This window comes from Mustela putorius, unplaced genomic scaffold (assembly GCF_011764305.1).
Source record: "Mustela putorius furo isolate JIRA1106 unplaced genomic scaffold, ASM1176430v1.1 tig00000842_pilon_pilon_pilon, whole genome shotgun sequence".
NCBI lineage: Eukaryota > Metazoa > Chordata > Mammalia > Carnivora > Mustelidae > Mustela > Mustela putorius.
The window spans coordinates 1,987,886-2,132,064 of NW_025421493.1; the positions used below are offsets into that span (position 1 = coordinate 1,987,886).

A 144,179-nucleotide genomic window follows, 5' to 3' on the forward strand; every position below is an offset into this window, starting at 1 on the left:
AAAGTGAAAGAAGCCAAGCACAAGAGCCCACGTATTTTATGATTCCATTTATATTAGCCGTCTAGAAAAACCAAATCTACAGAAACAGAACATAGATTAATAGTTGCCTAAGGTTAGGGGTGGGAACGGGGATTAACTACAAATGATCATGAGGGACCTCATTGTGGGGATGAAAACTTTCTAAAATAGATAGAAATTTTTGAATTGTATACTTGAAATGGGAGAATTTTCTGATAGTCAAAATATATCACAGTAACATTATTTTTAAAATTATAGCTAACATATATATAGCACTAGTATGTACCATGGATCGTGCTGTGCTTAGCATGTAGCACCTCATTTAACCTTTATAACAGCCATATAAAGTAGGCAATATTTATCCCTCTTTCATGAATCAAGAAACTGAGGCACAGAGAGATGAGGTAACTTCCTAAAGCACACACAGCCCATAATTCGTAGAGATGGGATCCAAGCCCAGGTGGTCTGGCTCCACACACAATCTATGATCTTAGCTACAGCTTTCATTTGTGGGAGAGAAAAAAAATATGCAGATACGCTTGTATATGGCAATATGTGCAAGGATTCACAAGGAACTTTGACCAGTAATTCCCTCTAGGAAGTAGGAATGAGGGTGGGCAGAAGAGGGAAACAAATGTATTACTTTATACTACTTTGAACTCTGAATTTTTTATGCCTTTTATAATTCATGCATTCATTTTGTAGACAAGACACATCATTTTAAAATCAAAATACTGGTTATCTTTGATGTGTCAGATTTTTACATTTTTAATTTTTCCTGAACTTTTTGCTATTTTCTGAGTTCTTTGGGCTATAGCTTCAGGCCAAGTTCTCAAATAATTACCATGACATATTTTCTGTTACATTTCATTCTGCCAGTGTCAGAGCTCCAGGATGGGGCTGGAGCCAAGAAGGGTAAGGCTGAGGGCTGAGGAAGACTTGATGACAGAAGGGCCTGTGTTGCTTGCTCCCCTGCCAGCACCAGACTGTGACTGGGCTGGATCCACAAGCCTATGCTGAGCTGTGGTGTTCAGCTCTATACAGCCAAGATGCCCTGGGGCACAGTCTGGGGTCTGGCTGCTTCAGAAATCGCTGCTATCCTGTAGGGGAGAGATCATCTACATACACGCACATGTGTGCACACAAACTTATTCAAAAGCACAAGTTTGGGTTTGTGTCTCCGGGATGAGTGTGATTCTGCTTCAAGCACATGCGTGTATCTGTGTGACAGAGGTGTGGGGTTTTTTGGTGGTTTTCCATGTGGTATTGAGAGATATTCACAAGGGAATATGGTATGAAAACAGCAGAGTGTTGAGGAGTATCTTTACTCACATAGGAAGTACTTGCTTGTAAACTTGAGGAAGCATTCACTCTGACAAGATGCTTAAAAGAAAACGGACAGGGTTGGGGTGCTTGGGTGACTCAAAGGGTTAAGCATCTGCCTTCAGCTCAGGTTATGATCCCAGAGGCCTGGAATCAAACCCACATCATCCAATCTCAGCGTGAAGTCTGCTTCTCCCAATCCTTCTGCCCCTACCTCCCACTCATGCGCTCTCTCTCTTTCTCTCTCCTAAATAAATAAGGTATGCTTTCCACATGTTCAGAAAATATACCTGTGGAGCTCTGCTTCTCGAGGTGGAGTTCTGAGCTGCTTTGCAGTAAGTAACCTGGTGCCTGGAAGTAAGACAACCCACAGGTTGCCTTTGGCACATCGAAGGTGGTGGTGAATTTTCCAGTCAAGTGTGCACACGCACACATTAGCTATAAGGGACTTTTGTAACTGGCCAGCCAAAATAACAAACTTTAAAAATATATACACCACATAATTGACTCTCTCTGCTTGACTTATTTCACTCAGCATAATCTCCTCCAGTCCCATCCATGTTGATACAGAAGTTGGGTACTCATTCTTTCTGATGGAGGCATAATACTCCATTGTATATATGGACCACATCTTCTTTATCCATTCAACACAGAGGACATTGGGAGAGGAGAGAAGTGAGTTGGGGGAAATCAGAGGGGAAGATGAACCATGAGAGACTGTGGACTCTGAGAAACAAACTGAGGGGTTTGGAGGGGAGGGGGGGTGGGGGATTGGGCGAGGCTGGTGGTAGGTATTGTGGAGGGCACGTATTGCATGGAACACTGGGTGTGGTGCATAAACAATGAATCTTGGAACACTGAAAAGAAAAAAAATAGAGGAAAATATATGTAGAAAAAAAATACACCAACCCACCTACACCATGATGTGTTTTCTTCTTCCTACATTCCGTATTTTCTGGGTTTTTTCCCTTTTTAACAATGAGAAAAAATGGGGGCGCCTGGGTGCCTCAGTCAGTTAAGCATCTGCCTTAGGCTCAGGGATCCAAGGTCCTGGGATCTAGTCCCGCATCAGGCTTCCTGCTCAGGGGGCAGTCTGCTTCTCCCCTCTCCCCCCAAATAAAAATAAAACCAAAAAAAAAATGAGGAAAATATTTAAGATTTTATTTATTTATTTGACAGAGAGAAATCACAAGTAGACGGAGAGGCAGGCGTGTGCGTGCTAGAGAGAGAGAGAGAAGGAAGCAGGCTCCCCGCTGAGCAGAGAGCCAATGCGGGACTCAATCCCAGGACCCTGAGATCATGACCTGAGCCGAAGGCAGCGGCTTAACCCACCGAGCCACCCAGGCGTCCCAGGAAAAACTTTAAACTTAAAAAAAAACCTACTTAATGACAACTTCATCAGGTCCGTCTAAGCCATCCTAGTGAGATGTACCTACTTAACACTGCTTAGATTATCCTTTAAATCAGCTTCACTAAGTCCAACAGCCAAAAATCTGATCTACTACATTTGGAAAGCCACTATTTTTCAACTGTTTTATCACTTTACCTTAAAAGTCAGAACTGTCAAATGTTTTAATAGAAAACATTCCTTCTGCAATAACTCCAAGCATGTATAAGACATGCACCCACCACAAATCACTATGAATCTTAACTAGTTTTTGCCCACTTTATAACTGATTAACTCCCTCTTACCATCAGATTCAAGGACTGTGGATGTGTGCCAGAGAAGAGCTAGGTTCTACTAATGGATGTGTAAAGAAACCCAAAACCAAGGAAAGACTTTCCCCATCTCAGCTCAAATTTTAATTATTCATTTCCTTATTACTCCAAAGGTACAGTATATCTCTCCCTGTTCAACTTCTTAATGTAAACTAGGCAATCAAAATAGTCCCAGCTCCAGAACGCTAAGCATATGCTATTTCATAATATGGAATATTCCTTTCACAGGGAATAGTTTTGTAAACAAAGACTTTTTAAAAAACGAAACAGAGTGAAGACCTCAGTTTTAGATTTCCTGTCTAAAATTGCACCTCAAGTAGAAATGTGGGGCTTAGTTTTCTCAGTGGAAAACAACCATCCCAGCAGATTTTCTACAAGTTAAACATGATGATTTTAGAGGAAAACAACATTTATTGCGTGAAAAATTTATATTTAATCAAAGGCACAAACCAAAACTAAGATTATTATAGTTGACCTTAATACTGACAACTGAGTCACACCAACCTGATAAATAGCTAATGAAGATGAGTTGCTTTCAATTCCTAAGGAAAATACAGTAATTCCAACACCATTAAGTAATAATTAGAACCTTTCAAATATAAATTTGAGAGTAAAACAGACACTAAGGAAAATATTTTAACATGATGCAAATTATACAATAATTTTAACTCGTCTGGGAAGGGGCCAGTTCGAAAGGGTCAATTTTCTATCACTCTACATCAGCAAATTCAGAGGGGTCGCTTTGTAACACTACAACAAAACAGAAGACTCACAATGCAATTTTGGAAAATAAAAGTCAAGAGGAACACAGTATTGCATCATTTCCAGTTTACTAGCTCTTCCAGTGTTTCACAGTGATACAGGGGTTTCAATGATCTAACATCAATGGGACAAAAGGTGGACTTAAACTGCACACATCTTGATTGAATCAGACTACTGATATAAGTTTTTGGTCTACAGTAAGAAGTAGTAGGTAGTCTTCCATCCAGGCAATTTCATAGCTCACAGGGGGGAATGTAAATGTCCTAAAAGTAAAGAAAAAAATGTTAATTGACTTGCAACCCAAATTCCAACAGCTGTATGCGCTCACACATGTGAGCATCTATTCATGTGTTCCCTGTCAGCGGCTTAATTAAAATGTGAAGGGCACCCTCAGGGATTAATTCAGCCAGCAACAGTTCTCGTGGTTTACCGTTCCAATACTGAAGTTATTGAAACACGTTTTCCCCAAACCTGGTTCCAGTTTAGGCTAGATGTATTTATCGCTCTATGAGTTCACCAGAAGAGTATGGTAAATGAAGACTCGGGAAAATGCCAATATCAGAAGCAGAGTGTCCTTGCCATGGAACCTCACTAGTAAGGTAAGAGGTCACTCTTGGGGTTCTCCACTTCCCTTCAGTGTAGGACCAAATTTGTTAGAAAGGGGACACCTCAGGATCTTTAGACTGACATGTCAATAAACCCTCAAAGGCTCGTCTGCCCCTTGTGGCCACGCCTTGCATGTAAATACCAGCCAGATTTGAATGCACCACTCGATAAGACCTCGGAAAATTCGGTCCATCCATCACATGCATGGGCTGAAGTAAACACCAATAGAGAGCTGAGGACTAAAAGGAACATACCTTAAATTTCAAGAGGAATAGGCCCGTGGTTTGTTGTTTACACTATCTCATACTGGTTATTTGTTATGGCACGAGAGAGGCAGTAGGCTAGAAAGATTCCTATCAGCTAGAAATAAAATACAGACAAAAATTAAACACACACACACACAAACAAAAGAACTTAAAGACCTCAGGATACATGTTTATTTTCCTTTCACTTCGAATTCACTAATTATTTCCTTCCTTAAGTTTCTCTCGGCAGTTATGTTTGATAATTTGCAGTTCCTGGATCACATTCAAAGAATATACGGCAAGTTTTACTACTACTATGACCTGAAGTTTCACAACTGTCACTGACAAAAATCACTCAAGAAAAATCCTAACTGTCGTAAGTCTGGGGGAAACTTATCAGAAAACCTGTCAGCTATCAGAACAAAAATGGCATGGCATCTCATCACGTCAAATCTCCATCGACGAAGGCAGAGATTTTCTTGAAAGTTCTAAGACAGTGCTGCAACTATGGATTTGTTCTGTAATTTCCGGCCTATCCGGTAAGCTAGCCACTAGACACATGTGGTTTTTGAGCACTTCAAATGGGGTTCGAGTAACTGAGGAACTGAATTTTTAATTTTATTTAATAATTAAAACCTTTCGAAGGTGCTAGTGGCTATTTTATTGGGCATTGCAGACTCAGATGTAGCTATGCCTACTGCTTGAGAGATATGTTAAGATTAGTCTTCCAAAACCAATTACATAGGTCAAAATGAAGTATATCAATTCTTTTAGTTTTGTCTCCATGATGTTGAATATAGGACAAATCCCCATCCCCAAAGAAAAATTACTTAGAGCCACAATACAAACTTTTCACGGGATGGTGAGAAGCAGCACAACTCAGGAAATAGAATTTGACTCGCAGCAGTGTAGCACGTCCCCAATATGACAGGCACTTATTGAATGTGGGGTTGCCTGATCTAAGTTCTTATAGGTCAGAACTTATAAGGAACTTACCAGGCAGCTGCAGCCCAGGAAAAGAAAAAAATCTGAACCATGTTTTAGAATCTTGACTGCACAGCAAAACAAGGTTCCCATCTAGCTCATGTTTTAATTAATGTACTAGGATGCTGGAGAAATGCCATACCCGAGGGCACTAAGTATATACTACTAGGAGTTAATTCGAAGCCTTGCTTTTTGTAGTTTCAAGGCATGCAAGGTTTAAAAAAAAAAAAAAGCAGATGAACAGGGAATAAAAATCTGGAGAAGTCTGTGAAAATAGCGTGGGAAAACATAAGATCCAAGACATCAAAAAATTGGAATGAAAATAGGAAGACACCCCCTCCCAAATAAAACAAAGCTAAACAGACCCAGACACAAAGGACTGACTACGTATGTTTCACATACAAAATAAAAGCAGCAGGGAGTCTGTGAAAATGTTACTTCTAGGAAATGCTCTGAAGCCTTCAGAGTGGAAATCCGGCTAACACCGAACATGAGTGATGAGACATTCCTAACAATAAGGACTTACCTGGAAGCAAGCAACTCCAAAAGAAATTCCAGCAACCACTCCCATTTCTGACTCTACAATGGTCATCACCTTTATAAAACAACCCTAATGGGAAAGGAAAAAAAGAATATTAAGTACAGCACAAGCAATAATGAACGCTTGGATCATCCATCTCTGCCAAAAGATGAGCTGTAGCTATCTCAGCCTTTGTCATTTCATTAAAATTTACTCTTAGGGTCCCTGGGTGGCTCAGTGGGTTAAGCCTCTGCCTTCACTCAGGTCATGATCTCAGGGTCCTGGGATCAAGCCCCACGTCGGGCGCTCTGCTTAGTGGGGAGCCTGCTTCCCCCTTCTCTCTATGCCTGTCTCTCTGCCTATCTGTGATCTCTGTCTGTCAAATAAATAAAATATTTTTAAAAAATTTACTCTTATAACATATCCTCTCTCCTTTCAAGCACAATGCTCTGACAGGAGTCTGAAGAACAGAAGTTCCACTTTTTGGGTTATGCATTTAAAAGTGTTATTTGCGGGGCGCCTGGGTGGCTCAGTGGGTTAAAGACTCTGCCTTCGGCTCAGGTCATGATCCCAGGGTCCTGGAATCGAGTCCCGTATCCCGCATCCGAGTCTGCTCAGCGGGGAGCCTGCTTCCTCCTCTCTCTCTCTGCCTGCCTCTTTGCCTACTTGGATCTTTGTCTGTCAAATGAATAAAATCTTTAAAAAAAAAAAAAACAAGTGTTCTTTGCTAGCTGTGTGAACTCAAGTCACAAATTGTCTGAGCTCCAGTTTCCTCATTTGTTCAATGAGAATAATACCTGCCCCACCTATTTCAGATCATATCTATTGTGAGGAAAAATTAAAAACTGAGTTAACTCTGTATTCAGTTAATATTTTCAAATAAAAAAAATTAAAGGCTCCTTACTTCATTGTTTACTTTATCTGCATCTCTCTGTGGAGAACAATTTTCAAGTTTGCAGCAACTCTTGGGAAATCCTTTTTCTGAGTAATAATTAGTATCCTTCCAATCTCTAAAGTCGGTGACACCACAACAATGCAACTGAAAAAAAAATCCAACAAAACCATTCATTCATAGTTCACATGACAGTATTGTAGTCAAACACTTAACCTATCATCTTAGATGGCAATTTGTGCTCAAAACATTATACTTAATAATGTCTATCCTAATATTTTAATGTGTGTGTTCTCAACTGGCATTATAATTCAAGAGATAAGCTCCTTTTTCTAAATACCAAGTGTAACCCTTTTAGACTGGCCACCTTTTCCTGCTATAGTGGTCCTAACAGTACTTGGTCTGTGATGTGAGAAGAGAAGAGGTGTACATGTGAGGAGAATGATAAGAAGAAAATGAAGATATGTCACTTAGTACCATCCCACACATCTTTTCCAGGGACTTATTTTCTCCTGATTTAATTGTAGTGAGAATGTCATACAAGTGGACAACATCTAGTAGTCAGGGGCCTATCCTCTTCTCTAAAGGGATAAGGAGGTGTTTCCCTTTTGAGAAGCCACCACCTATGACCACTTACCTTATTTTGAATCTTGTCTACTGCATCGCTTCTATAATCTCCCGTAGAGTTATACTGCTTTAAAATTTTCTCATAATTATTCTTAAAACTGTTCTTAATCTATAGCAAAGAAATGCAATGTCAGTAAATAAAGATTCTAGAAAATTCTTTTGGTTTCTATGCCAAATAAAAAAATCCCCCACATCTGACCAAGGGTCATATTTTTGACAGCAGCAACATGCATGGTAGAATGTCTATGGTCCAATCCTGTCCTCTATGAGCTATAATCTAGTTGAGGGGATTACTAAGCAAAATTTTACAATAAAAGATAACTGCTCATGTTCAAAGTGCTATGGGAGCTTTTATTCAAAAGTGGCAGCTCTCTACTGCTGTATCCCTCCCCCAATTTTTCTCTATTTTAAATTAAGTAAAAATCTGATGCCTACAGGATTTTTAAGCTACAAAACCTTACTTTGGGAGACTGCACTGCCACTTTGTAAAACACTCTCTTTGGGGAGCCTTCAATACTCCCTGAGTGATTTCCCAACCCCAGTTTTAACAGTGGAAGCCCAATTTCTACTTCAATATTAAAGTTTCGATCTGCATTAAGTATATCCAATTTTTTTTAAAGCATGGCATAAGGAAGAATACAGTTGTGTTTTGCACTTTAAATATTTTCCTATCAGGGGTGCCTGGGTGGCTCAGTGGGTTAAGCCACTGCCTTCGGCTTAAGTCATGATCTCGGGGTCCTGGGATCAAGTCCAGCATGAGGTTCTCTGCTCAGCGGGGAGCCTGATTCCCTCTCTCTCTCCCTGCCTCTCTGCCTACTTGTGATCTCTACCTGTTAAATAAATAAAAAAAATCTTAAAAAAAATATTTTCCTATCAGTAAGGTTATAAATTGTACTATCTCTACTTTAATAGGTACTTGTATGCAGAAAAAGAACTGGAAATCCATGTAATTATGGGTACCTGTAATTTTCGTCTAGTAACTGTCAGTCTAAAATTTTCTAAATTTTTTTAATATTACAAGTGAGCTAGAATTTTTACAAGAAAGCCATTTTTGTCAGCTACAGTTTGAACAGTAAGCTTTAAAAGTGTTTTGAACTATTAACTGTTTTTATCTCTGGGAGGATATATTTTAACATATTAAGGTTCTCAAATTCAGGCTTACCTCATGTCTGAAAACAAATCCTACGATGGCAGCGACCAGTTCAACCAAAAAAATGAGAGTCAGAAACATTGCATACTGTGGGATAAAAAGAAAGTCCAAGTCAGCATAAATAAGACACATCACAGCTGCAAGGGTAGTCAAAGAAAAAAAATAGTCTACCCAATCAGTTCAGCATGTTTTTATTAAAAAGGACAGGGAAAACACAACAAAAGTAGGAACTGGCAGCAGAGATGTTACTTAGGAAGAAAGAGATGAAACTGAAAGGGCCGTGGCCAGTTTCAAGAAACAAAGTCAACAACATATAAGACTTTTCTAAAATCAAGAATTAATTCTAAGGAAAAGAAGGACTCACCAATTTTAACATCCATGCAGAAGCTCGGCAGGTAGCAAAACAGCCGAAGGTGCCCAATAGAATAATGACAGAACCAGTACCAATGAGCACAAAGGGCACATTGGTGGCCTTCTCATTCAAAAGGGAAAAATAATTCTCCAGGCTCACCTTGCCCCAAATACCCACGGCAAGAAGGATGACACCAGTGATCTACGTAGGAAATCAGAAAACAGAAAGTTATACACTGTATACCGCAGCACCTTCAAACCACAAACCACCAGGTATTTAAGAAACAACAGGTATGAGAAATGATTTAGCAGTCTGTGGCCACAGAGCCGTGGCTGGGATGTGGGAGACAAGGGCTAGGAACGAGATCAGCAAATAAGGATAGGCCTTGATAAATCCACGCTAGATCACCAGGTCGCCCAGGTAGCCAGGGCAAAACCAGGAGACAGCTAGAGAAGGCATCTTAAAATTCTTAAACCTCATCTATTTGTTTTTGTTGGGTTGTTTTGTTTTGTTTTGTTTTGTTTTGTTTTTGGTACAAACCGGAGTCCATAGCCTATCTGTCCTAGGGAGAACAATTTATTCAACTGCTTTACTCTCGCCATAGGAAGAAAACCTTCCTGGAGGAGGGAAAAAAGTGTCTCTATGAATTCCAGAAACTTCTCCCTTCTTCCCACCTCAGTTCAGAGAGGAGCAAAGCGTACAAAGGTACAGTACACAAAAGCAAGCCCAAGCATAGGTTGGCGGGAGTACAGCCATTACCATACTTACCTGCGAAATACTCCCCTCTTATGAAGCAGTGAAAAGAAAGAGACTATTATGCGGGTGAGCCCACAGAGGGGCGGGGCAAGCCTCGCCTCTCTCAAGGGTCCAGGGTCACCCTCTGCGAGCTCTGGGGTGTCCACTCCCTTCCTAGTCCCCCCGCATCGAATTCGAACCCTGGGCACGTCCGCGTCCCAGCACAGCCTATTGGCTGCCATTCTCCGGGACCCTGACCCCGGCGCGGTCAAGATGCCCCAGCTGGAGCCCCAGCAACTCTTCGCCGGCGCCGGGTTCCCGGCAGGTACAGCCGCCCGAACCCTACCCGCGTCTCCCTCCCCTCCCCGGCCTCCCTCTTCATCCCCCAGACCTTCGCGCCCTCTGCTCAGGGTCACAACCCTCACCCAAGCCCAGGACCCCCTCTCGTCCCCGGGCTCCATCTCTCACCCAGAAGATGAAAGTGTAGATCAAGAGAACGCTCTTGAAGCAAGTGATGACTGGTTTGGTCTGCAGTCTCCGAGACGGGGACGCCATGACTAGCCCAAGACCCTGCCCCGCCGCACCGGGCACTCGGAGCGGAGCGAGAGAGACGCAGAGTCCCCGACTCTCCCCGGAAACTGCCGGAAACTTACGAGCGTCTACAACTGAGAAAAGCCGGAAACACTGTACAGTTTTCTAGAGGGTAAAGTCTTGGGAGGCTACCCGGAAAGTGACGACAATTTCCGAGCGCCCCCTGCTGCAGGTTACCGAAAACTGTATACAAAGTTTCTAGTGCCGGGAATTTCTTAGATCTTCAAGTGGAGTTTGCTTCATTTTTTCTCTGAATCTTTCCCGCCCCCCCCCTCTCCCCCGCCCTTATAACTTGATCATATTGTTCTATCACCAGCAGCGCCAGCAGCGCTTTGAGATTCGGCCTCGCCGGCCCCTGGTGCCCTGAAAGAAAGGAATGAAAAGAGGTTAAAAGTGACCCAGGAGTATTTTATTACATGGTCAAATACCAAGAAGCATATTTCCAAAGAGAAACAGATTGCAAAGCGACACGTACCGTCATAGGTTTTTAGACACAAACCGAGCAAAAGTGAAATCTACCTGAGTGGGGGAATTAGGCGATTTCTTTTCCCAGGAGGCTGAAACCTAAAGCCACACAGCTAAGAGCAAAGCCAAAACTAGAGATCACTGTGCTTTTCAATCCCCTCCCCTGTTGAACACAAGCTACATATGGTATTGGGTTGTGAAGTGTCTGTCCATTCCCCTAAAATTCTCCCAATTGCTTAGATCTTTCTAGCCTTAAAAGGCATTTGAAGTTCCATACATCTGTGAAATGGGATGTCTCTATTTCATAAAGGATGCATCTGCATGTGCTTTGCTCAGCCCACAAGAATAAGTGCAGATACTTGAGTTAGTAGTTACAAAAACGAGTTAATTCTATGCCTATTGTTACAGGGGAGAAAAGAAATGAGCCTAGACATTATAGATACTCACTGTTTCCTGCTTTCTGGCACCTTTTAAGCTTCAAGAGTGACCAAATGAACCATTCAAATGGCCCTCAATTTAAATAGGTCATTTACTTTTCATGGAAACCTCAGAATAGGGAGGTCTTTTTTATCTAGTCAGGTTCAAAACACATTTACAAAATGAATTAAATACAAATGAATTAAGTTCTATAGGCATCCTGGTCTACCATTTTACTCAAGGACATTAGTTTGATCCCTAGCATTCATCTTTCTAGAAATTCAGGACAGGTGTAATCAAGAAGAAAATATCACCACTGGGTGTCAAGACTTAATATTCTGTTTAGTGGAAAATATGCACTTTGTGAAACTTTCTCTGAACCTTCTTGCTCCCTCCATAAAAATATATCCTTATGAGAAAAAGCATTACTTCTAGGAAATCTGAACTGATACCTAACACCAACAGTACTATAGATTTGTATGTTCCTTTACCCACGTGGTGAGACAGAGCATTGTAATGTCAACCAAAAACAAGTCAACTCTTAAGAAAAGTTTATCACTGGACAGTCCTAGTGAATTATGGGTGGCATTTGAAGCATGGAAATGTGGGGTTTTTTTCCTATTAAATCATATATGTAGATAGCTCCACGTTTCTGTATTATGTATCATGAACCGGTTGGTCAATATGACAACACAGAGTATGTTTTAAGGTCTGGCTTCTCAACTAGAGTGTAAGCTCTTTGAGGGCAGAGACTGTGTGTCCACTGAGTGTGAGCTGTTTCTTGGAACAATGGTAGTAGAAGACAGTATCAGTTACCTAGGCAACCCATCGCATCATAATGGACACAAGCCTAACATCACAGTGGGTGTTTCCTGTACTGCTATTGTATTGTCTAGGAGAAGTGACACCCAAACTGTTTTTGCCTGAAACCTTGCTTTAAGCATAGACCACAGTACCAGACAAGAAATTTCCATTAACTTGGTTACACACAGCTTCCCTGTACCTCAAATATTGACCTGGGACCAGCTCCTCTAGCATCATGCCAGATGTCTGAGGTCCAAGAGAGCAACTACTGGAGAATGAATATTGCACCAACAGCATTTACACTAAAATTTTATCCCGAAACTTTAAAAGCCTAACATATAAACACAGGGAGAGAATGGGCAAATGATACAACTATACACCTATAAACACCGAAGGAAGGTTATCAGGGAATATAGCAGATGTCAATTTTGAAAGGAACACGCATGCTGTCACTACAGGAAATGAAGTTGAGAGGGGCTCCAAGTAAATGCAAAGCTTTCTTCCTAGGATAAATAACACTATCTGAGGGGTTCTCGTATTAAAATAAGTATCAAGGGAAGTCTTGCTAACTCTGTCATCGTAAATGGAAGCTTCCTCTGAAGCTTGGGTTTGTACCATGTTCTGGAAGGGATTTTCATTGTGAGCCTGAGAGTGAAGAAATATTTTTTCAGCTGAAGAAAAAACAAAATAGTCAAAGCAAAAGCCACATTTTACTTCCAAGAATGTGTTGATTTTCCGCCTCTCCCTTCCTCTGCCACTACAACCCTGCTCTGTTTGCGTAACACTCAGTGCCAAATTAAACCAAAGTCTGACATGGAATTAAATATTCCTAGGGCCACAGCACCTTGTACCACCACCTCCCACCTTGCCATTCCACTAGACCCAGAAGTTCAGTTTACTTCAAATTTAGGTCTGGGTCTGGGCCCAAACTCAGAACAAAGGGGCATCTAATCCCATCTAAGGCAATGTAAATAGTACTTCCTAAGTAATAAATCATAAGATGCATTTACTCTTTAAAGTATTGATACTATAATATGTAATTGTGTTATTGATATTACAATGTATTATATATTATATAGTAACTGTAATACTGACCATTGACTATGTAGCAACCATGGTTGCTAAGCGCTTGACAGGTGGTAACTCATGTCTACATCACAAAAGCCCCTATTGTGAGGTCAAGACTGCCACTGCCCTTATGTTACAGATGAGGAAACAAGTTCAGAGGCTAATGTGCCGAGGATAAGGCTTTGCCAACTTCTGTTTCTCTCACCAGAAACAGGGCCCACTCTGTGATGAGACATGGCTGCTGCTGTATAAACAACTGTCTTGGCTGGGAACAACCCAAGCAAAGACTGCTGTGTTCAGACATTTCGCCACTAACCAGGGCTTTTAAAAGCCCCTGAAGCACAAGAGCCTTGATCTCCCCAATTCAGCCTTGTACTTGGGGTTTTTGTTGAGTTTTACTTTTGCCTTCATTCCAGTAGCCCAATCACCTAAGAAGGAACCCTGCCCATCCCAGAGTGGCAAGACAGAGAAGTCAATACTTTTTCTGGTTCACTCTATTTTCCTCCCTCTTTCTGACCACAAAAACACATGTTTGATGCTGAAAAGAGGAAAAAGGAATATAGTTTCCTTAAGTATTGCTGCTGTTTGTTTTACATTCAATATTTAGTAGGGATTTGTATCCCTTATAAATTTCCTGTGACCTTCAAGATTAAGTTTAAATGTTCCTTGGCATTTAAACAATGCATCCCCCAGCAAATATATCAGCTTATTTCCTACAGCTTTCCCAGCGTGACTTTTCTGTTCTGCAATAAACCAGTATGATTATATACCAATAAACAGTATCTGTTCCCTGCTCCCTTTCCCGTCTCCAACCCCACTCTGAAAAGGCGCATCCCAACCCCAACTCAATGAGAGCGTTCCTCTGCCCCCTTTATCCGTACCCCCAACCCCCGCCCACACACTTCTAGTTCTAGTATCAAACCTCATAGTCTGACCACTCACACTAACTCAGACCCTTAGTTAACTACAAGAGTACCTGTTTTCTTCTCCACTTACCTGTCTTACTCCTGCTATCTACATGTTCAGAAACTACTGAAGAGCCAGTGTGGCAGGGTCCTGCACCCCCTTTTATACTCTCCCCAATGCCCTAGGACACAATGCTCAATTGATGAGCTCATTTGGTGCTCAGCCAATCCCTGCTGAGCCCCTTGGTCAGAGCTGGTCTGTGAGACTAACCATTTAGTAGTGACTTGAGGTTTGATTAAATTAATTAAACTGAATGTTTAAACCACCCCAGTATCACACTGTCATAAACAAAATAATTAAGTTGAGCGGCTTGGTAATGTCTTGGAACATTACTGTTCCCAGTCTTAGGAGTCAGTGAAAAAACATCAACTATTTCACTCAGAATACATCTTATCTCTTATTCACATAATGTCCTTCCCATTTTCGTTTTTTAGTACCTTTTCTAGAATAACTTCAATTACCTCTAAGTGCCCATCATAAAATTTAAAAGTATGTCCTGCTTACTTTCTTAAAATCTCATATTTTCACATTACAGCCATCAGATAAATATCATTTAAACAGATAATTTGAACATCACCATTTAAATAGATAATTCATATGTACAATTTTCTTTATTTTTGTTGTCTCTTATGTATTCTCATTGTTCCTTTTCTGAAATTCTCTTCTGTGTCTAGCTCTCATTCACTTTTTTCCCATCTACTCCTTTCAGATTCTCCGTGAATCCTCTCCTCCCTTTCCAGCCCTGATCTTTCCTTCTTCAAAAAAGTTCATAATACACAATTTGGAACACATAGAAATGAGAAACTCTTAATGAGGAACTCCTAAATGATATTAAAATTCACAATTTCATATCAATTTGCCTTAGTTGGTATTCTAAAAAGTTGTTTCTCATTTAGTTTTGTTAAGCTTTGCTGAGATCTTATCTGGGCAAGTCAGTTTCCATATCTAATATTTCTTAAAACAGTACCACATTGACTGCTAAGGAACTTCATACTAAATGTCTTCACGTTGAAAATGGTACTGAACTTTAAGAACTTTACATTTGTATGTATAGCTGTTGTTGGTCTCTTTGTGTGTCTTTGTCTTAACTTTCCAACTAAATCATACAGAGAGGTGGTTTATTGCACTTTATAACCCCACAGTGTCTGATAGAGTGTTATTTACAGATAGTAGGGGCTGAAGAAATGCTGTTTTTTTTTTAATTAGTTCTCTTTGTTTTGCATAAGCTCTTCCTATTGCCCATCTCAGTGCTTCACAGTGACGTTGTCCCTCCTATTTATCCCCTTACTTTAATCTCCCTATGATTTCCATATTCTCCTCTTTCCCTTTCTTCTTTAATTTCTCTCTGCCACCCCTCTGTCCTGCTCCTTCCAGCTCTGAGTGGGACACGAGGCCTTATGCTGCATCTCTGGCCTAGCATGTGCTAGGGCCCTGTGTTGAAGGGGCCTGTGTTGAATGAAGAAGACTAAAGGAGGATTGTTGCCCCCGAGGCTTTCAGAGTCTAGGAGGAGACAGACATGAGTCTGAGATGAACAAACTAGTAAAGTAGGGGACAGAGATTGTCATGGGTGAACAATGACACGAAGTGCAATAAAACTATACTTGAGACACGTACAAAGTGGTGTGATAGCAAAGGCAGGCAAAGCAGATCTGCCTGGAGTGGGCTGAGGGGGAATTTCTCAGCAGCAAAGATGGATACAGTTTCAACAGTTCAGGAAAGGAATACAGGATAGAGTAACTATATCTATGTAAAGCCACCCAAGTATGAAAGGAAGGAGAAGTTCAGTATGTCCAGAACGAGTCATGAGGTGAATGTTTAAAACTAGGCTGAGGACATAGATGGGGCTTGCTTGTGAATGGGTATAGTATGACCTGCTGAGAGCTTGGACTGTACTCTTTGCCAAGAGGGGGGCCAGTAAAGGTTGTTTTTGTTTTTGTTTTTTTTTAAGAAAACAACCCTAGTAGAATATGTTCCTCTGTGCTCTCTCATTCTCTCCCCATCTGTTTCTTTCTCTCCCTCTCTCTCTCACACACACTGAATAAATACTCATGAGTTTAGAGTGAACTCTATCTGATTTCAAAGGCCTCACAATCTGACCTTAGTTGATTTATTCAATTTTGTTCCCTATCACTCTCTTGATCCCTCTAACCAGTTAGCCCATCCCCCTCTGACCTAACAATGAGCTCTTGTTTATGTCATTTGCCTTGCCTAAGAACAGACCATGGCCTACCTCTTCCCACAGAGTATTCACAGGGTCCTCACAGTTTATACCATCGCTTTTAGAATTTTACATGGTCTTGTACTGTTTTCTAATTGTTTGAGTCCCTCTTATCTCCCCTCCTCAACATAAATCCTCTGGGAGCTGGAGAGTAAGCTTCATTAGATGAGGGATGACACAGTTTATATTCACCTCTGTCCCCCCTTCTTAGCTTATAGTAAATGCCCAGTGAAGGCTAATTCCCTAAACACACATAGTTGTAATCAAGAATATTTTTGTTGAGGGACACCTGGGTGGTTCAGTTGGTTCAGTCTTCGGCTCAGGGCATGATCCCAGGATGCTGGGATCGAGCCCTGCACTGGGTTTCCTGCTCAGGAGAGAGCCTGTTTCTCTCTCTCTCCCTCAGCTGCTCTCCCAGCTTGTGTGCTCTCTCTCCCTTTCTGTCAAATAAATAAATAAAATCTTTTTTAAAAGAACATTTTTAGTAAATGTCTTTCCTCCTCCATTCCATGGGTCAAGAATCTTTGTCTCTTTTGCTCACTGATGTTTCTCAAGTACCTAGAACAGTGTGTAGCACATAACAGATGTTCAGTAAATATTGCCGAGTTAATTATGTGTTATATCAGGGATTTTGTCTTTGTCCACCCTCCTTAACACAGTAGAAGCCTGATAAATTTACTGAGTAAATGAGGCCAAGATCATGTCTTCAGTGTTTTTTTTTTTTTTACCACTATCACACTGTTAGACACTCAATACATATTTCTGATTGGTGGACTGGACATGAAATGGGCTTGGTCCTGAACTTTATATTATCAGAAGCACGGGTCTTCCCTTTACATCTGAGAAGGTGTTACCAGTTTGCTTGCACACACAGGGAAGAAACCCTTTCTACAACAGCTAAACAAAATTCTTCCACAATCACTGATTTTTCAAAGACAATGTCCACTCTGAGAGGAGGGAGAATGTAGGAAGCTGGTCTGCACTACATTAGAGTACTCTCATTACCAGATACTGAAAAAGAAAGCTTGCTTAGTGAAGCATATCCCTCAATCAAAGGTCCCTGGTAAACAGCTCAGCAACAGCTACAACCTTGACATGCACAGATCATCGAGGTTTGCTTAAACAGCCTCCCACTAAGGTCTTTCTAAGCATGCTTTTCCTCTGCTCTTATTACAGGAAATCAGTCTTGAGCCTTCAGTCAAAAAGTGCATGGAAATTTTGGTAAACAACATAATCTTATCAAAAACTGAAGTCCATAGACGTTAGATCATCCATGAGAGGGTTTCCAAGTGTATTTGACCCTGTGTATATGGATGGCAAGGCAACTCCGAGTTGAGAAGTGCTGAGGAGTTACTGGGGAAATCTCTGGGGAATGTCAAAGTCAGCTACAATCTGCCCCGCTCCTTGGATTTTTCGAAATTCCTTTTCATTCAATCCTGATGTCATGCTGAGTCATAAGAAGAAGGTTTCTTCAGTACCACCCCATCTCTGGAGGCCCTTCAGCCAGCCTCTGTTAGTCATCACTATACTCACGGGCCCTGGGCCAGCACCATTCACACTTTCCCCCTGTTTTGTGGCAGAAGAACTGTGTGCCTCTAAGCTTTGTGTTCTTGCTCCCCTACCTCTCTACAACCCTTCTCGGAGGGAGGAATAGCTTATAGCTTTGGGGATAATATAGCTTTAAGGAAATTTTTGGCAGATGCGGATGTCCTCACATCTGGGCAGTGTTAACAGAATCCCGGAGGCCCGGACAGACCAAGAGCCACTCATTCTAGGAATGTTAAAATAGAAGTTTTTCCGACTGATGTGAGGAGCAGAGAGGAAGGAGAAAAAGAAGGAGAAAGAAAGAGAGCACAAAACATATAAAACAGGTAAGATCTGCTGCTTAATCCTTCATACTATATACTACCTCATTTCACAACTATGGGGGATAATGAGACCCAGGACATGAGCAACATGGCTGGTGGGGGGAGGGTTCTTTTATGAAATTGGATCATATGCTGCTTGCCATCTGAGCTATGACCTGGCTGCAGATACAAGTCCCCACTACCTTCCCGGCCCCCGCAGCAGTGGGGGTGGGGGTGGTGACTCCTAGAGTCTGGTTTTCAGTCTCAGTCTCAGATCCAGGGAGGAGGAAGACAGGGAAACCTTCACAGATGCAGAGCAGTGGGTCTCAAAAGGATAGCCCCTGCTCCAGAACCAAGGAATTGGATTGAGGATGCATCTGTGAGAGGGGCTGGTAATTAGTTTACCTAGTTGTTCCTTTTCCTGAATCGCTCCTTCATCTCACTTTTCTTATGCTTTTGTTCCCTCTCTCTGCGTTTATCTCTTGCCTTCAACCCTGGAAAATTTTCTTTTCTTTCTAGCTTCCTTCCCACACCTTTCCATTTTCCTTGCCTCCCTAGCTTGTTCTCAATTTTTTTTTTTTTCTATCCTGCTTCCTTGCCAGTCTCTGGACAAAATCTGAAGCCAAGCAGCAATGAATTGGAAAATGAATTTCTGGCTTTCTTGGACTTCCCTTGTCCCTTTAGGACTCTGGCCAGAATCTGCCATCTTTTTGTTTCTCCTTTTCTGGGACTGACTCCTCCCCTAAGCATGACATTTCATTGAGAGCGTGTGGGCGAATGAGTGCTTGCTGAGAAGTTCAGTGGCCAGTTTATACTAATAGGCAGAAAGCTTAATACTGTCTTATATGAAGTCTTTGCTTACTGGGAACCACAAAACTCATCCAATTAGAGTGAGGACAGGACAGGAAGTGAGAGGGCAACTGGAGCTTACTCACCCTCTCCTCACGTACCTCAGTAGGTTCTTCCCAACCTCACTGACTTCCTGCTGGCTCGGCAGAGTAAAACTAGAAGGTTAGGCTGGACTGGAAAGCCAAAAGCCACTAAGTCTCGAAACCCAAAGTCAAAAATAAAATAAAGCCAGGCCATAGTTAATACTTGAGAGATAGAGAAAGGAAACCTCTAGTCCTAATACAAAGTTGGGTATAATAATATCTAATATATATTTATTGCTTCCCTATGTGCCAGGCAATAATCTCTTCTGTAAGATAGATACTATTATTATTCTCATTTTATAGATGAGGAAATTGAGGCTCAGAGAAGTTAAGTTTTCAAGACCCCATAGCTAATATGGCCAGAATTGGATACATACACAGATCTGTGTCACTCCAGATTTCAAGCTCTTAGTCCATACAAACTAATGCTTTCCCAGATTAGTGGGTAGGAAATACTAGTTAAATGGATGAAACCAACTGGTAGCTTTTCGATCACAGGATTTCCCTCTTGGTTCTATATGACTTTATGTTGGTCCTTTCCTGATCTTGATTCCTCCATGTCCCTCTTTATAACTTGGACAATGGAACATTTGCATCTGATCTCACTAGGATTAATTGAGAATTGATTGTTTTATGTCATCCCCCTCTTGGGAGGAAAAAGGGTCAGAAATGACAAATAGAGTCTTGTTATTGTTCAAGATGGAAGATCCTTACAAGGGGGACAATGTAACAAGCATTCAATAATTTAAAATTTTCTCTTCTTCCTCACAGATCCTGCATTTCTGCTACTTCTCACTTTTGGAAGTTCACTGATGGCTGATTTCTGAAAGATATTTTCCTTTTCCTTGGTGTTTCTGGCCACATATACCCATTTCTTATCTCCCTAACCTCCCCTCATCCCAACTCCTTTCAAAGATGGCTGGTCAACTAACCCAAAGAGGAGCTCTATCTCTCCTGCTCTTTCTCACTCCAGCAGTGACATCAACATGGTACGCAGGTAAGTTTTAGGACCTGTTGCCCATTACTTCCAAGGAAGGCAGGACCTAGACTAAGTCTTAGAAAAGGGAGAGTTAGACTGCAATAAAAGACACTTAAATTAAATGAAGAATTATTGTTTGCAACAACAAAGAAGTTTAATCACTGCAACTGGCTAACAAGGGAGGATTTTGAGGCAAACAAGAGATACTTGAAAACAGGCTGCATTGGCACAAACATGAGAGGGTTGGACAACATGGCTTTTGAGGCCATTATCTCACCTGCTTCTGCACTCAGCTTCCTTTCTCCCTCCCTCCTTCCCTCCCCACCTCAGTCTCTCCCTCCCTCTCTCTCCCCCAGACCTCACTTATAGAACAAGATTTTTTTTAATTTTTTATTTTTTATAAACATATAATATATTTTTAGCCCCCAGGGTACAGGTCTGTGAATCGCCAGGTTTACATACTTCACAGCACTTACCATAGCACATATCCTCCCCAATGTCCATAACCCCACCCCCCTTCTCCCAACCCCCCTCCCCCCAGCAACCCTCAGTTTGTTTTGTGAGATTAAGAGTCACTTATGGTTTGTCTCCCTCCCAATCCCATCTTGTATCATTTATTCTTCTCCTACCCCCTTAACCCCCCATGTTGTATCTCCACTTCCTCCTATCAGGGAGATCATATGATAGTTGTCTTTCTCCGCTTGACTTATTTCACTAAGCATGATACACTCTAGTTCCATCCACGTAGGACAAGATTTTTATAGTCCCTTTCTGTCAAAGGTGTTAATGACAATACAGATCACAGTCTCTTAAACAGTAATTCCCCGGTCCCTACTGGCTTATTCCTTACTTCAGAAGGTATAGAGTTTTCTAGATTCCTGAATGTGTCATCCTTTGCCCCTAAAAACATAGGGAGCTGAAGAGAACAGACTCAGTGAGGAGAGGGAAAGGGGGAGGGGGAGAAGTGAAGGAAGGATAATGAGGTGGCAGACAGAGGTTTTTGTTGGGGCCCAAATGGCATTCCAAGTGCTAAGAATATTCTGTGGCCTACAGTGTCTGCCCTCATGGGGGCTGGGAGGAGTAGGGGAAGGAATCAGACCCAACCAACAGAGTTAGGAAAATATCCGGAGATGAGTAAATAACAAACTTCTTCAATCACATCCACAGTCCCTGCAGCTGAAATTTTCCACATGCCCTTAGCTCCTGGTGGAGGCTTTTGGCAGCAGCTCTGTTTGTCTGGAACAGCTGCATCAAACTTTCAAACAAATATGCGAACTTCTTCCCCTCTTTGGCTTAACTGGGCTTTGTAGGGGGTGAAGCACAAGGGCTGACATTGAGATGAAGAAATTCAAGTCAAGCCCTTGGCAGAGTACACACTGTTTGGGGTTAAAGGACCCCCCAAGTCTCCAGGAGATAATACGTGCAGCTGTCCTCGCCAATCTCCCCCTAGCTTCAGTTCAAGTATGTAAGACAGAAATCCAGCCAAAGACCAGAGGACTAGGGAGTGGAGATTAGATGGCTAGAAGCCCAATTTGGGACACCTGTAAGAAAACTCATGGAGTACAAGGACCTTTACCTTTTCCAGAGTGGAGGCCTGAGCTATTGGAGTCTTGGGGACAGAGCAGTTTAAAACAAACAAACAAACAAAAAACTTAGACTTATTTGAGACTTTCAAAGGGCTGTTTGCAAAGCGGGCACTCTCCTCTTCCACAACAATCGTGAGGCTCCTTCTGAGGAGCCCAGGTTGGTGAGGTCTCTGACAGCCCTACAAACCTACTCACTTGGCCTTCTTCTGTTCTTAGGAGGCTTCATGATGAGAGAAATTCAGAAACTTTTTGATAATCCTCCCCTACATTGCTAGCTCGGCTGTCGAAGCTTGCTGTACTCATTTGTTCATTCATTCATTCAACAGCTATCTATTGACCACTCTATGTTCATTCAATGTTGTTTATTTAAAACCTAGAGTTTTGTCCTCCAATAGGAATGACACAAGGAAAGCAGCCAAGTATGGATTCAGGGTTATTCAGAAAAAGGATCCAGGCATAATCAGCAGGGGTTGGGAAAGGTTAAGAATATTAATGAAGTGAATAGTGGGTTATAAAGTGTGGATTGGCATATCTGTGCAGTTCAGGAAGTAAGACTATATTCGTGGCTGTAAGCCAAGCATCAGTGTGAATCTTAAAATAGTTTCCAACTATTGGTTACGTTTCCCGCCATATCTTTGTGAAGGGCAGTACTTAGAGGTTCTGACAGTACTATGGAATTTGGAAAGACCCAGTAAAAGACCACACAGTAATCTCTGATTGATGGAAAGGAACTGAGGAATGCTGCCCAAACCTCTCTTCCCCAGTGCTGAAAAGGGTTAAGCAGATAGAACAATGTCGGGAGTGTGCCCCTCTATTTTCTTATCTCTCATCTCAGTATCTTAACACTGGCAAAATAAAATACCCCAAGACAAGGCAAAGAGAGGGAAATGGAAAGGCTTCAAGTGGTAAGGGGGCCTAAGCCCATTCCCATCACAATGCAAAGTTGGCCCTGGTCTAGCTACCTCTGCACCCTGCTGGAGACTGTAATTATCTGACTGAATCTTCCCCTCAGCTTGCCCACATCCCCTGTAATTCTGGAATGATCCAAATGGCTTTGTGGCCTTTGATCCCACACACAGAGCAAAAAGGATGGATTGCAAGAAAGATTTGGGGGCTTTTTTTTTTTTTCCTCTGCTGGATATTGTGCAACGCGTTCTCTTACTGCCATCTTTAGTGGAGTATCTGAGTTCGGTATCAGGGGATCAAACCACCCTGGCCTTGGCCAGAAGGCCCACTCTGCTCTTCCTAGCTGGGAGAACTTGGGCTGCTCCCTTAACTTCTCCAAGCCTGTTTCTTCATCTGTATATCAGAGAACAATAGGAGTGTCTACGTAACTGAAATGTTAGGGTGACATAATACGATAACATATGTAATGGACTGAACACAGAGTACAAGGATGTGCTGAGTAAGGAAGTGCCCAGTGATGTGAGCAGTGGTGTTGCTCCTGCTGTTGTTGCTGCTACTGCTCTCAAGCCATAGGCTTCTAACACTCTTGTTTGCTCTTCTGTAAACAGACGCTTCCTCCCTGCTGGGCATTCCTTCACAAGCAAACTGGGGAACAAGAGTGCTGGGCCTAATCCTTTAGGGAATCCCACACATCTGGTCTCCTGTTTACAGAAGCTGTAAGGCTCTGAGGCGAATACTAAACTGAAACAGCTGACAAGGATTCATTGCCTCACAAAGAACCCTCCCATGTGGGAAGAGAGAGAGCAAGGGAAAGGAGGCCTAAGGAGAAACAAAGGAAAGCCAAGAAAAAAAAAAAACGAACTGGGAAAACAGAAAAAAATAATAATAATAAAGGGAAAGAAAAAAAATGAACTCTTTCCTCTGGAATGAGGGCAAACCAATGAAGACATGATTTCATAAGGCAAACTTTCAGTTTGATTCATTCCCTTGTTCATCAGGTTGGAATGGTTTCCCAGCATCCTCTATCCCCCAGTCTGGGCTTGTGGAAATGGAGGAGCGTCATCATCTAGCCCTCTGCTCCACCCTTTCGCGCAGCACCCCCCCCCCCCCCCCCCCCCCCCCCCCGCCCCGCACCCGTGCCTCCTCCTCTAGAGGCAGACCAGCTTGTGGTCTGAGTGTTTACAGGGGCCAAAGGACTCCAGCACTAAAACCCAGCCCTATCCTGAAAGCATACCCTCTCCTGGAAATGAGGAATTGCTTTCTGACTCCGGCATGGCTGGCTGCTGTATTCCTGGGCATGCGAAAGGGCTCAGAGAGGCTGGAAAGAAAGCTTCCGGAAACTTCATTCTGGGAAGGACTAAGTTGTATTCCAATTAGTTTGTATTCATGACTGATTTCCTGCCGTCTGGTGGAACACACTGTTTAGTCTCCCAGACAGCCGCAGACCTGCCTCCACCAGGGACTGGGCCACTTAACAGAATGGGGCTGGATTGGGAATGTTCTCCTAGCTCAGCAGCTCCCTGCTAAAGCTTCTGCTGATTAGAGGAACAGGACATTTCTCCAAAGGACTCTGCTTTCTTTTTGCTCCAAACTAGGACAAACTGCTGGAGACAAGAAACTACACTCATTCCCTCTTGCCTTTTGAACCCTCCTTCTGTTTGTCATGCTACCCCTGGCAATGACAACCAAATGGCAAAAAGGTGGTGCTCTATGGGCTAGTGGGAGATTGAGGAATTGTTTCTCTCTGAGGAATATGAGCAGGCCTGTCACTAGTGGGAAGACTCTTACTCAGATTATTTTTCTCCTCCTACCTGGAAAAACAGGCCATCTTCAGAGCTTGGTCATCAATATCTCACCAAGACCCTGTGTGTTACATCAAAGAAATTGGTCTGTTATAGTTTCCACTGGTAAGACTGATGGATAGTCAAGAAGTTCATTTTTTTTCTTTTGAATGGAAGTTTCTTGTGCTACCTGTAAGTCACTCCCCACCCCCCGAACATGAGCTCTCCTTCTATGCACCTGGGATGTTGAGATTTATGTACAATAGTTCTGCTGCCTTACAAGGCAAAATTTTCCCCACTAAATATCCAGCTGCTGACTCCCTCATGGAGTGCCATGTCCTCAGGAAGGAACCAAGTTGGATAGGGGGAAAGGTTGGGAAGGACTTGAGCAAGATTTTAGTGTGTCATCTTGGTATTTTCTTCCTCCTTCTAGGTTCAGGCTACTACCCAGATGAAAGCTACAATGAAGTATATGCTGAAGAGGTCCCACGGGCCCCTGCCCTAGACTACCGAGGTAAACCTCCCTATTTCTCAGGCCTAGACCCTCCCTGAAGCATCCTCACCCAGCTTTGCTCACATGTACCAAACAAAACTGCTGCTCAGGGAATCAGGGGCTGTGATTTCCAATCATGAACTTGGTTACTGACTTGCTGTATGACCTTAACTTTTTAGCACTAAGGTTACCCATTTATTATTAATCATTAAGTATTGACTGAATACCTACTGTATGCCTAATCCTGTGCAGGGTAAGCCTGTGGATGATTCAACATCTAAGGTAAGGTTTTGTCCTCCTCAAGGAGCTTACCTTTTTCTGGGGGCTGGGTGGGAGTGGGGGATGGGTGAGAGGGCAATAAAATTAGCACATGTAGGGCAAGTAAGTGTGAAACTATGTGGCAGCAGTAAATGCAATAAGAGTTAAGAAAAAGAAGTCAGGGGAGGAATCATGAAAGATGATGTTTAGGTTAGGCCTTGAATGGTGTGTGAATTTTGAGAACTGGAGAAAGGAGGGGAAGGCGTTCAGTGAAGCAGTTGGCCACAGATAGAGAGGTAAGAACAAAACAGAGGAAGGAGCTAAGAAGAAACCAGTCTGACTGGAGGAGATGGGGTGTGGAGGAAGTAGGGGAAAAGTATAAAGAGTAAGACAAAATTAGGAAAGGCTCCATGATCTAAGGACCTCTCTTAGGTCATGCAGGAGAACTATCTGTGAAGAATGCTGAATAGGGAGGGACTCCTAAATTAGAAAGCAAGTTAGACCAGGTGATATCTAGTATCTCTTCCATTTCTAAGATTCTTTGTTTCTATGCTATGCAAGCCAGGCAGAAGAGTTTAGCTGTTGTACTTGGAGTTATAAGGAGCTGTCATATGTCTTTGCACAGGGGGTGGCATGGTAATGATAATTTCAGAATATCAACCTTGTTATTGTGTACAGAAGTAGGGGTTCAAGAAGGGGAGATCCTGGGTCAGGGAGACTCTTCATTACATGAATCAGTAATTGTAACATTGGTCAGAGATGATTGAGGGTAGTGGCTAAGAAATGGAGAGTAAGGATGAACCCCAGAGATGTTTCAAAGAAAGAGATAACAAGATTTGATTCAGATGTGGTGTACCAAGAGGCTAAGAAACAAACAGATACCTGAAAGCATCTATTCTGAATACCTGGGAGAACTGTAAGACCCCTCTCAGAAAGACAAAGTTAGAAAGGAAAATTAGTTTGGGGAAGGTACCCTATAAGCAGTGGGAAGTAGGAAGATGGAACTTAGATGGATGAGCTGTCTGCGAGACCAGAGGGCCAAAAGTCAGAGCCTCAGAGGACATTTACAGATGTGAGTAGGAGAAGAGAAGCCAACAAGGGAAAAAGAGATAGTTAGAAGTCAGCCCTGTAGAAAGAGATCCAGGTAGAAGTTATCATATTACAGAAGCCACATGAGAAGAGAGTTTTAAGGAAAGGGAAAAGAATGAGGTATCTACTGTGTCAAATATTGCAGAGAAAAACTGAGTGTATTTCAAACATTATACTTGGCAAGAAGAAGGTAAATGGTAGGAAAACTACTTGGAGCTAGTTTCTCAAGAAATGATCAGAGCTTTGGGTTTCTCTATGCTTCTTTCTAGCTACCTTCTGCCTATCTTCTTGCTGCCAAATGGTCCACACCCACTGCTTTGTTGCCTTTGCTTCCACTGACTCCTAAACTCTGTGAGGTCTGTTTCCCACTCACCCACAAATACCATGCAGAAACAACATTCCTTGAAGATCACAATTCTTTCCAATGTCTAGATCATATGGCCCTTTCTGAAACTTCAATCTCTCTAGTCTCTTGGCAGCAATGAGCAAAACCCTCTCTTCTTACCATCCCCCACCCCCACATACTTGGGCTCCATGCCATTTCACTCTTCTGGTCATAGCTCAAGCCAAGAAAGGAGATAGGCTCTCTAGAGGTGACAAGAGACAATGAGGCATGGATCTGAACTTTATACAACCCTGACATGTCTCCTGATTACACAGATAAGATCTTCAACAGCTACTGGAAACTTCCACCTAAAGTTATCTAAAACTAAATTCTTTCATCTTCCCTGAAAAAGGCTCAACCACTGACCTTCCTGCTTTGGATAATAATTCCATTGTTCTAAAAAAAAAAAAAAAAGACTCAATGGCATTTTTGTTTGTTTCAAGTTTTTATTTAAATTCCAGTTAGTTGGGGTGTCTGGGTAGCTCAGTCAGTTAAGCCTCTCTTTTTATTTTTTATTTTTTGTTTAAGATTTTATTTATTTATTTGACAGAGAGAGATCACAAGTAGACGGAGAGGCAGGCAGAGAGAGAGAGAGAGAGAGAGGGAAGCAGGCTCCCTGCCGAGCAGAGAGCCCGATGCGGGACTCGATCCCAGGACCCTGAGATCATGACCTGAGCCGAAGGCAGCAGCTTAACCCACTGAGCCACCCAGGCGCCCCTCTTTTTATTTTTTTAATTTATTTAAAGATTTTATTTATTTATTTGATGGAGAGATAGCACAAGTAGGCAGAGCAGCAGGCAGAGGAAGAGGGAGAAGCAGCCTCTCCACTGAGCAGGAAGCCCAATGCAGAACTCCATCCCAGGACCTGGGATCATAACCTGAGCCGAAGGCAGATGTTTGACTGACTGAGCCATCTAGGTGCCTCTAAGCATCCAACTCTTGATTTCAGCTCAGGTCATGATCTCAGGGTCATGAGTTTAAGCCCCACATTGGGCTCCACACTGGGCATGGAGCCTGCTTAAGATTCTCTCTCTCCCTGTCACTCTGCCCCTACCTGCCCCCGACTCGTGCTCTCTCTCTCTCTCAAAAAATAAAATAAAATAAATTCCAGTTATTTAACATATTGTGTAATATCAGATCCAAGAGTAGAATTCAGTGACTCCTCACTAATATACAACACTCAGTGCTCATCACAAGTGCCCTTCTTTTTTTTTCTTTTTAAAAATTTATTCACTATTTTAAAGAGAGCATGCATGCAAGTGGAAAGGACAGAGGGAGAGGGACAGAGAATCTCAAGCAGACTCCATAGTGAGCACGGAACCGGATGAAGGGCTAGATCCCTCAACCATGAGATGATGACCTGAGCTGAAACCAAGAGTCACACTTAACTGACTATACCATCCAGGTATCCCACAGCAAGTGCCCCTCATACCACCCATCACCCATTTAACTGAAACCCCCCCCCCCCGCCCACCTCCTCTCTGGCAACTCTCATTTTGTTCTCTATAGTTAAGAGTTTTTTTTTTTGTTGTGCCTCTTTCTTTCCCCCCCAAAATTATTTGTTTCATTTCTTAAATTCCACATATGAGTGCCATCGTGTGGTATTTGTCTTTCTCTGAATGAGTTATTTCCTGTAGCATAATACACTCTAGCCCCACCCACATTGTTGCAAACGGCAAGATTTCATTCTTTTTTGATGGCTGAATACTATTCCATTGTATATACACACCACAACTTCTTTATCCACTTGTCAGCTGATGGACATTTGGGCTCTTTCCATAATTTGGCTATTGTAAATAATGCAGCTATAAACATCAAGGTACATGTGTCCCTTTAAATTAGTATTTTTATATCCTTTGGGCAAATACCTAGTATGCACCTGCTGGATCACAGGATAGTTCTATTTTTAATTTTTTGAGGAACCTCCATACTGTTTTCCAGAGTGGCTCTGTCAGTTTGCATTCCCACAAACACTGTAAGAGGTTTCCCCTTTCTCCATCAATGGCATTTTTAATAGTCTCTTTTCCTCATCACTTCTCACCATTCACCAAGAACTATCATTTCTTTATTACTCCATGGGATTAAAACTTTTATTACCTCACACAGGGATAATGACAATTGCCTCCTAACTGGATTCTCAGATTCATGTTTTTCTCTTCCCCAAACCTAGTGGCCCGCTGTGACCACTTTTTTTCCCCCCTTAATCCACTTAGCTTGTGGTACCCACTGGTACTATTTCTAACAGAATTTGGCCTCAGTCTAGCTGCCCAGACTGGGAATTCATTACCCTTTTTCCCCACATGAAACCTATGCTTCAACCAGATTAGTAGAACTCTACTCTGGTCCCTGATGGCTTTAGCCCACACTGAGCTTTCCCTCATCCATTCCCTCATTTCCTTGCACTCATTTATTCAATAAATATCTTCTGAGTACCTACTATGTACTTCCTCTGAAATAAATATTTATTGTGCGGACCACTCATTTGGCATTCATTACGTGCTGCCCCTTGGGTTTGCTTTTTTGTTACCCTCAACAAAATAATTACCTGTTAACAAAAGAAGCAGAGCTATGTAAAAAATAGTGCTTGAGAAATGTTTGCTAACTGGTTGGCATCCTGGGAACAGAACCCAGATTGTAGTTGAAGGGGAAAAGCAACAAACAGGGGTCTGGCAGCCCTAAGATTAATATTAACCTGCATCATTGGTTATTTTTAAATGTCATAAAGCTCCTTAGAAAAATGTAAGTGACATGGTGGCCTTTGGCCTTGGGGTCAAGTGTCTCATGGCTTTTTCTGGAACTTAATCTCAGGACATAAAACTGAGTGAGGTTATCACTGTTAAGCAGCTTGGGCATGGCTGGGAAAATACAACCCAAGATCCCAGCCTCACTTGTAAGGTCTTTGCATTTTCACACTGGCTCTGCAATTGTAGTGAGTGGGACTTTCTGTTAAAAAAAAAAAAAAATCTGGCAGCAACGTCTTGTTGCTTGAAGCAAAATGAGCAGGCAGCTCACACCCAGACACTGATTTAGGAAATATTCCCAGGGCTAGATATATTTTACACAGGCAATTTCATATGGTTCTTAGAACAGCCCTAGGAAACCGGTTTAGTATCCCTATTTTACAGAACAGGAAACTTAGCTCAGAGAAGGTAAATTTAGAGTGCAGCAGAGCTCAGAGGTGGCAGAGTGGGAATCGAGACCCAGGTGGGTCTGTCGGACTCCAAAACTGCGTTCATCCCATCTCTTTCATCATAACATAACCCATCATTTAAAAAAAATGAAGATTACAAAAAGGAGCAGAGTTAACTAGTAAAAACCAGATCATGATTTTAGAGCCAGCTGACCATGTAGTTTGGTGCCATTTTGGCTAATCCTGAACTTTCTTTCATTCCCTTATCCCGCCTCTTAGCGTGGAGTCAGAAACCCTTGTCTGAAGGTTACTGCCCATTCTCCGGGGGCACCGCTTTTCCAGTATATTGCTTCAGCCCTAGACAAAGTGGTAACTCTGCCTGGGTAATCTCAAGATAATCACAGATGAGGCTTTTTCAACTCTGTTGTCAGCACTTTGTTTTCTTCTAATCCCCAAAAAGAGATAGGCAGACAGCTGCACAGAGAAGAGGACATGGGTCTGAGTTTCAAGTCCCAGCTCCTCTACCTGCCAGCAATTTCACCCTGGACCAACACATATTGTGTGCCAGCTGTTGTGCTGTGTATTTTATTAATGTTATTCCATTTAAATAAATTGTATGCATGCTATGTAGTGATATGGAATGGTCTCTGAAACACATTGTTAAGTTTATTTTTAAAAGCATTGGTGGGAACAGTAGCATAACACACTACTCTATGTGTTAAAAGGAAGGGGGTAGGGACTCCTGGGCGGCTCAGTCGGTTAAGCGTCTGCCTTCAGCTCAGTTCATGATCCCAGAGTCCTGGGACTGAGCTCTCTCTTGGGCTCCCTGCTCAGCGGAGAGTCTGTTTCTCCCTCTCCTGCCCCTACTCCTGCTCATGCCCTCGCTCGCTCACTCTCTCAAATAAATAACTTTTTTTCCCAAAAATTTAAGGGGGGGTAAAAAGAATCTAGAACAATATATGCTTTATATGCATAAAGAAACAACAGTGGTTTTTTATGGGGGGACTAAGTGGGAGTAGACTTGGGAGCAGGGTTGGGAGGGAGACTTTTCATTATGTAAGTTTTTATACTTTTTGTGTTTCAAATCATGTGACTATATTATCTATTCAAAAACATAAATTTATACTTCCAAATAGCAGCCTAATGCACTGTAGTGGCAGATATTGTGATTAGAAAAAAAAGATAGGCTTTAGAGCCAGACAAAGCGTGGGTTCGAATCCCAGCTCTGCCTGATACTTGCCGAGGGACTCCAGACAAGTTACTTCCCCATCTGCAAAACAGGGATGAACACCTATCTAACTCACAGGGCTGTTGCAAATTGTATGAAATGATGGATGTGAAAATTAAAAAAAATATGTGTGCATTGTGCCCAGCACATGGTAGCTACTCAGTAATGGCTAACACGTTTCCTACCGGACATTTTTGCCATGCAATTTTTAGCCTCATCCTTAGTTTTAGTTTCCCATCAGCATTCTTTGGGTACAGTTGTTGAACTGATTGTAAATTTCCACAACCATACTGTCATGTCTCCTATACGTATGTCTTACATTTAATCCACATCAGCAGCCTGAAAGGCACTGTCACGTGCCTCACTTCCATGTCGTGTGCCCACCATTTACCTTGCTCTACCAGTCTGGTGACTCTACCCAAAAAGGAAATGAGGTCCGTCTGGAATTACTTGCTCTTCAGGGCACCTGGAGATAACCACTTTTCTTTCTAACTGCTCAGAAGCCTATGTTTAAATATTCTAGAACCCGCTTCTGTCAGCCCCATCGGCCTCACCAGGCTATGGTTCCCAGAGGTTGCCTTCCTCCTTCAGGGTCTAATGTACAACACTGTGACCATAGTGAATAATAATACTGTGTTGTGTACTTGAAATTTGCTAGGAGACTGCATCTTCAGGGTGGTCACTATGAAAAAAAATGGTAACTGAAATTATGGATGTGTTCATCAACTTGATTGCAGGGATCATTTCACAATGTATATGTATATTAAAACAGCATGTCATATACCTTAATATATATATATCATTTTATTTGTCGATTGCACCCTTAATAAAACTGGGTGAAAACAAAATTGGGATAGTGTTTTTGCTCTTTTCCAGCCCTCCCATGTGTTTTCTTTATGCTAAGAATCCACTGGGCCAGCAAATGTGAACTTACTTGCAATAAGGAGGCCCTCTTTTACCATCTCAGCGTTTATCCTGAACTTTGTAGTTCCCTTTATTGAGCTTGCTGGTTCCATTCATTGCAATCTGGTGTGTATTTTCCTTGGCAGAATACAGGCGAGCAAGAGAACGGGAGTGATTGTTGGGGTCCCGGCCTCCCATGTGGAGTAGTTGTGTGGTGACATAATCAACAGCTCTGGAATTATAGTGCTGAAGATACTTGCTGTAATTTGGAGACGGGGTCCCCAGATGGCAGTCGTGTATCACAGGCCTGGGCTCAAAACTAGCACTGGAAGCCACAAGCGTGTTGTTGTTTAGAGGATAGTTTTTCCACACTGTCATCTGTCTTCATTCACCAGCTGCTCTCAGGCAGATGTTCCTGGCCTGTCTCTGTTCCTTTAGCTCCTGATGTGCTTTTGCTTAATGCCCCTCCCCTCTTTTTTTGTCCCAGGATTCGGGAACCAAATGAGCTCTTCCAGGGCTTTAGCCTTCCCAACCCCAGGCTAAAAGATCTGTGTAATCCTAATGTATGACTCCCTAGGCATGTGGCCGTCTGCCTGTTTAGATGTGCTCCTTTAAAATCTGAACCCACTGGGGGCACTAGGGTGGCTCAGTTGCTTAAGCAGCTGCCTTTGGCTCCAGTCATGATCTCAGGATGTTGGAATGGAGTCCTGCATCAGGTTCCATCCCTGCTCAGCATGGAGCCTGCTTCACCCTCTGCCTGCTGCTTCTCCTGCTTGGGCTCGCTCTCTCTCTCCACTCTCTCTATTTCTCTCTGGCAAAATAAATAAATAAAACCTTTTTAAAAATGTGAACCCACTGAAGAGTCATTTATTTTGTGTAACCAATGAGGCATCTTTCTAATGTCTTTATAATTTAAGGGCTCTTTTATCTTTCATGCTCAGTACCAAACTGGGATCTCACTTTCATTCCTAAGCAGCCTTCTTTGGTATCACATTCCCTTCCTCTCTCTAATTTATATATTTGTGTTTTGTTTTGTTTTGTTTTTTTAGTCATTTTAAATTTACATACCATAAAATTCATTCTTTTTGGGGTACAGTTCTATGAATTTCAAAGAATGCATATAGTCAGGTAACCACCACCATGGTTCCATCAGCTCAAAAACTTGCCCAGGGCTACCCCTTCAAAGTTATCCCCAACCTTCTCTCCTGATCTCTGGCAACCACTGATCTGTCCCTGTATTTTTGCCTAAGCCAGAATGTCATATAAATGGAATCTTACGGTACGCAGACTTTTTTTTTTTTTTTTTTTGTATGCAGACTTTTGAACCCAGCTTCTTTTGCTTCGCAACCTGCCTTGGCAAGTCATCTTTGTAGTCCTGTGTGTCAGACCTTCCTTCTTTTACAGATAAACCAGTCTGTTTAACCATTCGGCAACAAGACATCTGAGTTGTTTCCAGCTTTTGTTAAGGATGAACTGAGATATTTTAAACATTTGAAAACAGCATTTTGTATGAACACGGGTTTTTTTTTAAGGTTTTATTTATTTATTTGAGTGAGAATGAGAGAGAGAGAGCACGAGCAGGGGGAGCAGCAGAAGCAGAGGGAGAAGCAGGCTCTCCACTGAGCAGAGAGCCCGATGTGGGGCTTGATTCCAGGACCCCGGGATCATGACCTGAGCCAAAGGCAGACATGTAACTGACTGAGCCACCCAGGTGCCCCCTCAGGTTTTCATTTCACCTGACTAAATACATAACGTGGACTTGTAGAGGTGCACAGCAAGTGTGTATTCATCTTTATAAGAAAATACCAAAATATTTTCCAAAGTCGCAGTATCATTTTGTATTTGCCCTTGCAGCGTGTGGGAGTTCCAGTTTCTCTCCATCTCCACCAACACTTGATGTATTTTTTTTTTTAATTTAGACATCCCAATGGGTGTATAATGGTGTCTTGTGGTGGTTTTAATTTGCATTTCTCTACGGACTAATGATGCTGTATATCTTTTCATATACTTATTTGCTTATCAGTATATCCTCTTCAGTGACATGTCTGTTCATGTTTTCTACCCTTGTTCTAACTGGATTTTTTACTGTTGAGTTTTGAGAGTTCTTTTTATAATCTAGCTACTAGTCCTATGTCAGTTATCTCAAATAATGCAAATATTTTCTCCCAGTTTGTGTTTTTTCCTGTCTATTACAGTGCTTTTGACAGAACACAAGTTTTTAGTTTTGACAAGGTTAAATTTTGTGGATTTTTCTTCTATGAATTGAGTTCTTGGTGTCATGTCTAAGATGTCTTTGCCTAGTTCTAGATTCCAGACATTTTCTCCTATGTTTTTTTTCTCAAAGTTTTATAATTTTATTTTTTACAATTAAGTCCATGATCCACTTTGAGTTAACTTTTGTATAAGTTATAAGACTTAGGCCGAAGTTTTGTTTCATTTTGTTTGCCTATAGAAGTTCAATTACTCCAGCGCCATTTGTCCAAAAGGCTGGCTTTCCTCCATTGAATTGCTTTTGCGCCTTTGTCAAAAATCATTTTGACAAACAGACCTATTGGATCTATTTCCTGGCTTTCTATCCTGTTCCACTGATCGATGTGTCTATCTTTTCACCAATACCATACTGCCTTGATGACTGGACCTCAGTCTTACTTTTTTTCTATTGCTACAGTCCCCCGGTGGTGTTATACATTGAATATCCAGGATGGAGAAGCCACATGCTACTCTCCAAGGGGAGGAAATTATCACAGCAGCCTGGGAACTCGTTGTGAGCTCTCCTGTGACCGGGGCTTTCGACTGATTGGACGAAGGTCGGTGCAATGCCTGCCAAGCCGCCGTTGGTCTGGAACTGCCTACTGCAGGCGTAAGTGCTGTGTGTGCACGTACGGACATGTGTATGTGGGGGAGGTCAGCCAGCCAGTCAGCCACTTGAGGGTATATGTTCTTGGAAATGTCACTATGCCCTCTGTAGAATGCAAACTGAGAATTTTCCACAGGTGCCCTGCAGGCCCTTTCCCCATCTTAACATTCTAGTTCATTTTCTCTCCCTGTGGTTATTGCCCAAGCGATATGGACAGTTAAGTAAAAACCAGCCCTTCTGACGCAGAGGGTCCAGGAGTACATATAAAGTTTAGGACTAGGGCCTAGAGTAAACCTGGGCCTTTCTCTGGAGCTCTCAAGGATGTGTGTGGTCTCGGACTCTTTCTTACTCGAGGTGAACTGTTACACTTTCTCCCCTAAGGCCTTAGAAGGCCTTGGCAGTGAAGGTATGAGACATCAGCTATCCTTCATTTTCTTCTGAAAGTCAAGAAGAATCCCTAAGGCTAGAATGGGGAAATACTAATACACACAGTCTAAATCATGTCCCCCTCAGCTCCCAAATCCCTACCTCTTATTCAAGCTCCACAATGTACCCACGTTTAGCAACTGAACTTTGTCTATCCGTATGTCCATCGCTGAATACCATTTGTAGAACCACCACGGGTGGAGGACCCTGCATTGGTCTCTTCAAGAGCTTGCTCAGTTCCTTGGTTACTCCCAGACTGCTTATCGACAAATGGGGTAGAAACACAAATGTGTGCGCATGAATGCGGTGTAAGTGGATGTATGGCAGTGAGCATTTAGAGAGAGATGGCATTGGTCAGAGAAGATGCTGTGGAAAAATGGGGAGGCTTGATAGCCAGAAAGAAAGAAGCCGTCACACACCTTTAGGTGATTGTAAGTAATTTGGCTTTGGACGTATTCCCCGCTCCGGAAGCGCAGCCCCTGCCGGGGCGGCGGGTCCCGGGCCGCAAGGCGCGCGGCTCTGCGCCCAGCGGGGTCACCGTGGCCGCACGCACCCCGCCAGCCGCGCTCGGGCCTTTTGAATCTCCCGCCCGAGCAGGCGCCGCAGGCCGGGCGGGAGAGGCGCGGCGGCACAGGGGCTGCGCGGCCGTATACCCACTCATTTCCAAAATGAACTTGAGTTGGGCTTACAAAATTAAAACGATATGCCTATAAATGAACATAAAATTAGTTAAAAGAATGGAGACACACATGTTTCCAGGTGCTTGGAATGAGTTAATTACTATGTTTGAACCCTGAATCTGGCTTTGTCCTTCCCCATTAGAGAGAAAAGGGCAAACACCTTGGGTCATTTTCACTGTCATATAATACTAGGAATACAAATTTATCAGAAAAGACAAACCTTTGTCCTTTGCCCTGATTTCAAGAAAGTCATTCTTCCATAGGTCTTTAAATAGAGGTTATTAGAAAATATAAAAGGCACTCATCTTCAATTCTTGTTTGGCCAAGAAGCCAAACGAACATAGATTACATAGAATTTTTATTCAAAGCTCCAATAACCGAACATATGCAGAGCTAGAACTTAGATAACCTAAAGTGTAACTTGCCTACTTCTCTCAAGTATCAGGTATCTCAAACTAAACTAAGGCAAACTCATAGTCAGGCTCACAAGCAATTCAGAGTCAGTCTACACTTTTAGCACACGTGGTGTCTAAAGCCCAAGGATTCCTCTTTAATCAAATACCACCAAGTCTGGCCTTCCAGGCACTGGTGTGACCTGTATTCTCACCCAGATGTAAGATGAACCTGCTTCCACATGAAAGTGAGCCTCATCTCTTCTCAGCGGTGAGCCTGCTCCTCCCCCCTTCTCTACCTGCCTCTCTGCCTACTTGTGATCTCTGTCTGTCAAATAAATAAAATCTTTAAAAAAAAAAAAAAGTGAGCCTCAGCTGAGGGGTGCTGTTGTAACCGCAAAATTATACTCAAAGGGGAGCTTTGCATTTGCTAAAGAGCATCTAGGATTTGAGGAACTAGTTCGGAAAACAGCTACTGAGGCCTTAAATGAATCCAGAGGTTTATATGCATTGTCTCTTTTAACCTGCACAATAATCCTGTGGAATATCTGTATTTTACTGGTGAAAGCACTGAGGCACAGAGAGAGATAAGGTAATTTGCTCGAGTCACAGAGCTAGTAAGAGGTGGAGCTGGGATCCAAACCTGGGTGGATTCCAAAGTCCATGCACTTTAACAAGTAATTCACTTCTTCAAGATACCCCCGACCTCCAAGAGTATTGCTGTATTTTATGATATGAAAATTAAAAGGCAGCTGTGCACAAGAATGTAAGGACAGTTTGGGGTAGGGTTTTTTATACTTTCTGCTGCCTCTGATATGATTATGCCTGTGCTAGATGCCCAGGCATCACCTCCAGGTAGTCCCACAGGCCACTGAGCTTGCCACTTGGTTCTCCCTTAGAGATGAGATGCCACGTGCTGCCATTCATCACTAGTGGCACTTATACCTGCACGAATGGGGTGCTTCTTGACTCCCGCTGTGACTACAGCTGTGCCAGTGGCTACCACTTGGAAGGTGATCGCAGCCGAATCTGCATGGAAGATGGGCGATGGAGTGGAGGCGATCCCGTATGTGTAGGTAAATGGTGGTCGCTTCCATGTGTCCTGCGGCAAAGAGCCACCCTGGCATTATAGCCACAGGTGATGGGGAATTCTCACCACAGAGGCATTGCTGCTTGCTGTGAGGGTGGCATGCTGGGCACAAGCTCAACAAAGCGGTCACTTCCCCTGGTGCTGGGCTTCCTCTCCCAGTTGCACTGAGCGTCTTGAACCGCGGTGTGTCTCTTACCTACCCAATGGGGAGGTATTGCTTCTATGGGTTCCCTCCAGGGAAGGTAGGGGGCCCATGAGTCAGCACTTGATTTCTGACGCTGGTAGACCTAGATCCGCCCAAGATCCGTTGTCCCCACTCACGGGAGAAGATGGCAGAGCCAGAGAAACTGACAGCTCGGGTATATTGGGACCCACCCTTGGTGAAAGATTCTGCTGATGGTACCATCACCAGGTGAGGAACGGATTCCCCTTACACCTCCCAGTGGTTTCTTGGGCTGCCCACACTGCACTTCACAGGCTGATGCCACCATGATGATGTGCCCCAGACCCCAGTTCTAAGAGTCTGTTTCCTCAATGGCTCTCTTACCTGGTCCCATGCAGGGTGACACTTCGGGGCCCTGAGCCTGGCTCTCACTTTCCCGAAGGAGAACATGTGATTCGATATACTGCCTACGATCGAGCCTATAACCGAGCCAGCTGCAAGTTCATTGTGAAAGTACAAGGTCGGAAAGAAGTCTTCCATCTCTACATTGTTCATTATTCCTGCTCCACCCTGACCCTCTCCATGCCCACCACAACTCTTTCCCCTCTGTGCCTGAAACAGATGACTCTTTGATATTGGGAGAGGGAAAAAAACAAGTTCATTTATACAGGTTCATTCAGGAAGCTGCATTACATGTGTATACACACTTCAGAAACCCTGATTGCCCCGTAAGACTGTCTCATTCTAAATCTCGATAAAATTCATGAGTATACTCTGTATTTATTTCTTTTCTTAGTCTTCTAATCATCAAATCTAATGAGCCTTCATTCTCAGTCTTTGACCTCTGCTGAAATTGGTGGTTGGTGATGGCAGCCTGATTCTTCCTCTTTGGGTTGTGTTGTATTGTTTTGATTTGGGGTTTTTTGTTTGTTTGTTTGTTTGTTATAAAAATAATTCATGCTCATCATTGAATATTTTGGAAATAAATATACAAGGGGGAAAGAATCTATTGCCCCATCATCCAGAGGCAATTATTATTAATCTTTTGGGATTTTCTTCCCAGTCTTTTATCTACATAGACTTAAAAAAATAGATAGTTGAGCTCATACTGTACACCCAATCTTAGATCCCCTTTTTCACTTTCATTACAACACAGGTAGTTTTCTCATGCTTTTTGAAAATTCTTCAGAAATATTTTTAATGAGAACATATTAACCTACTTCTTTTTTAAAAAAGATTTTATTTATTTATTTGAGATATAATGAGAGTGAGGGAGACAGAAAGCACAAGCACAGGGAGCAGCAGGCCAAGGGAGAAGCAGACTCCCTGCCAAGCAGGCAGCCAGATGCGGGGCTCGATCCCAGGACTCCGGGATCATGACCTGAGCTGAAGGCAGGTGCTTAACCAACTGAGCCACTCAGGTGCCCCTATTAACCTACTTCTAAGAATATATTTTGACTTGCTTAACACTTCTACCACTGATGGATATTCAAGTCTTTTCCAATTTATTATTGATATTAAAAATTAATTACATAAGATGGTCATCTTTGTGCAGGGTGTCTATAGGGTCTGAAAACAAACTTTTTGTTTTTACAGATGGATATTCTTTTTTATGATAATGTGTATACTCCCCTGCACCTCCAGATTTTATGAACACCTTTGTGTGCATTTCAGCTTTAATTCCTTAGGAGGGAAATTCTGGCCCCACCCTTGGCCACTGAAAACACAGAGAAGCTATTCATTCTGATCCTCCTCAGTCTCCTGATCTAGAAAACACAGCATGGGCACCCTCTTAACCTTTTGTTCCTAAAAGAGATACCATAGACCCTAACGTGAACCCCTTCCTGACAGTGAGACGCTGCCCAACTCTAAAACCACCACAGCATGGCTACCTCACCTGCACCTTGGCAGGGGACAACTATGGTGCCACCTGTGAATATCACTGTGATGGAGGTTATGAACGCCAAGGAACCCCCTCCCGGGTCTGCCAGTCCAGCCGCCAGTGGTCAGGATCACCACCCATCTGTGCCCGTGAGTGAAAGCAGAGGGGTGAGCAGGGTGGACATACTGATCAGGGCTACTTTGGAGGAGGAAAGGCAGAAACAACCAAAAAGAGTTAACTTGAAAGACTGCAACTCCTCAAGGTGTTGTTACCTATGCTGGAATGAAGGAAAGGCTGTACTCTGAACTGACCATATGCTCTTGTCCTAGCTATGAAGATTAATGTCAATGTCAACTCTGCTGCTGGCCTTCTGGATCAGTTCTATGAGAAACAGCGACTCCTCATCATCTCAGCTCCTGATCCCTCCAACCGATATTATAAAATGCAGATCTCAATGCTGCAGGTGAGACCCACCTCCTAATTAGGGCTTAGCTCCTTTACTTACCCCCTAAGCCCACTCCATTACTAAGCGTTACCTAGCCAAAGCCATTTGTGCAGGAGGGAGAAGTAGATAAGACACAATAGATATGCTCATTGGGTCTTATAAAAAGGTTCTGAAGAGAACTCATGGAGTACTAATGGGACCAAGAGACCCAAGAGAAACAGCTCTCAGGGGCTGGGACCAAGAGAAACAGCTCTGAGGAGCTACAAGAGTCTAGACACCCAGGTAAGAGAAGATGCTGTTTAGGGGGGGATTTCTAAAGGTTAAATCTTAGAAGTTGTTAAGTCAATATTCAGAGGCTCATGATGGCAGCAGCTCTATCAAAGGGATGATCCTGGGTGTCCATACCAAAACCAACCTAACGCCTCCAGCAATCTCTCCCCACCCCCCCAAAAGGGCAGACAAAGACAACACCTCAGCTTGAACAGAAAGCAAGAGCAGGAACAGGAAGCAGCCAGTAAGGACAGTGATTCTGAGGTTCAGGACTAGAGGAGTAGCCCAAAGATTAAATAAGGGATTGGGTGCCCCAGAGTGTTCACTGTTGTTTTAAACCTTGCTCTGGGTAACTGACTCAAAGGTGACCCTGCAAGACAAAGAGCCAGGATAGGGTTATAGGGTGTCCTGCCCAGTGTGAGGAAGGCAACAAAAGGTAATGAAAAAGGCACCAGCCCTACTTCGGAGAACTGTTGGAGACTGAGAGAAGGCCATGGCTATGTAGCCTAGTGGTAAGGAGCATACACTTGGGCAGGCACTATCAGCCCTCAGTCTGAGTCTTGGCTCAGCATCTTACTGTCATGCAAATTTGGGCAAGTTACTGCGTCCCCTACAGAACAGGAATGATACCACCTCGTTAGGGGTGTTGTAAGGATTCACTGATTTCTGCAAAGCATTAGGAATTTGCGTTCAATAAACAATAGCCATTATAATCACATCACCACAGCCACCTGTTAAGAGCCCATGTTGGTTGGGGAAAGCCAGTGCAGTACTCAACAAGGAGAGATTATGTTCCTGCAATGTATCAATTACATTTAGCTTTTCTACACCGCATGGTGTGACAGGTTTGGTACATTTCACTGGGACAAAAGAAATACTGTTAGGGCAAATGCATTGGGAATGATAGAGGAAAGAGACAGTTGAACCCCATGGGATGATGGTTGGGGGAGAAGCCCCTCCTTTCCTATACTGCCTCAGGGTAGTCCCAGGAAAAATCAGCTAAGTAGCCTTGGGTTTGAGTCTGAGGACCTATTCCATCAAACCTTCGCTTCTCTCCCAGCAATCCACCTGTGGACTGGACCAGCGCCATGTGACCATCATTGAACTGGTGGGGCGGCCACCTCAGGAGGTGGGGCGCATCCGGGAGCAACAGCTGTCAGCCAACATCATCGAGGAGCTCAGGTCCAGGCTGGAGGCCACAGGGAAGGGGAAGGGACAGAAACCTTGGGCAGGACACTGGCAATGGGAGGGTTGGGGGAGAAGCAACAGACACTACCCTCTTGAGGCATGTCTTGTGTTTGAACTCTTTGGATGCGATAGATAAAACCAGAGAATATCTGGTAGAATATCAAAATCAAATGGGCAGAGGAGAGAGTGTAAAACACTGATGACCAGGCTCCACTCCAAACTACCTCAGGACTGTGCTTTTATTTATTAATTTTTTTTTAAAGACGCTATTTATTTGACACAGAGAGACCGCGAAAGAGGGTACACAAGCAGGGGGAGCAGTAGGCAGAGAGAGAGGGAGAAGCAGGCTTCCCGCCAAGCAGGGAGCCTGACGCAGGGCTCAATCCCAGCACCCTGGGATCATGACCCGAGCCGAAGGCAGACATTAATGACTGAGCCACCCAGGTGACCCAGAAGGGGGCTTTCATAAGGCACCCCAGGTGATTCTGAATCATAGCCAGGGCTGAGATACAGACCCAAACATGACTCAGAGAAGCCTCTGATTCTGTTGTCTCATGGCCTCACCTCTTTGTCTTCAGTCTTGAAAGGAGCAAAAGGCATCTTTTTAGGCACTAAAATCTGAATCACACACCTCTGGACCCTGGGCAAAAAGAAGACTATTGGGGACAGGTGGTAGAAATGGACTTTTCTCATCATCTATCCATTATCACCCCTCCGATGCCTGCATGTACACTCAATTCCAATAAAGCTATCATTGCTTGCTGTTCTCTATAAATGATACATGCCTCTCAGGCTATTGCAGTGTGGACAGAAAGATTCAGTCCCAGGTAGGGGAGAGCCTGGGAAACACACAGAGGAAGGAGACTGCAAACTTGCATCTCCAAATAGAAGAGCTGACCAGGTAATATTAACCAATCTCAGGGCTGCCATGTATGGTTGTGCCAGTTATGCCCACCCCAACTCTAGAAAACTCTAGTCGCATCATAGTACATATGACTGGTGATCCCTGGAGTTATTCTGTGCAGCTCACAGAGTATATGTGATAGTCCTGCTTAAAGGGGCCTATGAGGGAAGCATAGCCTGACAGTTGCTCCATCTGGGGTAAGGAAGGGTGGTGTAGCAGAGTTAGATGCAAAGGAACAGCAAGACTAGGGTCGGAAAAAACAAAGGAGCTTGAGGTAGGAAACAGGGTGGGGACAAGAGATCAGGTAGAGAATGGATTAGTCCATGGGTAGAGCATGGTGGGATGAAGCCCAGACAAGGTCTTACTTACACCTTGTGGACTCCTCTCTCTAGGCAATTTCAGCGCCTCACTCCCTCCTACTTCAACATGGTATTGATTGACAAGCAGGGAATTGACCGGGAACGCTACATGGAACCTGTCACCCCCGAGGAAATCTTCACATTCATTGATGACTACCTATTGAGCAACGAGGAGCTGATCCAGCGCCAGGAGCAAAGGGACATGTGCGAGTGAACTTGAGCCAGGGCACGGATGGAGGTCAAGAGAAAACTCTCCTAGTTGGCCGAAACTGGGGTCTGATAAAAGGCAGAGATGGTTCCCCGCGGTTCTAGGTATAGGACTCTGAGGTGGGTGAGATTCACCAATTCTGGGACATTCCCAGGGCCCTTTGTGGGGCTGTGTAATAGTTTCCCTAAGCAAGTCTCTGCTTTAAGTAGCACTGGAGGAGCATACGAAGCTAGGCAGGGACTGAGGACAGGTCCTGGGCAATGGGCTGGGGGTGAAAGTCTTCTTTTCGCAATCTGGTCTCCTGCGCTACTCTCCAAAGTCTTCCAAGATAAGTAAATTCTCAATTCATACACCAACTGGCTGTGTTTGAAATGGTTCCTCTACCCGGAGATGACAGCAGAGGGCAGCAAATCACAACAGATAAGCAGGACATGTAAGTAAGCAAGTGTAGGGGGATTTTCCCCTACAGGTGAGCTGTATCATTGGAGGCACTGGGTGGGAGCTTCAAGATCTTGAGCTTGTCCTTTGCTCTTTTAGGGGATTGGCTTACAAATGTGATGTTAACCATTGCTTCATGTAAAAATAAGGAAAATGTGGCCATGGGGGGCCGCTGAGGAAGATGGATCAGGCCAGAGCAGAATGTTTGGTCCTGGCCCCTCTAGCTCGCTCATAGGCAAAAATCTCTTCTTACTGAGCCTCCAGTTCCCCAGCAAAAGGCAGCCAGGGCTATCCCTTCCTCAGGGAAGCCCTCAGCTCATGATCTAGGCAACCTGTAAACCATCACTCCAACCCTCTGTAGAACTAGTGGAGAAGGAAAAAAAAAAAGATTCAGCTTCATGTATTATTCAGACCCTTTTTTTTAAAAAAATATTTTTATTTATTTATTTGACAGAGAAAGAAACAAGGAGAGAGGGAACGCAAGCAGGGTGAGTGGGAGAGGGAGAAGCAAGCTTCCTGCTGAGCCGGGAGCCCGATGTGGGGCTCCGATACCAGCAACCCTGGGATCATGACCTGAGCCGAAGGCAGATGCTTAATGACTAAGCCACCCAGTCGCCCTACTCCGATCCTTAAAAAAGAAATATGAAAGAGAGAGAGAGAGAGAACATAAGCAGCAGGGAGCAGCAGAGGGAGAGGGAGAAGCAGGCTCCCCACTGAGTGGGGAGCCTGATGAGGGGCTCGATCCCAAGACCCCAGAATCATGACCTAAGCCAAAGGCAGATGCCCAACAGATCCCTTTTAAGAGGTGAGCAGACAGCAGGTAAGAGTTGCCACAACCCCAAATCAAGCTTTAAGATCCAGGCCTGAAAGTAAATTTGAGGCTGGGCCATTTTGAAATGCAGCAACACTTTACAGTGTGTCCTTATTTGAGAAAAGATATCCTTCCCGTGCTGCTGAGAACCTTCTTCTTTTTTCCCCCCTTCTTTGCAAATTTTATTTTATTTATTTTTTATTAACATATAATGTATGAGAACTTTCTTTTTAACTCTCATGGAACCCAGGGTCATTTCTCCTTCGGCTTTGCCTAGGGGTCCCCAGTAGAAAATTACAGGGGAGAAGAAAGCAAGCTGAGTGGAGAGGCAGAGCTAATGCTTGAATCCTCACTATGTACTGAGTGCCATTCTAAACACTCTATCCACCGACTTGGAATCTTTACAAGAACCTTCTCAAGCAGGTCCTGTGATTAGTCCCATTTCACAGATGATGAAATTGAGGCTGAGAGCGGTTAGGCAACTCGCCTGAGATCAGACAGCTAGTAAGTGCAAGCTGGGATTTAAACACCAGCAGGCTGGCTCTGGAGTCCATGTTCTTAAATATTATGCTGTACTGCCCTTGCCTTTTTGACTTGTCATTTCAAGACAGCTGACTGCTCCAAGCAAAGATAAGGGTTTCAACTTCTCTAAGTAATCCTACTCAGCACAAGACTTGGGAGTGGACCCAGGAGGAAAGAGGAAACTGGGAGCTCTCAACCCAAGAAAATCCACTCTCCAAAGAAGAGGAATGGGATAAAAATCATGAGCCCAGAACAGAGAGGGTAGTAGTGAGTCAGAAAGAAGTTCTTCCCACTGCAGGCTTAGTGGAAATCTCCTTTGTAAAATGCAAAATAAAAAGTGAGGCAGTGGCTGAGTGGACCAGGACATGAAGTGAATGATCAAACTTGGAGCAAAAAAAGTCCCTTCTCCCTCTTCCCTCCAGGGAAGTACAGGAGCTTGGAAAGTCAAAAGACAAGTTATGGGCAGAAGACAAAATACAATGAGCTAATGTGGGAAATCTCTGGTCAGACTAGGTCTATGGTTCCAAAGGCAAAGATTGCACATTAGTCAGAATAAATGCCCTGCCTTGTCTTTATCACTTATACTTCAAGTGGCAAGCCAGGGCATGCTAGCCAGTCAAAGGCCCAAATGACAACATGAATGACAACCTGAACTGAGTTTCCACCTGGGCCTGATAGAAATGTTCCTCTAGCTTCGAAAAACTGAGCAGCTTTTCTTTTTATTGAGTAGTCAGATAGGCAAGTCAATATTGCTTTATTTAGGGTAAGCCTCACTGTAACCTCTTTTGCCTTATGATTCAGAAAAATTCCAGCCTCTAAAGTAGGGGGAGGGGGCGGCAGCAGAATCAAGCTCACAGTCAGACAAGGGGGCTCGCCTCACCCCAACCTTGTTCATATCTGTTTTTCTCTCTCTGCCTCCCAACTACCCCCACCTCTCCATCTCCCCATATATCTCAAACACACACATACACACACACACACACACACACTAATGTGCACAAGCCATTGAGTCCATCAGCTGGTTAGGTAACATTCAAAGCATCCTGATTATCCTACCTTGTAGACTAAACTATTTCTTTGAGATATTTTAGAAAAAGAGTCATCCCTTCCTTTGAATCTTCACCCATAACACATATAACGCCCTTGCAGAAGTAGTATGATACAGTGGAATCAGACCTTGATTCAAAGGCCCAACTCTGTCGGACGATGGTGGACTTGACTTTCCTCTTCTATAAAAACGGAAATTTCTCTACTTCATAAGGTGCTTGGAGAAATTAAGGAAATGACATATAATGTGTCTAGCATAAAGCTTTGTACATAAAAAAACATTCAATATATATTGATGTCTTTTTGCAAAAGAGGTCAAGAATCACTTGGGCTCTCCCTCGAAACCCAGGACCTTATTTCTGAGATGGGTTGCTTAGCATCTGTGTTATTTATTTCCCAAAACTAAATAATGGTAGAAGGGGTGAAGGGAAAAAGCCCTACCTCCTAGAGATATCGAAGGATCCAGAAAGAAACACAGCAGAGAACATCTTCCTTCCCCTGTGCACAGCTTTCTCCTTCTAGTGATAGGGGGCTAGAAAGCTCAAGAAGGAGTTCCTCTGGTACTTGAGAGAGAAAGAAAAGTGGTGCCAATTTTAAGATGGTTTCTCAGGTCTCTCCCTAGATACCAAACACAAAGGTCAACAGGTCAGAGCTCAGCAGAGGTATCAGGCAGCAACATAGGGAAAGGGAAATTTTCTTCCAATCAGTGCAGTGTATGCTTAGGGAAGGTATTTGTCTCTTTGGTTCTTTCCCATCAAGCCACTGAACAGAAACTGCAGTAAGTGAGGACATGAGAGAGAAAAGCCTCAGTTGAACTAACAAATGCAAACACTTGGCAAGTGAGAAAGCTTTATTGAAGCACAGTTACATTTCAGGGCATGGAGAACAAAGGAGCGAGTTACAGACGAGGATTCCAAATTATGCTTTCCATTATAGCATCAAGCCATACCAAACAAACCTTTTAAAAAACATTCCTCCATTTGGCTCACCTATACAGTAGAAACCACAGCAGCTGCCCTTAATCTAATGGCCCTTCTAGGAGAAATCAGCAGACTCTACCAAAGGGGATCTTTTCTCTGGTATAGACTCCTTTCACAAACAATTTTGTGTAGATACACTTGCAAGGATAAAAAGGTCCATTTGGTACAGTGAGTTTCAGAAAAGAAACTCAGGTCACTAGACCCTTCTTAGAAAGGTCTCAACGCATCACACCCACATTACATTTAGGTCACATTTAGGAAACAACAGGAAAAATAGAAACTGAAGTCACTTCAAGAAGGAAGTCAGAATAACTAGGAGGTTCTCTGAACACATTGTCTTAGAGTACTAACAGTGCCCAGTCTGGAGAAACACTGAGCCAGTTTACCTTTTTTTTTTTTTTTTTTTTTTTTTTTTTAGATTTTACTTATTTATTTGAGATGAAATGTGAGAAAGCGAGCACAAGCAGAGGATAGGGGTAGAGGGAGAGGGAGAAGCAGGCTCCTCGCTGAGCAGGGAGGCCAATGTGGGGCTTGATCCCAGAACCCCCAGATCATGACCTGAGCCGAAGGCAGATGCTTAACTAACTGAGCCACCCAGGCGCCCCAACACTGGGCCAGTTTAGTCAGTACTTGGCTATTCTGACTGGCATGATAGTACATAGACCATATTCTGTGTGGTACCACACCGTGGACACAAGCTCTCAGAAAGATGTGGCACATGAAGGTGAAGATGTCTTTTATTAAAGAAATGAGGAGCTCTCCAACAACAGCTGTATCTGTATAAAATGCAAAAATGCAGCACAGGCTGGGAGACATTTCACTCTCAGCCAGTCGGGTCCTATGAGACCACCGAGAAGTCATTTGGGGCATGTCCATGACTCAGTCACTAACTAACTAAAGTGTTCTTTTTTTTTTCTAAAGCAGCTCCATTTTAAGGGTCTGTTAAAGGTCTAGTGAAGATGTCTGGAGCTGGAAGGAACTTGGGAATTTTCTTAGCATTTCAAAGGAAACCATGAGACCCAAGTGCTACAAAAACTGCTTAAGAACAAGAAGAGTTAAAAGCCAAGTTCCAGAAATTTATCAAGGTAAAAATGGAGTTAAAAACAGAAATTTGAAAGGAAGGGGGCAGACCTGCTCACCTCTCTCCCATCTTCTCTTACCTTTAGTAACCCAACCCTGCTTCCCAGAGCCTTGGCCTCAGCCCAGGCACACCTTCCAACACAGACCTGTATGAATGCCAAAGGTAGCCAGAGCTTCCTGGGGAAGGAGGAAAAGCAAGACAGGGGATTTTTAAAAAAAAAAAAAAAAAGCTTGTTTTAAAAGATTTTAAGTTAATTAAAGATCATAAGGATATATGCATGGACTCTGGAAATATACTAGATGAAGCACAAATAAAAACATTTGGAACAGATCTTTACTCTTGAGCCTACTTCAGAAAAGGGAAAGAGTCTGCATGACTCTAGCATAATGAGAATTGTAGAAATATGTGTTTATACACACACACATACATAACACACAAACATACACACATACACACATTATAAATCTTTGCTCTTGGTTTCTTCATGTCCTCTGACTTGCCCTGGACAGGACTGGACCTTCAGAGAAGGACGGGGACTCATAGGCCCAGCTTCTGTTTGGCCATCGAGGAACGCAAATGCAGAGTCCCTTCTGCCCACGACCCTGGGTACTGTCGCATCTTCTGCCACAGGCTCACTTCTTCCCCAGTCGAGTCCATCCAGTCCACCACTTCCCCATTACTGATCCCTGAGGAGAAACACCAGAGGAGTGGCTGAACAGGGAACCCATGCCTCAGCCACCCTCCCCCCAGGAAAGAGGGGTTACATGGCAAGGGTAGCCATCCCACAAAAGATAGCATATTAGGGAGATGGGTGGATGGGGATGGCCGTCTGGGAACTGCTCCCTAGTGACTTGGCAAGGCTGTCTCTGTGCTCCCGAGACTCAATCAAGAGACTTCAGATTGAAGAAATGAGACTCCAACGAGCACACGGTGGCTTCAGACCTCTCCTTCTGAGGCCATGACAGAGTTCTTATGTCTGACACCTCATGCCAGAGCTACTGCCTTTCTATCACCGTCAACTCGACTGGAAATTAAAAAAAAAAAAAAAAAGAAGGTGGGGGTGTGAGGGGTGGGAGAAGCAGCAGCTAAACACCTTTTTTTCCTCTAGCTATAGACTCCAGGCCTAAGGTTCGGATTGGATGTGGCCTCATTCCTACTTCTTGTACATTCATTTTTTCAACAAACAATTATTGAGTACTTACCATGTACCAGGTACTCTTTGAGGCTTCGGAGATACAGTGGTGAACAAAGGAAAAAAAAAAAAAAGTCCTGCCTTATAGGCAGCTTACATTTGAATAGAGGAAACACAACATTTACAAGGAAGTCAAGAATATTCCAGATAGTGAGATAAGTGTCACCAAGTAACTAAAGAGGGTGGTCGGTGGTGCCTAGATTAGGGCCTCCTTTAGCTGGAATGGTCTGGGTGCCTCTCCAAGGAGACATGTGAGTAGAACACTGAAGGATGGGAAGGAGCCAGAGAAAGGTTAACAATAATTGCAAAGGTTCTGAAGTTGGAATGAGCTTGGTATATTTGGAAAGCAGAAAGAGTCATTGTGTTTGGAGCACAGGGAGCCAGCAGAAAAGTGATATAAAGATAGATTTTAAAGGAACAAAGGGTCCAGAATCTGGAGGGGCCTGTAAGAATGGCAAGAACTTTGGATTGTCTTCTAAGCACAGGAGTGGGCCATTGAAGGGTTTTAAGTGGGGGACTGATACGAACTTACTTGCATTTGTGAAAACCTCATTCTAGACACTTCGGGTTAAGTGCTTTATATGACTTCTTAATATACAAGTAGTATTTAAGGCTGCAGGCATGAAGAGACTGCAGAGAGGAAAAAGGATTCAAGACTAAGCCCTAAAAAAACACCAGTATTTAGAGTTTGGGTAGAGAATGAGAAAGCTCCAAAGACAAATGCAGAATCAGTAGGAGCTAAGTATTTCAAGAAAAAGGGAGGGATCAGCTAGGCTAAATCACATGAAAATTCTAGTAATATGAAAGCAAAAGTCCATCATGAGCAACTGCTCAGTGGAGTGGTGAGACAGAAGCCAGATCACAGTAGACTGAGGACTAAAAGAGATGTGAGGAAGTAGAGACAATTCCTTTTAAGAAATTAAAAGGGGGAATGTAGGGTCAAGAAAAGGTTAATTTCTGTTTCTTAAAGATTGGCAATATCAGAGCGTATCGGTTTTCTCCTCCAGTAGAGAGGTAGAGGGAATGAAAGTGATCAGACAGGAGAGAGAGAAGATTCCAAAAGCTTGAGGTTAAGAAGGTTAGGGTATGATCCAGAATACTTGGAAAGAGCATGGACTTTGCTAGAAAAGCCCCTCTTTTGTTACAACAGGATAGAAGATGGAAATTATCCGTTGGTGCAGGTAGGTTTTTAGATTTTTTGGCAGTAAGATGGCGGCATTCCTGGCAATCAGGGTCCCATTCATGTGTACCCATTAACAGTGCATGAGCTCAGCCTTCCCCCGAGGCCTGCACTCAGTCAATTGTGACCAGACGTTAACTGAAAGAAAAGAAGACTGCTTTTGCTATAGAGAGGCTCCGAAGGAAGGGCTACAGGTATATGAGGACTGAAAAATATGCAAGAGGCCTTTAAAATAGTCAGGACTGGGGACAGGCTCTCACCAGTGCCAACACCCAGCCTGACCCCACCCAGGAAGTCATTGCTGGCCAGAGGCTCCCGGTCCCACACAGTCAGTTCCAGGCACATGTGTTGCAGATCTTCCAGCCTCACACCATTGTAGACAAATGTGTGGTTGTAGTGGGGATTCAGGGTCTTCTTCATCACGGGAGTTTTACGCTTACTGGCCTTGTTCCTCATGGGAAGGAGGTATCTGGCAGAGGGCAGGGAATAATCAACAACCTACTCAAAGCTGGCAAATACCTGTCTAAATTCCCCTTTCCCCTGGTGCAGGCCTAGCCCAGGGAGGTAGGTCGTCAGGCCGATGCTAGCACACACTCCCTCCTCCAGATATCCTGAAGCAGACTTCCCACTACCCCCACTGGATCATTCACCTGATTCAATTCCTTTAACCTGGAGAAAAAATTAATACAGTGTCATTAATAAACTCTTATCTATACTCAACCAAACATGGGCTTTAAATATTTGATTCCATTTCTCCTGGACAAGGTCCTCTTTCAAGAAAACCAACAGTCATTAACTATAGGCCTAGCCAACCATGATTTGCTAGAAAACTTAATTCGGCAGGATGATCTATCATTGGGGCGGGGGGGAGCTGGTGTTGCTTCAGTATTGTGGGGAGCACAGTCAGTCCTAAGTTCCTAAATCCTAACGGTCAGGGGATATAGCTTTTGATTCAGGATTCATTATAATAAAGCCAAAGTCTGTATCAAAGGAAAAGTCCAGCCTGTCTGTCTACCACCCTCCTCTCTGGAAAACCACACTATAGCACAGTCCAAACTGAGCTCAGACCAGGACAAAGTGGGTTGTAGAGGCTTTCCCAGTACCTATTTTCAGGAACAGAGTTGGCTGCTGGAGGCAGTGGGATATACAAGGATAATATCCACAGAGAAAGGTTCATTTGGGCTCCTCTCTTAGTTTCCTTGTCCCAGAACTGGTTAGTTTGGTGCTGGCCAGGGACTCACCCCTTGACAAAGCTGTCTGAAGTCCCTCCTGATTTGGCAGCCGTCAGGTTCTTGGCTTCTTTGATCCACACCTGGAGCTCTCCCCCTTCCCCACCTTTACCTGCAAGGGAGGTCAGCCATAACAAGTTGATCCCCTCCCCGCTTCAGATTTCTCTTGACCTTTGCCTACAGAGCACCTTCCATCCCTGGCTCCTGAAGGCAGCAGGCTCCATGACAACTGGACCACATCTGACTTCCACTCTCAGGACCTAACACAGTGCCTGACTCAACTAGTAAGGACAGAAGTAGCAATAAATGCTTTTTAGAAAACTGGCTATGTGCCTGAATCTACATTAAGCCTTTAATTGTCAAAGCAACAGTAGAAGGTATCTACTCTTATTCCTAATTTATAGATGGGAAAGTGGAGGCTTAGAGAAGTGAAGTTGCCTGATATTTGTTTAATGATTTTTAAAAAGGGAAATCCCCTACGTGTGTTCTTGATCCCATGCCCACTTTGCAGGACGCATCAGGCATCATCCATTTCAACCCCCACCTTCCATTTTTTTTAAGATTTTATTTATTTATTTGAGAGAGACAGAGAGAGATAGCACAAGTCAGGGAGGAGAGGCAGAGGGAGAAGCAGACTCCCTGCTGAGCAGGGAGCTGGATAAAGGATTTCCTTCTAGGCCCCTGGGACCATGACCTGAGCCAAAGTCAGATGCTTAACCCACTGAGCCACCCAGGAGCGCACTCCACCACCACCACCACCCCCTGGCTTTTTAAAAGGTTTCATTTACTTATTTGAGAGAGAGAGAGAGTATGTGTGAATGAGAGAGAGCAAAAGCCAGGGAGGCAGGAGAGGCAGAGGGAGAACCCACCTCCCATTTTTAATATCTCTTCTACTAGTCCTGTCACCTCAGTCTAAATATACACTAATCTCCTCTTCTTTTGAAAATCCTTTAAAAAGTGTCACCTGGGTGGCTCAGTTGATTAAGTGTCTGCCTTTGGCTTAGGTCATGATCCTGGGGTCCTGGGATTGAGCCCCATATTGGACTCTATGCTTATCAGGGAGTCTGCTTCTCTGTCTCCCTCTGCCCCTCCCCTTCGCTTATGCCCCACCTCCATCTCAAATAAATAAATCTCTTAAAAGAAGAAAAGATCCTTTAAAAAGAAAATCTCCCTTTACTCCTACCTCTTTCTTTCACCATCAATTATCCTAAAAATAAAAAAATTAAAAAAAAAAAAAAGAGTCCCCACTCACTACTTCTAATTCTTTGCTTTATTCACTCAGCCTAGTTTCTGGTGAAACTAGCAGAAGCTGGCTTCTGCTTCCACTAAACCACTGAAAAGACAGCCTAACGCTGATGAGCCATGTCTTCCCGATCCTCACCGGCCTGACATCCCAGTTGTATTTCAACACTATTAACAACCTCTGCTCTTTTTTTCTGCAAGCTCTTTCCTAAAATAACCCTCTACCTCATTAGCTTTCTGTCCTCTCTTCATCCTTTAAAGTGTTGCTCTTTCCTACGGTCCAATCCTTGCTTCTCTTCTCTAGTCATCCCACACACCCTTCCTGGGGGTCTTGTTGAACCCCGTATCCTATGGATTAGACCCTGCAACAGTTTTTCCAAGACTTTGGCTTCCCATTGCACCAATGGGTCAAACTCAACTCCTTACTGTTATGTTCAAAGCCCTTTTCAGTCAGGCAACTGCAGCTCCACTCCCCCATATACAAACCATAACCCCAGCACCACCAAAAGAAGGAGTTCACTACCTCACACTTTACATCCAACCCCACATTTACCATGCCTTTTTAAAACCTTTCCTCTTGCTATCTCTTCTGGAACTTCTCTTCTCACCCCATCCTCTTCTGAAGTCCAGTTTCATCCTTACTTCCTCTTTCGAGTTCTCCCCAAATGTAACCAGAAAGAATTCATCACTCCTGTATCTGTGCTCTTTCAACATATGACTGTCGTCCTCACTACACTAAGCTTCTCTAGGGAGGGCAAACATGTCTTATTCATCCACATGTCCCTAATCACTGGCACAGCGCCTGGTGTGCTCATTTACTCTGCCTTGACCTTTAACTTCCTGTCCCTCACATTTCACCACCCTGTGCAACCACCCTTTCTCACCCCCAAACTTTCTGTTCTAATCTGCCCTCTTAATAGCTTGCTATACCTGGACTGATACCAAGTCAGTTTAATGGCCTAAAAAAAAAAAATGAGTGCCAATGCTAAGATATTCCCTTCTGGTTGAAAATGATGCAGAAAAGGCTTTCTTAGTAAAGGAATCTTCCCTAGAAGATGATCCAAGGAACATCTCAATCTTGTCTCACCAACAGAGCTGGCCACCAGCTGCACTATCTCACACATGCCCTGTACAGAACACCAAGGACTAAACCCAGCAAACCTCCCCACCCCCACCCCCACCCCCCCAAAAAAAACTCACTCTTTTTCCGGTCACCTCCAACAGGGAGTTTGGAGGCTGGGATGTATTTCAATGAAACCACCAACTCGCCTTTGTGTGACGGCAAGCCAGTCAGGGACTCAGCACTGATCTGAAACACAGGGAAACCTGACAGGTCAAGCGGGGCTTCTCAGGAGTTGTTGGGACCTCTTGCTGAGGAGACTCGAAAATTGACCCCTAGAACAGCTTCATGACATGAGAGAATCTTCCTTATGGATACAATCCAGGGTACCTAGGCCATGGCAGCCACAGGATTCTAAGGCAGTTCCTTCAGAAGGAGCTGGAGAAAAAACAGTGAAGTTCTTCTGCAATGCCCACTGTTTTGCTACTTGGGGGATACACTGACTAGATTCCAAATGCCCTCAAAGGTCTTCCAGTGAAGTTGCCACACAGACTCACAGGCGACAGATACCATGATGAGGAATCTTGCTACCAACATTGTTAGTAAAAGCCAAAAAGTGGAACAACCTAAATGTTGATCAATACAGAAAAGGTTAAGTGAGCGATTTTAATGCCCGCAGATGGCGCCTGGATTACAGCATGCAATCATCGAAAAGAACCCAGGGAATCCATACGTGCTGACTGAGAAAGATACCCAAGCCATACTAGTAAGTCAACAAAGCAAAATTCAGAAAAAGTATCCTGCTTATATTGACATGTGTTCATGTTTGTACATGTGAATATGTATGTATGTAAATAATGATAATTATCACTTATATAGTACTTACTATGTTATCAGTACTTTAAGTATATCATTTTGTGTCATCCTCAAGATTACACATAGGTATGACACTATAGGTACTATTAGCCCCATGTTATAGATTATGGAACAGAGAGGTTAAGTAACTTGCCCAAGGTCACACAATTAGCAAATGGCAGAGGCAGGATTCAGATTCATATAGACTAGCTCCAGAGTCTATGCTTTTAACCACTATCTACACTGCAGAGGATAAATTTTTATCTTTTTCTCCTGACCAAAAGAAAGAAAGAAAGAAAGAAAGAAAGAAAGAAAGAAAGAGAAAAACCCTGAAGGATACATACAAACCTAACACTTGTTTATTCTCCAGAGAGGAGTGGACTGGGGAAAGGAAAGAGGGCTTTCACTTTTGCCTGTGTGTGTGTGTATACATATATATACACAGTCTTTTTCAAGAGAATGGTATGTATTGCTTGTATGACTTTCCAAGATAAAAAGTTTTTTTTTTTAAAGAGAGCTTGCAGAGATTTAAAGGCTAGGTGAAACTCTGCTGCTAAGATTTGAGCATGCCACAATTTCCAATTTTATCTGTACATTACTTTTGATGAACGGCTGTCTCTACCACTAGAACCTAAATGGCAGGAGGACAGGAATCACCCTAGTTTTGCTTGGCCTAGTAGGCCTGACACTTAGCCAAGTACCTGGCACACAGTAGGTGCTCCACAAATATTTACTGAATGAGTGTAAGAATGAAGGAATGAATATCTGGAATGAGCAGCAAGTGGCCCTATTGTCTTTGGCTGTTGGTACCAGAACTGCTTCACTCTATTGGCTCTCTGGGCGTGATTCTGTTCTTTACTTTTTGGTATCCAGATCATAAGCTGGTGCAGACCAGACTTGCCCTTCACCTGCCTGTGTTCACTGGGGCTCCTCTCACCTAGGTCCTCACCATGGAGTATACCAATGCCGGGAAGGCATAATTCCCACTGGCTTAGAAGAATGTACCACACACCCAGATGCACAGTTTAGTGTATGGGCGAGATACAAAAGAATAGGAAGGTGGAGGCCAGGAAGAGAACGGGAGCTGAATGGGAGCAAATGGATTGCTGGGCGGGGTGGGGGGGATAGATCAGAGGCAATAAATGTAGTGTTTTAAGTTAAAATAGATATGTAATGCCAGAGTGGACTTTTTATTGTTTATAAATATCTACACAATTTATTCATTTCCAGATTGTGAACTTCAGTAGACTCTTAAAACTGGGGTTTAGCCTTTGCTAGAAACTGGTGTGTTTTTTCAGTAGCATATTTCTATTCTAGCTCAAAATAATTGCAAAGAGCAAATATCTCCATATTAATGCAGTTTTTTTTCTTTTGATGTAAGACACTTTTATTGGCAGTAGTTCATAATGGTTTAGGGTGACATTTCCAGTACCATTATATCAACCATAAGCCCCTGAAAGAATGAGTCACGTGGAGATGCTTAAGAAATTCTACATCTCTGGGGTGCCTGGGTGGTTCAGTAAGTTAAACATCTGCCCTCGGCTCAGGTCATGATCCTGGGGTCCTGGGATCAAGCCTCATCAGGCCCCATGCCCATTAAGGAGTCTGCTTCTCCCTCTCCCTTTGCCCCTCCCCCAGCTTGTGTTCACATGCATACTCGCTCTCTTTTTTTCTCTCTCTCTCCTCCTCAAATAAATAAAATGTTTTTAAAAAGGAGAGAGATTCTATATTTCCAGTAATATGCTATTGACTGGTGATAATTGCTTTCCTGTCTTTATTAGTATTTAAAGGGGCAGATTTAACATTGTTAATATTTTTTATGGAAGTAGCTATCAAAATATTGCATGACTGACTCAGCAATTCTACCACCAGAAACTTCTCCTACATCACATTCACATAAGAAGGTGAAGATATAGTACAGCATAGTTTTAACAGCAAAAAAAGACATGTAAGTGATGACAGAGAAAGATGTCCATGATAAATAATGAATTGTCAAATGAAAAAATCAAGATATACGTACATGATGAGGTTCATATAAGCCTAGTTGTATAAAAAGGAAAAAATATAAACCCCTACATGCATATTCATGATGCTCAATATAAAATCTCTATAAAGATATCCAAGTAGGGGTGCCTGGGTGGCTCAGTGGTTTAAGCCTCTGCCTTCAGCTCAGGTCATGATCTCAGGGTCCTGGGATCGAGCCCCACATCAGGCTCTCTGCTCAGCGGGGAGCCTGCTTCCCCCTCTCTCTCTGCCTGCCTCTCTGCCTACTTGTGATCTCTCTCTGTCTATCAAATAAATAAATAAAAATCTTTAAAAAAAAAGATATCCAAGTAGTTGATAATAGTGCTTTTTTCTAGGGAATGGAATGTACTTTTCTTTTTATATACTTCTATGCCATTGCAATTTCCAACCACATGCACACAAATCCTCTTATTCTTAATTTTTAAAATAAGCAGTATATATAGACATGGTAAAAAGTGCAAACGTTCTAAAAAAGCATACAGAGAAAACTAAATTGCTCTCTCACCTCAGTCTCTCTTCCCAGAGGCAGACACTGCTACTAGTTTCCTATATTTCTTTTCAAAAATAGTCTATGCACCATGTCCTATTTTTAGCATTGAAAATGCTAGTGTATGCATCAAAAACTAATGATGTGCTATATGTTGGTTAATTGAAAATAACAATTAAAAAGGAAAACCCTTGCCATCAAACAGTCCAGATCATCAAGAAATCTTAACTCTGTTTTAGCAATTTCATCTTAACCGGAATGATAATAACCTACTGAATTCCCATTAGGTACCAGGCATTGCCTGGCCCTTTGTGGGCAAGCCTGCAAAAGAGGAATACTATTATGATCTCCATTTTGTAGATGAATAAACTGAGAGTCACAGAAGTTAAGTGATTTACCTAAGTTATTTTATAACAGGGGTGACTTACCTAGTTGGCAAATCCTGGCCTGCACTCAAATCCCAGGCGCAATTTTGGACATTGTTACAATCCTGCCTGAGGTGCCATCACCAAAATAAAATTTTCCCTGGCTTGAGTGACAAAGAGCACAATTAGGACTCCATGAATTGTTTTACTTTCCACTTCTTTAGTGAAAAGAGGAGATTGGAAAAGAAGTGATTAGGAGATACCCAGAAGGTTAGCTTGGACAAGAGGTGCAAGTTAGGATGCTAGGATATGCCTAGCCTCTGGAATGTTATGAGGCAAAGCTTGACACACACATGAAAGACTTTTCAATGGAAAACCATGGCTTCATCCTTTGCCTGGCCTACAAGGAGATAACACCTTCGAACATGCAAGTGCCTCTGAAGTTACGGTCAAACTCATTCGAAGACACTACCAACAGGTAGCAGCAGAGGTCCCTGCAGTGCTACCTCGGATTCAACCTGTGTAAGGAGTTGTTAAAGAAGACTACCTTTCCGTGTAAAGGGAGGCAATGATCCAGTTTCTTGTCAAGCTTCCAGGAATCCATCTGGACCTCTGCCTCTCCAAGGAAAGTGTTTCTGCCAAAACGACCATGATGCCAAACTGAGAACTGCAAAGTCCTCTGGGCCAGAAGAGATTCTGGGATCTCATACTGTGAAAAGAAAGAAGCCCAAGATGATTAGTTCATGGTAATTCCTCAGAAAAGATTATTCCGAAATCTGAGCAACCACATCCTGAATGCCAAATTACTATGGTCCCTAAGTGCTTTGAGTTTCCTCAGTCAAAGCCTTCACTTACCCTCCATTTCATGAAAATCTTCCACATCCTATGGTAGGACCTGGAAACTTAATTTTTCCTTGACTGGGTGCAAGAACAACGGAATCTTCAAAACAGACTGCCACAGAAACTTCTGATCCCAAATGACTTTTTAAAAGGAGATTTGTGGCAGCAGCTGGGTGGCTCAGTCAGTTAAACATCTGCCTTCAGCTCAGGTCATGATCCCAGGGTCCTGGGATCAAACCCCTGCATCCAGGCCTCCCTGCTCAGCGGAGAGCCTGCTTCTCTCTCTGCCCCCTCCCCCCACTCATGAGCTCTCTCTCTCTCTTTCTTTCTCAAATAAATAAAATCTTTAAAAAAATAAAATGAGATTTGTGGTCACATGACTCTCCAATTTCACAACAATGCAAAAAAGTCAGAACACTTTTGTTCTCTTCTCTGAGGGGTTAGTATGTGAACAGATGCCCATGGTCTATCTTCAGACACACACTTGGCCACAGAAAACCGTATCACCCAGCCTTGCCCTGCAGCAGAGGAATCGCTATGGCTCAGTACACGAGACAGAACATGTTCTACTCTCGGGATCTAGATACATACTCTGAGGGTCTCATCATACAGTGGATTGATGGTGTTCCTCTTGATGCTGGTTTTTCTTTTTCCTTGGCGGGACTTGTCAGGCAGAAGATAAGTCTTCACATATCTAGAAATTAAGGAGAGTATGGAGTCACCTGTTGCTTTTTCTCAAGCCCATTCTTCTCTGCTCTCCATATACAGGTGCCATCATGAAATGAAAATGCCATAGCAAGCCCTCTTAGACTTCTAGCATGTTCCTAGTCCTTGCCCCTTTCCCACATCTCCCCATGCCACTCTCAAATACACCTCATCTGCCCAGAAAGTTGATAACCTCAGTTCAAGAGTGCCCACACAGATGCCAGGGTCCAAGCTCTCGTCTCAGAGAATCAGTCAGGTTCCAGAAGCACTCACGGGTTAGAGTGCTTCTTAGCTTCATCTGCATAGGCCAGCTGGTGGCACTCCTTCACATGGATGACCAGAGTCTGTGTTTGCTGCTCATACTTCAGGGAAAAGGCAATCTTGCCCGTCACAAAGATGTTGCCGAAGTCGCCAGCTTCACTATAGATGCTTGTCATGCTGCCAATTGTACTCTGCAGATAAAGTGCCCACAGACGTCTGGCAAATAATCGCCCTTCCCACATTGCTCACATCTTCCCTTACAACAAAGCCATAGTCACTGAACAAAACAAAATCTTCAGAAGCCCCAGAGGATGAGACAGTGCATGGCACGTTTGCAACTGCTAAGCTTAATAATCAGTTCATGGCTCACCTGAGCTCTTAGCTTCTCTTCTTCCCCTCTTTTTACAAATTTTATTTTTAGTTTTCACCTGTCCCAGAAGGTAGACAAGGAGTATGGGTAAGATGAAACTATGCTTCTGGTCATGTTATATATGCTAACATGTTGACTAGCAGGGGCCAGTTACTAATTAAAACAAAGTACCTTAATTATCTGTGGGTTTCTTTTTTATTTAAATTTTAGTGAACATACAATGCAATATTGGTTTCTGGAGTAGAATTCAGTGATTCATCACATACATATAATACCCAGTGCTCATCACAACAAGTACCCTCTGTAATACCCATCAACCATCTAGCCCATCCACCACCCACCTCCCTCCACTGACCCTCAGTTTGTTCTCTATCCTTTAGAGCCCCTTATGGCTTGTTTCCCTCTCTCCTTTTTTTCCTTTTCCTTCTTGCCATATGTTCATCTGTTTTGTTCTTAAATTCCACATCTGAGTGAGAAATCTATGGTATTTGTCTTTCTGTGAGCTACTTAATTTCACTCAGCCTAATACACTCTAGCTCCATCCATGTTGTCGCAAATGGCAAAATTTCATTTTTTGATGGCTGAGTAATATTCCATTGTGTGTGTGTTTCTCTGTGTGTCTGTGTCTATAGGTTTCTTTTACCTGCCTTAGCCCTATTAAGACCTACATAAAAAAGTGATTATGTCAGATTTGGGGGGGAAATCCCACCAGAGGTGAAAAGACTTCTTCCTCTCAGGTAGGTATCAGCTCTGTAAGCCTGCCATTCTATTCCTGTGTGGGAGTAGGAACAAACCCCAATCACCTTAGTTTCTGATTCTCTGTCTGTCCCCTAAACACCAATTTTCATAGTTATGACAGAACCAGGCCCTAATTCTTAAATGTGCCTTTAACTTCATGATTCTGATTGATATTGCTGCTCTTTAGTCATACCATGATGCCAATTAACCCTGCCAGGGCTCCCTCATGACAATGCTCATAAATGTGAGATTTGGAGTAGACTCTGATGAAGAAATATTACCTTGCTCACTTCAGTCCTCTTATCTTTTTAGGGAAGTCATGGTTTACTGTTCACAAACCTATGATCAAGAACATCTCTAGCCCAAATTGCCTAATTACCTGACTATTTCCAGGGCAGAGGCCAAGGAAAGTTACCTAGCTGTGCTCTACGCAACTATGGTCTAAACTGAGGATATGAACAGACAAATGCATCTCACTCACCTGGAAAGAGAAACTAGGATGATTTCCCCAGGTCCTGACTCTGCTCTAGAGAGATACTTGTTTCATTCTTGGTACCCCAACATGTCTGTAGCCACAGAACTAATAGAACTTACCATGGAGGAACCGCTTCGCATGCTGCTTCTAGCTAGCTTCTGGCGATGCAGCTTCACCAGATGGTCAATGTCTTCTTCTTCCTCTTCCTCTTCCTGGAACAGTAAATATAGATTCAGAGTTAATAAAGTCAGAACAACTTCAAAGACTAATAAACTTCCTTGAGTGGGAGCCATAATTATTGCTCATCTCTGAGGTGTCATGTGCATATGCATGCACATTATCCTTATTTTAGGTCTCCCATTTCAGGCTTCAAAACTATATTCCCACCATCTTTCTCCAATCTCAAAAGAACAAGATAAGAATATCTCTTTCCCATTCGACTGCCCCAATCCAAACATCCCTTTACATTTTTATCAAAGTAAGTATTTGAGCTCCCAACTACATATCAAGCAATGTATTAGAAGATAGTGAGGACAATCTTTTTCTTTAAGGAATTCAGCAACCAGATTTACTTTAGGCATTTGGAGGAATCAAGATTTATGTTGCCTTTTCCTAAAGAATTAAACAGGTTGATTAAGAGCATTGAATACTAAGGTCAGCTCTAGATTTATACAGTTTCATATAGTGACCAATACAAGGGCACTTACCATATCTACACTGAGGCCTGGGACAGATTTGCTTCTGTCTCCCAAGGAGCCGTTTTCATGACCCACATCTTCCGGGCGAAGATCAATCACAGATTTAGTATATTCTGAATGGAAGACCAAAAACCCAAATAAGAGACCTACTCTTTTTCATACCAAGAACACATTCAGGTACATAGGACTTCAATCTCAAAGGCCATAAAGGGAAACCTACCTGAAGGCCTGAGAATTTTTCTGGTGTTCTTCTTAAATATCATTTCACCCTCATCAATAGATACCACGTTTTGACCCCCAGGCTGAGTTTCCTAGGAAGGATTAAGGGCAAGGAAATGGAAAAGGACTGTAGGGTAGGTGGAAGAATAGAGAAAGGGAAAAAAGCCTTAAGAAGAACAAGGCTCAGATCTTTGTTAAACCATACAAAGTTAAAGGAAAGATTAATTTAACCTTAGGAATTTAATTTAATCCTAGGAAGTAATACAAAACATATTTTTCATGTTTTAACCAAAACCTTAAGTGCTCCCAAGTGAATGTGAACTGAAATTTGTTTCGTTGAATTCTTGATGTAAACTGCTCCTGAGAAGGGAGAAGAAAGCGAGAAGAGAGAGAGAGAGAGGATGAGAGAGAGAAACTGATCCCAACTGACCAGTAACTAAAGCTTACCTTTTCCACTTGAGATGCAGGGGCAGACATCTTCTTCCATTCCGGAAAGAGGCCAGATTTATCCAGAGAGTCTCTCCTGGAGGAAGAATAGAAGTTATAACAAAATCACTTCCTTACCTTCCCTGTCTATGGAAGCTCTATGGAAGGAGATCCACTGGCTTGGGGTCACTGTAGTAACCAAATCCAGAAGGTAATAACCCACATCTGATTTGTCTTGAAGGAATGCAGACAATCAGATAAGCAACTTTGCACAAACACACACACTCTACTATTCCTAAGGGACATCAGGAGCAGTTGCTACTGGTCCAAGAAGACTCCTTCAAGATGCAGCAGCCTGTGGAAATTAGTGTGCCCTAGAATGCTGTGCTCAGAGCCAACAGTGGATGTACTACTGACAAGACTTGTGGTAAGGTCAGAGAAAATACTTCATTTGACCTGCTGAGGACAGAAGTCAGCCACAGTGAAGCTACATTACAGGAGCCCTGCATCCTGAACCAGACAACAAAATGGAGACTTGGGATAAGTGGAGGTACAGGGACTCAAAGGGGTTTCACCTTGTCAGGCTATCCGAGTCAGCTGTGTAGCTATCCAGACTCTCACTCTCGGCCTCCAGCGCACTCCTTCCGCTTTTTGGCTTGGGCACTTCAAACAGCACACTAGAATAAAAACCAAGAACCAATATGTAGAGGAAATGGACTCTCCTGCTGGGAGTCAGGCTTCCTTCCAGCCCATTCATACTGGTAGCCTGAGTGATCTAAGATAAATATCTGAGTACACTTAGAAAACTGTTCAGCAGTTCCTCCTTGCTGTTGGGATTGAGTTCAAACTCCTCACCATGGCAAGACAACCCTTGGGATTTTGCCCCCTGCTCATTTCTCCAGACCCATCTCCACCCTCCTTGTACTTTATTTTTAGAATGATTAAGCTCTTTTGGTTCCTTGAATATGCCAAAGTTCTTCCTTTTACTCTTTTCTCTGCCTGGGGTGTTCTTTTCACGATGACCATTTTCCTAACCTGGCTAAATCAACTCCTTCTTCAGGTCTTTCCTTCTATGTTGATTCCTCTAGATGTCTCTATGTCCCCACTGCATGTCTGGGTTAGTAACCTTCCTATATGTTCCCAAAGGGCCCCGATTTCTTAGTAGCAGTCATCACATATGTAATTATCTATGTCTTTTAAACAAATTATTTAATTTACCCAATAATTGAAACAAATGACTTATTTACTGTTTTTCTCCTCCATTAGACTAAGTTCTCTGAAATCAGTAACCACATATCTTGTTCACTGCTGTGTTCCCAATGCCTACAAGAAAAACCACCTTACAGTGGGCACTCCTGTATTTGTTGACTGAATCCCCTCAATGGGGCTTAAAGTAGACACATAAATAAGAAGTATGTTTCAAAGACCATATTCAGAAGACTAGAATTCTTTCTCAGCTTTACAGATGACTCTGGACATTCAAAACAGCAGTCCTCATTGCTAAAAAGGAGACCATCCCTGGACCCCAAGGAATTTGTGAGAGCAGTAAGAAAAAGGAAAAAATCATTCTTCCTCAAGAATCTCAACTAATTTCACTGGGCTTCTGGGACACAACACTCTCCTGGTCCTCTGACCTTGCTGCTGTCCCCTTCTCAGGTTCATTTGCTAGTCGTTCAGCTCCTAAACCTCCAATTATCTGATTGTGTTCAGGCCTATTCCTTAGGCTGCTTCTCGTCACTATCTAGAATTATCCCTAAATGATCTCATATAGTTTCATGGCTTTAAATATCTTCTATAAACCAATAACTCCTAAATTTATCTCTCATTCAAACACCAGGCTTGGATTTCCAGCAGCCTACTTAACATCCCTACTTGGATGTTTCAGACACAGCAAATATAAGACTAAGGTCATAATCCTCCCCAAACCTGTTCTTCCATCAATCTCATCGAATTACAACTTCTTCCTTTCATTTTTCTTGTTCAAAAATCTTAACAGTTTCCCTTAACTCCCCTCATTCTCTCACAGTACAAATCCAACCTATTGGCAAATACTGTTGGCTCTGCCTTCAATTATGTCTAGAATCTGACCAGTTCTTAGCCCCTCCACTGCCATTACTTTGGTCCAAACCACAATCATCTAGCTACTGGTCATGATATGGTCACAACAGCCTCCTGACTGAACTCCCTACTTTTACCCTGTCCCTACACAATCTATCCTCAATAGGATAGTCAAAATATAAATCCAGGGGCTTTTAAAATATAAATCTGGGGGCTCTTCAAGGAGCCTGCTTCTCCCTCTGCCTGCCACCCCCCCCCCGCTTGTGCTCTCTCTCTGACAAAAAATAATAATAATAAATAAAATCTTTTTTTTTAAGATTTTATTTATTTATTTGACAGAGATCACAAGTAGGCAGAGAGGCAGGCAGAGAGAGAGGAAGGGAAGCAGGCTCCCTGCTGAGCAGAGAGCCCGATGCAGGGCTCAATCCCAGGACCCTGAGATCATGACCTGAGCCGAAGGCAGAGGCTTAAACCACTGAGCCATCCAGGCGCCCCAATAAATAAAATCTTTAAAATAAATAAATTTTTAAAATAAAATACAATTCCAGAATAGAATTACCATATGACCCAGCAATTCCACTTCTAGGTATATACCCAAGAGAACTGAAAACATGTGTCCACATAAAAACTTGTACATGAATGTTTAGACTAGCATTATTCACAATAGCCAACAGGCAGAAACAGTCTAAATGTCTACCAATGGAGGAATGGATAAACAAAATGTGGTATATCCATATAATGAGATATTCCTGTCAATAAAAAGAAATAAAGTTATGTTCCACACTACAACATGGATGAAACTTGAAAACATTACACGAGGTGAAAAAAGCAAGACATATTTTATATGACTCCATTTATATGAAATACCTAGAGTAGGAAAACCTTCAGAGAGACAGAAAGCAGACTGGGGACTGGAGGAATGGGGAGCAACTTCTTAATGGGTACAGGGTTTCTTTCTATAGTGATGAAAATGTTCTGAAGTTAAACCATGGTGATGGTTGCACCACATTCTGAAAGTACTAAAAGCCATTGGATGGTGTGCCTTAAAATTGCAAAAATGACGAATGGTACATTATGTGATTTTTACCTCAATTTAACAATAGAAAAAAAAAAATATATATATATATATATATATCTTGTCACTCAGAGTGAAAGACAGAGTCCTTACGAGTGCCAAAAAAGTCCTTCATGATCTGCTTCTCAGCCTTTTTCATTCCCCCAGATGCTTCCCATCTGCTTCTCATCCTTGCTGTCCTCATCTCCTGCCACTCACCACCTTGCTCACTCGGTTCCAGATTACACAAACACGCCAAATACAAACTCACCTTAGGCTCTTTTTATATTTTCTGCTTTCTCTGCCCACAATGCTTTTCCCCCAGGTGGGTTTGCTCCCCTATTTGCTGCATGTCTTTGCTCAGATATCACCATATTATTAAGACTTTTTCCTAAGTAAAACAGCACGCATACACAACATGTTTTCCTGGCACTCCCTATCCCTTTAGCCCACTTCATTTTCTCCATAGCACTTGTCAACATCTGATTTGATACATTCATTTGAATATTGTCTTTGTCTCCCCATCCCCAAATCTAAGCTTCTCAAGCAAGGGACTTTCTTGTATTTACCAGTGTATCCCATGGCCTAAAACAGTGCCTGGCAAATAGCAGGCATTCATAGACATTTGTTTAAAAAATGAGCGAACTATGGGGCGCCTGGGTGGCTCTGTGGGTTAAGCCACTGCCTTCAGCTCAGGTCATGATCTCAGGGTCCTGGGATAGAGCCCCGCATCTGTCTCTCTGCTCAGCAGGGAGATTGCTTCCCCCCACCCCTGCTTGCCTCTCTGCCTACTTGTGATTTCTCTCTGTCAAATAAATAAATAAAATCTTTTTAAAAAATAAAAATTAAAAATGCATGAACTAATACACGAACAAAGAACAAAGTACCCAGGAAAAAAAAAAAAGAACAAAATAACCAGAATCTATAATGTTTTAGGCAGCAAAGAATAAACTTTCCAAGTTATCACATGATGTTTGCAATAGCTTTATGAAAACAGACAGCCCGGTTGAAATCCTAGGGCCTGTAAGAGGTAAAACGGTGGTCATTTCTTGAGAAATATTTTAGCTTTATAGTCCAAGGTATAGCAGGGAAGTTGATTTCATTTTTACTTTAGAACTGTTCTTTTTTCCCCCTTTGCTTCAATGAATAAAGAACCCAATGCAGAACTCTTCCTCCAGAGAGGCAGTTTAACAATAGCTCATGGAGTGTGTTTTCTGCTTGTATTTTTTCCTAAAGATGAATATGTACTAATCCAGAGCTGATACAAATAACCCTAGGGCAAAAATGCAATTATTGACATCTGTGCAGTAAAAAATAGACTAAGAGATGAGAGTTCTGGGCTCTAACTATCTGTATGATCACAGGTAAATCACTTATCTGGCTTTCTTTTCTGTAAAAGGAAGAGGGCTGAATTTGATTACCTCTGAGTCTCCATAATTTTATGGCAAAGGTCATTTATGGCCATTTAATCTGCTTCCATGTTTAGGATAAATAAGTCTTCTGGGCCCAATGAGACAAGAGGTCATAGATAGCCAGAAGCAGCGGATTTCAGAAATTACATTCTGACCGATGATGTCAGATGTGTTAACCAGATTTGGGAAATAAAAGCTGTTTTTTAGCCTTATCTAAAAGGAAAAAGGGGGTCTTGTCACCTAGAACAGATGAGTCACCCACCCAAAGCTGTGTGGATAAACTCACAGTACATACACACAATGAAACACCATAAAGATAGCAAAAAGAATGAGAGAGACCCTTGGTGTGGACATGGAAAGATGTGGATGTTAGATTTTTCTACAATTGTTCCTTTTCCACCTTGAGTTATAACTGACATAAGTAAACTGCAAGCACTTAAGTGTGCAATTTGGTGAGTTTTAACATATACATACACTTGTGAAACCATCACAGCAATTGAGTGAATTCATCTATCACTCTCAAAGGTTTCCTCTTGCTCCTTCATATCCTTTCCCCTCTCCCTGCCTCTGTCCCCAGACAGAAAGTGCTGATCTGCATTCTGTCACTAAAATGTGGGTTGAGTTTTCTGGAATTTTATATAAATAGAATCATATAGTATGTCCTCTCTTTTGTTTGGCTTCTTTCACTCAGCATGATTATTTTGAGGTTCACCCATGTCACTGTTTGAACCAACAGTTTATTCCTTTCCATTGCTGAGTAGTATTCCACTGTATAAACCAACCACAATTTATCCCTTCACCTGTTAACAGACATTTAAGTTGTTTCCAGATTTTGGCTATTGCAAACAAAGCCTCCAGGAACATTCACATACAGGTCTTCACATGGACATACACTTTCGCTTCTCTTGAGTAAATACCGAGAAATGGAACGGCTGAATCGCAAAATAACACATATAATTTTTTAAATTGAAAAAAATTTTTTATAAACATATAATGTATTATTAGCCCTAGGGGTACAGGTCTGTGAATCGCTAGGTTTACACACTTCATAGCACTCACCATAGCACATACCCTCCCCCATGTCCATAACCCCACCACCCTCTCCCTACCCCCCTCCCCCAGGCAACCCTCAGTTTGCTTTGTGAGATTAAGAGTCTCTTATGTTTTGTCTCCCTCCTGATCCCATCTTGTTTCATTTATTCTTTTCCTATCCCCCAAACCCCCCACATTGAATCTCCACTTCCTCGTATCAGGGAGATCATATGATAGTTGTCTTTCTCCGATTGACTTATTTCACTAAGCATAATACCCTCCAGTTCCATCCAGGTCATTGCAAATGGCAAGATTTCATTTCTTTTAATCGCTGCATAGTATTCCATTGTATATATATACCACTTCTTCTTTATCCATTCATCTGTTGATGGACATCTAGGTTCTTTCCATACTTTGGCTATTGTGGACATTGCTGCTATAAACATTCGGGTGCATGTGCCCCTTCAGATCACTACGTTTGTTATCTTTAGGGTAAATACCCAGTAGTGCGATTGCTGGGTCGTAGGGTAGCTCTATTTTCAACTTTTTAAGGAATCCTCATGCTGTTTTCCAGAGTGGTTGCACTAGCTTGCATTCCCACCAACAGTGTAGGTGGGTTCCCCCTTCTCCACATCCTCGCCAGCATCTGTCATTTCCTGACTTGTTAAATTTTAGCCATTCTGACCAGCATGAGGTGGTATCTCATTGTGGTTTTGATTTGTATTTCCCTGATGCCAAGTGATATGGAGCACCTTTTCATGTATCTGTTGGCCATCTAGATGTCTTCTTTGAAGAAATGTATGTTCATGTCCTCTGCCCATTTCTTGATTGGATTATTTGTTCTCTGGGTGTTGAGTTTGATAAACTATAGATTTTGGATACTAGCCCTTTATCTGCTATGTCATTTGCTAATATCTTCTCCCATTCTGTCAGTTGTCTTTTGTTTTTTTTTTTTTTAACTGTTTCCTTTGCTGTGTAAAAGCTTTTGATCTTGACGAAATCCCAATAGTTCGTTTTTGCCCTTACTTCCCTTGCCTTTGGCAATGTTCCTAGGAAGAAGTTGCTGCGGATGAGGTCGAAGATGTTGCTGCCTGTGTTTTCCTCAAGGATTTTGATGGATTCCTTTCTCACATTGAGGTCCTTCATCCATTTCAAGTCTATTTTTGTGTGTGGTATAAGGAAATGGTCCAGTTTCATTTTTCTGCATATGCCTCTCCAATTTTCCCAACACCACTTAATTGAAGAGGCAAAGCAATGCAGATTTAACTAAACTACTGCTAACCTGGCTTTCAAAGGGGCTGTGCTATTGCACATTCCCACCAGCAGCATATAAGAATTTCTGGGTGGCTCAGTGGGTTAAAGCCTCTGCCTTAGGCTCGGGTCATGATCCCAGGGTCCTGGGATCGAGCCCCACATCGGGTTCTTGGCTCAGCGGGGAGCCTGCTTACCCCTCTCTCTCTCTGCCTGTCTCTCTACCTACTTGTGATCTCTGTCAAATAAATAAATAAAATCTTTAAAAAAAAAAAAGAAAAAATTCCAGTTGCTCTACGCATCCTCACCAACAACTGGTATGGTCTGTTTTTAAATTTTAGCCAGTCTAATGGGTATACAGTAGTATCTTATTATGATTTTAATTTGTATTTCCCTAATAACTAAAGATGTTGAACATCTTTTTATGTGCTTATTTGACATCTGTATATTGCCTTTAGCAAAATGTCTGTTCAGATATTTTGTCAATTTTCTAGAGGATTATCTGTATTATTGAGTCTTTAAAATTCTTTCTCTTTCATTTTTTACCACTAAATATGTATGTAGTATGATCCTTTTTTTAAAGGAATTTAAAAATTTAAGAATCCAGGTACCTGGGTGGCCTAGTCAGTTGGGTGTCTGCCTTCAGCTCAGGTCATGATCTCAAGGTCCTGGGATCAAGTCCCATATCGGGCTCCCTACTCAGCAGGGAGTCTGCTTCTCCCTCTGCCTCTCTCTGTGCCCTCACTCTTTCTCTCTCACTCTCTCTCAAGTAAATAAATAAATCTTTTTTTAAAAATTAAGAAAAAAATAAATAAATAAAAATAAAAAATTAAAAATAAAAATTTAAGAATACAATCCGCATTTGTACATTTAGACACACTGGTAGTCCATACACCAAAACTTGTACTGCCTACTAACAATAATAGTCTGGGGCAGAAGCAGTGAGGTTACTGGAGACTTGTTTTATATATTTCTATATTGCTTTTCAACAATCATATAAGATGTGATTAACTCATTTCCCTTTGGCTGAGGGAGAGTTAGGGGAAAAAATCCAAATGAAAAGCCAAAAACTTCACCAGTAGCAACCAAATAAGTAAACCCTCAAGTTATGAAGTTCAGAAAGTCATGGCTAAGAAAACAGAAGAAAGATTTAGCTCAGCAAAATTCCATCTGATGTAGAGATGTGCACACAAAATGAGTGAGTAGACAGTCCTGGAATGAGTCTAAGAAAATAAAAGTTCTCAAGATTTGTAGCCCCAGGTACCACTGGAGGATCCCAACAGAGGCAGACATGACACCTGAGGTATGTCATCTCAGGGGGAGCATGGGTATGAGTTAGATGAATCATCCAGAGCTGGACTGTGTGAGCCTGGACATTTAAGGGAACTTCAGCAGACCCAAATCCAAGACCCTCAAGCTGTCTTTTGCCCTTCCCTCGGTTCCAAAAAAGAAGCATATCGAAAGGAATATTCTATTCTAAAAGTACAGTTGGGGTAAGGAAGAGATAAACTGTCTCAAGTTTCTCAAGTGAGAAACCTGTCAAGGAGGATTCACATACTGTATCAGAGCAAATAAAAGATACAGGCAGAACTTTCCAGGTTAGACATGAGTAAAATGAGAAGAAATAGTCTGGCAGATATATAGATATGCCATGGGGTAAAGAGAAGTAGAAATAACTCATAATAAAGGCAAAGAACTATTCTGGAGAACAATATAATCCTATGAAAATAAATAGCTTTTTTCTGAGTGCTTTATACTATATAGGAACTTAATAAGAATATAGATTTGATAAAGCCTAAGAGCTCAAACAGAAAAAATGGTAAAACAATAGAATTAGGGGGGAAAGGAAGATCGAGAGCAAAGAACAAATTAAAACCTAATCAACATAACTCATTCTCTTTTTAAAAGATATTTATTTATTTACTTACTTATTTGCAAGAGAGAGAGCAAGGTGCATGGGGTGGGGAGCAGCAGGGAGGGAGGAAAAGAATCTTGAACAGACTCTGCACTGAGCATGAAGCCCAAGGCAGGGCTTGACCTCTCGACACTGAGGTTATGAGCCTGAAATCGTGACCCTGAGATCAAGATCTGAGATGAAACCAAGAGTCTGACACTTAACCAACTGAGCCCCAGAATACCCCAAGATAATTCATTCTAAAAGTATAGCAGATACAGCAAAAAGAAAGGGGAAAGGGGGAAGAAAGAAAATGTTTGAAAATCAAAGTAACAGCACAGAGTAAAGGGTTGGATTAATCACAGTTCATTGCTTTTACCTTTCCTTTCTCTTGTATTTGATAGTAAAAGGAAAGGACAGAAAAGGAGGACAAAGAAACAAGAAATCCAATGTTCCTAAGGTGGGAAACTTAACTAATGAAATAGAAAAAAAGTTCAGAGGATATGATACAGAAGAGTTTTCCAGCAATGAAGAAAGGACTCTTCTAGGATACATATTAGGGGGAAATGATGCGGAATGATCACCACTGAGTTGTGTGCATGTGCACGCACGCAAACACACACACACAGAGTTACCTGCAAGGGAGAAAAACAAAAGGCCAGCCAGCCTTACACTTCATCACAGTCACATTCAGTGGCAGAAGACAATGGAGTAATGTCTACAACATTCTGAGGGAAAGGAAGTGTGACCCAAGAATACACTCTCCAACCAAGATATCACTCAAGTATAAAGTCACTAGGCAGACATTCTTATCATGAACAAGTAAAATAAATACAGCTTTTGCAAGCCCTTCTTGAAGGAACTTCTCAGTGAAAAAATGCAAACAACCAAGAAATAAATGAGAGGAAAGAAATCAGAAACATAGAGAACCCATGGTCCAAGGCCTGGTTATAAGCATACAATCCCTTTAAATATGAACTAACACTAAACGGACAGATAAAACAGATGCTTTATGTTAGCATAATAGAATGTTAATGTTACAAGTGCTGACAAGGCAAAAGTATTTGAGTAATAAAAAATGGGAGTAGGGGAAAACATTGGGAGAAGGTAGAAGAAAGCTAATCTCCTCTTTCATAGCAGAGAGTCCACTAATAATATTGAAACAGGTAGATTTTTTTAAATTACTAAATGATTGACCTAGCACTCTATTCCTGGGTATCACCTAAAAGAAATGAAAATGTTATGTCCATACAAAAACTCGTAATGGAAGTTCATAACTGCATTACTTATCATAACCAAAAAGTGAAAACAACCCAAATGTCTATCAACAGATGAATGGATAAATTAAATGTGGTATATACATATAATAGAATATTATTTAGAATATATAATAGAATAGTTTGGCAATAAAAAGAAATTAAGTCCTGACATATGCTATAACATGGATGAACCTTGAATACATTATGTTAAGTGAGAGAAGACAGTCACAAAGGACCACATACTCTTTGATTCCATTTAAGTGAAATGTCCAGAATAAGCAAATATATAGAGATAGAAAGTAGATCAGTGATTGCTTAGGGGTGGGGAAGGGTAAGCAAGTTGGACAGAGTGATAGCTAAAGAGTACAGGGTTTCTTATTAACCTGATGAAAACTTCTAAAATCAGTTGAGCTGATGGTTGCATGGTTCTGTGAACACACTAAAAACCACTGCATTATACACTATAATGGGTGAATTGTATAGTATGTGAATTATATCCCAATAAGGGTGTTACCAAAAAGACACTAGGAAAAAAAAATGACTAACTACTCAATGGTTTTTATTATTTTTTTTCTTAAACTTAGAAGGGTATTAATGACTAGTATCTTTTATGGTAAAGAAACATTTGTTGAAGATGGGCAATTCTTCAATTTTATTTCTTCTGTTTTAGTCTGTTAAATTCAAGTATAATTACATAGCGTGCTTTCAATGTATATATTATGATCCAATATTATACAAATTTTTCAGTCTATCCACCCACCCATCCTTTTATCTATCTATATGCACAAAAGATATCTGAAATAATTTTCACATGTGAATACTGGGCTAGTAGGAATTTGGGTGATTTGTTGCTTTATTTATTGTTTCCTTGTTTGCTATACTGGTTAAATTTTTAATAATGAGTACACATAATTTTTTCATCTTTAAATTGTTCTTAACAGAACAGAGTAAGGGTGTCTGGTTGGCTCAGTTTGTTTAGCATCTGCCTTTGACTCAGGACATGATCCCAGGGTCCTGGGATCGAGTTCCATATTGGGCTCCCTGCTCAGTGCGGCATCTGCTTTTTCTTCTCCCTTTGCCTCTCCTCCCTGCTCATGCACACCCTCTCTCTCTCTCTCTCTTTCTCAAATAAATAAATGTTTCTTTAAAAAAAAAAAAAAGAACGGAGTAAATATGCCAAAATGTTAATGTTTACATGTGGGTGGTAGGATTAGGATTTTTCTCCCCTCTTTCTTTATTCTTTTCTGTGCTTTCCAAATTTTCCTGTCAATAAACAGCTATTATTTTATAAATAGAAACAAGTTTAAAATAATATTAAAATAAGTTAAAAGGATGTGTAGCATTTCTGTAAATGATTACTAGTTCTTACCTGGGTTCCTTCTGTTGCTCCTGAATGATCCTTCTTCCTGGCCAGATATCATCCATCTGTGACTGAGGAAGAAGGGACTGTCCCAGTGTCTCTCTTTTATTCACTTCAAGACAAACAAAAGCATGGCAGAGTGGTGGTGGTGACAAGGGGGAAAGGGAAACATATTACACTTGCAGAGGGGATAACAATATAATCTTTATATTCCCCCACAGAGCCCATGAAGTGTAGATACTACCAGTAAGACTATAATAGGATTCAACATCGGGTGGTCTATCACTGAAGTCAAGCACCTCAAAACAACAACAACAACAACAGCAAAAACGTTTCCAAACAGGGCCACTACCTGTAGGCTTGCGGCGTAGGGACATCCTAATTATCTCACTGCCTGTGTGGTAAGCAAAGCGATTCACTTTCTGGTCATAAAACCAGTCTCCAGTTGCCTTCTTCAGCTCTCTGGGAAAGAATAAAAGAAAGTGACAGATGATTTATTTTTTAATGGCTCCTGTCATTCAACTAACAAAGGCCAAGGAGGGAAATTCTCCCCCACAGCTGGGGCTTCCTTTTTTCTCTCTCCATAGGTGATACTCACATTTCCTTGGTGCACACCTTGCACCTCCAGGTACCATTACTTTCCTGGATGCGGCAGTCCCGACACACCAGGTGATTACAACCCCGACAAGTGTTGGTCTTGGGAGTCAAACGGCCCAGGCTCTCCTGGCACCGGGCACAGGTCCGATCACTATAGTGTTGACTGCCCCTCTTGGCCCCTTTCCTTTTTATCTCCAGTAGCTCATTCTTCAGTCGCCTGCCAAGATCCCAGAGAGAAGCACAAGTGCATTCACAATCTGCATAGGTTGGAATGGAAAGTTGTTGAGGGGTAGAGACAGTAAGACTATTGGTTCTGTGGAAGCAACAACTTCAGAGCCCAACCTGACCCAGTGAGGAATTGTAAACTGTACACAAGCTCCTCTGAAAGTCACATGGGCGGTATTAGGAAAGGTCCAGATAAAACTGGCTTTTTCTGAATTCTTACCTGATCCTTTTCTCATCTGCTTTCCGGAGCTCCTCATCTCGTTGTAGTACACTGAGGATCAAATCCCTCTCCACCTCAGACAGAAAAGAGAGGTCAAGTATCTCTGACATGTTATTCTGTTTTTTCTTCTACTCTTCCTTCTTCAAAGCAACCAGACCAGGAGAGCCACCACAGCTACCGGGAAATAAGAGAACTATTTTCACACAGGTATTTACTCCAGAGTAGATCCACAGCCCTAGAGCCTCTTAGTAGGCTACTGTCCCCTGAAGTCAGGCTTAAAAAGACAATGTAGAAGTATCTGACCTATTTACCATTCCTACTCCCACCTGAATTCTTCCCTGAAAATGAGGAGGCTTTGATTTTTCAAGATGAAAAACATATTCATGACTCTGGAAAAGAGCTGAGTCTTTTCAGCATAAGCATCTTAGTCTGGAATAAGCACAGAACAGCTAAGTCAAACTTTCCTGACACCAAGTGAATTCCCAATCATCCAATTTTCAATACTTCACATGTTTTCAAGTCCCAAGTCTAATCCAAATAATCAGACAGCTGGTCTCTGTAGTAGAGAAGAAAACCACATGGGGACATCTGCCAGCTGAAGCCCATTTCTCCTTGCCAGACCAGCTTCCATGTTCTTCAGACTCAGCTTTACACTGCACTCCTAAACTTCCATCACCTACTCTATCTCCCAAAGTTCTTATTGCTACCACTACCTAAAGAATATCTTCACCCATTACACACACATTTGTTAAGCACCCACTCCGACAGGCACTGAGCAAAGTGCCAGGGTTACAGAGAAGAGTAAGACACAGCTCTTGTCCTTAAGAAGTTCACAAACTAGTAGGGGAGACAGATACATATAATACAGTATAATGCACAAAGTGCTGTCAAAGGAATAATAAATTTAATGCCATGGGAACCTAAAGAAGGAAGTAATTAATTCTACCCTGCATAGACAGAGAAGAGAAAGAGCTGTACACATGGAAGATTTTACAGAATAGGTGGATTTTTCCTTAGAAAACAGTATTTTCTTTTTCTTTCTTTCTTTTTTTTTTAAAATTTGGTGGTGGGGGGGGAATGATAGGAAAGATGTTTGGACTAAACATCTTGAAACCCATTTTTGGAATACATGTACTTGCTGAATCTGCTACGGAGCAAGTGGAAACCAGGGCAGCAAGACAAAGAACAGAGTAGTAAAGTTTGAGAAGCAGAACTGACAGAATGGAGTGACTAAGAGGATCTAAGAAGGCAAAGTCAAAGATGCCTACATTGCATGTTTGGGTTTATCAAGGGATGGATTAGTGACAATCCTAACAGTGGTAAGAGTTATAAGAAAAGAACCAGGTGTGGAAGTAAAGCAAGAAGTTTCATTTTAGTCATACTGAGTTTGCACAACATACAGGATATCACTGTAATTAGACCCAGAAAGTAGTTGGAGGCACAGGGCTGGTCCTCAGAAGAGGACCTGTAGGGGCGTCTGGGTGGCTCAGTGGGTTGGGCCACTGCCTTCGGCTCGGGTCGTGATCTCAGGGTCCTGGGATCGAGTCCCGCGTCGGGCTCTCTGCTCAGCGGGGAGCCTGCTTCCTCCTCTCTCTCTCTCTCTCTCTCTCTGCCTGCCTCTCTGCCTACTTGTGATCTCTCTGTCAAGTGAATAAATAAAATCTTAAAAAAAAAAAAAAAGAAGAGGACCTGTATCTGAAAGGACAAATTTGGTAGTCACGGATGTCAAAGAGCTCAGGGTAGACACAGTGAGAAAGGAAATGAGGATCCTATTTGCTTTTTCTGCTCTCCCTTGAAACTAGACCATAAGCTCCTTTTTACTCTTTTTTTTTTTTAACTGACTACCTATAGGACAATAAAAAGTATAGTTATAAGGTTTCTGAAACCTCAACAGTTTCTTGGTTATTTCTTGGTCTTTATTGAACTGTTAGATACTAAGCTTCTGGGATGCCTAGGTGGCTCAGTCAGTTAAGCGTCTGCCTTCAGCTCTGGTCATGATCGTGGGGTCCTGGGATTGGGCCCCCTGTCAGGCTCCCTGCTCACCATGGAGTCTGCTTCTCCATCTCCCCCCACCCCTCTCCCTGCTTGTGCATGCTCCCTCTCTCTCAAATAAATAAAATCTTAAAAAAAGATAATAAGCTTTTTTAATAGACCCTTTCAGAGATAATCTTGAGGAAGAATTCTTAGTTTTTATACCCAAAGAGAATATATATAGCCTATGAGAACAAGGACTTTTTCAGTATTCTTCTATGAATCTGGCCCAGTGCCTAATGGAATATTTACTACATAGTGATCTACATGTTGCCACTATTGTTGATCATCATCGCTGTCATCACCCCACTGGTTCCATCTATTGAGAAGTGACTATAATGCCAGGCAACACAATACTTTATATATATTAACTAGTTTAATCTTCATAACAACCCTAAGAATAGAATGAGGTACTACTGTTATCCTGTTATCCCCATTTTATAGACGAGGAGTCAGGAAAGGTTAGGTTAACCTGCCCAATAAAAAAGTAAATGAAGTTGCTGAGATTCAAATTCAGGCAATCTGATTCTAGAGCTAGTGCTCTACTGGCTCTGTCCAGGCAGGATCATAGCTGAAGCAATTATAAAATATTGAGCAGTGGGGTGCTTGGGTGGCTCAGTCAGTTAAGCATCTGCCTTCGGCTCAGGTCATGATCCCCGGGTCCTGGGATACAGCCCCGCATTGGGCTCCCTGCTCAGTGGAAAGTCTGCTTCTCCCTCTCCCCTCTGTAGATCCCCCTGCTTGTGTTCTCTCATTATGTCAAACAAGTAAATAAAATCTTTAAAAATAAATAAATAAAATATTGAACAGGGCAATCAAAAGCATTGTGCAAATGGATTCTCCTATTCGTGGTTGGGAGGGAACAACTGGCCAAAATATCAGCCTCTCATGGATAAAACAGGTGTCACCACCTGCCTGGCAGCTAAAGACCAAGGATAGCACAGGCACACTGGAAATGAGCACAAAACCAGATTCATGGAGTGGCAGCAGAGTTCTGTGATGACACAGGCCCATTGGCACAGTAATGAGAAAAAGTTGTATCAGGAGCCAGGGAGGTAAGAACATTGTTGAGAAAATAAAGACAACTGCTAATACTGTATATCTTCCCTTTTGTTTCTCACTCATGGACCTGATCCACCAGAACTGCCTCCTAAAATTTTAAATTCAAGAATCCCCATTTTCTTACCACAGCTCACTCCCACTAAACCTGTTCTTCAACCTCAGGAAGACCACAGTCTCTTGAGGCCACCTTTCATTTTATCTTGGTCTACTTGCCTCCTACTGATCTATTTTCCTTCCCAACCCATCCTGGATTCCAAATGACTCAACATTTTAACAATTCTCACAAGTATGTCCCATATCCATGTATCTTCATCCCTCTGCTATAACTGCCCATTAAATCTCAAACCTGTACCAATGCTATAGTCTTGCCTTGTATGTTCCTATACCCAAGTCCTACACAATGTTTGGTCTCCAACCTCAGGTGGACCTTCACTATCACCCATATGTCTTTTTACTTGCCCTGAGTTCAGTTCCTTTACCTAGTTTCTTCAGGTTCTATTTTTAAGCTTTCATTCATCTCATCCCACATTCCCACTTCCCCTTCCTCCAGGTCCTATCAGACATCCTTGTTTCACACTTGTAAAGAAAAAAAAAAAGATTTTAAAATCTACCACCCATAACTTCCTTAGCTCCCTGCCTCCTCTCTCCTATAACTTGCCAATCTGACTCCTTTCAGAAAAGCTATATCCCACCCTCACCCCACCCTCACCCCACCTTTGACCATGGGTTGCTATTTCAAACACTAACCCTGTTTAGCTAAGAAACTAAAACTTTTAGTTTTAAACTTTTAGGGAAGAAAACAGGATAAGAAAAAAACTTCGGAGGCAAGGAGAAAAAGGAAAGCATAGGAAAAAAATGAGAGAAATAACAAAAAGAAGATGGTAAAAATAAACTCTAATATATCAATAAACAAACAAAAAAATATATGAGTAAGACTCACCCATTAAAATGCAGAGGTTAACAGACCGGATAAAATTTTTTAGAATCCAGCTATGTGCCATTTTACAAGGGACACATCTAAAACATAAAAGATGAGGAAAGACTGAAAACACAAAAGATAGAAAAAGATATACCAGGTAAATGCCAACCCAAAGAAAGTTGATGTAGCTATACTAACATCTAAAAATAAAACTTCAGGACAATAAAAGCATTATAACACACAAAGAATATCAGTACATAGAGTAAATAAACCTGTATGCACTAAGTAAACACTTCTAAATATATAAAGGAAGATCAAGTATACTAGAGAGAAACTGAAAAATCAGACATCAAAAAATGAAAGATTAATATGCCTCTTTCAGTTATTGACAGTATTAGCAGATAAAAAATTAGTAAATATATAGACAAGCTGAACAACAAAATAAGATTGATTTAGTGGACATATGTAGAAATCTATATAGAATTGCAAAATCACATTCCTTTCAAGCACATATGGAACATCTATCCCCCAAATTATCATGTACTAGGTTGTAATACAAGTCTCAGTAAATTTCAGAAATATAAGTGAGATATATATGTACCTCACATATATTTATATATATATGAGGATATATACATATATATTCTCATGCAGATCATGGTTTCTGACCTCATGGAAATTAAATATGAGGCTAATAACAAGAGATCACTTTTAATCCCAAAGCATTTTGGAAATTTAAAGACATTTCTGAATAACTCACAGGTCAAATGAAAATTATAACTGTACTAAATCTATCATTAATATCTAAAAGAAACCTGCTGCCTGTTTTACCACCACTACCAACCCCATACCACAGAATGTATTCTAGAAATTCAAAAGAGAAAATATGGAATAAAAATAATGTTTTTGTATTCAAAGGGCTTAATGGTAAATGATGGTAATGGTAAACGATATAACATGTCTTGAAAAACTTAACTCGGAAAAATAATGGAGGCACAAATAAAACCAGACAGATTCGAAGTTAGGAAACCTGTGACCTTTATATATTTTCCCAACTGATGAATCCCAGGATTTAGTGGAGAAACCAAAGCTCAGAAATACTTGTTAAGGCTTTTCACTGAAATTCAGTCACAGATGTTTAGTCAAAAGAACAAGGATTATCTACGGAGAAGACCACTGCTCAGATAACATGAGTGTCCAAACCCACGCTCTGATGGACAATTTGTTCCATGTTAGTTGTGGGGTGTCAGGACTCAGATCAAGTATATTTTTTGAGATTTTATTTATTTATTTGACACAGAGAGAGAGAGAACACAAGCAGAGGGAATGGCACAGGGAGAAGCAGACTCCCTGCTGAGCAGGGAACCTGGCAGGGTGCCAGATCCCAGGACCCCAGGATCATGACATGAGCTGAAGGCAGACTTTTAAATGACTGGCTACCCAGGGGCCTCTCAGATTAAATATCTTAATATTGCATGCTTGTGGGACCTCATACCCACAGGAAGTTATTTTAGAAAAGATGGTTTGTTTATTTAGAAAATTACACACATTTACTGCTAAATTCAGAATAATATTGTAATGGAAATATAAAAACCAGGCAAAGCTGAAAAATCTATCAAAATGGAAGGTTAACATACCTCTCTCAATTATATATCCAAGTGAATATATTTAAATTATACCCTAAATCTATGATTAGAAGATAATAATAATTAATAAGTGAACATTAACACTAGCACCTAGTTTTCATGAAGGGGCAGGGAGAGCTTTCCCAAGTTATTTTAAATTCTGAAGACCAGTTATAAAAACAAAGCCTCGGTCAAACTCATAGGTAGCATGGAATGATGAATAGAGTGGTGTAAGACAAATTTGGGTTCAAACCTTAGCTTTGCTATTTATTAGCTATATGACCTTGGACAAGGACCCAAAGTATTTTTTAAAAATTATGAAAAATATAGAAAGCCTTAGAAGAATAGTATTTACATTAAAAATCATTGTTGGTGTTCCCCAAATGGAAACTGATATGAATCAGAAAAATACCAAATAATGTCCCTGCACCAGGCAGCAAATAAACAGGTTTCTCTGTGTTTAATTTGTTGGGCACCTTGGTCCCTCCCCAACATATGGTGCATATTCAAACTAGAAACTTCTACCATACGTAAACTCCTTGGGGGAAAGCACTGCATCTGAACTTCATACCCCCAGGAACTTATTTAGCACAGTGTCTGATACACAGTATAAATTCAATAAATGTTTACTGAGTGTTTTCACCCTGAATTCTATTTATATTTATATGTTTAAATTTAACTCATGGAAACTGAAGAGCAGCAATAAAGCTCAGAGAAATGTAGTTTTGCTTTCCTGAAGCTGTATGGTGTCGTGGTTAAGGGCACAGACTCTGGAGCCAGACTGCCTGTGAGAAGATTTATACTGTTACATGTCAGATTCTGTATACTGTTGAACGTAGATAAGCAAAACTGATATGGCTAATATAAGAGATGTGATGGTGTCTACATTTTTGAAAGGTGAGAATTGAAACTGGGCTACAAATTAACATTGGTAATGAAAATTTGGGATTTTAGAATGTCAGTGGACTTCTAATTCTAGCTAAGATGGGGTAACAAAAAATGGATTTCCATCTTGCCTGAAAGAAGCCATTGACCCAAATGGATAAAATACATGAAGCAGCAGTGTTTGCAAGACACTGAACATCAGGCAATGAAGAACTGTGATCCCTGAGAGATAATAAACAAACAGGGTGAGACCTCGGATTTTCCAGACTCACTGTCTTGAGACACTTTTCAGACTATGGTGCAGGGAACAGAAATGTAGGCAGAACCTGCCGAATTTGAGCTGAGGTGACAGAGCTGACAGTCTGGGAAAACGCAGGTGGTTAAACTACATAGGAGAGAATACCTGTGAGAGCTGCACACAGATCTTTGGAGGAGCTGCCAAGGGTCTCCCTTGAGTATTCAGCATAGCACTGATCAGTGCATGGCATGCCTGTGATGAAATTACCCAAGGTCAAGGACAGAACCAACTGGGCCAGGAGCAGTGACTGTTCCATCAGCCAAATTGGAAAACCTCATGATTCACAGGGCATGGGGAAAAGTACTCAGAAGGGTCTTGCTTCCATAATGAGGATGAATTAGCCCTAGACTATGTACTGGTCCAGTCCTGCCTAACATAACTAAACAAAACAGCCTGAAAGGATCAATCTGTTTCCAAGTAACTCAAGTGAAACCCAGAACAGAGCTCAAGTGTATTTGTAGTAATATAAAAGATATGCAGCACCCAGCAAAGTAAAATTCAAATTAACAGTAATGATTTGTAACAACATGGATGAACCTAGAGGGTATTATGCTAAATGAAATAAGTCAGACAGGGAAAGGCAAATACTATATGATTTCATTCTAACGTGGAATCTAAAAACATGAAACAAATGAACAACCAAACAAAAACAGAAACAAAATCATAAGTACTGAGAACAAACTGGTGGTTGGCAGAGAGGAGGAGGGTGGGAGAATGGGTAAATAGGTGAAGGGGAGTGGGAGGTACAGGTACATTTGAGGTGAGCTCAACACAGCATAACATACAGAGTTACCAAATCATCACAGTGCAAGCCTAAAATTAATATAACATTACGTGTCAACTATACTTCAGTTAAAAACATTGACAGGCATGCAAAAAAGCAGGAAAATAGAGTTCATGATGAGGAGACAAATCAAAAACGGACTTAAGAACGGACAGAAAGGTCAGAATTAGCAAAAAAATCATTTAAAGAGTCATTTTAACTGTATTCTATTTTTTAAAAGTTAAAGACATGGATGATATTAAAGAAAAATACCCAATTCAAACCTAGAGGTAAAAATGACAATGTCTGAGATGGAAAGTATACAATATGGGATTAACAGCAGATTATAAATTGTAATAGAAAAGATTACTGAATGTGAGGACATTGCAATAGAAACTATCCAAATGATATAGTAAGAAAAAAGGCTTTAAAAAACAGAGCATTAATGAACTGTAGAACGACTTTAAGCTGGTCAATGTACATGTAATTGGAGTCACCAAAGGAAATGAGGACACTGAAAATTTTTTTGAGGAAACAGTGGCCAAAATGTTCCTAAATTTCATGAACACTAGAAAATCAGATAGAAGAAACCCAATAAGCTTCATGCAAAAGAAATATAAAGAAAACTATACCATATGGCACACCACAGGCAAACTTTTTAAAAACAAGAGATAACGAGAATATCTTCAAGGCTGGAGGCAGGGGGTACATGTTACACATAGAGAAACAAAGACAATGATGAAAGAAAATTTATTATTGGATACCATGAAATGAGAAGACAGTGGAACATCTCTAAAATACTAAAAGGATAAAAACCTGTTAACCTAGAATTCCAAAGCCAGTGAAATGCATCCAAAAAACAGAGGTGAAATAAGCCTTTTTCAAACATGCAAGAGTTGAAAGAATTAATTGCCAGTAAACCTGTGCTATAAAAATTGTTAAAGTCTTTTGGGAAGAAGAAAAATAATCTATTTTTTTAAAGATTTGTTTAATTTATTTATTTGACAGAGATCACAAGCAGGCAGAGGCAGGAAGAGAGAGAGGGGGAAGCAGGCTCGCACTAAGCAGAGAACCCGATGCGGGGCTCGATCCCAGGACTCTGGGATCATGACCTGAGCTGAAGGCAGAGGCCTTAACCCACTGAGCCACCCAGGTGCCCCCAGAAAAAAAATAATCTAGATAAAAATATGGGTCTAGGGGCTTCTGGGTGGCTCAGTCAGTTAAGCATCTGACTCTTGAGTTCGGCTCAGATTGTGATCTCAGGGTGGTGAGATTGGGCTTGGTGTCAGGCTCATGCACTGGGTGTGAAGGCTGCTTGAGATTCTCAATCTCCCTCTCCCTCACCCCCCGCCTTAAAAAAAAAGAACTATAGGTCTACAAAGGGAAATGAAGGGCACATGCAATGGCAAACAATGTGGGTAAAAATATTTTTTTCTTATACAATGAATGGGCAAAGAAGATATGATGTGTATATACACACATACACACAGACAGAGTGGAATATTACTCAGCCATAAAAATGAGATCTTGCCGGGGTGCCTGGGTGGCTCAGTGGGTTAAGCCTCTGCCTTGGCTCAGGTCATGATCCCCGGGTCCTGGGATCGAGCCCCACATCAGGCTCTCTGCTCAGCCGGGAGCCTGCTCCCCCCCCCCTCTGCCTGCCTCTCTGTGTACTTGTGATCTCTCTCTCTGTCAAATGAATGGATAAAATCTTTTTTTTTTAAGATTTTATTTATTTATTTGACAGAGAGAAATCACAAGTAGTCGGAGAGGCAGGCAGAGAGAGAGAGAGGGAAGCAGGCTCCCCGCTGAGCAGAGAGCCCGATGCGGGACTCGATCCCAGGACCCTGAGATCACGACCTGAGCCGAAGGCAGCGGCTTAACCCACTGAGCCACCCAGGCGCCCCTGAATGGATAAAATCTTTAAAAAAAAATGAGATCTTGCCATTTTCAACAACATGGATGGACGCAGAAGATATTTTGCCAAGTGAAATAAGTCAGACAGAGAAAGACAAACAATGTATGATTTCATTTACATATGGAATCTATAAACAAAACAAATGAGCAAAAAAAGCAAAAAAAAAAAGCAAAAACAGACCCATCAATGCATAGAATAGACTGATGGTTTCTGGAGGGGAAAGATGTAGGGGTATGAGCAAAATAGGTGAAGAGTAATGGGAGATAGAGGCTTCCAGTTATGGAATGAATAAGTCACAAGAATAAAAGGTACAGTACAGGGAATATAGATGATGGTATTATAATAGTATCTTATGGTGACAGATGGTAGCTATGATTATGAGCATGGCAAAACATATAAACTTGTCAAATCACTATGTTGTACACCTGAAACTAATGTAACATGTGTCAACTATACTTCAATAATAAAATAATTGATTGTTAAAAGTAAAAAATGTATATTACAATATATTGTGAGGTACAAAATATATGTAGAACAAAGTCAGAAAAATTACACAAACTGATTTTAAGACTTATAATTCTACAATAATTGAGAGTGGTAGTGGCATACAGATAGACAAACAGAGCAATAGAACAAAAGACTCAGGAAATAAAACTTTATGTTTACAGTCACTTGATTTTTGACGAAAGTACAAGAGAGTTCAGTGGAAAAATGATAGTCATTTCAGCAAATGATGCTGGAAAAACAGGATATCCACAAGAAAAGTTTCAAAAATGTGAAGATTTCTTAGATATGACACTAAAAAACATCATCCAGAACCTGATAACTTAGACTTCATTAAAATTAAAAACTTCTGCTCTTTGAAAGATGCTGATGAAAAAAATAAAAGGACAAGCCATTTACTCAAAGAAAATATTTGCAAATATTGTATCTGATAAGGACTTATATCCCAGAACATATAAAGAACTCTCAAAACTATAATTTTAAAAACCCACACAACCCAAATTTTTTAAATGGACAAAATTTGAACAAATACATCACCAAATAAAATATATGAGTAGCAAATACACTCATGAAAATATGCTCAACATCATTAAAAGTTAAGGAAAATGCAAACTAAAATTACAATGAGATATCACTACACAGTTATTAGAATGGCTAAAATTTAAAAATGCATCAAATGTTGACCAGAATTTAAAACAATTAGAGCTCTCATACACTGTAGTGGGAATATAAAATGGTACAGCTACACTGGAAAAGATTTTAGTAATTTCTCAAAAAGTTAAACATATATCTCCCATACGACCCAGGCTTTCTACTTTTAGATATTTACCCAAGAAAACCTAGTACATATTTCCATCCAAAGACTTGCATGTGCATGCTAATAAAAGCTTTACTCATAATAGCCTAAAACTAGAAACAACCCACTAAGAGGTGAATGGATTTTTTCAAAGTTGTTTATCCACACAATGGAATACTACTCAACAATAGAAAGAAATAAGCTACTGCAATATGCAATATGGATCAATCTCAAAACAATTATGCTGACTGAAAAAATTCAGACAAAAAGAACACAAAATACATGATTTATATAAAACTCTAGAAAATGAAAATGAATTTATAGTGGCAGAAAACAGATTAGTAGTTGCTGGAGAGGGGTGTTAAAGTACAGAGAAGGACAAGAAGGAAAGATTACAAAATGGCATAAGGAAACTTGAAGGTAATGAATGTTTACTATCTCGAATTTGCTGATGGTTTAATGGGTATATCATATGTCAAAATTTACCAAATTCCATACTTTTTAAAATGTAGTTTATCATATGTAAATTATATTAAATTATATGTCAATAAAGTTCTTTTTTAAAGTTTTAAAATTAAATATAACCATATCTTGTAATCAGAATTTTACCACCTCAGAATACCTATAAATAATAATAGGAGACTCTAAATGTATTCAAACAGTAAAATGTTGTTTTATGTCAGAGGGGTTTTTTTTCCTTCTAAGAGGTGTTTTATTATTTTTATGTGAATCTTCTTTTTTATTGAAGTATAATTAACATACTGTGGTATATTAGTTTCAGGTGTACAATATGATTCAACAACTCTGTATATTACTCATTGCTCACCAAGATAAGTCTACCCTTAATGCCTGTCTATTTCACTCTCCCCACCCCACCCCCCCACTCCCCCAACCCCCTCCACCACTTCCTCTCTGGGAACCACAGATTTGTTCTTTGTATGTAAGAGTCTGGGTGTAACTCTTGTTCAACATAGTATTAGAAGTCCTAGCAACAGCAATCAGACAACAAAGGGAAATAAAAGGTATCCAAATTGGCAATGAAGAAGTCAAACTCTCTCTCTTCACAGATGACATGATTCTTTATATGGAAAACCCAAAAGACTCCACCCCCAAACTACTAGAACTCATACAGCAATTCAGTAACGTGGCAGGATACAAAGTCAATGTACAGAAATCAGTGGCTTTCTTATACACTAACAATGAAAATTCAGAAAGGCAAATTAGAGAATCGATTCCATTTACTATAGCACCAAGGACCATAAGATACCTGGGAATAAACCTAACCAAAGAGGTAAAGGATCTGTACTCTAGGAGCTACAGAACACTCAAGAAAGAAATTGAAGCAGACATGAAAAGATGGAAGACCATTCCATGCTCTTGGATCGGAAGAATAAACATTGTTAAAATGTCTATACTGCCTAGAGCAATCTATACTTTTAATGCCATTCCGATCAAAATTCCACCAGTATTTTTCAAAGAGCTGGAGCAAATAATCCTAAAATTTGTATGGAATCAGAAGAGACCCTGAATCGCTAAGGGAATGCTGAAAAACAAAAATAAAACTGGGGGCATCACGCTACCTGATTTCAAGCTTTACTACAAAGCTGTGATAACCAAGACAGCATGGTACTGGCATAAAAACAGACACATAGACCAGTGGAACAGAGTAGAGAGCCCAGATATGGACCCTCAACTCTATGGGCAAATAATCTTCGACAAAACAGGAAAAAATATACAGTGGAAAAAAGAACAGTTTCTTCAATAAATGGTGCTGGGAAAACTGGACAGCTATATGTAGAAGAATGAAACTCGACCATTCTCTTACACCATACACAAAGATAAACTCAAAATGGGTAAAAGACCTCAACGTGAGGCAGGAATCCATCAGAATCCTAGAGGAGAACAAAGGCAGTAACCTCTTCAATATCAGCCACAGCAACTTCTTTCAAGATATGTCTCAGGAAACAAAAGCGAAGATGAACTTTTGGGACTTCATCAAGATCAAAAGCTTCTGCACAGCAAAGGAAACAGTCAAGAAAACAAAGAGGCAACCCACGGAATGGGAGAAGATATTTGCAAATGACAGTACAGACAGAAGGTTGATATCCAGGATCTATAAAGAACTCCTCAAACATAACACACACAAAACAGATAATCATATTTTAAAAAATGGGCAGAAGATATGAACAGACACTTCTCCCATGAAGACATACAAATGGCTATCAGACACATGAAAAAATGTTCATCATCACTAGCCATCAGGGAGATTCAAATTAAAACCACATTGAGATACTACCTTACACCAGTTAGAATGGCCAAAATTAGCAAGACAGGAAACAACATGTGTTGGAGAGGATGTGGAGAAAGGGGAGCCCTCTTACACTATTGGTGGGAATGCAAGTTGGTGCAGTCACTTTAGAGAACAGTGTGGAGATTCCTCAAGAAATTAAAAATAGAGCTACCCTAAGACCCAACAATTGCACTACTGTGTATTTACCCCAAAGATACAGATGTAGTGAAAACAAGGGCCATCTGTACCCCAATGTTTATAGCAGCAATGGCCATAGTCGCCAAACTGTGGAAAGAACCAAGATGTCCTTCAACGGACGAATGGATAAGGAAGATGTGGTCCATATACACTATGGTGTATTATGCCTCCATCAGAAAGGATGAATACCCAACTTTTGTAGCAACATGGACGGGACTGGAAGAGATTATGCTGAGTGAAATAAGTCAAGCAGAGAGAATCAATTATCATATGGTTTCACTTATTTGTGGAGCATAACAAATAACATGGAGGACATGGGGAGATGGAGAGAAGGGAGTTGAGGGAAATTGGAAGGGGAGATGAACCATGAGAGACTATGGACTCTGAAAAACAACCTGAGGGTCTTGAAGGGGCAGGGGGCGGGAGGTTGGGGGAACAAGGTGGTGGGTATTAGGGAGGGAACGTATTGCATGGAGCACTGGGTGTGGTGCAAAAACAATGAATACTGTTAAGCTGAAAAGAAATTTTTAAAAGAGTCTGGGTGGTTTTTTTTTCTTTCTTCTTTATTCATTTGTTTTGTTTCTTAAATTTTACACATGAGTGAGATTGTATAGTATTTGTCTTTTTCTGACTAACTTATTGCCCTTAGCATTATACCCTCTAGGTCTACCCATATCACTGCAAATGGCAGGATCTCATTCTTTTTTATGCATGGCTGAGCAATATTCCATTACCTATCTACACACATACACACACACACACACACACACACACACACACCCCTCCATTTATCTATTGAGGGGCACTTGAGTTGCTTTTGTAAACTTAGCTATTTCAAATAATGCTGTAATAAACATAGGAGTGCATATATCTTTTTCTATTAGTGTTTTCATCTTCTTTGGGTAAATAACCCAAAATTCATAGTTCAAAAGTAGTGGAATTACTGGATCATACAGTAATTCTATTTTTAACTTCTTGAAGAAATACTATACTGTTTTCCACGGAGGCTGCACCAATTTGCATTCTCAAGAGCACACAAGGGTTCCTTTTTTTCCACATCCCCACCAATACTTGCTATTTTTTTTATTTTTTACTTTTGGTTTTTGTGTGTGTTTTTTCCAAAGATTTTATTTATTTGAAAGAGTGAGAGAAAAAAAAGAAAGAAAGAAAGAGTGAGAGAGAGCACAAGTGGGGGCAGGCAGGAGAAAGGGGAAAGCAGGCTCCCTCTTGAACAGGGAGTCCAATACGTGGCTCAATCCCAGGACCCCGAGGTCATGACCTGAGCCAAAGGCAGATGCTTAACCAACTGAGCCACCCAGGCATCCCTGTCTTTTTTATTTTAGCCAGCCTGACAGGTGTAAGGTGGTATCTCATTGTGGTTTTGATTTGCACTTCCATGATGATTAGTGATACTGAGCATCTTTTCATGTGTCTGTTCACCACTTGTACGTCTTCTTTAGAAAAATATTCAGTTCCCTTGCCCATCAGATTATTTGGGGATTTTTTTGTGTGTTACATTACATAAGTTCTTCATATATTTTGGATATTACCCCTTATCAGATATATCAGTTGCAATATCTTCTCCCATTCAGTAGGCTGCCTTTTTGATGGTTTCCTTCATTGTGCAAAAAGATTTCCTTTATAAAGAATAAACAATACACAGTAAATTTGAAATTATTTTCATTATTATTTAATTTTGTTGCCTAAAACATGTGTTTTATCTTCTGACACTTCCATGAAGAATTTCACTGAGTTTTGAACCCTTGTTGAAAATGTGGAAATACAGTAGTAGAATTACTGGATGGTACAGGAATTCTATATTTAATTTTTAAAAAGATTTTACTTATTCATTTGAGAGACACAGAGAGAGAGTACGCACACAAAGAAGGGGAGGGTTGGAAGCAGAGGGGGAAGGAGACTCCCTGCTGAGCAGGGAGCCCAATGCAAGCTTGACCCAGGACCCTGAGATCATGAACGAGCTGAAGGCAGACATTTAACTGATTGAGCCACACAGGCACCCCTATTTTTAATTTTTTTAGGAAATTCCATAGTGTTTCCCACAGTGGCTGCACTGAAAAACGTATAAAATTGTTGAATCATTATATTGCACACCTGAAACTAATATAATAATGTATGTTAATTATACTTGAATTAAAAAATGTGAAAAGACAGCATGCATGCTCAGAGCTGAGAAGATGAAACAGCAACAAAATATTTGCATAATTGTTTCCCAGAACTATGAGTATCATTATTTAGTAAGTGCATTCAACAATAGGCTTCTTTTATTTATTGTTAGATTTATATGTTCTGTTTCTTTTTTCAGCTCTGTCACTTGAATCAAGTATAAGAATAAATAGGACTTAGAATCAGGCTTTCGAATAGCTGTATCATAAACCAATGTTTTGTTTAAACAAAGCACATTTAATGTCAGTGTTCTCATCAAAATGAGAGCAAAGGAAAAAACGAGAGCAAATGTTATTACACCATTAATAAATACCAAAATTAATTTTTTAATTTATTTGTTTCAGAGAAAGAGAATGAGAGAGAGCACGAGGTGGGGGAGAGTCAGAAGGAGAAGCAGATTCCCCGCTGAGCAGCGAGCCTGATGCAGAACTTGATCCCAGGACTCCAGGATCATGACCTGAGCCAAAGGCAGTTGCTTAACCAACTGAGCCACCCAGGTGCCCTGATAAATACTAAAATTAATTTTAAAGTATTCATTTCATCTTGTACCTTTATTTCTATTTTTATAGAAATGAATGTCTTATATAATATTAGTACAGTTAATATGCCATTTATAAGTAAATATACATATAGTAGGGGTGGTCAAAATTTTTAGTGGTAAGGGAGAATGATCAAAAAAGTTTGGCAAGTTTTGCTTAAAGGAGGATGAAGGGAAACCATTTTTACAAACTGCCATATGTTACTGTGAAACCATTTTTACAAATTGCCATATGTTATTGTGATTCTGCTTGCATATATTTATGATGTACATTAATTAGGAAAGAATAAATCACTCTGATGATTGTAATGCAGTTGCCCTGAGGCAAATAGGGCAGCAAATAAGGATTTGTGCTGCCATGAATGAAGTATATTCCAAAGTGAACTCTATTAACTAATTGTAACCAAGGCAATTACAGTATCTGAAGTAGACCAATCTTAAGCATTCTCAGAATGAATACTTATCATATGTGTGGGTTTCCAAAACACGAATGAGTTAGAGCCCTTAAAAGCTGACAAAATCCAACTCCCTTTGGAGAAAAAAATACTATTTGAAAATCTAAAGGTAAAAGAATGAATTTTAGAGCACAGAAGTGAGACCAAAATAGATTATGTGGTAAATCTGCACACTTTATTTAAAAAAAAAAAAAAAGATTACATGAAAAGAAAGCTTCCAGAGATGCAGGGTTTCCCCAAATCTCCTTATTTGGATCCAGCCACCCATGCACAAAGGCACCAACAGATAACATTTTTTTGGTTGGTAACAGCTGAGTGAACATACAACACTGCTTACAGTTAATAAAATGTTTACTTTGGGTAGTGTTAGACATTTTATCAACTGTCCCTATAAATTTTAGGGTAGATATCCCTCTAAGAAAATAACTCTAAATATTTTATTAAAATATACCTGTTTTAGGGGTGCCTGGGTGGCTCAGTGGGTTAGGGCCTCTGCCTTCAGCTCGGATCATGATCTCAGGGTCCTGGGATTGAGCCCCGAGTCGGGCTCTCTGTTCAGCAGGGAGCCTGCTTCCCTCCTCCCCCTCTGCCTGCCTCTCTGCCTACTTGTGATCTCTCTCTGTCTATCAAATAAATAAATAAAATATTTTTTAAAAAATAAATAAAATAAAATATACCTATTTTAGACACTTAATATGGTAATTTTTCCAACTTTTCTTTAGACCCCCTATTCCCATCCCCCCAAGCCCCTTCTGGTTCCTGGATTAAATAACATAAATGTATGTGGCCCAAAGATTCTTCTGTGAGACCTCCCTCTACTGTCCTGGTAGTTAACTTTGAATGTTCATGTGGTTTTAGTTCTTCAAAAACCCACTTCATTCCCTGACCTGAAGCTCTGTATTCTGCACTATTTACAGAATACTCCCTAGTTAGAAGGGCCAACTACATGCTAAGGGCAATGTTAACTGGCTAAGGATAAAATCATGTACAGCCCCTGCCCCAAAGCAGTTCACAGCCTATTGAAAGAGATACTTAAATAGATAATCATAAAATAACATGGTGATCCAAGAAATATATTCACAAGGTATAATGAGAACACCAACTTGGAACACCTACACCAACTTCGGGGAAGGGAACTAGAAAGAGATACCAGCCATAGCATGTGAACTGGTTGTAAATAATGTGGACCAGCTGGTGAAGCCAAGTAGAGCACATGGCATTTACAAAAGCATGGAAGCATAAAGCAACATGGTATGACCAAGCAATACAGCAGTACTGGAAAGTACATTGTAAGGGGGGGTGTGGAAGAGACAAGGGGTGAGAATCATATCATGCAAAGGGAAGAGTTTGATATACTATGCTCAGAAACATGGATAATTAGCCTCTAACAAAGGGAACCATTGAAGAGTTTTAGGTAAGGCAAAGACTTGCTAGAACATTCTGATAGTTATGCAGAATATAGATTTGAGAAGGCTGTGATAAAAATCCAGGGGGCAGATGATGAGAGCCCAAAGAAGGCAGTGGTAGTAGAGATGGAAAGGGGCATACAGAAGACATTACACTCAGGTAAAACCTGCAGAACCTGTGAATGTTCTGTAAAACAGAACATTCTCTTCTACTAGAACTGGAGGTTCTAATGTGCTAGATTTCTAATTAAGAGAAGTATTGCTTAGAATAGTGCCTATAAACATGGATCTGGGACCAAGCTGCCTGGCTTTCAAACAGAGCTTCACTACTTTTTTAGCTGTGTGACCTTCAGTAAGTTATTTGACCTCTCTGAGTCTCAGTTTCCCCATTTGTAAAAGCAGTGATTAATAATAGCTCCTGCCTAAGGCTGTGATGATTCCAGTGTACATCATGAGTAAAAGGCATAGTAAAAGGCACATAAAAGTGCCCAGTCTGGAATAAGCAGCCAATTTGGCAGCTGTTTAATTTTAATTATTATTAACCATATGCTTTGAAAAAGATATGAGCATATAGCTGTTTTGACATCTCACTGTGATATTTGAGAAGTCTAATCAGTAGTCTTTTCCAGATGGAAAGTCACCATACCTCTCTGCATAGAGATAGGCTGACAAGCATCAATATTAAGTAAATGTTAGTAATTTGATATGACCAGCTGAAAAACTATTTACTAATACATTGTTCCAGATGGGATTTAATATGACTTAAAAAGATACATAAAACATAACAAAATAGTACAATTTAAAAAATAGGATCAGGGTGCCTGGGTGGCTCAGTGGGTTAAAGCTTCTGCCTTCAGGTCAGGTCATGATCTCAGGGTCCTGGGATGGAGCCCCGCATCGGGCTCTCTGCTCAGCAGGGAGCCCGCTTCCCCCTCTCTCTCTGCCTACTTGTGATCTCTGTCTGTCAAATAAATAAATAAAATCTTTAAAAAAGTAAAATTAAAAATAGGATCAAAAGAAGAAAAACAAGAGCGGTAATAAAGTAGAGGAGTCAGAATCAAGGCCCCAAACCCAAAGGGCAATTGAGGTTTCCTAACAGTCAAGTGGCATCTAGACCCCTGCAATCTCAGACAATGTGCCCAGGCATGCCTGCAGTGGGGTCCATTCTCAAGTGTTATGTTAGCCAAGTTGTTAGTTTTTTTCCCCTAACAACGAGAAATTTGTAACTAGCTCTCAAGTTTACAAGATTCTGATTCAGCGTTTACACTAAGGTTCTTTTGCTCCTTACGATCCTTCTCAAAACAGGTTCTATCAAAGTGGAGTTTGTATACACTGAGGCATTAGCAGTTTCAGATAGCTTAAAGATACCCACCAACTGATGAAGATGAAAAAAAAAGGAGGAGAAGCAGCTTATACTTTATAATGTTTACTATGTACCTAGCACTTTTCTAAGCACTTCCTACAGATGCAGTCATTTAGTCCTCATGATCACGTTGTGAGGCAGATACTATATTATCATGTTTTACAAACAAGGAAAGGGAGGCACGAGTCCGGCAAGTAACTTGCCCAAGGTCATACATCCTATAAGAGACAATCTGGTCTTTGAACCCAGGCAGTGTGGTTCCAGGGTCTGACCTCTTAACCACTATACTATATAGTCTCTTCTTTTTCTGATAATATTGCTTATAATTTGGAAAAGGGACACCTTACACTCAGTAACTGGAGTTTGTTTGTTTTTTTAAAATCCTCAGCTAGTAACAAATGAACGTTTGAGAAGCCCTCAGTCTGGCTTACTTTCTCAGTCCCCTGATCTTGCCTCATCCAGGATATCCCTTCTAAAGGACAGTAGGAGCATATGGGGGAAGTAACTAAAATATAATCCCTTTTGTTAGTTCTTAGAATCACAGTTGGGGACAATTTCCTCCAGATTGAAACCACATGGTTACCTTTCAATGCCACCAAATTCTGCTCATAAATGGTCTGAAGAAATTCCCACTTAAAATAATACACTCTTCTCTAAATAAAGTAAGCCCCAGAGGGATGTTGGGTGTCTTAATATATATATTTCTCCTGCAGGGTGGGTTTTGGTTTTTGGTTTTTTTTTTTTTTTTTGGATACATGGAAATGTGGTCTTAATTTTCATGATTTTACACTATGTCCTTCTCCTCAGCAACTCCAGACGTCTTAAACCTACTACCAATCCTGGAAGGCGGATCTCCATAAACATGGTACATAGAAGTAAGTGTATATAAAAGATCATAAAAATGAGACCATGTGTCCAAATACCACCCTTGGCAACAAGAGAAATGCATATATATGTCAAATCCCATTTGGCTTTCCAGCTTGCAAGACCTACACTTAAAGCTACCTGTCACATAAGCCAGGAAGGCTCGCAAGAGCCCCATGAGGTTGACGGAGGGGGGACGAATGCCCAGTTTATCCTCTTCTCTGCCCAACTGTTTTTCCTTAACAGCCCAGAGGCTTAAGCAGATTAAAAATTCCCCACTAAAAAAATATAATGTTTTAAAATCCAGATCATTTATATGCACAAAATTTTTTTTAAGTCTGGTAAGAGCTGACACGTTGTCATTTTTCAGTAAGTCCCATGACTGTGTACAATACCATTATCTTTCCTTAGTCAATGAGCTTTTATAAACCATCACCCTTGTAGGGAAGACCCTCTTCTACCAGGGTCACAGATGGTGGGGATTTCTAAACTGAACTCTAGCTAATCATCTAATTCTTTCTTGCAAGCCATGTCACTTAAAAATCACCCACACAGTCCCCTTAGATGAGAAATCATGATGGTTCATGACTAATCCAGCCCATGTTCACACATAACTGTGATTTCATGCATTTGGTTTCTTTTTTAATTTTAGGGATACTGTGATCTAGCTACGGCCACAGAAACCTTAAAACACAATCAAATAACCTGTGGTTGAACTTAAATTTAACTGTATAAGTAGTGAATAATTTTAAGGTTTATTTAAGGCCGAAAGACATAAATAAGGCCTAAGACATAAATACTAATTTCTTTCAAATAAAATATTAACATATCCGTAAGTATATATACACAAAAGAGGAGGCATAAATTGGAAAATATAAAATAAAGGTAAAAATATGAACATACTTTCTTTCCCTCCTAAACTGCTTAACCATAATTACTTAACACATTACATTAAATCCCTAGAACCAGATTGGTACATGCAATATCGATATCTGGTCTATAGCTAGAAGCAATGTAGATATTTTAAAAAATCCTAAAGCATAAAAAAATTAAAACTGCTAAAATGTTCAAATTATGTGTGTGTATCTTTGTTTTATCTTCATTTCTGGCATAGCATATGAAATTACCTTAAAAAGTTTTAAGGGGGGTTATAAATTTTCATAATTCAGTTACTATAACGTACAATAAGGGAGGCACTCAAAATGTCTATCTGAACTTTCCTCACCCTATATATGTAAATATTTCACTTTATCATTCATTATTAGTTCTAAATATAAGTACACAAACAGTAATCAGCATATCAATGAGGACGCCCCTTTATAAAAATGAACAATCTTCCGCACTAGACAGCAAGCTGTATGAAAGAAGGGACTTTGTTTTGTTCATCTCTATACCTTCAGTGCCCAAGGCATTGTCTGGCACATAATATGCATACAATAAATATTTGTTGATTAAATGAGCTGGCAACAAAAATACCAAATATATTCAGACACACCTAAGAGCTTATCATCCAGGACTTCACTTTTGATATCATTAATTCAAATACCCTTCTGCTTCTGCTCTGTCAGCTCCTAATTGTTTTCACTTCCTCTCCTAGGCAGTTTGAATTCTATTGTTTCAACTTCATTCTGCCAATATCCTCAATGACCCATTTTCATTGCAAATATCTGATAAAAACATAACCCTACAAGAGCCCAACTGTTGTGCTTTATGCCTGCACTGGACCTACTGAAGTCTACTGGAAGAAAATCACAGTCTGGTAGGTTATTATCAGTATGATTCTTGGTCATCAAGCTGACCTCAATACTGCCTGACACCCTGACTATGCTTTCCTGTTCACCACAATAACTATTTTAAACCTTCCTTACGAACTGCAAATCTCCAACCCAAACCTTGCCCCACTTCAACCCCTCATCTAAAGATGACATTTCTTCCTACATCACAGAAAAATATAAATCCCCTCAGACAAGTTCCTGCCACCAAATCTATAAATCTATTTTCATCTATATTCACTTTTTGTTCTTCCCACCTAGTAATGTACTTGCTCTTGTTTAAGGTTAATCCCTCCATTTCATTCTGGATCCTCTTCTATCCAACATAAAAACTTCACCCTGTAAGGACTGTGCTCCATCAATTATCCCTTCCTTCCCATCAGCTGTTAAATGTCTAAGTCTCTCCTAAATTAAAAAAAAATCCCTTGGGACACCTGGATGGCTCAGTTGGTTAAGCCTCTGCCTTCAGCTCAGGTCATGATCCCAGGGTCCTGGGATTGAGCCCCACATGGGGCTCTCTTCTCAGCACAGAGCCTGCTTCTCCCTCTCCCTGCTGTTCCTCCTGATTGTGTGTTTGCTCTGGCTCTCTCTCTCTCTCTCTCTCTCTCTCTGACAAATAAATAAAATCTTAAAAAAAAAAAATCCCTAGATATCAACCTTTTCCCTACTACCACTCTCACTGCTATTTAGAGCCAAGTTTCTCTAAGGAATTCTCCATATTCAGTGCCTCCACCTCCTCATATCCCCAATCAATTCTCAACCTACCAAAGTCTAGCATCCAGGCCACTCACCCCTTGAAATTGCCAGGCCACTCACCCCTTGAAATTGCTCTAAGGTCACCAGGAACCTCCTAAATCCAGTGGACAGTAAGTAGCCAGTCTTTATCTTCCTAGACCTCTCTGGATCTTTAACACCACTTACCACTTTTCAGTGGAGCCATTCCATTTTGAAAAACTTATCCTACTGATATTCAAGTACACATACAAATATATAAGGGTGCTTGGTGTTTGAATAAACAAAAAAGTTTTACAACAATATAAACATATATCGATAAGAAACTGATTATGTTAACTATGGTACATATATAATGGAATACTATGCCACTGGTTTTATGCCTTTTTTTTTCATTTTAGTTAATTAACATACAGTGAAATATTGGTTTCTGGGGTAGAATGCAGTGATTCATCACTACACACAACACCCAGTGCTCATCACAAGTGCCCTTTTTAACACTCATCACCCACCTAGCCCATCCCCATCCCATGTCCCTCCATCATCCCTCAGTTTGTTTTCTATCTTAAGAGTCTCTTAAAATATTTTTTTAAAGTCCTAATAATTCCATTTTTGTTTTCATTTACCTCGCTTCCAGAGACTGTGTCTAGTTATAAGTTGCTATGGCTAAGGTCAAAGAGGTTGCTGCACATGTTCTCTAGGGTTTTGATGGTTTCCTATCTCACATTTAGGTCTTTCATTCACTTTGAATTTATTTTTGTGTATGGTATAAGAAAGTGGTCCAGTTTCATTCTTCTGCTCATTTCTGTCCAGCTTTCCCAGCACCATTCTTTGAAGAGACTGTCCTTGTTCCATTGGATATTTTTTCCTGCTTTGTCAAAGATTAGTTATCCATACAGTTGTGGGTCCAGAACACAACTGTATGGATATTCTGTTCCATTGATCTATGTGTCTGTTTTTGTGCCAGTATTATACCGTCTTGAAGACTACAGCTTTGTATTATAGGTAGAAATCCGGAATTGTGATGCCTCCAGTTTTGTTTTTCTTATTCAGAACTGCTTTGGCTATTCAGGGTCTTTTGTGGTCTTATGCAAATTTTAGGATTATTTGTTCTAGCTCTATGAAAAATGCTGTTGGTATTTTGATAGGGATTGCAGTAAATGTATGATTGCTTTGGGAATCACAGACATTTTAACAATGTTTGCTCTTCCAACCCATGAGCATGGAATGCTCTTCCATTTCTTTGTGTCCTCTTCAATTTCTTTCATAAGTGTTCTACAATTTTCAGAGCCCAGATATTTCACCTTTTTAGTTAGGTTTATTCTTAGATATCATGGGTTTTGGTGCAATTGCAAATGGGACCAATTCCTTGATTTCTTTTTCTGCTGCTTCATTATTGGTATATGGAAATACAACAATTTCTGCTCATTAATTTTATATACTGCAACTTTGCTGAATTTATGTATTACTTCTAGCAAATTTTTGTATAGTCTTTCAGGGTCTCTACATAGAATATCATGTTGTCTCCAAATAGTGAAAGTTTGATTTCTCCCTGCCAATCTGGATGCCCTTTATTTCTTTTTGTTCTGAGGCTAAGACTTCCAGTACTACATTAAATAGTAATGGTGAGAGTGGACATACTTGTCTTCTTCCTGACAGTAGGGTAAAGGCTCTCAGTTTTTCCCCATGGAGAATATTAGCTGTGGGTCTTTCATATATGGCCTTTATGATGCTGAGGTATGTTCCACTTAGCCCTACTTTGTTGAGGGTTTTTATCAAGAAAGGATGCTACATTTTGTCAAATGCTTCTTCTGCATCTATTGACAGGATCATAAGGTTCTTATCTCTTCTTTTATTAATGTGGTGTATCATATTGATTGATTTGCAAATATTAAGCTACCCCTGCAGCCCAGGAATAAATCCCATCTGATCATGGTAAATAATTATTTTAATGTACAGATGAATTCAATTTGCTAGTATATTAATGAAAATTTTTGCATCCATGTTCATCAGAGATATTGGCCTATAATTCTCCTTTTTAGTGGGGTCTTTGTCTAGTATTGGAATCAAGATAATGCTGGCTTCACAGAATGAGGTTGGAAGTTTTCCTTCCATTTCTATCTTTTTTGGAACAGTTTGAGAAGAAGAGGTATTAACTCTTCTTTAAATGGCTGGTATAATTCCCCTTGGAATCCATCTGGCCCAGGACTTTTGTGTGTTGGGAGACTTTTTTTTTTAAGATTTATTTATTTGACAGACAGAGACCACAAACAGGCAGTGAGGCAGGCAGAGAAAGAGAGAGAGAGAGAAGAGGAAGCAGGCTCCCCGCTGAGCAGAGAGCCCAACGCGGGGCTCGACCCCAGGACCCTGGGATCATGACCTGAACCAAAGGCAGAGGCTTTAACCCACTGAGCCATCCAGGAACCCCCTGGGAGATTTTTATTACTGATTCAATTTCTTTACTGGTTACAGGTCTCTTCAATTTTTTTTATTTCTTCCTTTTTCAGCTTTGGTAGTCTATTGGTTTCTAGGAATTTGTCCATTTCTTCCAGGTGGACCATTTGTTGGCATATAATTTTTCATAGTTTTCTCTTATAATTGCATTTCTCTGATGTTGGTTGTGATCTCCCCTTTCATTCATGGTTTTATTTATTTGGATCTTTTCTCTTTTGTTTTTGATAAGTCTCATAGTGGTTTATCAATTTTATTAATTATTTCAAAGAACCAGCTCTTAGTTTGTTAATCCATCCTACTAGGGTTTTTGTTTGTTTGTTTCTATATAGTTTAATTCTGTTCTAATCTTTATTATGTCCCTTCTGCTGGCTTTAGGCTTTATTCGCTCTTCATTTTCTAGCTCCTCTAGGTTTAAGGTTGGGTTGTGTCTTTGAAACTTTTCTTGTTTCTTGAAGTAGGCCTGTATTGGTATGTTCTTCCCTCTTTATTTATTTATTTATTTATTTATATTTTTTATCAACATATAATGTATTATTAGCCCCAGGGGTACAGGTACCCTCCCCAATGTCCATAACCCCACCACCCTCTCCCTACCCCTCTACCCCTGGCAACCCTCAGTTTGCTTTGTGAGATTAAGAGTCTCTCATGGTTTGTCTCCCTCCCTTCCTACCCCCCAAACCCCCCACGTTGCATCTCCACTTTCTCATATCAGGGAGATCTTATGATACTTGTCTTTCTCCAACTGACTTATTTCACTAAGCATAATACCCTCTAGTTCCACCCAGGTCGTCGCAAATGGCAAGATTTCATTTCTTTTGATGGCTGCATAGTATTCCATTGAATATATATACCACATCTTCTTCATCCATTCATCTATTGATGGGCTTCTAGGTTCTTTCCATAGTTTGGATCTTGTGGACATTGCTGCTATAAACATTTGGGTGCACGTGCCCCTTTGGATCACTATGTTTGTATCTTTAGAGTAAATACCCAGTGGTATGTACTTCCCTCTTAAGACTGCCTCTGCTGTATCCCAAAGTTCTGGACTATCATGTTTTCATTTTCATTCGCTTCCATTTTTTAAAATTTATTCTTTAATTTCCTGGTTAATGGATTCATTCTTTAGTAGGATGTTCTTTAACTTCCACGTATTTGAAGTCTTTCCAAGGTTTTTCTTGTTGCTGACTTCATGTTTCATAGCACTATGGTCTGAAAATATGCATGCTATGATCTCGATCTTTTTGTACTTGTTGAGGGCTGATTTGTGACCCAGTATGTTATCTGTTCTGGAGAATGTTCCACAAACACTCAAAAAAAATGTGTATTCTGCTGCTTTAGGATGAAATGTCCTAAATACAACTGTTAAGTCCATTTGGCCCACTGTGTCATTCAAAGCCATTGTTTTGTTGTTGATTTTCTGCTTAGATGATCTACCCATTGTTGTAAGTGAGGTGTTAAAGCCCCCTACTATTACTGTATTATGATCAATGAGTTTCTTTCTTATTTGATTTATATATTTGGGTGCTCCCAAGTTGGGGGCATAATTATTTGCAATTGTTAGATCTTCTTGATAGATAACCCCCTTAATTATAATGCCCTTCTTCATCTCTTTTTACAGTCTTTGTTCTGAAATCTAGTTTGTCTGATATAAGTATGGCTACTCTGGCTTTCTTTTGACATCCATTAGAATGACAGATGGTTCTCCATCCCCTCACTTCCAATCTGCAGGTGTTTTTAGGTCTAAAATGAATCTCTTGGAAGCAGCATACAGATGGATTTTGCTTTTTGCCCATTTTGATACCCTATGTCATTTGATTGGAGAATCTTGTCCACTTACATTCAGAGTGATTACTGAAACATATAAATTTAGTGTCATTGTGTTACCTGTAAAGTTGGTCTCTCTGATGATGTTCTCTGGTCCTTTCTAGTCTTTGCTGCTTTTGGTGTTTTTTTTCCCCTCCATTCAAAGAGTCTCCCTTAAAATTTCTTGCAGGGATGGTTTAGTGGTCACAAACTTCTTTAGTTTTTGTTTGTCTGGGAAACTCTATCTCTCCTTCTATTCTGAATGACAGCCTTGGTGGGTAAGAATTCTTGGCTACCTATTTTTCCCATTTAGCACACTGAATATTTTCTGCACTTCTGTCTGGTTTGCTAAGTTTCTGTGGACAGATCTTCTGTGAGCTTGATCTGTCTTTCCTTGTAGGTTAAGGACTTTTTTTCCCTTGCAGCTTTTAGGATTCCTTCCTTGTCTATGTATTTTGCGAATTTGACTATGATGTGCCTTGGCAATGGCTGGTTTTTGTTGGATTTAAGGGGAATTCTCTCTGCTTCTTGGATTTCGAGGTCTATGATGTCCTTCCCCAGATTAGGGAAGTTTTCAGCTATAATTTTTTTTTGAATGAACATTCTGGCCCCTTTTCTTTCTCTTCATTTTCTGGAACTCCTATGATACAAATGTTATTACATTTTAATAAGTTGCTGAGTTCTCTAAGTCTACTTTCATGATCCATTACCTTTCTTTCCCTCTTTTTTAAATAAATATTTTATTATTTATTTGATTTGAGAAGAGAGAGATAGCGAGAGAGAGCATGAGCAGGGGGGAGAGGGAGAAGCAAACTCCCCACTGAGAAGGGAGCCCAAAATAGGGCTCCATCTCATGATCCCAAGATCATGACCTGAAATTAAGGCAGATGCTTAACCGACTGAGCCACCCAGGCACCCCCTTTCCCCCTTCTTTTCAGATTCATTATTTTTCATAATTTTATCTTCTCTATCACTGATTCGCTCCTCTACTTAGTCCGTCCTCATTTTTATGGCCTCCACTTTGGACTGCATCTTAGGTATAGTATTTTTAATCTTGGCCTGACTAGATTTTAGTTCTTTTATTTCTGCAGCAAGGGATTCTCTAGTGTCTTCTATGCTTTTTTCAAGGCCAGCTAGTATCCTTATAATCAGTGTTTAAAATTCTAATTCAGACATCTTACTTATATTGGTATTAATTAAATCTCTGGCTGAGTTCTGCTTCCCAGTCTTTCTTTTGGAGTGAATTTCTCTGTTTCCTCAATTTTCCAGAAAAGAAAAGAAGAAGAAGAAGAAAAAAAATAAGGAATAGGAAAATAACTATATCCTGGTGTGTTTTGGCCTGCTTGTTAAAAAGAATCTGGATCCCAAAATAAATTAAGTAAGTAAGCAAACAAAAAATAAAATTAATTTAAAAAATTTTAAAGGAAAATAATAATAAAATAAATGGAAATAATAATAAAATAAAGAATAAAAGGAAAAAGGAAACTAGATTCTGTTTTCCCTTAGAGCTTAAGCTTTGCAGCAGTCTATCATCGGTAAACTTGGTGCAAGCAAGTTGTTCCTGCTGGTCTTCTGGGGAAGGGCTTGTTGTACTGATTCTCAGGTGGAACTGTACTAGGGGAAATGTACCTCCAGGGTGCAGCGGTGGTGGGACTTGGTGTAAGCAACTCCAGCCTCCACTAGGTGGCACTGTTTTGCTCCCTGAGGGCTTTCAGCGCTGATTGGTGGGATGAATATCTTGGCGCCCAGCTCTCTAGGCCTAGAGCTGAAAGTTCATGCCCCCTATCTTTAGTGAGCCCTCACAGAAGAGCAATCACTCTTGTGCCCCCGATTTCCATCAGAACCCTGCGTTCGAACCCTGCGTTCACCCTCCCTGTGTCTTAACTTTTTTTCATCTCAGGCCTGTGACTCAGTTTGAAAATTCCAAATATTAGGGACTCTTATGGCATGAACGCACACTGTTCCTCTGGGGGAGGGTTTCACCACGTTTTTGCCATTTGCCAGCCTATTACAGGAAAGCAGTTACAGGACTGCGTAGCAATTCACAGTTTACGCAAAACAGAGGAGAAAGCCAGCACCATGGTTCAGCGCTCAGCCGGGGTCCCTGCTCCCCCGCCTGGGAACAATGAAGCAGTTAAGCACTATCCATTCTTCTTGCACCCCAGGGGATGCTCAGATCACAGTGTCACACCTGGGATTCCTCCCCACGTTGTCACCTGAGCACCTTTAAGTCAAGCCCATCCCCCATTGTAGCATACTTCTAAAAGCTCAGATTTTGTGTTCTTCTGCTTATAATACTTTGCAGTAGCTTCCATAAGCAGGCTCCCAATCCATCACTGTATTCACAGCTGTCTCTCCCCCAGTTCAATTCTCTGCATCTCCTACCTTCCATAAGGCTGTCACTTTTCTACATGTAGACCTGCAGTTTTTGTTCTCTCAGACCTCTGATTGATTTCTTGGGTGTGCAGAATGATCTGATAATTATCTAGCTATGTTTGAGGGATGAGACAGGTTTAGGGTCTGCCATCTTACCTTCTCCTTCCACAGACACATTTGAAAACACCTATGTCACTGTTAAAAAGAGATAGTTCTACTTTTACTGACATTGAAGGCTTGACAAAAATATTAAGTAAAAATAATTGCAATACATAAACATTATGATTCCATTTGTATTTTTTAACATACAAGTACAGATAGAATTAATGGATGGTAGATGGATAGATGAGAGGAAGTAAATATTTTATATAGGCATGGAAATGTCCAGAAAGATATAAAAATTTAATATTGTTACCTCTGGGGAATGGAATTTGGAAGGAGAACAGAAGACATATGTATTATTTTTGCTGGGTCAAGTAATAAAAATGTAGTCAAATCCCTATTCACACCAAAGTTTCTAAAGTAGATAAGAAATAAATTCAAATAAGATCAAAAGGGAATAGACAGAGACTGGGTAAAATACATTTTAGAGTTTCCAGAGTTAAGGGAGGAGAGAGAGAGAAGGGTGGTTAATGGGTTCAAATACAGAAAAGAAATCTACCAAAAACCCAGAGACTTAAGTAGCTAACAGAAAATGAGCATGAATAGATAATTCTTGAAGAAAGAAGATCAAATGGCCAATAGCTGTAAAAAAGAAAAAAGTTTCACTCTTACTGGTAATGAAAGTGTTTTCATCCATGCCTGTCAATTCAGCAAAATTTTTAAAAGACAGTATTCAATTTTAAAAAGGGAAGATTTTACTTTGTTGGTAAATGTAAATTGGTAAAACCTGTTAGAGACAGCAGTGTGACAATGTGATTTCCAAAAAATTAGTTATTGAACTTATCACAATTGTGATGGAATCACTACTTATGCGATACATTAACACATACCTCTTCTGCTGAAGTAAGCTCCATGAAGAAAAGGCCATGGTCTTCCTCTCCACTATATCTCAAGTACTTCCCCTAGAAACTGGTACATTATAGCCCCTCAGTAAATCATCCCACGTTTTCTGGTAAGTTGCAAACCATAGTTTAAGGACACTGATATTAAAGCTATTCTGATGCCTGAATTAACAGAGCTACAAACAACAAACAGTACAAGATGCCACAAGAACTTTCCATCTCTTAAGAATTGCTCAAGTTCAAAGTAGAATTAGTCACAGATACAGGTTCCACAGGGTTCCACCATTTCAACTATTCCACCAGCACTGTCCAATCTCCTGCCCTCTTATATTTCTGACAGGGTTCCACCATTTCAACTATTCCACCAGCACTGTCCAATCTCCTGCCCTCTTATATTTCTGTCATGGCTACCCAGAAAAATCCCCGAACTAGATCATCTACACTCTGTTTCTACATCTGGACTGATGAGTGCTGCTGGAGAGAATGGAAACAGGATTCTGTGACTTGCGGTGGAGACAAATTCAAGTTATCCAAGCCTTTTTTGGCTCGCTGTGATGTGGCAATCTGGATGACAGGTCTCTAAAAAGCTCCTCTTTTTATCCCTCTCAAATGCTATCCCAGTTCCTCAGCCCTTACATCAGGTGGGACCTTCCTCACAATCTTGTCCTTCCACAGTTCCTTCCTTCTCCTCAGCATCATCAGTCCTGCCCCTTTCTCTCCCGTCTCAGTGGAAGAGTTACCTCCCTTACTCTAAGACCAGTCTTTTTACCTCTTTCACTCTGGAGCCCGCACCCTTCTACTTCCTCAGCAACTATGTACCATCAAGTTCTATGCCATCTCCATATAAATGGGCTCATGTCCTATATTTAAAACTAAACAAAATTAACAAGATGGCCTTGTTCCTTGTACCCAACTGTCTACAGGAAATGCCCTTTCCTTCCCACTGTAGCCCAGCCTCCTCGAAGTGTATATATCATGTTCCTTATCAGGCCTTCTCCATGCTTACTCCCCAGTCCTCTACAATCTGCCTTCTCTCCTGCTGCACTGATGTCGTCATTGACCTCCTAATTGCCAAATCTAATGAACATGTTTTTCAAAATGTTTTATAGTGTGTTTTATCTGATTAGAAGCATGAACAAAGTTATGACATATGACAAGAGCAAAAAACTTGCACTATGTAACAGGCAATGAATAAATATCCCTAATAAACACAGTATTCTTACAAACAAATTAAATATATAACCCAAAAGAAAAATGTGCAAAGGGTCTTATGGAACAAGTCTCAGGAAAAATGCAAAGAGCCAACACACATGAAAAAATATTCAGCCTTACTAGTAATAAAAGGACCGCAAATTAAACTAGTTAGACACTATTTTTCACCTATCAGATGGGCAAAAATTAGAAAGACTGTCCACCCTCAGCAAGGGCATGCAGAAAAGCACTCTGTGGTGAGAGTGTAAACCTTGTAAACCTTCCTGAAGGTCACTCTGGTGAAGCCTGTTCACATTTTTTAATGTAAATATCCTTTGACCCAATAATTCTGCTACAAAGCTATCCTACAGAAATATTTGTGTGGGTGCATCTATATCTACATCCATTGTGGGCCCTCTGCAAAGATCTTTATTTGCAGCCTTGTGTTGCTTGGACTAGGGTAACAGGCAGAGGAGATGGAGATGTGCAACATAATATATGACACAGTTGGAAGATCAGGTCAATAGGACTTGCTGATGAATTGGATATGCGGAGGTGAGAGAAGGGGAGGAATCAAGGGTGACCCTAGGTTCTCAGCTTGAGCAACTGAATGGACGACGGTGCCATTTTCCTGAGATAGAGAAGGCTGAGGGAAAGTGCTGGGAATCTGAGAAGAATTGGGAGTCCTGTTTTGGCCATGTCACATTTGATTATCTATTGGACATACATCCAAGTAGAGCTATCAAATAGGCCATTGGATGTATGAGGCTGAAGCTTAGAAGAAAGGCTTGGGTCAGACACATAAATGTGGGAGTGATGACTGTATAGATAGATGGTATTTATTTATTTAAATTTAAAGCCATGGGACTGGAAGAGTGCTTCTAGGATTCTGGATGGAAAAAAGTACATGGACTGACCCCTAGGTCACTCCAATGTTCAGAGGTTGAGGAGATAAATTTAGTAGAAGAGGAGGCTGAGCAGAAGTTTTTTTAATACAAACTTGAGTTTTAAAGAAGTTAACATACATCAAATGACAGAAAATCCCACATATACCACCATTTTAAGGGCCCAACTTCTTCCAAGCTTGTCTTTTAAGGAATTCTAGGGTTTTTTCCTTTTTTTTTTTTTTAAGATTTTATTTATTTATTTGACAGACAGAGATCACAAGTAGGCAGAGACAGGCAGAAAGAGGTGGGTGGGCGTTGGGGGAGCAGGTTCCCCTCTGAGCAGAGAGCCCTGTGCCAGGCTTGATCCCAGAACCCTGGGATCATGACCTGAGCTGAAGGCAGAGGCTTTAACCCACTGAACCACCCAGGTGCCCCTTTTTCCTTTCTTTTTTCCCCCTTTCTTTTTAAGATTTTATTTATTTAGTTGAGAGACAACACAAGTGGGGTGAGGGGCAGAGGAGAAGCAAACTCCCCACTGGGCAGGGAGCCCAATGCAGCTGGATCCTGGGACTCCAGGATCATGACCTGAGCAAAAGGCAGACAGTCAACCAAATAAGCCACCCAGATGCCACGCCCCCCCCCTTTTTTTCTTTCTGACTATTTCAAACCACATTTAAACACAATTATACCTTTTTTCTTTTTTGTTCCATAGTGGTTTCCTCACACTGCAGAATTCTCCTAGTATAAAACTAAACTAGTCAAGTACTAGACACACAGCACTCAACAGTGGCTTTTCCACAAAGCTTATAATCCAGTAACCACCTCATGCCTAAAAACCTAAGGGAAACATGAGGCCAAAAGACAAATTTGTGCCACCTTAAATTCTTTTTGGCTGTTCATTTCCTCAGGACACAGGAACTTTCTCTAGCTTACTGAGCCTGCCAAATGCCTGATAAGCCTGAAGACGTCTGACAATCCACATCCTCTCCTCTCAGTGAAAATCCCCCTTCCTACCAACAAGAAGCCCCGCCGCTCTCCATTTTCACTTTAGAAGTTTCCATTCAGAGACTCGTGCTTTAAAAAGAGAGAGAGAGAGAGAGAGGAAATACTTCCAACTAGGTCAAAGTTGTCATCAGGAACGTAGTCTCAAAGCAAAACTCAGCAGAAGGAAAGCTGTATGGGAACTGAGCCTGTGGTAAGGTGACAGACTAGGATACTTCCTTTTAGGTCCAGGAGAGCACAAAAGAGTTCCAATTCCTAGAACAGTAATGGCACTCATTGATTCATTTCACAAATATTAGTTAAGCACCCATGATGTGCCAGGCTCTGTTATGGGTGCTGGGCTCTGTTACCAGTAAATAGAACATAAATCCCTGCCCACATGGAACATATATTATGGAAGGAGATGGAAGGGACAGGCAAGAAGAAAGAAAAATTAAAAAAAAAAACCACACACACACACACACACACACAATATGTTACATTACAGTAATAAGGTAGGGAAGTGGCATATAGAATGTTCAGGGATGAGGTTGCAAGTTTAAATACTGTGGTTAGGGAGAGGCCTCTATGAAGTGACATTTAAGTACAAACTCCTAGCTGTCCGATCTCAAGTGCCTCAGGAAGCTGTTTGGTGGACTTCAATTCTACCACCACCAGCCCTCGGGCCTTTAAAGGCCTGGTATCTCCGGCCTAGCATGAATATTTATTAATCTCTTGTACTTAAGAGAAATCGAGCTCCAAGATCCTGACCTTGCCCTTAAAAGAGGTTACAACCTTCCAGGTAGAAAAACAACTAAGAGAGATGTTCAGGGTGTTCCTGAGGTGTAAACAAAGTGCTTTAGGACAGGATAACTGGTAATTTGGCTCCAGGGAAGGAACTGTGTGTTCAGTAAGGTTGTACCAAAGGAGAGGACCTGAAAGCTAATTCTTGAGAGGTGAATAGGAATGAACAGCAGGAGAGTGGGTTTGGGAGGCAAGCTAGCTTTTCAGGAAAAAGAAACATTTGGATCAAAGGCCTACAGATGGGATAGAGTAAAAACATTTTCTCTCTGGTGCTGTGGGTGCAGAAGGTACTCCACCCCAGGATAAAACAAGCACACACTCACCCTCAGGCTCTCTGGGTGGGCTGTTGGGAAATCCTTATCACTTACCACACCCTCATCTCTTCCCTAGCCCGCAGGAAAGGAGTAAGTTGAGTCAGACACACATCCCTAGAATCCAGGGTTACCCTCTAACTTCAGGACAGTTACTACCAAGCTAAAAGCCCCGGAGGCTTCATTCAGCCAGGTACACTCAGGGCTGTGTGCTTATGGTAGTAATGTGCCAACTGGCCCCCTGTTAAGAAGTGAAGTGGTGAAAAGGGTAAGACATCAGTGAGGTCAGTGGTCCCAAGTCTACAGCACATCTGAAATCAAGTCAAGGACCAAAACTCACGTTTCAGCTTGGAAGGCAAATTTTTAACCACTTAATCCTCCCCTGTGAGCTATTTATTTAGTGTTCCTAAAATCTAAGACAGCAGAAGTGGTGGGACAAGGGATGGGAACACAAGCTCTGCCCAGTTAGGCCCCTCATCAGTTGGGTGATTTGGGGCAAGGCGCTTAACCTCTGAGTTTCCTTTCCATCACAATATGGTTATAACTGTAGTGTGTACCACAGAGTTATCATGAGGATTATATGCGTTGACTACGTGAAGGACTTAGCATTGTGCATGGCTCAACAGATCCTAACCACCATTATTAGTAGCCTTAAGAGGGAGAGCTCAGAGAGCATCAACCAGAATGCCACATACACTCACTGACCAATTATCCCGGAATAGGCCTCCAAGCTCCATTTCACCGCTCTGACCTAAAATTGTGGCACCAGAAATGTTCAGTCCCTGCTAGAAGAAGTCTCACAAGCCAAATTGGTGATCTTTTTCTACTTGGATTTCCAGCAGGTGCTAAAACAACAACAACAACAACAAAACAACAACAAAAAATCCAAAACCTACAACTACAAAAAAAAAAAAAAAAACCCAAACTTCATTGGTGGGGCCTCAAATCTGTTGCATTAAACATCTTTCTCTCCACAGCTCAGTGAAGTAAACACATTAGGTTATTAACACTTTAATATCAAAAGGTTTATGAGGAGTCAGGGTGGGGAGCTTAAAGAACAGAAAAGAAGCCAGTTAGAAATAGGAGGTCCAGGATGCTGTGCAGACTCAAATGCACAAGGTCTAGGGTCAACCTTGCCAAAAACAATATTCCGGAATGCTAGCTCCTCTGGTCCTGAAGAAGCAGGATACTTACTGGGAGAAGAAAATCTCAGTTAATGAAAAACAGATCACCTGTTCGTTCACCAGAATTATAACCAAATGTTTTCACCTCCAGAAAAAAATCACATTCAACTTTGGGGGTCTGGAGGAACATGTTTTCTGGCCCCTTACAAACCATCACTGGGGATTAGAGCATTCTGTGCCCCCTCTGAGGGCTCTGGAGACCCTCTTCCACGAGCAAACCTCTGACGCCTGCTTGAAGGGTGTTAAGAGAAAGCAGTTCAACTCCAGAGCACACCCGTGGGTCCTCAGCCCAGGCGCAGTGGGAGTCCACTGAGGCAGGATTCACAGCCAACCGGCCTCCAGCCTTTACCTCAGGCGGACCTACAAGGCCAGAGAAGCTGACCCCGCGAGGTCCGAGGTCCGGAAGCAGTGCGAGGCTGAGACCGGGCGCGACGGCCAAGCGCTGAGAAAGGAACCACCGCAAAGGTGACTCGACGTCTTTGAGGGTGCAGTTCCCGCTAGGAGCTCGACCCCACCCGCCCCAGGGCCAGCTCCGGAGGGGCTCCAGCTGGGGCTGGCGGGAAAAGCCCACCCACTCCGTGTGAGGCGAGACCCAGAGGAGGCACAGCCCAAAGGGGTACAGCCCCCGTTAGCGACTGATGGGCCAGGGAAGGGGCCAGAAGAGGCCCGAAGGAACGCAAACTGGCCGGGAGGGACCGTCCCAAGCAGACTGGAGTCAAAGCGTCGGGGGTGCGGTCCGGAGAGCAGACAAGGGAGAAGGGACGGGCGGTTCAGCTACAAAGAAGGAAAGACTGGGAGAGTGGATAGAGGGGTAGAGAAGGGCGCGGGTCCCTGAGATAGGGGTGGGGGGCGCTTAGGCAGAGAAAAGGGGCTAGGGGCCCGAGGGAGCCCGGGACCGAGGGCGAAGGGGCGGCCGCTGGCCGCGCACATACCTGTCACCTGCAACAGGTGCCGCGAGAGGGTGAGACGTCCCAGTGCCGGATTCAAGGGAGGGTCTCCGGCTCCAAGAAGGCAGTAATCCTGCCCGGGCGGCCGGCCCTACTCACCCTCCCGGGAGGCGGAAAAAGCTGCAACTTTCCCTGGAGCGGGGAGGAGCTGGACTCTTAAAGGGGCCGCACAGCTCTCTGGGCCCCTTAGTAGGGGGCCGCGCCACCGAAAGGGTGGTCTGAGAGCCAAAGACTTAAGTCACTGGAGGGATGCCCTCCGGATTAGGAAAGGGAGCCTAAGGGCTGAGGATAGGGGTCCAAGACTGGACATGGCCCCCTTTTCACTTCCATCTGTGGTCACTCAGATGATAATCTCCTGCCTCTTCCGTTTAGCTGAGCCAAAAGTTGTCAAACTGTCGTGTACTTATAAGATGAAGACTCTAGACCATATGATTTGGGAAGATAAAATATGATACATTTCTGATCCTTTAACTTTCAGGCAAGTAAAAGTGTCTAAAATAGAAACGTTTTGGGGCAAAGGACATAGATTTAATTCACACACACACACACGTTTAAAACATTCAACTCAGTAGTAATGAAGTAAGAGCAAATTAGAGCAATAATGAGATTCTTTGGCAAAGTTTTTGTTTGTTTTTATCATATTTGACGAAAACAGTAGGTACCAAAAACAGAGCTCTTTCATAATTGCCCTAGGAGTGCGTGCTGCTTAAAAACCCTTTTAGAAGGCATGTGAGCAATATATATCATTAGGCTTTAAAATATTTCTATCTATCCAGTAATTGTAGATTCCTGTCCCCCTCTCTCCCTCCTCCCTCTCTCTCTTTCCCTTCTCATCAGCTATTAACCATGCTCAATTAAACATACCCAAGTCTACCATCTTAAAAAAAAAAAATCCTCCCTACACACTAGGTACTTCTCCAGCTCCTCTTTTTATGGACAAATTTATTGAAAATGTACTTTGCAGGTACATTTGCAATCTCTGTTCTCTTCTCTCACTCACCAATTTGGCTTTCTTCTCCAACACTCCACAGAAACTGTGCTCAATTAAATACCCAACCAATGAATGACCTCCATGTCAATAAATCTATGTAAATAAATAAAATAAATAAATGGAACATTTTTAATCACTATCTTGCTTGACATCTTCCCTATATTTAATACTGTTAACTATTTCCTCCTACTTGAAAGTCTTCCCGTCGCATTTATAATGCTATACTCTTGCTTTTCCTCCTATCCTTTTGCCCTCTCCTCAGAATCACTTTGTAGACTCCACTTCTGCTATCTAACCTCTGAACATCAGACATTCTCAGATCTAGACTGCATATTTTCTCCCTAAATGATCTCTTTCAGTCACCTGGCTTTAAATATGTATGGCCACAACTGTAATTTTATAACTTTATCCAGACCTCTTCACTGAGTTCTATGTTCTTGACATCTCCATTCAGATGTCTTGCAGGCACCTCAAATTCAACACATCCAAAGCTGAACATACAATGTTTTCTCTTAAATTTGCTCCTCCTCCAGTGTTTCCTATCTCAATAAATAATAGCATGCCACCCAAGGCAGAAACTTGACACCTAGCATAGTATATGACACATAGAAGACCCTCACTCGTATTTACATAACATGTGAATGAATGCATCCTAAGGAAAACAGAAGTACATGAACTTTTTGTACAACTATGTTAATCCTAGTATTACTTAGGATAATAAAATACTAACCAAAAACTTAATGGTTAAGGAAATTATAATAGAGTCATACAATGGAATGTCATATAACCAATAAAACTAACATTTACACATAGTTTATGACAGGAAATGCTTATGCTCTAATATTAATTGAAAGTAGGATACAGGGGCGCCTGGGTGTCTCAAGTGTGTTAAAGCCTCTGCCTTCGGCTCAGGTCATGATCCCAGGGTCCTGGGATCGAGCCCCGCATTGGGCTCTCTGCTCTGCAGGGAGCCTGCTTCCTCCTCTCTCTCTGCCTGCCTCTCTGCCTACCTCTCTGCCTACTCGTGATCTCTGTCTAATAAATAAATAAAATCTTTAAAAAAAAAAAAAAGAAAGTAGGATACAACATTTAATATAAAATATGATCACAATTAATGAAAATGGGTCGATATGCATGACAAAAAGACAAACAAAAGGGTGCCTGGGTGACTCAGTGGGTTAAGCCACTGCCTTCGGCTCAGGTCATGATCTCGGGGTCCTGGGATCCAGTCCCATGTCGGGCTCTCTGCTCAGCAGGGAGCCTGCTTCTCTCTCTCTCTGCCTGCCTCTCTGTCTACTTGTGATCTCTCTGTCAAATAAATAAATAAATAAATCTTAAAAAAAAAAAAGACGAACAAAATATGCAAAATACTAGTATTGGTTGTCTGTATGTGGTAGAACTAAATGAATTTTTTCTTTTCCTCCTACTTTTCTGTATTATCAACTTCAATATAATGAGAACTGTATGGCTTTGATAATATAAATAATTGTTTTTGAAAAATCTTAGAGAGGAACCAGGGCAGCTCAGTGGGTTAAACATCTGCCTTCCACTCAAGTCATGATCTCAGAGTCCTGGGATTGAGCCCCCTGTTGGGCTCCTTGCTAAGCAGGGAGTCTGCTTCTGCCTCTTCCTCTGACCCTCTTCCCCACTTGTGCTCTCTCTCTTTCTCTCTGCCTCAAATAAATAAAAACTTTAAAAATAAAAATATATATATTGGAAAGAGGGGCACCTGGATGGTTCAGTTGGTTAAGCACCTGCCTTCAGCTCAGATCATATTCCTGGGGTCCTGGGATCAAGCCTTGCATAGGGATCCCGGCTCAGTGGGGAGCCTGCTTCTCCCTCTCTCTCTGCCTGCTGCTACCCCTGCTTCTGCTCTCTCTCTGTGTCAAATAAATAAATAAAGTCTTTTTAAAAATATAATTTTTATTTTTTATAAAATTTTATATTATATTTTATATATAAATTATAATTTATATATAATATATAATTTATAATATATAATTATATATAATTTATATATAACATATATACATACATATGTATATACATACATATATAACATATATAAATTATAACTTATATATTATATATAATTCATAATATATAATTATATATAATTTATATGTAACATATATAAATTATAATTTATATATTATATTTTTATATATATAAAATTTTTATATAATTTTATATAATTAAATAAATTTTAAAACTTTTTAAAATTTTACATAAATAAAATATTTTTATTTATAATAAAAATATTTAATATAATTTAATATGATTTATAATAAAATATTTAATGAATATTTAATAATATTTAATAAAATTTAGTGAATATTTAATATATTTAATAAAAATATTTAATATTTAATATAATTTTTATTTTTAATTATTTATAATAAAAATAAAAAATAGGAAAACTCATTTTTATAAAATATTTATATAAATATAAATATTTTTATTGATATTTATAGAAATAAAATATTTTTTATTTTTAAAATAAATAATCTTAGAAAATAAAAAATAAAAAATCTTAGAAAAAATCATTTTTAAAGATTTATTTATTTGAGAGAGAAAGCACACCTGAGAGAGTTTGGGGAGGAGCAGACTCCCCACTAAGCCTGGAGCCTGACTGGGCGCTCCATATCAGGACCCATGAGATCACAACCTTAGCTGAAACCAAGAGTTGGACACAACCGACTGAGCCATCCAGGTGCCCTGAAAAAAATCATTTTAATTCTAGCAGATAAAACAGTAAAATTTAGCTCCCAGGTTCTACCTAAAGTTTTCTTCCGTATTTTAGCCCTTTAGTACCCCATGCACAGCCTGAAGTGTGAAGAAGCCACTTCAAAAAGGAAATCCTTTTGTTCTATCTTTGACAACTCAGCACTCAGGGACCCTGTGCTCAGCCCTAGGCTTTGCAAGTGTTCCATCTCCCTAATGTGGCCTGTGGGAATTCAGACCAAGCACTTTTCTGCTCTTTTTTTGCTGGTGGTGCTTAGCAGAAACTGGAAACACCCTCAGCCAGAAGGGACTCCAGAAAACATTTAGTTCAATCCCTTTATTTCTCAGCAAAACTTCCAGATATTATTTTATGCTTTTATTTCTACCTCTGCAGTTTCTCACTCTCTAAGGTCCACCTCATTAAAGAGGATGTGAGGATCTGACTCTTTTACTTAAAACAGTCTCACTGAACCAACTGCAAATACACAAAGAGAAACATAAACAATGAACAAAAACAGGCAATGGCCTGTTTGCACAGACTTTGTGCTGTCCACTTCTGTTTGACCCTCCTGGCTTGCCACAAGGATTCTGTGCTCAAAATCTTATTAACTATATATTGTAAGAGATCCAGTGCAAGCAAATCCATGTTATAGCACACATCAGAATTTCTTTTTAAGGCTGAATAATACTCCATTTATGAATACACTACATTTTGTCTATTAATCAGTTGATGGGCTTTTGAGCTGCTTCTGTCTTTCAGCTATTGTGAAAAATGCTGCCACGAGCATTGATGTACAAGTGCCTGAGTCTCTGCTTTCAATTCTCTTGGTATATACCTAGAAGTGGAATCACTTTATTATGTGGTAATTCTATAGTTAGCTTTCTAAGGAATTGCCAAACTCGTTTCCAGCAGCAATGCACAAGGATTCCAATTTCTCCATATCCTCACAGAAACTTTCTGGGGGTTTTTGTTTGTTTTTGTCTTTTATATAATAGCCATCCCTAATAAGTGTGATGTAGTATCTCATTTTGGCTTTGATTTACATTTTCCCTAGTGGCTTCTGATGTTGATCATCATTTCTTGTGTTTATTCGTCACTGTGTCAAATAAATAAAAATCTTTAAAAAAATATTTTAGTATTTTTTAATATTTTAATATTTTCTTCAGAGACATATCTATTCAAGTCCTTTGTTCATTTTTGAATTGGATTTGTTTTTGTTGAGTTGTGGGAGTTCTTTACATATTCTAGGTATTAATCCATTTTCAGATATATGCTTTGCTAATATTTTCTTCTATTCTGTGAGTTGTCTTTTCATTCTCTTGATAGTATCTTTTGATGTTCGAAACTTTTTAATTTTAATGAAGTTCAATTTATTTATTATGTTGTTGTTGTCTGTGTTTTGATTTCATATCCAAAAAAAAAATCATTGCCAAATCCAATGTCTATTTGTTTTCCTCTAATAGTTTTGAAGTTTTAGCTCTATGTTAGGTCTTTGTTCTATTTTTAATTCATTTTTGTATATGTTGTAAAGTAAGGGTTCGATTTCATACTCTTTTGTATGTAGATATCCTGTTTCCTGCCATCATTTGTTGAAAAGACCATCCTTTTACCATTATCTTGTTATTTTTTTAAAGATTTATTTATTTGAGAGAGAGAGAGAGCATGTGTGAGCAGGGGGAGGGGCAGAATAAGAGGGAGAGAGAGATTCCTCAAGCAGGCTCCCCATTGAGTATAGACCCCAACATGGGGCTCGATCCCAGGACACTGAGATCATAACCTAAGCGGAAATCAAGAGTCATCCACTTAACCAGTTGAGCCAGCCAGGTGCCCCTTCCCATTACTTTGTTATTTTAAATGATGAACATCAAAGGACATTTTCATAGTTTTGAAAAATAATAAATAATACTAAAATTGACTATATTTTTAGACTGCATAACATGAAATTTCAATAGATATGTAATTATCACAAAGTTTAGACATTGCAGGACAATGCAAACAGCAACTTATGGAATATTACCCTATGTATAATATGTAAGATCCTGTCCCATAGAGAATGATTGGATTCAATGAGTCATTCAATTTTGACACATTGAGGGAATTCTGGCTAGTGCAAACTAACAAGATGGAGATTTTCCTCAACCCTATGTGATAGGATGCCTCAGTATTGAGCAATTGCTCTTTTATAAAAGTGTTAAATATTTCAAAAGTACATAAATATATAGAGAATAATATAACAAAGATATGCCTATTACCCAGCTTAAGAAATAAGGCATTACCATTGCAATTGAAGCCCTCTGTATTTACCTCTGCCCTGAGGTTTTCACTATTCACCAGATTTGATCTTGATCTTTTCCACGCATCTCTTTATACATTACTATATATGTGTCTACCCCTAAACTACATGTAGTACTTTACCTAAACAGTATCACTCTTGTATGTACCTTCTGTGATTTGCTTTCCTCACTCAACATTATGCTTAGGAGATTTATCCCTGTTGAGATAAACACACACACACACACAGTGAAATATAGTATATAGTATATATACATATATATAGTGAAAATTCGATATATATATATATATCTGATTCATTCGTTTTCACTGTTGCAGAGCATTTCAGATTTAAAGATATTATAACTTATATGTCTGTTTTTATTTTTTATTTTCTAAGATTATTTATTTTAAAAATAAAAAATATTTTATTTCTATAAATATCAATAAAAATATTTATATTTATATAAATATTTTATAAAAATGAGATTTTCTATTTTTTATTTTTATTATAAATAATTAAAAATAAAAATTATATTAAATATTAAATATTTTTATTAAATATATTAAATATTCATTAAATTTTTAAAATATTATTAAATATTCATTAAATATTTTATTATAAATCATATTAAATTATATTAAATATTTTTATTATAAATAAAAATATTTTATTTATGTAAAATTTTAAAAAGTTTTTAAATTTATTTAATTATATAAAATTATATTAAAATTTTATATATATAAAATATAATATATAAAAATATAATATATAAATTATAATTTTTATATGTTACATATAAATTATATATAATTATATATTATGAATTATATATAATATATATAAGTTATAATTTTTATATGTTATATATGTATGTATATACATATGTATGTATATATGTTATATATAAATTATATATTATATATAAATTATAATTTATATATAAAATATAATATAAAATTTTATAACCAAGTAGCACAAAGTGAGTGGCTTAAACAACAGAAACTTCTTATCTCACAGTTTAGGAGTCTTCAGAAATTAATTAAATTAATTAATTAAATTCAGAAAGAATTAATTCTTTCTGAGGGCTGTAAGAATCTGTCCCATGCTCCTCTCTCTTAGCTTCTGGTGGTCTATTGACAATCTTTGGCATTTCTTGGCTTGTAGAAGCATTACCCTGATCTCTGCCCTCATCTTCACATGGCATTCTCCCTGTGTGTGTGTGTCCCTGTGCTCATATTTCCCCCTTTTATAAAGATACCAGTCATATGACATTAGGGCCCACCCAAATGATTTCATCTTACTCAATTACATCTACAATGGTCTTATTTCCAGGTTATAATATATTCTGAGGTACTGGGGGGTTAGGACTTCAACATAAGAACTGGAGGCGGGGGATACAATTTAACCCATGATAGTTGGGTAAAGACTAGACTCTGTTAGCCTTATGAGTCACGTTAAGAAATTTGGGCTTTAGGGGTGCCTGGGTGGCTCAGTCATTAAGCATATACCTTCAGCTTAGGTCATGATCTCAGGGTCCCGGGATCAAGCCCCGCAATGGCTCCCTGCTCCACGGGAAGCCTGTTTCTCACTCTCCCACTCTGCTGCTTGTATTCCCTCTCTTGCTGTGTCTTTCTGTCAAATAAATAAATAAAATCTTGTTTTTTAAAGAAATGTGGACTTTATTCAGTGGTTAATTATAACCATTCAATTCTCTTCTTCTCTTCTCCATTGTTCTCTTCTCCATGGTTATTGGTGACATCACTCAAATCATTCTTCATTCTTTTTTATGGCTGAATAATAATCCATTGAATTCTTCATACTTTGCTTATCCAGTCATCAGTTGGTGGACATTTGGGTTATTTCCCCACTTGGGAAATTATGAATAATGCTGATACAAACATTTATGTATGAGATTTTTTGAACACATGTTTTCAAATCTCTTGTCTATATACCTAGGCGTGGAACAGCTATATCATATGGTAACTCTATGTTTAACCTTTAAGGAATCACCAAACTGTTTTCCAATATGGCTGTACCATTTTACATTCCTACGAGCAAAGCATAAGGGTTCCAATTTCTCCACATCCCCAAAGACACCTGTTAGTACTGGTTTATTTTATTATAGACATCCCAGTGGGTGTGAAGTAGTATCTGATTATAGTTTTGATTTGCATTTCCATAATAGGTAATGATGTTAACCATCTTTTCCATGTGCTTATAGCCATTAGTATATCTTCTCTGAAGAAATGTCTACTCAGATCCTTTGCCATTTTTAATTGGGTTATTTATCTTTTTATTACTTACTAAGTTGTAAGATTTTTTTATACATTCCCTTATAGTTTTGTAAAGAGAGAAGGGGTAGGAGGAAAGGAGAAGAACATACTTAGGAGGGGAAGTGGCATGGAGTTAGAAGCAGATGTTCACAACAGGTTTTGTTGTTTGATTCAAGAGGTGAGTCCAGGTGAAGGGAAAATGTACTAAATTGTACTGAGTCTGGGTTCTTTGTGTTAATGGACAAAATTAAGTAAGTGCAGGACTGGTTTGTTCATTGGAGTTCAATAATTCAGGGCTAAAAACTTTAATACCTATTCAAAGATTTATTCTGAGTGGTTATTCATTTTAATAAAAGCATCTCTGGGGAAAAAACACCATTGCTTACCAGAATATGAAAGTGAAAGATAGGGGTTCCTTGTTACAAAATGTACTGACTGTATTTTAGCTTTATTTACCTTTGACATTCTAGCAATGTTTGATGCTATTTCCCACTCCTTCCTTGTTAAATTTTCCTCTCCTGTGGTTTCTGGAACATCACACTCTCCTGGTTCTCCTATCTCTCTACCTATTTTTCTTAATCATCTCAAACCCCACTTTCTCTGTCCACATCTTAATATTTAAGGTTTAAATGTCACATTAATTTATTCAGAAGGAATCTGAGAGCAACAACATTTATTAGTGCCTCTTATATGCAGTTTTAGTAGCTGGATATGCACTAGTAAACAGAAAAGTTGTTGCGCACTTAGAGCTTACAGTTTAAGCCAAAGAAAAATAAACAATAGCACTAATAGCAAACACACATAGCACCTATCATAAATCTAAATACCGTTTTAAGGTATGAATCTAAGATACACATGCACATTAAGTCCTCACAAAAATCCTACGGTGTAGATACTATTATTACTCCCATTTCACAAATAAAAAAACTGAGGTACAGGGAGATCAAATGGTTAAGTCAAGATTGAAGTCAGACAGTATAGCTCCAGAGTCTATGTTCTTAACTAGTTCTCTATACCGCCTCTCAGTGATAAGCAAATATATCAAATAGGACTTGCTAAGAGGTGACCAAACTGGTATTTCAATTATCATTATCATTCTTCACCATTCAACTCCAATTTATATAGTAGAATTCTAGAGATTAATTAGAGGAAGGAAAAGAGGATTTTTTTAAAGGGAATTCATGGAAGTAAAAAGCACTATGGTTCCTCTCCTCAAGCCAAGTAAACACATCCCGATTAAACCTTTCAAGAAGGTTTACTGGCATCTTACTTCCAGCCCAAAGTCTTACTGTACTACAGAAACATTTAAGCATGCCTGTGTGGCCACTGGCATAGAAAGAGTCCATGAGGGAACCCCACCTATGTCCTGTGGTGTCTGGAGAAGATAGAAACTTATGCTTGACTTTAACCTGAAGAAATCTAAAGACAGAAGCCAGGTTGAAGTTGTTGACAGTGGCAAGGCAAAGAAAAGTATCTAGACTTCCAAGGAACCATATTTTCTATTGGCCAGATAGTTTCCTCGAAGTGTAGCTGGCAACTCTTGCAGAAGAATGAGCATCATGTGAGAAGGAAGTTGTGTGGGAAAACAGTCAGAAGATACATTGTTCTCATCATGGAATGGTTTGGGTAGAGGTCCCCACTAGGAGGATGTGGAGTGAAGGGGTCTCTAAAGAAACCACAAAAGCACAGCACAATAAAAACCAGTATTGGGGGGTGCCTGGGTAGCTCAGTCATTAAGTGGCTGCATTCAGGTTACGTCATGATCCCAGGATCCTGGAATCAAGCCTCCTGTCTGGTTCCCTGCTCAGTGGGGAGCCTGCCTCTCCCTCTGCCTGCTGCTTCCCCTACTTGTGCTCTCTCTTTCTCTCTCTCTGTCAAATAAATTAAATATTTTTTTAATTAAAAAAAATAAGCCAGTATTTGAACATCAACCTCACAAAGGGTATTGATAGCCAGAATACACCAGCTTCAGTGAATTAAGCCTCTTGTTTTCCCTCTAAGACTCTCTCTCCCTACCCAATCCTCAACCCCAAAGAAGCAGCAGAGCAAGTAGGGGATGAGGTGCAGAAAGGAGAATGAAAGAACAGCCCCCTTTTTCCCTAGAGATCCATGGGCTCTCTAATCAAGCTGTACCAGAGGTTGGGGGCTGGAGGAGAAGCTTTAAATTGAATGTGAGATGGAAATTTTTATTCTGAACAGTTTAACTTGTTTTTAATGCCAGTGAATTAAACCATTGTAAATATCTGGGAATAGCCATGAAGCAAATGGGTTACATATATAACAAAGGACTGTGATGTGTTATTAACAAAAACAAAAACAAAGGTAAAGAAATGAGAGTGAGAAGGGTGATATTTTATATACTCAAAGAAAGACTCTTAGAGGAGGTGAATGAAGAAACAAGCCATGGGAGTATCCTTGCCCTCATCTCTTTTCAGATGTTCTCCTTAGATGATGTCATTCATTCCCATGGCTCCAATTTCCCCTGATGACTCTCAATCTTATAACTCTACCTTAAATTTTCTCCTGATCTTCAGATTCGTATATTTGCCTACCAAATATCCCCACTTCAATGATCACAACCACCTCAAATTAAACTTTCCCAAATTGAAACTTCATCTTCTTTCCAAGCTTCTGTCACCAATGTTTTCCATCCCAGTGAATAACGCTACATAATCTACCTAGTAGCACTAGCCAAAAACTGTCCTCCTATCTACTTAGACCCCAGATCCTGTTGCTCTCACCGCCTAAATAAGTCTTGATTTCTATGTCATTGCCACTACTCAGGCCATAATCATCTGGATTAAAACAATAACCTCCTAATAAGTCCCCCTACTTCCAATCTATTTTTCACACTACTGCCAAAGTAATCTTCCCTAAATCCAAATTGGATCATAGAAAAACTCAATGACTCCTGGTAGTTCTCAGAATTAATTCTTTAACACTGCTTAGAAGGACTTTGAAGATCTGCTTCTTATCTAGCTTAATAGGCCTACTTTTCCCACCACTCCTTGTTCTTGGGTGCTCTTCTCCCAGTCAATCTAAATGATTTGCAATTCCCTCCAAACCTCAAATTCTTTTACATCTCTTCCATCCTCCCTTTATCTTTTCCATACTAATACTTACTCATGCTTCAGCTCAAATGTAATCTTCTGGAAAGCCTTCCTTGCACTCTCTAGGATGGGTGCCCCTCCTCTAGCGCTCACTCCAGTGTTCTCATTGTTCAAGTGGCTGTTTCTCCCACTAAAATGTGAGCTCCTCAAAAGCAGGAACTATGTTTTATGACTCTTTGTATCAATGAGCCTCGCATATAAACTAGGTTCTCTTTCTAAATCTAGACTGTTCCTCTGCCTGAACTCTTTTTTCCCTCCTTCTTCCTTGTCCCTTGAATTTTCAATTACTCCTAAAGATTTCATTTGTCTTCCTTATAGGATGTTTGTATGCCAAACAGGTAGCTGATTTGATTCTCCTAAGACTGGTAACAATGTTAACCACCCCCTGCCCCCCACAGGGGACATTTGGTAATGTCTGGAGACACTCTTGGTCGTCACAACACAGGGAAGGGATGCTACTCGCATCTAATGGGTAGAGGCCAGAGATGCAGCTAAACATCTTATAGTACAGAGGACAGTGTCTCACAGCAAAGAAATATCTAGGTGAAAACATTCATAGTGCTAAAGCTAAGAAAACCCTGCCCGAGGACAAGCAAAGCCTCTCGACAAAGATGTACTCTCTAGCTTTTACTCTTCTACTGAATTATGGAGCTGCCTGTGATATTCAGTCCTGTCTTCTGGGGTCTAAGATAATGAAGAGGAGGAAAAAGAAGTAATAAAGATAAAGTTCTTGTGGGCTGGGGTTTCACTTAATCTTGTTGGATGAGCAAAAAAGTACATCTGAATGTATGCTAAAACCCATATTTGGAAAAAATGCACAATATGGTGAGATGGCCCATTCTACAAATGGCCCAAAGGGCTTTAACTAAATTCAGAGAACTGTTTAGAGCCACTATTTTTGACTCAAGCTAAATACACTAGACAAACTTCTGTACAAGTAGAAAAGGAAAGAGAAAGCATTTGTTGAGCTATTTTTATAAAGTGCTTTATATGCATCATCTCTTTTAATCCTCACAATAGCACTATAAATTGGGCAATTTTATTATCTCCATTCTACAGATGGGGAAGCTGTGGCTCAGAGAAGTTAGATAAAATTAATTCTAAGTGAAGAAATAAGTCCTTAAATCCAATGTCCTTCTATTATACTATGCTAAGATGATCCTGTGCTTACGGCACATAAAAATCAAGTTCTCAAGGCAGATGATATCTTCTAATACTTACAACATTTTGCTCGCTTCTGTTAAACTTTAAACTGTTTAAAACTTTAAACTGCTTCTGTTAAACTTTAAAAGGAAAACAACATTTTGGCATCCACTCTAAAACCAGTTATCTCTTTGTTTGATTCTCCCTACTTGAATAAGACACATTTTCCTTTTGTGTATTTCCATTTGGAGGCACTGTCGTCCAATGAGATCATGTCTGAGCTGGGAATCAAAAGTTACGAACTGGTAAAATTAATCATATGTACTTGAAAAAAATGAATATGGCATTTATCTCACTATTCTTTGGTTTCTCATCCACAAATTTTGATTATGATAAACAATAGACTATGATAGGTGATATATCCCACATTTGGCCTTTCTAATGGCAACTTCAGGGTCCCTTCTCAGGCCCAGACCTACTTCCTAGCCAAAGGCCTCTGGGATTCAGTCTGTCTTTCCCTCTTTCCGAAAGTGTTGTTATCCTTTCTATCCCCTCATAGTTCTCATCAATATTCTCCTTCTCCCCAGGGCGCCTGGGTGGCTCAGTGGGTTAAGCCTCTGCCTTCAGCTCAGGTCATGATCTCGAGGTCCTGGGATCCAGCCCGCATTGGGCTCCCTGCTCAGCAGGGGACCCGCTCCCTGCCCCTCCCCCACCGCCCGCCTCTCTGCTTACTTGTGATCTCTGTCAAATAAATAAATATAATCTTTTTAAAAAAAGCTTTATAAATATTCTCCTTCCCCAATTCTGTAGAGTGGAAAACAATCTCAGTACTCCAGAAAACAATCAGAAGAGTTTATGTAGTCTTTTATGTCATTGCTAAGCTAATCCTTCCCTTACAGGGAATCAGAAGAAAGCAAGGATTGTACAACTTTGTTTTTATTATTAATTATTAATTAATTATTAATTTTATTATTTATTACTAAGAGCACCACTGAAGACTATTCTAAGACCATATCTAATGCTTCACAGGAATAGTGGTTTAGTCTCCTCTTCCTTCTCCTAAAATTCTCTTTGTTGTTCTTCTTGCATTCCTGCTTGACAATCTTGAGATTCTTCTTAATATGTAGCCAAAGGTCTGTGAGAATGAAGCTTGGCAAAAATAAGATGTGCAGGCAGTTACTAGGATGCTTCAGCAAATTTGTTGAATCCTGGCACTCATTTTGAGCAAACAAGTTTACTGAGAGTCCACCCTTCCCAGATACCTTTCTATTTGAAGCTCAGTAAACGTTTGACTAGCTCACCTCAACATTAACTGAAAAGGTGCTACAAGATTTCTAAAAGGCACGTATTCGACTAGCAGAGTTAACGTGAAGGTAGTCTTCTGTTTTTAAATAGGAAGATTGGTTCTCTCTGTACTTTAAGTCCTACAATTGGCCTATGACAGATTTTTCACATGATATCTCTTTCTTTAGGCCTTTAAAAAAGCAGATTCATGGGGTGTCTGAGTGGCTCAGTTGGCTAAGTCTCTACCTTTGGCTCAGGTAATGATACCAGCCTCCACCTTCAGCTCAGATCATGATCCCAGGGAACTGGAATCCGCCCCGCATTGGGCTCCCTGCTCAGCAGGAAACCTGGTTCTCCCTCCCTCCCTCTCGGCCCCTCCCTCTTCTTGTGTTTTCTCTCTCTCTCTCTCATATAAATAAATAAATAAATAAACCATTTTTTTAAAAAGTAGATTCACAACAGGATCTGTTTAGAGTGAAACTAGAAGCTTGAAGAATAATAGAATAAGAAAGAAAGGACAAGCAAGAAGGATGATATATAGGGCGCCTGGGTGGCTCAGTGTATTAAGCCGCTGCCTTCGGCTCAGGTCATGATCTCAGGATCCTGGGATCGAGTCCCGGATCGGGCTCTCTGCTCAGCAGTGGGCCTGCTTCCCTTCCCCTCTCTCTGCCTGCCTCTCTGCCTACTTGTGATCTCTCTCTCAAATAAATAAATAAAATCTTAAAAAAAAAAAAAAGAAGGATGATATATAAATTCCATCCTTCTCTTGCTACTGCTGACTCTCCAGAGGAGGAAACTAGTAGAAAGCTGATGCTTCAGTTGCTCTGAAGTAGTGAGACAAAGAGAGAAGACATTCCCCAGGAAGAAAAGTTGTACTTTGACACCAATCAGCTAGCTCAGAGTAACTCTACTGTGTGTACATCTCTGCCTGTGCAGATTCCCCTTATTTGTGATCTATTTTATAGACCCAGTCTAATTTATAAACTTGATGACAAAAGGGTTGATTATCTGGGGTCAGCATAACACTGAGCAGTGGAAAATATAGGGGACAGGTACAAGATGTTCTACACATACATAATAGTGTAATTTTTTTTTTGAGGAGACACAGAAATCAAATAGCAGGGATTTGGGGCTCTTTGGATTCTGAGGGAAAACAAAATGACCTTGGCATCTCGAAAATAAGCTCCAGTTCTGAAGATTGAAGTTATTACCCACAATAAGATTAGATTCTACCCTGTGGGAACACATTTGTGTTCTGCAGTTAATTTGGGATTAACCTTTTCAGGGCTGCTGAAGAATTAATTGGTTCTTAACATCTCTCTCTCTCTCTGGGCTGGCTGCCTTAAGCTCTAGAGGTTTCCATGTATTGCAAAGGAGCTTTGTACAGGGCAGCCAGCTGTGCAACTGTAGCTTATTTACCCATGCTTCTGGCTTATATTCCTCTGAGTGTGAGAACTGGAAAAGGCAGCCCCTCCCAGAGAGCACACAAGCCCAACCCAGCACAGCAGCACTTGGAGTGGGTGGGGTCCATCCAGTGCATCAAATATGACAGTCCAGAAAGGGGCTGAATTATGAAACCACTCCAGGTCTGCTTCCTCCTCCACTGTGTTTCTCTTTTCTTTAATTGCTCCTGCCTTGTACATGCTACCACCGATGTGGGAAGTTGTGAAAATTCTAAAAGCCCAAGAATTCAAGTTAGCACTGCTTCAGGAATTGTGGATGTTTTAGGAAATATAAACTTAGTTTAAAAAGGTGTTTATTAAAATGTTATCAGTGGTAAAAAAAAATGTTATCAGTGGTTATTTCTGTAGAGGGGAATCACTGGGAATTTTATTTTCTCTTTGTGATTTCCTAAATATTCCATCAGGACCATGTATTACTTGTATAGATTTCACTAAACTTCTTTTTTTGAAAAGTAACTTTCCTAGATGAGTCATTTTTATTTCCCTGATGCTCTATCTCTAAGCACTGTAGAACACCCAGAAAGTGTACAGAAAAACACCCAAGTGGGGAGTTCTCTACTTCCAGCATTATTGTTATTTAATCATGGAGATAAAGCAAAGGATGAAGATACAAACAGACTTTATCAGCAGGGCTCAGACAACAAAATAATTCACTTAGATGGCCCAGATTAATAGAGTTTGTGAAAAGGCTATTTACAATGAGTGGTCAGAGTCTTAGGAAGAAACAGTGAATTGTAAAGTATGAATGGGAAACCATTACCATCCCTAGAGCCAAGGGGTCAGGGAAGTAACAGAGTTACCAGAGCCCAGTGAGTGCCAGAACCATGGAAGCGAAGCCTAGTAGGTACTCCAGTTGTACAGGGATACCAGAGACATAGCCAGAGCAAGGAGGGAGTGAGGGAGAAATACCCTGATTCCCCTCTCTTCCTACTATCCAATCTTTTACCATTTCAACCCCTTTACCAAACCCAACTACAAGCCAACATGCAAGAGAGTCAAGAATATACAGTCTGCAGGGATAAACCTCCTAGGTCACAGAACGAGGCTCACAAGAGTAGAAATTGGATGGGAACAAGAGCAAAGAATAATCAGCAAAGTCTACCCTTCTTATTCCTCAGAAATGATTCCTGTCTTTTGTGCAAAGGAAGAATTCTCTCATCTCCAACAGAGGAAACACAAAATCTATGACAATATATCATCATGAGGTGATGTTGATTCAATTATATTCCTATCTGGAACCTAAATTATAACATTAGCCACCACCAGTACTCTTCATCAAGGAAGCAAGGAAAAGGAAGTGAGAAAGAGATAATTGATTAATATAAAATATGCATAGTCTTTACAGTCTTTTCAATAAATACCCTGGGGCAATTGTCAGACAAGATAGTATTTCGCCTCCTCTAAATTCTCATGTTCCCCAAGTCCATGAGCACAGTTAGATCCCAACATAGCACAAATTGAGAAAGCCTATACCCCAAAAGACTCATCAGACCTCCCCAGCCTATATTGGCAAGAGCATAGAAAGCATATATAGAAGTGAGTTTTAAGGGTGTTGACCAAGAGGGAAGAAATATAAGACTTAATAGGGTAAAATTCATTGATGTACTCACCCAGAATTCAAACTTTAAAGTGTTGACTAAAGCACTAAAGTGAGTGGTAATGGTCTGTTAAATTGGCTAATCAAAGTCTAGACTCATTCATTCAGTTACAATTTTTTGTGTGTGTGTTCTTCCTGAATTCATCGTCTTGTGGTTCTTTAAAAAGATGGAGTTTTTCACTTGTGTTTCATGGCAGTTTCCAACATTGTTTTAATTATTGTGGATTTTTGGATTATAAGATTTTTCCCCATTCCAAAATGTACTGGAAGGATGAGTAGAGTTAGGAAGTTTTTTTTTTTTAATCTTCTTTTGTTATTTTATTACTGTTACTTTATTTTGTAGTTAGGTCCATATATTATATAAAACAGAACAGGAAAAATGAACAAATTTATAAAATAAACTGAAGTGTCTGGATGAAAAAAATACAAGAGCTTTGCCTTCTTGTCTATTGATCTCTTGATATGTTGTTGGTCTTGCACTTTAGATATCAAATAAAGATATCTAGCTTGAAACAAAAGTAGATATGCTGCAAGGTTAAGCCATAGGTAGTTTGCTGGTGGGCCAGGAAATGATAGATTTTCTAAATCTTATCCTTAAATACTGGCTATAACAAATGCTGATATAGCAAAATGTAAGCTTTTATCATCAGACAGCAAGAGGGAAACTTGAATTAATAAATGCAACTTACCTCCAAGTCCTCTGAAAAGAGGTGAAAAAAATAAATACTGTATTTTACCAGTGTTCCCCAAAAGCATTACTCTAAGCATGCAGGAGGATGCTGTGAGCAGCTACAACAGTGAGATTCAATCCAGAGGTAGGTTCAAGACCAAGAGTTAGGAGAGTGGTTGACGAAATCCTCCTGGGGCCAGTACCATTTCATAGAATGACCATTTGTGCTGGGGAATGAGTCTATGACCTATCTTTTTCTGATTCAAAAGGACATTCCTAATTTTGACCTTGCTGAATGTAACAGGCATTTTTGTACCAGCTATTAAGAACAGCTAGTATAGAGGATAAGACTGGCATAAAATTATTTAGCAAGCACATGCTAGCTATTCCAGTTTGAAGTCTACCAAACTATAAAATCAGGGAGGAAATAAATTAAAAGTTGAAGATGGAGCTGTTGTTCCTCAGGATGAGAGAAAAATGTCTTACCAAAAGAGGGATTAGGCTCTCACTTAACTCTATATGGAGAACATCCTTCTCAGGCTAGGTAGAAGATGGGGAAGAGCATTATCAAAGGCTGACCAGGTCACTGGGAGACCAAAAGGAGAGCAAAAAAGGATTTAGGAAGAAAGCCAGAAGAAAATCTTCTGGGTCCGACTAGGTAAGTGAATCTAAGGCAATGTACCAAAGATATGCTATCCACTATACCAACATGGAGCTGGTGACAAAATATCTGAAGACATTTTAAACCCAGAAAAATGTATAAAAAATATGTTAACAAAGCAAATTAAAACCAAACTTCCAAGGGTAAAATCTCCTCAGATCTGAAATCCAAGGTACTCACTTTTCTAATTCGGTGCATTATTAGAAAAAAATAAAAAGTAACAAATGTAAAGATTTGCTTTATTTTCTACTGGGGGAAGAAGGAGGATAAATAGAACTGTTTTCCAATTTGCTCTCCACTGTATACACACATACCCACACGCATACATACATATACACACACACCAAAAATACCCCAACAAAAAAACAAAATAGAAAACTGAGAATCAAACACCAAAACACCCTCAAACTGCACCAATACTTTGTATTTTGACCAAAAGAATAGATCCTGGGAGGAAGTGCAAAATGCAAAATCAAATGACTGAAAAATGCTGAACAAACAGCATTATCAATATACAAAATATTTATATTACTGAACTAGTAACAGTTGATGTTCTCCATGTCTGTAAAACTTTGGAACCACATAGCTGATTTGTTAAATCTAGTCCATGCCAGTTTCCAAACTCCAGAAAAAAATTTTAGTTAGCTTCATCCTTTGATGCCTCATCAATCATCCTCTTCATCAATGTCTTCTGGTTTTGGTGCTTTGCTATCCAACACTTGCCGTGGGAATTGTTCAACTAACTTCCTAAGACTTGTTAAGCTGTCAGCACCAAGCTGACTTAATATTCCAGGAAGCATTTCTGTGATTGGTTTGGCTTCTGCATGACCAGTAATTGCAAAGGTGTTAGCAGAAAGGGAAGCTTGGACTTTGGGATTGTTGAAATGAATAACTGTCCCATCGTCTTTAATCATGTTCACCTCTTCAATACCAGCTATATTATTCACAGCCAGTTTTTTTTTAGAGAACTCTGGAGTTTTTTGTCATCAGCTGTAGCTGTTCTATGTCCACCTTCTTCTTTCTGCGAGCTGTACCCTTGCCCCCTATCCGGACCTGAGCCTGAAGTTTGGCTAACTTTTCTTGATTCATGCTGTTGGTAAATCTGAAGCAGGGAGGGTCCTCCAACAACAGCACGTGGCAAGAGCAAGATGGCTGCCTCAGTCGAGAAGAGTTAGGAAGTTTGTAACCATCATGATATGGACAGATTTGGTTAAGAATCCTCAATAAATGTTAAAAACTAAAAAAAAAAAAAAAAAAAAAAAAAAAAAAAAAAAAGCCTAGACTCAGAGATGGCCTGCAGTTATTGATGTCAAAACGCCTGAACTTCTCTGACATCCTTTAGAAAGAATCCAAAAGTTCAGAGAAATGGATGCAATGGAATGGATCTACCCCTAACAATACCTCCTGGGAAGACACATACAATACTCCCCTCACCAAGGCATTTAAAACATGCACTGATGTCCTTCCTCTTCCTTCCCATTCCTGAGAAATTCCCTTTGAAAGCCATTTGCTGGGGAGAGAGCAACGGAGGCATCTGGAGGGCAGGCAGTTACAGCCTGAGTGAGGTAAGGGAGGTATGGCATAAGTTTATGGAGCCCAAGTAGGGTACGGAGGGCACCTGTGCAGATATGGAGACAGTCTAGCATGGAGTGTCAAAGCCAAAATAGGGAGAAGAGAGAGTTCATGTAGAGGGGTGACCAGACATAGGGTGCTGGCACATAAGTAGAGTTAGGAGAGTATCCATACTAGAGGTCAGTCTAGTATAGGGACTCACAGCCAGGGCAGGGCGAGAAGGGCAACCCCAAGGAGGGGTGGCTTGGCATGGGCTATCAGAGTCCAAGGACAGTGAGGAAAGCGTCCACATGGAGTGAAGGGGGCTGTGTGGTATGAGAAATGAAAGCCCCTTGCAGAGGGAGTGGCCTAATGACAGTGTCAAATCCCAAGTAGAATGAGAAAGGTATTAATGGGAGAAGTGGTCTGGCTGGGACATCCCAGCCTAGGTGGGATTAGGAGGGTATCCACGCTGGAGCACAACTCAGCATGCGAAGTTAGAACTGGGCAGGATGAGGAAGGCCTACAGAGTTGCAACTTGGCATGCAGTATAAGAGCCCAAGTAGAGTAAGAAAGATGTCCATGATGGCAGGCAGGCTCATACAGGATGTCAGATCCTGAACAAGGTGAAGAGTGCATCCATGAGGGTAAGGTGGCAACCTAAAGCAAGGTGTCAAAGAGCCCAAGCCGGGCCAGGAAGGCATACATGCTGTGGTAAGGTCTGGCGTGAGGTGTCATATCCAAGAAGCGTGAGTAGAATGTCCATGAAAGGGAGAGACTTCCTGGAGTGTGATGTGATAGTCCATAGAAGATGAGGACAATTTCCATACAGGTAAGGAAGCAGCCTAGAGAGGGGTGTTTGAGCTCAAAGAGAGTTAGGATGATGCCTCCAGAAGAGGTTGCCTGACGTGGGGTATCAGAGCCAAAGCAGTGTAAAAAAAAAAAAAAAAAAAAAAATTAATGTGGGAAAAGAGACAGCCTGACATTGAGGGTTTAGAACCTGAGTAGGGAAGGGTGTGAAAAGCATTTCTTCAGAGGGGTGGTCTGGCATGTAATGTCAAAACCTATGTGGAGTTAAGAGCACATTCACAACAGTGGAAGAGGGGCGGGGTAGGCAGAATGCAACATCAGAAACTTAATGGGATAGAATGGGTATGCCCACAAAACATAGCCTGGTACAAGGTGTCAGTGGCCAAGAAGGATAAGGAGGGTATCCATGCAGAGAGGTGGCCTGGTATCAGGTGCTGAAGACAGAGTGTGGTTAGGAGGGTATCTCCATAGACGAAGAGGTAATGGAAGAAATGCAGATTACATACACATGGCCTAATGAAATTATTAAGGATAAATGAAGCCAGGTTTCTCACTGTCAGAGAAGAGAGTTACCAATATAAAAGAGAAAAAGACTAGAATGAGCCTTGTGGTATTGGGTTGGAATTGAAGGTATTGATGAGAACTCATGGTTTTCAGTTTAAAAGTAAGTGTAAAGGCACCTGGCTAGATTAGATAGGACAGCATGCGGCTCTTGTTCTCAGACAGTTGTGAGTTTGAGCTCCATGTTAGGTGTAGAAATTACTTAAAAATAAAATCTTAAGGAGGGTGTATGATCTGATGAGCACTGGGTATTATACACAACTAATGAATCATTAAACACTACATCAAAAACTAATGATGTACTACAGGTTGGATAATTGAACTTAAAAATCAATCAATCAGTAGAAACAACAAATATATATACATACAAATACAGAGGTACCTGGGTAGCTCAGTCTGTTGAGCATCTGATTCTTGGTTGAAACCAAGCTCAGGACATGATCTCAGGGTCGTGAGATTAAGGCCTACATCAGGCTCTGCACTCAGCATGGAGTCTGCTTAAGATTCTCATTCCTCTTCCTCTGACTTTTCCCATACTCACACATTCTCTTTCTCTCTAAAATAAATAAATCTTTTCACCAAAAATAAATAAGTGTAGATATAAATGTGCATATGTATACACACATTTAGATATGTAGACAGCTAAAGAAATAAATACACACACACCCCTCTACATACACTTCCTAGCTGTCTGCTGAGAGGACATATAAGCAATGATCACACATAGTACCCAGATATTCTAAATACCAGTTTCTGCTAAAAGAAATCAGAGCACCTTGAACAAGTGGTTTATTGCAGGGGTGGACAGGAAAATGATAAAATAAGCCTGGAACAACTTTTTGTTCCAGACAGTAAGGAAGCAAGAAAGTGCTCAGAGAATGACAGGGCATGTCAGAAGGACAAACAAGCCAGACTAAAGGGACTCCTGCTGCCCAAATCAGTGAAAATCTGAGCATCAGATTAATGAGAGTAAAAAATTATTGGATAAGATAGGAAACCATGAGTTCATACTGATATAAATAAGTAAATAAACTTTTTTTTACATAATTCCTAAGTATCTCCTCAAAAAATACTTACCAATTACAAAAGGTAAAAGGATGAACTGCACAATGAAGAAGCTGGCAGATACTATCTTAATCAAGTGATCAAAGCGAACAACATTAGTTAGTAATAGAAAAAGTACAAATCAATTACTACCAATGATGACCAGTCTAGAAATTACTTGATTTTCTTGATATCCCAGTATAATGGTCCATTCTATTGATGATATTATGCTATATCAACCCAGTGAGTAGGAAATAACAAAGAAACAAATGTCTTGGTGGGACACATGCATTTTAGAGGATAAGGGATAAACCTTGGAGAAGTTCAAGCACCTTCTAGTTGCTGAAGTTCTAAGTGTCCAGTGGGTATGGGGTATGTCTGTATATTCCTTATGAAATAGGATATAACCCCCTGCACTTGTACCATCTACCATAAAGAAGAGGGACAATGCTTGGTGAGTCTCTTTGAATTTTGAAGGCAATATTTACCATATTCGATTATGCTGCTCTGACCCATCTACCAGGAACCTTGTAAGGCTGCACTTTTGAATGAAGCTCAGAGCAAGAAACAGCTTTAAAGCAGGTCCTGATTGCAGTGGAAGTTGATCCGGCCCTTGGGTCTTATTGGACCCCCAGCAGACCCAATACTATTCTAAATTTCATGTCTATATCAGGCAGAGAAGTAATATGAAAACTATGACAAGCCACAGCAGGAATCACTGTAAAAATCACTATGGATTATGAGTAAGGCCATGCCCTCCTCTATTGCTAACTGTTCTGCATTTGAAAAATAGCTACTGGTTTACTATTGGGTCCTGATAGAGACTGAACACCTGACCACAAGACAAAAAGTGACTATATAAATCACACTTGTCTTCATGAACTGAGTGCTATCTGATCCACCAAACTATAACATTTCTCACACAAAGTAGCATTTTTAAAAAGATAGAAGTGATGGAATTTCACATCCAGAATGACATATGGGGAGCACTGTAATCACTCCAGAAGCAAGTATAACTGATGAAAATAATTTTAAGAGCCAACCATTTAAAGTCCCTGGAAATTGTTATAGAGTAAACAGTAAATATAGAAACACTTCTTTAAGAAAACCTACTAAAACTCAATAAGAAATCCAAGAATCTGTGGCAGTTCAGCCAAGACCCATTCCCCTCCTCCCCAGCCCCAGCTGAATTAAATGGGAGCTCCACTCCAGGAAGATGTGGCCAAAAGGAAAAATCTCTCTAACCTCTTGCTCCAAAACAAGGGTTACCATATTTCATTGGGAGAAACAAGCCAGCACTTTTCATCCCATTCCACTCCAAGCTGAAAAAGCTAATTTCTGGTGAGTATGGTGAAGAAGTTGGGGCACCCTGCCTTTATCCAGCTCCTTCTCAGAGCAGAGGTTCTGCACCACACAGAGCAGGCCGGAATACTGGGCCTAATTGCCCTTGCTCCACCTCACTCTAAAAGTAAAGTCTCCATGTCAGAAGAAGAAAACTGATAGGACCAGAGGCTTCTGTATCCAAACAGTCCCCAGAGAATAGCTCAGAGGTTTTGTTTTTTGTTTTTTTGTTTTTTGTTTTCCCACCCTATGGGGCAAGGCAGCCAATAATAACAGAGGGCTCCAAAGTTCTCCTCCTAGGAACTGACTTAATTTAAAACAGAATGTGGGGCAGTTCATGACTAAGGGTGGTCTTGGAAACAATGGACATTTTGGTAGTAAGCAATTAAGAGAAGACTAATAAATCCATGAAAGCAACAAGGTAAACTCTAGGCCAACAAATTTACCAGAAACAGTGAGGGAAATAGAAGGCTAAGACTAACCCTCCAAGGTCAGAACAAACTTCAAACGTGCCTCAAAAACTATCCCTACAGAGGAGCTCAATTTTAATTGGATCAAACTGTAGAGCAATTTATGCCCCAGAGCATTGTCTAAAACAATAGAGCAGTCAGGCAGGCAATAGGGGAGTCCAGGGTGCCTTGGTGGCTCACTGGGTTAAAGCCTCTGCCTTCAGCTCAGGTCATGATCCCAGGGTCCTGGGATCACGCCCTGCATCGGGCTGGGCTCTCTGCTTAGCAGGGAGCCTGCTTCCCTTCCTCTCTTTGCCTGCCTCTCTGCCTACTTGTGATCTCCGTCTGTCAAATAAATAAATAAAAATCTTTAAAAAAAATAGTGGAGTCCAACAACTGAGTGTGATACCAACAGAGATAGTCCTCTCAACAGAAAGAAGAGGGAGAGATACATTTAAAGACAACACTGCTGAAACACATGTTCAAGTCTGCACTATCTGACAAGCAACATCAAAGGCTTCACACTGCATGGAAAATATACTTTATTAAAATAGTCTAGTCAAGATATTAAACATATAAACAAGCAAACAACAACCAAGACAAACTAGAGGGATGGGAGAGGGAATCAATATCCAGACTTGCTACCATATATTACCTAAAATGTTTTATTTTCAACAAAATATTATGAGACATGCAAAAAAAACAGCAAAGAGTGACCCATATATAAGAAAAAACAAGCAATAGAAAGTGCCTGATAGAGTGATGAAGATGTTGGATTTAACAGAAAACAACTTCAAAGTAACCATTATAAATATGTTCAAATAAGTAAAGGGAAATCATGCTTAAAGAAATAAAGGAAGGTTTAGTGACAATATCACATCAAATAGAGAATATCACTAAAGAGATAAAATTATAAAAAAGAACCAAATAGAAATTCTGAAGTTGAAAGTACAACAATGTAAACAAAAAATTTGCTAGAAGGATTCAACAGTAGATTCGTATTGGAAGAAGAAAGAATCAGCAGACTTGAAGACAAGTTAATAGCAACTATATAATCTGAATAACAGAAGGAACAGAGCAAAATAAGTCTCAGAGAAATGTGGTACTCCATGAAGAACACCAACATACACATGATGGGAGTACTGGGAGGAGAGGAGAGGGAGAGAAGCAGAGAAAACTCAAAGAAATAGGCTGAAAATGTCCCAAATTTGCCAAAAATGTAATTGTACATACCTGGGAATCTGAACTCCAACAGGATAAATGCAAAAAGAAAATTCACACCAAGGTGAATTATGGTAAAAATGCCAAAAGCAAAAACAACATGAAAATCTTGAAAGTAACAAGAGAAAACCAATTCATCACATACAAGGAAATCCCATGTGAAACAATGAAGGTCAGAAGGCTGTGGAATGACATATTCAAAGTGTTGAATGAAAAAAAAAACTATCAACTAAGATTCATGTATCTTAAAAAATTTCTTTCAAATGGTGGTAAAATAGTTCACGATAATGAAAAACAGAAAATTCATTCCTAGTAGATGTACCTTATAAGAATATTTAAGGAAGATCATCAACCAGAAAGCCAGTGACCTCAGACAATAATTTAAAACTACTCAAAAAAAATTACTAATAAAGACAATTATACAATTATAAAGTATTGTATAATTGCTTATTTCTTCTCCTTTCTTTTGTAACTTATTTTCAAAAGCAATTACATAAAAACAATTTGTATATAATTGTATTGTTAAGTCTATTACATACAGTAATATATATGATAACAATAGCACACAGGAATGGGTGGGAGAAAAGCTGTATGTATTGGAGTTATGAAGTGCCACTCAACTATAACTCAAATCCATAGAATCAAGTTAAGACAATGAGAAATGGTACATAAGATGATTAATACAAATTTTGTGAATGTATACTTCCTCTCCTTTCTTTTCTTGGCTTCTTTAATAGATACAAAATGATAAAAAATACTAATTATAATAATGTGTTGTTGGTTTGTAACACATAAATATTATAGCAATAATGGCATAAAAAGGGGAAAAGTGGAAATAGAGCTATATAAGGCTAATGTTTCCATACTTATTTGAATTGTTAGTATAAATTTGAAATAGATTATTTTTTTTTAATTTTTATTTATTTATTTAATAGAGATCACAAGGAGGCAGAGAGCCAGGCAGAGAGAGAGAGAGGAAGGGAAGCAGGCTCTGGGCTGAGCAGAGAGCCTGATGTGGGGCTTGATCCCAGAACCCTGGGATCATGACCTGAGCCAAAGGCAGAGGGTTTAACCCACTGAGCCACCCAGGCACCCCTTGAAATAGATTCTAATAGATTAAGATGTATATGGTAATTCCTAGAGCAACCACTGTGAAAAATAAATATAGAAAGATAATATAAATATAAAGTAAATGTTATATAAACATAAAAAATACAAAGAAAAAAAATCATTAAAATAATTACAATTTTACATTAAAAGTATTCACATATAATGCAAAAGAAAGCAGTAAAAATGAAAAGTAATGAAAAACACATGAGACTTAGAGAAGATAAAATTTCAAATGCCAGTACAAACCCAATTATATCAATAACATTAAATGTGAATGAATTAATCTAATTAAAAGGCAGAGATTGTCAGACTGGATTAAAAAATAGGTCCAACTAAATGTTGTGCACTGGAGTCATACTTTAAATTCAAAGATACAAATAGCCTGAAAGTGAAAGGAAGGAAAAAGCTGTATCATGCAAACAGCAAGCACAAGGAAGCTGGAGTGGCAATACTAATATCAGAAAATATGAGTTTAAAATAAAAAAGTCACTAGATGTAACAATTTTATTATGGTAAAGTGATTAATCTGTCAGAAGCTATAACAATTATAAACTTATAGGCCTAATAAAATAGGTCCTAAAATAAATGAAGCAAAAGCTAACAGAAATGAAGGAAGAGATACACAATTCAAGAACAGAATTGCAGGCTTCAATACCCCACCACAAATAATGGACTTTAGACTTTCTAAACATAGTGTATAATAGTTGGAGACTACAACACCCCGCTTTCAACAATGGCTAGAAAGTAGACAGAAGATATCCAAGGAAACTTAAGACTTGAACAACACTATGTAATCAAATAGATCTACCAGATATCTATATAACATCCCACCCAACTACAGTAGAATACATATTATGCTCATGTGCACACAGGACATTTATAGGACAGACCATGTACTAGGCCATGAAACAAACCTTAATATATTTAAAAGGACTTAAATTACACAAAGTATGTTCTCTTATAAACATGAAGTGAAGGGGTGCCTGGGTGGCTCAGTGGGTTAAAGGCTCTGCCTTCAGCTCAGGTCATGATCCCAGGGTCCTGGGATCGAGCCCTGCATTGGGCTCTCTGCTCAGCAGGGAGCCTGCTTCCTCCTCTCTCTCTACCTGCCTCTCTGCCTCCTTGTGATCTCTGTCAAATAAATAAATAAAATCTTTTAAAAAAATGAAGTGAAATAATGAATCAATAAAAGAACAAATATGGGAAATCCAAAAATAGGTGGAAATTAAACAATAGATCCCTAAATAAATGATGGATGAAAGAAGAAATTATAAGAGAAATTAGAAAATACTTTGAGTTGAATGAAATGAAGACACAGTATACCAAAATTTGGGGATATAGCTAGAACAGGGCTTTGAGACAAATTTGTAGTGTAAATGTCTACCCTAAAAAAAGAAGAAAAATCTCAAATCAGTAATGTAAATATCCATCTTAAAATACTGGAAAAAGAAAACCCTAAATCAAAAACAAATAGAAGGCAAAATAATAAAGATTAGAGTGGGAAAAAATGAAATAGAAAAGAAAAACAATATAGAAAATCAATGAAACCAAGTTCATTTTTTTAAAAGATCAACAAAACTGATACACATTGAACTAGAGTACCAAGGTAAAAATTGAAAAGATTCTGCCTTCGGCTCAGGTCGTGATCCCAGGGTCCTGGGATTGAGCCCCACATCAGGCTCTCTGCTCAGCGGGGAGCCTGCTTCCTCCTCTCTCTCTGCCTGCCTCTCTGCCTACTTGTGATCTCTGTCTGTCAAATAAATAAATAAAATCTTTTAAAAAAAGTCCTCTAAAAGATTCAGATTACTAAAATCAGGAATTATGGATGTGAAATCAATGTTCATCTTACAGAAGTAAAAAGAATCATAAGAGAATATTATGAACAACTGTATGTCCGAACAATTATATAACCTAGATGAAATGAATAACTTTCTAGCAAAATAAAAACTACCAGAACTGACTCAAGATCTAGAAAATCTAATAGACCCATAACAAAAAAATACATTGAATCAGTAATCAAAAAACTATCCCCCCAAGACACACACACAAAAGCCTAAGTCCAAATAGCTTTCCTGGTGAATCACCAAATACTTAAGAAGAATTGGTATGACTTATTCACAAATTGTTCCAAAAAATGAAAGAAGAGAGAACACTTTCCAACTCACACTGATACCAGTTTTACTCTGATAACAAGGCCAGGCAATGACATCACATTAAAAAAATTACAGACCAATATTCCTAATGAATATACATGCAAAACTCCTTAACACAATAATAGCAAACTGAATCCAGTTAGATAAAAAAGGATTATACACTATGACCAAGTGGAATTTTACCCCAGGAATGAAATTAGTTTCACACCTGAAAACCACATAACACAAAATTTCAATAGAATGAAGGACAAAACATACATGACCAGCACAAGTGATACAGAAAAAGCATGTAACAAAATTTAATCAGCTTTTCATGATAAAAATACCCAACAAACTAAGAGTAGAAGGTAATTTCCTCAGCCTGATAAAGAGCATCTATGAAAACCCCATGCTCTCATCTAGGATAAGAAAAAAACCAAGAATGTTGCTCTTGCCACTTCTACTCGACACTGTACTGGAGGTCTAGCCAGGGCTATTAAGCTAGACAAAGAAATAAAATTCATATGTTTGAAATGAAGAAACATTCTATTTGCAGATGGCATAATCTTATATATAAAAAACTCTAAATAATACACTCTCACACACAAATTATTAGAGCTAATAAATGAGTTCAATAAGGCTTAAGGATACAAAAATAATACACAAAAATCTAGTTTTATTTATGTAAACACAATTGGATTTTTATAAATCCCCAAATCAATTGTATTTCTACAATGAACAATATGAAAATAAAAACAAGGGGGGGCCTGGGTGGCTCAGTGGTTTAAGCCTCTGCCTTCGGCTCAGGTCATGATCTCAGGGTCCTGGGATCGAGCCCCGCATCGGGCTCTCTGCTCAGCAGGGAGCCTGCTTCCCCCTGCCTCTCTGCCTCCTTGTGATCTCTCTCTGTCTGTCAAATAGATAAATAAAAATCTTAAAAAAAAATAAAAAAATAAAAAAATAAGAAAACAATTCTATGTATAAAAAATGAAAAGAATATGATATCAAGCGATAAATTAACAAAACTAGTATAAAACCTCCTCTCTGAAAACTATAAAACATTATTAAAGGAAATTAAAGAAGATCTAAATAAATGAAAAGATATCTATATTAGGTAGAGTAATGGCCTACAAGGATGACCACATCTTAATCTCCAAAGCCTGTGAATATATAACCTTACATAGAGAAAGGTACTTTACAGATGTGATTAAGGATCTTGAAATGGGAAGATTATCTTGCATTTCTGGGTGGGCCTAATGTAACAGAGGCTTTTTAATAAGAGGGAGGCAAAAATACGAGTTGGAGAGAGGGATTAAAACATGTTACATGACTGTGTTTGAAGATTGAGTAAGGGCCATGAGCCATGAGGAATGGAGGTGGCTTCTAGAAGCTGGAAAAGACAAGGAAATATATTTCCCCTTGCTGACATTTTGATTTTCACACAGTGAAACAAACCCATTTCAAACTTATGAATTGCAGAACTGTAAGATATGTTTGTGTTGTTTTATGCCACAGATTTGTGGAAATTTTTTACACCAACAACAGGAAACCAACGTAACAACCCATGTTCATGAGATCAGAAAACAATATTGTTAGTATGGCAACACATCCCAAATTTATTCCCAAATCCAATAAAATTCCTATCAAAATCCTAGCTGCTTTCTTTGGAAGAATTAACAAGCTGATTTTAAATTTATATAAAAATTCAAAGGGGGGGCACCTGGGTGGCTCAGTGGGTTAAGCTCTGCTTTCAGCTCAGGTCATGATCTCAGGGTCCTAGGATCCAGCCCCGCATCAGGCTCTCTGCTCAGCAGGGAGCCTGCTTCTCCCCTCTCTCTCTGCCTGCCTCTCTGCCTACTTGTGATCTCTCTCTCTCCATCAAATAAATAAATAAAATCTTAAAAAAAAATTCAAAGGTACTCAGAATAGCCAAATTAATTTTGAAAAGAAGAACAAAATTGAAGGACTCATATTTTCTGATTTTAAAACTCATTACAAACCTGTAGAATCAAGATACTTATTGTACTGGCACAAAGAGATACAGAGACCAGTGGATGTCAAGGAAATGTAATGGGAAAAGAATAGACATTTTAACCAATAATACTGGTACAACTGGATATCCACATGCTGTTTTGTACAGATAAATGTTTTTTGTGATTTGTCCCACATAACTGACCATCTGGACCTGCATATTCACAGACACGAAAAGAATGTTGTTTGTGAGACTCATGCTAACAAAGCCTTGGAAGCCTAACTGTTTAAAATACATTATCTGGTCTCCAGGTCAGAACTGTCCCTTCTGTTCTGGATGCCAAGAGCTCACAAATCTTGTCTCACATCCCCTCCTGCTCCAGGCTGGGCTGGCCTCCAGAAAAGAATCTGGGAAGGGAGGCAGACATACATAGCCCAGGCTCCTTGAAAATACAGAAATATGAGGGGTGCCTGGGTGGCTCAGTGGGGTAAGCCACTGCCTTTGGCTCAGGTCATGATCTCAGGGTCCTGGGATCGAGTCCCACATTGGGCTCTCTGCTCAGCAGGGAGCCTGCTTCCTCCTCTCTCTCTACCTGCCTCTCTGTCTACTGTGATCTCTCTCTGTCAAATAAATAAATAAAATATTAAAAAAATAAAACAAAATATAGAAATATGATGACATGGAAATGCAGCTCACACCAAATTGCATATAGGCAAACAAATGTTTAATTTCAAACCCTGATATTTGTCCTATCAATATGGCCTTCATGGGGATGATCAGTTGGAAGTCTCATCTGAGGGGAGGATGCTCCTCCCAGGCCTCTCAACAGGGACTCCAGCCTGGCTGCTTCCACAGGGCTTCCCCAGCTGATGAGGTTGGATGTTGTAAGTACCTGATTTGATGTAACTTGGCCTTGTTCTCATTTATTGACTACTATTACCTTCATTTATGTGTATATTCCTTTCTTCTCCTGTTTCTATTGGGTTTTTGTAATAATAACACAGTGTACTTTCCTTTTGAAACTGAAACACAGCTGTTGTGAATCTTTTGTGCAGAACATGTGCAAAACAATGAAGGTAGACTCCTTACATCTCCCCATTTGTAAAAATTAACTCAAAATGAGGGAGAAGTAAAATGGTGGTAGAGTAGGAGGACCCTAGGCTCATCTTGCTCCAGGAACACAACTAGATAACTATCCTAAATATATATAAATATATATATATATATATATATATATATATATATCCCAGAAATCAGCCTGAAGACTAACAGAACAAACCTCTCAACTAAATGGAGAGAAGAAGCCAAATTGAACAAGGTAGGAAGTGTAGGGACATGATTTAGGGGAGAAACCAATTGCAGGTGCTATAGAGGGAGGGAGGCTTGTTGCAAATAAGGGCAAGAGGGAGGAGCACACAAGGGAATACTCAAGGAGAACATTTTCCCAAAGCCATTGGCTTAGAAAACAAGAGAATCTGAATTTTGTGAGTTCTTGCAACCAGTGGGACTTAAAGCCTAGAGTTTTAAAGATCAGAGTTTTTGGCTGGGATACAGCCTAAAGAGCACTGCACTGCTCTTAGACACAGGAAAGGCAAATAGTTGGGGGCAGACAGCATGAAAACAGCAATCCAAAGACCACCTGAGGCACACAATGCAGAGACGATTCCCTCTTCTTGGAGTGTATCACTGAGAGTCAGCATTCATGGAGATACCTCTCCAGAAACAAAAGGTCTGGCTGGTACCATCTCCCTCTCCAACCCCTCAGCATAAACACAGATGCATCTGCAGGAAGCAGCACAGCACCAACACTGATAGACTATCTTGCATACAATGAACCCAAACCCCCAGGGCTCTGGCTCTGACTGGACTGCCCTTCTCAGTCAAGTTTGCCTCAGCCCCAGCATGACAGATCTCTGGTCTGGAAAACCAGCATAAACCCTGGCCCACACCACATAACCCAACCAGAGAGTTCTGCAGGGCCTCAGTTCTGGTAGAGGTGGTGTCAGGAATCATTTCACAAGCAGATTAGAAAAAACCGACTTAAAACTCGTGGCTTTCAGCCCAGGGACCAAACACTGCCCACAGCAGGCAAGGAGAGCCTCACAGATGGCTAGCATGAAGGACAGACCAGCCAAAACACAACAGCACAGCATGTACAGCACACATCAGAGACACTTCCTGAAGCATCCGGCTCTGGACAGTACATGACTGTTTCTTCAGAAGGTCATTATTTTCAGGTCCAGGAGACATAACTGGCATTATTAACACAGAGAAGAAGCATAGACATAGTCAAAATGCCAATATGGAGGGATTTATCCCAAATGAAGTAACAAGACGGCCACAGCCAGAGATCTAAGCAAAACAGATAAAAGTAATATGCTTGATGAAGAATTTAAAACAATAATCTTAAGTATACTCACTGGACTTTAGAAAAGAACAGAAGACATCAGTGAGCTCTTTACCACAAAAATAAAGAGCTAAAAAAGAATCAATGAGAGATGAAGAACGCAATAATCAAGATTAGAATCAGGATTGATGTAATGAACAGCAGAACAAATAAGTGACCTAAAGGATAAGGTAATGAAAATTAGTGAAGCTGAATAAAAGAGAGAAAGAAGAATTAATTAGAAGTATTATACAACATGAGAGTAGACTCAGGAACTCATGGACTCCATCAAATGTAGTAACATCCATATTACAGGAGTTCCACATGAAGAAAAGAGAGAAAAAGGGGAAGAATATGTATTTGAAGAAATAATAGCTAAAAACTGCTGCTCTGGAGAATGAAACAGACATCCA

The 144,179-nt window shown here is 40.4% G+C and overlaps 3 protein-coding genes and 1 pseudogene across 6 annotated transcripts; 1 reads left to right on the forward strand and 3 right to left on the reverse strand.

Annotated features, from left to right (window-relative positions):
* Positions 1-3,873: 3,873 nt before the first annotated feature.
* TSPAN6 (tetraspanin 6) lies at positions 3,874-14,351 on the reverse strand. The gene is made up of 9 exons (XM_004777176.3): positions 14,275-14,351; positions 10,402-10,887; positions 9,211-9,399; positions 8,859-8,933; positions 7,707-7,805; positions 7,082-7,216; positions 6,184-6,267; positions 4,683-4,788; positions 3,874-4,085 (listed from the first exon to the last, which is right to left on the reverse strand). The coding sequence occupies exons 2-8, from the start codon at positions 10,486-10,488 to the stop codon at positions 4,720-4,722; spliced, it is 738 nt and encodes a 245-aa protein (XP_004777233.1). The 5' UTR covers positions 10,489-10,887; positions 14,275-14,351; the 3' UTR covers positions 3,874-4,085; positions 4,683-4,719.
* Positions 14,352-17,999: 3,648 nt separating this feature from the next.
* SRPX2 (sushi repeat containing protein X-linked 2) lies at positions 18,000-43,200 on the forward strand. The gene is made up of 11 exons (XM_004777175.3): positions 18,000-18,334; positions 20,014-20,239; positions 24,928-25,008; positions 34,649-34,840; positions 37,235-37,411; positions 37,711-37,837; positions 37,987-38,108; positions 39,440-39,619; positions 39,800-39,933; positions 41,246-41,367; positions 42,670-43,200. The coding sequence occupies exons 2-11, from the start codon at positions 20,158-20,160 to the stop codon at positions 42,848-42,850; spliced, it is 1,398 nt and encodes a 465-aa protein (XP_004777232.1). The 5' UTR covers positions 18,000-18,334; positions 20,014-20,157; the 3' UTR covers positions 42,851-43,200.
* Positions 43,201-47,946: 4,746 nt separating this feature from the next.
* SYTL4 (synaptotagmin like 4) lies at positions 47,947-111,290 on the reverse strand. Of its 4 annotated transcripts, none has more exons than XM_013048188.2 (18): positions 110,983-111,290; positions 78,486-78,562; positions 74,453-74,626; positions 74,009-74,264; positions 73,763-73,872; positions 73,420-73,522; positions 62,666-62,767; positions 62,112-62,187; positions 61,666-61,756; positions 61,455-61,558; positions 60,867-60,959; positions 59,177-59,355; positions 58,790-58,892; positions 57,906-58,067; positions 53,767-53,875; positions 51,337-51,436; positions 50,356-50,564; positions 47,947-48,409 (listed from the first exon to the last, which is right to left on the reverse strand). In XM_013048188.2, exons 3-18 carry the CDS (start codon positions 74,487-74,489, stop codon positions 48,261-48,263), a joined length of 1,983 nt encoding a protein of 660 aa, XP_012903642.1. In that variant the 5' UTR covers positions 74,490-74,626; positions 78,486-78,562; positions 110,983-111,290; the 3' UTR covers positions 47,947-48,260. The 4 variants fall into 4 exon arrangements, 3 of the variants coding, with proteins under 3 accessions (XP_012903642.1, XP_004777231.1, XP_004777230.1); XM_004777174.3 differs by having other exon boundaries at positions 74,009-74,224; positions 110,983-111,287; XM_004777173.3 differs by lacking the exon at positions 78,486-78,562 and having other exon boundaries at positions 74,009-74,224; positions 110,983-111,286.
* A 16,876-nt stretch (positions 111,291-128,166) lies between these two features.
* LOC101691042 lies at positions 128,167-130,360 on the reverse strand (annotated as a pseudogene).
* Positions 130,361-144,179: the final 13,819 nt, after the last annotated feature.

Bases quoted from the DNA above. Each gene is read 5' to 3' on its own strand.
- TSPAN6 (XM_004777176.3), bottom strand. From the start codon at position 10,488: ATGGCGTCCCCGTCTCGGAGACTGCAGACCAAACCAGTCATCACTTGC. The intron at 7,806-8,858 runs GTAAGCCTGAAT...TCTTTGCTATAG, and splicing joins GATTTGTTTTCAGACATGAG to ATTAAGAACAGTTTTAAGAA. The intron at 6,268-7,081 runs GTAAGGAGCCTT...CTTTCCCATTAG, and splicing joins CAGATAAAGTAAACAATGAA to GGTTGTTTTATAAAGGTGAT.
- SRPX2 (XM_004777175.3), top strand. From the start codon at position 20,158: ATGGCTGGTCAACTAACCCAAAGAGGAGCTCTATCTCTCCTGCTCTTT. The intron at 34,841-37,234 runs GTAAGTGCTGTG...GTTCTCCCTTAG, and splicing joins TGGAACTGCCTACTGCAGGC to AGATGAGATGCCACGTGCTG. The intron at 37,412-37,710 runs GTAAATGGTGGT...TGACGCTGGTAG, and splicing joins AGGCGATCCCGTATGTGTAG to ACCTAGATCCGCCCAAGATC.
- SYTL4 (XM_004777174.3), bottom strand. From the start codon at position 74,562: ATGTCAGAGATACTTGACCTCTCTTTTCTGTCTGAGGTGGAGAGGGAT. The intron at 73,523-73,762 runs GTAGTGGCCCTG...TTTGTCTTGAAG, and splicing joins CCTACGCCGCAAGCCTACAG to TGAATAAAAGAGAGACACTG. The intron at 59,356-60,866 runs GTAAGTTCTATT...CTTTATCTGCAG, and splicing joins TGCGAAGCGGTTCCTCCATG to AGTACAATTGGCAGCATGAC.